Source organism: Vulpes lagopus, chromosome X (genome assembly GCF_018345385.1).
Source record: "Vulpes lagopus strain Blue_001 chromosome X, ASM1834538v1, whole genome shotgun sequence".
Classification (NCBI taxonomy): Eukaryota; Metazoa; Chordata; class Mammalia; order Carnivora; family Canidae; genus Vulpes; species Vulpes lagopus.
The window spans coordinates 102,531,289-102,675,467 of record NC_054848.1 but is presented as its reverse complement, the minus strand read 5'-3'; the positions used below and the strand labels follow the sequence as shown (position 1 = coordinate 102,675,467).

Sequence of the window (144,179 nt, the reverse complement as noted above, 5' to 3'; positions counted from 1 at the left end):
AAAAGAGGGGGCCAGAGGGATCCCTGGGTGGCGCAGCGGTTTAGCGCCTGCCTTTGGCTCAGGGCGCGATCCTGGAGACCCGGGATCGAGTCCCACGTCGGGCTCCCGGTGCATGGAGCCTGCTTCTCCCTCTGCCTGTGTCTCTGCCTCTCTCTCTCTCTCTCTCTCTCCGTGACTATCATAAATAAATAAAAATTAAAAAAAAAAGAGGGGGGCAGAATGGGAATGAGGAATCTCACAGAATGAACCAGTACGGTATACCAGTTGGTTCTCGGTGTATACTGGCCATGTTTTAGAAGGTATTAAGTTCTGCAATTGTAGAACAAAAGAGGCAGAGAAAACAAAAAACAAAAACAAAAAAAACCCATATCTTGTATATCTCCCAAAATTAAGTTGAGTATGTTGAAGGTAATCTAGAGGTGGAAAATATATGAAGGGCCTGTAATTGTAGAAATATTAAAGTAAAAATGGAAGAAAAATTTAAAAATGAAAAGGTGGTAAAATATTGTAGTTAAGGTGGGAAAAGAGAAAAAAATGGAAATTTACAGTCTGATATAAAAACAAGTTGTACTAGGAAAAGGAAGAAAAAAGAAAGGAGGAGTACCCTCTGACTTCTGGAGCTTTCCAGCACTGCTTGATCAATAACTTGCTCTTCCTCCTGTTCTTCCAGCTGGTCTTCTGGGGGAGGGGCCTGCTGTGCTGATTGTCAGGTGTGTGCACCTGGGGGAGCTGCCCCAACCCCTGCCCAGTGCCAGGCTCAATGGGAGCTGTTGACCCCATGAGGCCTCTGTTCTCTGGCGGTCCCACCTCTCCCAGGCACAGGGTGAAACAAGGAGGAACAACAACACTGGCTTTGGCCAGCTCTCCAGCTCTGGAGTCAACTCCCCCAGTAACTATAGCAGTCTTCCAGTCCACACTGGCCTGGATGCTCCTGGGGCAGATGCGCTGAACTGCACAGCTTGGGCGTGCCCGATGGCAGAAGAGTCCTTGCTGTCCTATGCCCACCCTGTCTCCGCCTGTCCCGGGTGGACAGCACAGGATCGCTGGCTGTTTCCATCCTGGGCCCTGGGATCCGGGGCCTGTGCTGCTGGAATCGTGCTCTGGACCGTGGCTCTTGAAGGCAGCAGAGCACAGACCCCTCCGCCCAGAGCCCCCACCTGACCAAACGGCTTCTCTCCGATGTCCTGCCGGGTGTGCACTCCAGCCCTTTACTGAGATCGGCCACAGTCTGTGGTGCGCTTTCCCCTGGGCTTACTTCCTCCATTAGTGACTCCGGGAAACTGGAGGCTCCACTGCCCCTCCTGCGATTCTGCTCGATTTTCCTGCTAAGTGGCTTTCCGTCTGGGAAGAGTCCAGTGTGGATTTTTTAAAGTTCCTGCTTCTCCAGGGCTGGGCTTTCCTGTCTCCAAGGCTTTTGCTGCCTGGCCTTAGCTGGTTCCCCGTGGGGCCCCTCCCCCACTTGATTCTTTTTTATTTTTTTCTGCCTTCCTACCTTGTTAGAAGTGAAAACCCTTCTCTGTAGCGTTACAGCTGTTCTCTCTTTAAATCTCAAGTCGAATTTGTAGTTTTTCAGGATGATTTGAAAGTAATCTAGGTAAGTTGGTGGGGCCAGCTGAGTTGAGGACCTCTACCCCTCCTCCATCTTGCCCTCCCCCCATTATGGATGATTTTATTTATTTATTTATTTTTTAATAATAAATTTATTTTTTATTGGTGTTCAATTTGCCAACATACAGAATAACACCCTGTATGATTTTAAATGAAATGAAATGAAATACTTCAGAAAATCTTAGTTAACTTTAGCCTTCTTACTAGAGTACAAGTGACCTTATACCCCCCCCCAGCTTAATTGAGATATAACTGACATATAGCATTTTGTATGTTAACAAACAAACAAACAACATTGTGTGTGTTTAGGGTGTATGATGTGATGATTTAATATGTGTTGTATTCCAAATTGTTACCATAGTAAGGTTAGTTAATGCATCCATCACCTCCTATAGTTACTTTTTCCCAGTGTTTGCTAAAAACTTTTAATATTTACTCTCTTAGCAACTTTTAAGTGTGCAATACAGTATTGTTAACTAACGTCACTATACAGTATATTACATTCCCAGAACTTACTTATCTAATAACTGGAAGTTTGTACCCTTCGACCAGATCACCCATTTTTTTTCCTATCCCCTTGCCCCAGCAATCCCCAATCTACTCTCTCTGATTCTATGCGTTTGATTTTTTTATATTCCATTTATAAATAAGATCATACCTTATCTGTCTTTCTACATCTGACTTATTTTACTTGGAGTAATGGCCTCAAAGTCCATCCATGTTGCAGCAAATGTCATGATTTCCTTTTTTAAATGGTTGACTATTTTACACACACACATACACACACACACACACACGCATAATCGTATAATCACACTTTTATCTATTCATCTCTCAGTGGACACATAGGTTGTTTTTATGTCTTGGCTCTTGTAAATAATGCTGCAGTGAACATGGAGGTTCAGATACCTCCTTGAGATAGTGATTTCATTTCTTTTGGATATATATTCGGAAGTGAAATTGTTGGATCATATGGTTAATTCTACTGTTAATTTCTTGAGGGACTCCATCATGTTTTCCATAGTGGATATATCAGATTACATTCCCACTAACAGTGTACAAGGGTTTTTGGGGGCTATTTATTGATTTTTTGTTGTTGTTATTGAGTTGTAAGAGTTGCTTATATATTCTGATATTAATGCTAATCAATATATGGTTTGCAAATATTTTCTCCCATTCTGTAGGTTGCCTTTTCATTTTGTTGATTGTTTTCTTTGCCATCCAGAAACTTTGAGTTGGTGTAGTCCCATTTCATTTATTTTTACTCATGTTGTTTATTCTTTTGGTTTCAGATAGAATATTGAGTAAATGTTTTTAGAGTGATAACAAGCATTTATTAGCTCAAAGAATCAATTAACTTTTTTAAATAATAAATTTATTTTTTAATGGTGTTCAATTTGCCAACATACAGAATAACACCCAGTGCTCATCCCATCAAGTGCCCCCCTCAGTGCCCGTCACCCATTCACCCTCACCCCCCGCCCTCCTCACCTTCCACCACCCCTAGTTTGTTTCCCAGAGTTAGGAGACTTCATGTTCTGTCTCCCTTTCTGATATTTCCTACCCATTTCTTCTCCCTTCCCTTATATTCCCTTCTACTATTATTTATATTCCCCAAATGAATGAGAACATATAATGTTTGTCCTTCTCTGATTGACTTATTTCACTCAGCATAATACCCTCCAGTTCCATCCACATCGAAGCAAATGATGGGTATTTGTCATTTCTAATGGCTGAGTAATATTTTATTGTACACATAAACCACATCTTCTTTTTTTTTTTTTTTTTAAACCACATCTTCTTTATCCATTCATCTTTCGATGGACACCGAGGCTCCTTCCACAGTTTGGCTACTGTGGACATTGCTGCTATAAACATCGGGGTGCAGGTGTCCTGGCGTTTCATTGCATCTGTATCTTTGGGGTAAATCCCCAACAGTGCAATTGCTGGGTTGTAGGGCGGATCTATTTTTAACTCTTTGAGGAACCTCCACACAGTTTTCCAGAGTGGCTGCACCAGTTCACATTTCCACCAACAGTGTAAGAGGGTTCCCTTTTCTCCACATCCTCTCCAACATTTGCTGTTTCCTGCCTTGTTAATTTTCCCCATTCTCACTGGTGTGAGGTGGTATCTCATTGTGGTTTTCATTTGTATTTACCTGATGGCAAGTGATGCAGAGCATTTTCTCATGTGGTTGTTGGCCATGTCTATGTCTTCCTCTGTGAGATTTCTCTTCATGTCTTTTGCCCATTTCATGATTGGATTGTTTGTTTCTTGCTGTTGAGTTTAATAAGTTCTTTATAGATCTTGGAAACTAGCCCTTTATCTGATACGTCATTTGCAAATATCTTCTCCCATTCTGTAGGTTGCCTTTTATCTGATACGTCATTTGCAAATATCTTCTCCCATCTGTAGGTTGCCTTTAGTTTTGTTGACTGTATCCTTTGTTGTGCAAAAGCTTCTTATCTTGATGAAGTCCCAATAGTTCATTTTTGATTTTGTTTCTTTTACCTTTGTGGATGTATCTTGCAAGAAGTTACTGTGGCCAAGTTCAAAAAGGGTGTTGCCTGTGTTGTCCTGTAGGATTTTGATGGACTCTTGTCTCACATTTAGATCTTTCATTCATTTTGAGTTTATATTTGTGTATGGTGAAAGAGAGTGGTCTAGTTTCATTCTTCTGCATGTGGATGTCCAATTTTCCCAGCACCATTTACTGAAGAGACTGACTTTCTTCCAGTGGATAGTCTTTCCTCCTTTATCGAATATTAGTTGACCATAAAGTTCAGGGTCCACTTCTGGGTTCTCTATTCTGTTCCATTGATCTATGTGTCTGTTTTTGTGCCAGTACCACACTGTCTTGATGACCACAGCTTTGTAGTACAATCTGAAATCTGGCATTGTGATGCCCCCAGCTATGGTTTTCTTTTTTAAAATTCCTCTGGCTATTCGGGGTCTTTTCTGATTCCACACAAATCTTAAAATAATTTGTTCTAACTCTCTGAAGAAAGTCCATGGTATTTTGATAGGGATTGCATTAAACGTGTAAATTGCCCTGGGTAACATTGACATTTTCACAATATTAATTCTGCCAATCCATGAGCATGGAATATTTTTTCCATCTCTTTGTGTCTTCCTCAATTTCTTTCAGAAGTGTTGTGTATTTTTTAGGGTATAGATCTTTTACCTCTTTGGTTAGGTTTATTCCTAGGTATCTTATGCTTTTGGGTGCAATTGTAAATGGGATTGCTCCTTAATTTCTCTTTCTTCAGTCTCATTGTTAGTGTATAGCAATGCCGCTGACTTCTGGGCATTGATTTTGTAACCTGCCACGCTGCCAAATTGCTGTATGAGTTCTAGCAATCTTGGGGTGGAGGCTTTTGGGTTTTCTATGTTCAATTAACTTTTGTTTAAAGTGTGAGTGTTTGGCTGAGGCTTGCTTTTTTCCCTTTGGATTTCCAATTTTCCAATACTTTTTATATTTAAAAATGCTATCTTTACTCCAATGAATTGTTTTCGCACCTTTGCCAAAATTCTTTGGGCATATTTGTGTATATCTATTTCTGGGTTCTCTATTTTGCTTCATTGATCTGTGTGTCTATCATTCTGCCAATACCACACAGTCTTTATTACTGTAGTTATGTAATAAATCTTGAGGTTGCATAGATTTATTCCTCCCATTTTGTGCTTTTTCAAAGCTGTCTTGATACCTCTTCTAGGTTTTTTTACTTTTCATGTAAATTTTACAATAATTCCTACCAAAAGTCCAGGCAAGATATTTTTGTATTTCTATTCTTTATATATCTATACATAGTAGATATATATAGTCTACAAAAGATCTTGCTTGGGTTTTGGTAAGAATTATGTTACATATGGATATCAGTGTGGGGAGGATTGACACCTTTATTCTTCTGAGTCTTTTATTTCATAAACATGCTATATCTTTCTATGTATTTAGATTGGTTTTTCAAATTTCCTTTCTTGTGTAGTTTTTAGCATACAATTTTTTTACATGTTAGGTTTACATCTAAGGCTTTCCTGTTTTTCAAAATCATAAATGATATTATATTTTTAAACTTAAATTTTGATATCCACTTTTTCACTAGCTATTTGATGGCAAGTTGATCATGAAAGAAACAGTGTTTTGTCCTTACTGGAATAGACACTCTGGAATGGACACTCTGGATAGGGCTTGCCTTCTCTGTATGCCATGCTTCTGCCACAACTACCATTCATGGACTTACAGAATTCCTTATGTAACATAATGGTATTCCACACATCATTGTTTCTGATCAAGGAACTCACTTCGCAGCAAAAGAAATGTGGCAATGGCATCTGCTCATGGATTTCACTAGCCTTATCCTGTTCCTCACCACCATGAAGCAGCTGGCTTGATAGAATGATCAAATGGCTCATTAATGCCTCAATTGCTGTGCCAACTTGGTGGCAATATCTTTCAGTAAGAGGGAAAGGTTCTCCAGAAAACTGAAGGTGCTCTGAATCAATGTCCAATATATGGTGGTATTTCACTGATAGTCATGATTCATGAGTCCAGGAATCAAAAGGTGGAAATAGTAGTTGCACCACTCCTTATTACTCCTGGTGACCCACTATCAAATTTTTTGCTTCTTGTTCCTGTGTGCTGAGCCAGGAGGGAAAGCTATGGCATTTACCAACCTAAGCAGCTTTCTATGTTCTCCCCTAGCCTACTAGACTGTGATGGACCCATCCAAACTCCAAGACTGGCAGGGCATAAGTCAATCCTCTGGGGAGGCCTCTCAGGAAAGTTAGGATGCTAGATGTGCAAACCATCTTTTTTCCCTTGCCCCAGAAAAGCCAGGGGCCTGATGGTCTCTTTTTGATCATATGGCATTGTACCCAGGGCAGGGACTTGAGTAAGGTGTCTGAAAACTCCCTACCAGCTTAGATGAGTCTGGTTTCACAATCGCTCAGAGTACAGGAACCTTTCACTTCATTTTTAGATTATTCACAAATTGAATTTATCCATGAATTGTTGCTAAATTGATATGTTTGTGAGGGGAAGAATGGTCCAGGGCTTCTTATTCTGTCACTCTCAGGCTCTTTTAAAGCTTTGTTAGGTTGGATCAACTATAAGCCTTACTCTAGGTTTATTTTAGTTTTACTACTAGGGTAATATAGGTTGAAAAATGCTCCCTCCTCCAAAGATATATGCACTTCTAAGTCCTCAGAATCCATTATTATTACTTTTTACAGTAAAAGAGTGAATATTACCGTAATGTAAAATATGTGATTGAGTTTGGGATCTTGAAAGGATGAGCTTATCTTGACTTATCTGGGAAGATTTTTAAAAAAGATTTTATTTATTTATTCATGAGAGACACACAGAGAGAGAAAGAGAGAGAGGCAGCGACATAGGCAGAGGGAGAAACAGGCTCCATGCAGGGAACCCGATGTGGGACTCCATCCAGGCATTCTGGGATTACGACCTGACCCTAAGTCAGACGCTCAACCACTGAGCCCCCCAGGCATCCCTATCAGGGAAGATTCTAAATGCAATCACATGTAGCCTTATAAGTGTGAGACAGAGGAAGTTTACACACATGCGCGCGCACACACACACACACACACACATGCACAGAGGAGAAGGTGATGTGAAGTGCAAGCAGAGATTTGAGTGATGCAACCAAAAGCTAAGGAAAGCTAAGTCATCCATTAATCACCAGAAGCTAGAAAAGGCTAGGGACATATTCTATGGAACCTCTCGGGGGAGTGCAGCCCTGATGGCACATTGATTTTGTGCTACTGGCCTCCAGAACTATAAAAGAGTAGATTTCTATTGTTTTAAGCCATCAAGTTTCTGGTAATTTGTTACAATAGCCATAGGAAACTAATTCTTCTGAAACATACTGAGTGCTCCAGATTTCAGTAAAATGTTTCCACTTTAGCTGGATGGAAGTCAAATGTGTCCCATCCCTGTGTATATTCACCTGAAACCTTTCTATTAACTGTTACTTGCCTTGCCTTTTGGCATTTAACCCTATGCATGTATGTCTTAGTATTCAACAGAATAGTCCCAGGGAACCTTTACAGATTTCTGATGTGATTTCTTTGCAGTTTCTCCTCTCTCATACTCTGCTTTGAAAATTCCAGTTGCCTTAGCTTCTGTAAAATGCAGTCTCTGTCTTTTCAACTTATTCATATCATTCACTCTACTTGGCTTCCCTCTACATGTGACATGCTTTAGAAAATGCCTGCAGGCAAAAAATAATGGTGTGATTATAGGGCTCATCTCAGGGTCAGCTGGGGAACTGACCTTGATAATTATAGGGTTAGGGTTAAGGTTAGGCTTGAAAATCAGCACATAATGGAATTATAGCAGACATGCAAAGTCATCTTAAAGAATAAATATAGGCAGAAAACTTACTGAAGGCATTAATAAGGAAAAAATGTGTCAACCCAGAGTTGGTTTGATCTTGTTGAAAGCACTCAAAAGAAGATGAATTAAAAAGGAAAATATTGGCAGGGAAAATTCTAAATTCATTCAGGAAAGAATATGTCCTAGAGTTATATATGTTAACTTCTGGTAGTTGTAACCAAAGTGAAAAACTAAGCTTCAGGGACCAAAGATAGCTAATGCAAGAAGAGGTTATTTGAACTAGAATTCAGATACTTGCTGTCTTCCTTTATTAAGAGCTCTTTGATGCAGTCACAGACTTGATAGGTATGTAGCACTGAAATATTTTGACATTATCACACTACTTCATTATCTTTTTCTTTGGTAGAGGCAGATCAGAAATTTGACCTGTGGGAAAGCAGTGCCTTCTGAATGATTTTTCTGAAAGTATGTTTCTATCGCTGCTTCTGTGGACCATAGCTTCTTTATTGCTTTGGTAGTTTTCCTGCCAAAAGTCTAGCCCTTTCTCTGTGGTGTACTCTGGTTCTCCTTGCTAGTTTGTTGGGTATGTTTGGGGGTGGGTAGTGAGCCTAGGTTCCCAGTGAACAGACATTCTAGAGAACGGTAGAGAGTAAAATGTATGCAAATGAAGAGGGCGGTTGGCATCAGAAGAGCATGGCAGTTGACTATCACCCTAAAAAGTTCCAAGTATTCATCCTTCAGCATAGATTGTAGGTACTTGCCTATATACAGTTATATAGAGTTTCTCATGAATATCCTCCCTCCATATATATCAGTCCTTGGCTTCAAGCCCTTGTGAAGCTCTTGCAGTTCTCATAGTACTGACCAGTTAGCAGGTATTAGTTGTTTTGGGGGTAGAAAACATGGTTGGTTTGTAGGAGTTGTTTCATGTAAAAGAATGTTTTACATTGTAGTCAAACCTTCTGAGTTGTCAGTAGATAGAACAACAGAAGTTATTACTCAAACATTTGTCATGCTCCATTTAGTCATTAATAGTAGATGCCATTATGAAGGGCCTTCAATAGTACTCTTCAAACTTGATCCTAGATTTGGAAACTTCAAAGATCCTGGAAACTAAATAGATCAATAATTTAAATTATTATGGATGCAAAAATATTGAGAACCAGAATAGAGATAAAGTGTGTCATCTCTAGTGAGGAAATTCCGTAATCATCAGATTGAAGTTATGGCAGTGGAAAGGGAGCAAGGTATAGATAAATTCTAATGTTGTATAATCCCAGAAACACATATAGGGGCTGTGGGTGGTATATTATATCCTTGACTTACCAAAGGTATTTCTTGTTTAAGCCACAGGCCTCAAAGATGCTATTATATTGGAAGATGTTATAGTAGTCTATGTAAAAGTCTATATTGGGCACCTGGCTGGCTCAGTGGTTGAGCATCTGCTTTCCGCTCAGATTGTGATCCTGGAGTCCTGGGATCAAATCCCATATTAGGCTCCCTGCGGTGAGCCTGCTTCTCCTTCTGCCTATGTCTCTGCCTATCTCTGTGTGTCTCTCATAAATAAATAAATCTAAAAGTCTATGTAAACTTTAATCAATATTTTGAGTGATCACTGAACATAAAAGTGTCTTTGCATAGTCACAGTATTTGAGGACAGGCTTGCTTCCTTTCTTTTTTTTTTTTGTTTCTTCTCCATCCCGCAGCTTTATTGAGGTACAATGGACAAATAAAAATTGTATATATCTAGGTTGTACAATGAGATTTATTTTATTTTATTTTATTTTATTTATTTTTTTTTGAGATTTATTTTAAAGGTATATACAAATTACAATTTAATATACATTGCGAAACAATCACCACTATCAAGTTAATTAACACATCCATCACCTCACATGGTATCCTTGTTTTAAAAGCTCTAGCATGAGAAAGGTATTCTGCTAAGCCTGCTATATTGTATGATGTTATTTACTGTTTCATGCTGTATTACCCATTTACATCCTTTATGTTGTCTCATTTACTCTTCACTCCAATCTATGAATTAGGCACCATTCTTATGCCTATTTTGTAGTTAAGGAAACTGAGGTACAGAGTACAATAAACTTGCCATACCAGTGGCTAAAGACTATACCAGTGGCTATCAGCCAGCAGTGATTTTGTGTCCCCATTCCCCCCAGAGAGGATTTGACAATGTCTGGAGACATTTTTTGGTTGTCACATAATGTTAGGAGTGTTGCTACTGGCTTCTAGTGGGTCTAGACAAGGGATGCTGCTAAACATCCTACAATGTACAGAATAGCACCTCCAGTTCTACCCGACAAAGAATCATCCAGCCTGAACTGTCTCTCGTGCCCAGGCTGAAAAACTATGTTGTATGCAAGTGATCTACTTAGAAATTTTTTTTGTGCCAGTCATAAGGCTCTTTATTTTTTTCTTCCAAGATTTTATTTAAATTCAAGTTATTTAACATAGAGTATACTATGAGTTTCAGGAGTAGAATTTAGGGATTCATCACTTACATGTAACAAACACCCAGTGCTCACCACAAGTGCTCTCCTTAATACTCATCACCCTTGTAGCCCATCACTCACCCACTTCCCTCCATCAACCCTCAGTTTGTTCTGTATAGTTAAGGGACAAGCTATAAAAGACTCTTAACTATAGAGGACGGACTTCTAAATAGAGGGAACTATTAGTCTGTTCCATTCTTTTTTTGTTTTGGGGTATACCAGACTTTTACTCCAGTACCAGCATGAACTTCCTCTGTCAGATCGTTTTTGTTTGATTATAGCTGGAGATGGATGCCCCCTAAAGTTATCAACTTGGGTAATAGGTCAGGGCATGCTTATTAGGGCAGATTTTGAGGTGATCTGAGTTGTCTGGTAAAATCAAAGAATTCCAGGAATGTGATCTACTTAGCATTGTACCAGTGCCTGATACACAGTAAGCACTCTAATAACTGTACAGCTGGCTGAAGTTCTGGGTCTGCCTAGTACAGGGGCCTGATGTTCTTCTGCCACAATCTGTTATCTATATATTATCAGAAGGACTTGGCCTCAGGCTTAGGGAAACAATACAAGTGCTTAACCTAACCATGGGCCCCAGATCCCAGATTAATCATATTCCCATGTAGTTTACCTTAAATTATGGAAATGCCTCTGGCAAGAGGCATATTTGGCTGAAATCTCAGGTAAGGAAGTGACAGATTGGTGTAGGGCCATAGTGGGCATTACTAGAACTTACAACAGAAGTCCAGTATAAGATGAACATAGATTTCCTTAGGATATACTGAGGCACTTGGAACTTACTCTGTAAAGGCAATAGACCAGGAAGTGGATATGAGCAGTAACACACTGATAATACTATTCATGTTATCTCATGAGCATATCGATTCAATTATCTCTATCCCTCCCCAAATGGAATATCTAAGAGAGTGTCCATTTAAACTAGGATGACCTTAGTATCTGGTTACCAGTGTAAAGGGCAGAGCACACCACCTAGATGCCCTCCTCACTGCATTTCACAGGTAAAGGTAAAAGAAGAATCTTCCACTCTTACCTGGGGACCATGGTTAGTATATCAACAAGTTTCCAGTGGTGGAGGTGGTACCCACAAAAAGTGATTAGCCTTGCTTTGGTACTTATTCAGATGCTAGTGTGTCCGGGAGGCCTATGGCACAAGTTCCTTTATTTCTCTAGTTTTGCAAAAACATCGTATTCATGCTCCGAGGCTTGTTATTTTTGAAAAAATAATAGGACTCTGATTGATCTGTCTTGTAGTTCCTCTTGAGACTTGCTGAGAACCCAGACCTGCAGGGATTATTCTTACTACTCAACAAATGGCATTATAGGTTATTTCCTACCTGCTGGGGCTAACTGAAAAAATATATTGCAAGCTCAACTCTCCTCATTCCCTTCCAGAATAAGAAGTACCTACAGTCCTTCCTAATCTGAGGTTCCATGTTTGTATCTCCCCATAGTGAGAGTGACAGGGCAATGGCGCTTCTCAAGAGCAAAGGTCCCTAATTCTGTTCTCTTTGCCCCTGAATGCTTCATGCTAAACACTGGAGGGCACCCTTGTGCCATTAGAAGTTCAGAGTTCTGGGGATCTGTAGAACCTGCAATAACTGTGGGATGAAGAGAATTTTTCCCAGTCTCTTGAGGGATTTATCAAATGATCCCATTGAGGCCTGGGCTGGATTAGGGGACATGAGGAAGAAGATTAACTTCTGCTTAGGAATTCAGGTAATGGCGGCCCAACTTTTTAGGTAGAGCTCTTTGGGCCACAGGCATTATTAGAGGAGACATTAAAAGAGTCAATAAACAGGGACATATATATTTTCAACGACCATCTGCATGGAGATTTCAAAGTATATATTTCCAGATTTTTATTCTGAGCTTCATGTATATATGTAACCAGCTCCTGGATATATAGTCACTTGAATGTCCATCAGACATCTTAAGCTCAAATTTTCCAAAATGAAACCAGTGTTTTTCTTACTCTCCTCACCACCCACTCTCCTCACACTTATACCCCTTGCCAAAACCTTACCTACATACCTCTTCTTTGCCTCACAGACTTGTGCATTTTCCAGTGTTCTCCATCTTAGTAATAGTACCACCTTGTTCAAGTCATCAAGCTTGTGGTATCATCTTTGACACATTCTTTCCATCTTTCTTATTCAATTGCCCCATTCATTTCGTGCTGTTTCCTAAATATCTCTTGAATTAACACAATTTTCCAAATTCCTTATCACTGGCAAGCATCTTCTCTCACCTGGATTACTGCAATGGCTTTATAGACATTCTCCCCACATGCAGTGTTGACTTCTCTCATTTATTCTCCACCCAGCAACCAGAGCCTATCTCAAATGGAAATCTGAACATGTTACTTCTCTGCTTGAAATCATTTAATGGACATTCTTAGCCTTTAGGATAATGTTTAAAACCCTTAGCATGAGATTCATTCATGTTTCTTTGGGAGCATCTATTCTGTGCTGTGTACTATGTTAGAGACCTTGAGGATGAATTAATGAACAAAACATACAATCTTTGTTTTCACAAACTTCATTATTACAATCATAACATGTGTGGAGCATACATGACAGTGCCACTGAAGGCCATGTGTGATATGGTTCTTGCTAGCTGCTCCAGTCTCTTATCTTGACATTCTTTCTTCTGTCCTATCTTGCTGTCTCCTCACTACTCCTTCAAACACTGTAGTCCAGCCAAGCAGAGCTACTTTGAGTTTGTACATTTTTCTCCTCTTTCCTGCCTTCACGCCTTTGGACAGGCTGTTTTTTTCTCTATGTGGAATACCTGCCACAACTTCTCCATTAGATAAAATCTTATTCATCCTTCAAAGCTCATTTTAGATGTCATATCTTACAGGAAGCCCTCCTTGGTTACCCTTATCCTTCAAGCCTCTGTTAGATGTCACTGTAATCCCATAGATTCTTGTGTTTACCTTTGTCATAGCGTTTTCCATACTGCATACTGCATACTTCTTTTTCTTTCTCCTTTTTGTGAGAACCTATTTCACACAGACCTTACCTCAGAGTATACATACAGGGCTACATTAAGTTTCTCATGTTCTGTCTCTTACTTTCTTTGTTGTCATCTAGCACTTGGCCTTATCTAACTCAAGGTCTTTAACCCAGTTGTAACTTGTGGCCCTTTGTTCAGTGTCTTTCATTTTAAGTTACTTCACCCAGCACTATTCTTTAGAAGTGCAAAGCATAGACTAGTAAGAGGCTATGGAAGAGATTCATTAGACTGCTTTTCAACATGACAGGCTGGGGACACTTTTCCCAACAACTAGAAATTGAACAATGTTGATGTAGGACTGAAAATGGTATTCTTTTATCTCTGACTTTCTGAACAAGCTTTGGGAGACCCAGTTATTCTTCAATTTGGAATTTTAGTTAGACATTCAATGACTTCCTGTACTCAAAAGACTAAAGATTAAAGCAGGATTTTTCTATTTCAATTACAGTGTCATATTCTTTGGCCTATGCAATGTTCCAGTCATATTTTAGTATTTCTTGAATGATATTCTGTATGACCTCCTAGATTTGGGACAAAAGTTATGTTTGTGACATGCTTATTCAAATTTCCACATATATTCTTACACCACTTTCTATTTCAGTTGTTTTCATCTAGTTCACCATTAGAACAACCAATTTTATGTCTGCCATCAGAAGTAAATCTTTCAGTGTCTCAATAGTTGAATTTCTGGGATCCAACTACTGAAACCAATGTATTCAGGAAATTCTGGCAAGTGTTTGATTACTCTGGAGTGGAAGTGCTACGTAATTTCATAGATATTAGTGGTTATTTAACTTTGGTGCACAGGAGGGGCACATGATTCATCCTGGAGTGAGTCATACTCAGTAGAAACTCACTGCTCTAGTTCTTATAGGATGCTGCCTTGTTTTTACTTGTTAGTTACTATGTACACACATGCATATATACATAAACATATACAAACACACATGCAGATGCCAGAAAAGCCTGAAGGGCCCATTTTATAGTGAGACATAGCCACCAGGTTGTGTCAGAGATGTCCACTAGTGAGCATAAATGCTTTCAATTCATTATTATGCTCAGGTGCTTTACACTGTACACTAGCAGGAAATAAAATGAAATGACCTATACTGGGAAATTGTTAGGTGGTGACAAACTGGGCCTGATGTGCCTAAGGGCCAAGGTAACACTGGGAGCTGAAAGAAAGCAGCACAAACCTTCTTAGGGCTAGAGTGGAGAACTTTCTTTTTTTTTTCTTTTTTTTTGGTGGAGAACTTTCTTTTTTTATATACAAATTTATTTTTTATTGGTGTTCAATTTGCCAACATATAGAATAACACCCAGTGCTCATCCCATCAAGTGTCCCCCTCAGTGCCCGTCACCCAGTCACTCCCACCCCCCACCCACCTCCCCTTCCACCCCCCCTAGTTCGTTTCCCAGAGTTAGGAGTCTCTCATGTTCTGTCTCCCTTTCTGATATTTCCCACTCATTTTTTCTCCTTTCCCCTTTATTCCCTTTCACTATTTTTCATATTCCCCAAATGAATGAGAACATATAATGTTTGTCCTCCGATTGACTTATTTCACTCAGCATAATACCCTCCAGTTCCATTCACGTCGAAGCAAATGGTGGGTATTTGTCGTTTCTAATGGCTGAGTAATATTCCATTGTATACATAGACCACATCTTCTTTATCCACATCATCTTTGAGTGGACACTGAGGCTCCTTCCACAGTTTGGCTATTGTGGACATTGCTGCTATAAACATCGGGGTGCAGGTGCCCCGGCATTTCATTGCATCTGTATCTTTGGGGTAAATCCCCAGCACTGCAGTTGCTGGGTCATAGGGCAGGTCTATTTTTAACTCTTTGAAGAACCTCCACACATTTTTCCAGAATGGCTGCACCAGTTCACATTCCCACCAACAGTGCAGGAGGGTTCCCCTTAGTGGAGAACTTTCTTGCTGGAGCCTACATGTCCTTGCTTCTGAGAGTAGCCTTGTGGATTGTTTTTTGGTTGTTGTTTATAAAAATGTGTTAAAATTAATAAAAGTTTCTTTGAAACTTATCTTCTATAAGCATTTATTCAATCTTTCTTCAAAGAGTAAAATTACTGGGCATGGCTGTCATAAATGTCCTTGAAATCTCTAGGCTCACAGAAGGTCTATTTTCCTTTACCTGAACACATATTCCTAATTTGTTGCTTAAAACTCCTTGCTCCTCCTATCATAGCCAATCAAACTCCTCAGATTTTATAAAGGTTTCCATCACATGGACTTTTTTTCCTCTGAGGTTGGCCTTAAGAATATTTGAGAGTGAGATGAGGGTAGGACCAATAATTAATAGACCACTTTTATCCCCTCCTCTCACATCCCCATTTTGCCCCAATTTGGGGAGATTGCAAGTGGTTTCACAGTACAATAAAGAAAATATGAGCATGGAGAATGCTATTGAGCCCACTTCCAGCTTGGGCAAAGGAATATTCTAAAATATCTGCCTAACAGAAACATTGTTAAGAGCACCTAATAAGGTCTTATCAGAGGTCTTCTTAATTGAAGGCCTTAGGGATGATACTGAAGGAAAATTTTGGAAAATCCCACATTTTGACTTCCATTCATGCATAAACTGTTTTGTACCTCTTACTCAGGTTATCATTTAAATTTGAACCTTAGTTTTGGAAAATAAATCATCCTTTAGAGCGACATCTCAGTGGATTCCTTAGGAAAGAACTCCAAACACGCTACTTCTGTTGAAGAAACCATAGCAGACTCATTTAGAAGAAAAAAGGAAGCTATTTTGATTATGTCTGTATGTGTATAACCTGAGGAGAGCCACTATGTGGCAAGATTCTGTCATTCACAGGGTGTAATTAGAGGTACATATCAAAGATTATGTGAAGGGCAGTCTCTGAAGGCAGCCACCTATTAGGTAGATATTATTTCAGTGATAGATGACCATGCAGTTTGAGGGGTCTTGGCTACTAAGATTTTGCTTTTGGAGGAGCTCCTTACATGATGGTATTGGTGAGGCTTCTTCTATTGGTACTTTTTAAGATGGTTGTATGTGAAGCATGCCTGGAAAAATATGCATATAACACACTCATGTATGACATAGGATGATATATAAGGTTTATTTGTATACAGTGTGGTAACCATGGTAATCATGGTAACATGATTTGAGAAGCCATTTATGTATGGAATGATTTTATTTGCCAGGCAAATGCAATCTGATTTGAAGGACAGCCTCTGCCATTGGTATAAATCTAGTACCAGTTGGCTCAGTGGTGGGATAAGAAGCAAGGAAGGTCCTCCACACCATGTGACCTAAAGCACATAGTGTACTTAAAACACAGTGGCTTATTTAGCAATATTTGGGGAGTCATCTGTCTACAGTATGGCATGGTATGACTTCAGTGCAAAGACAGAAGCAGGCTATAAAACTATAAAACAAGCCCTGGAGGAGGGTAGCAGAACCTGGCAAAAGAGCTACATGAACACTGAGATAATAGCAAAGATGCTATTAGCAACAAAACAATGGAAATAGAACTAGCTACCACTTATTGAGCATTTACTACATACCCAGGAAGTGTTCAAACTACCTATCTCCTATACATGTTTTCAATGTTGCACTTAAACCCAACAATGGCTCTGAAAAATAGGTATGTTCCTCTTTTCATGCAGAAGAAATTAAAGCTCAGTGAAGTTAACTATGCCAATCCATGCAGATATTAAGTGGTGGACATGGGTTTAGAACCCAGGACTCTCTTATTCCAAAGCCTATACTCTTTCTGTTAGATTATTCAAGTTTTAAGAACAGTCTATGAGTTTTAGATGCATTTATTTCTTTTTTAAATATTTTATTTATTTATTCATGAAAGACACACAGAGAGAGGCAGAGACACAGGCAGAGGGAGAAGCAGGCTCCACGCAGGGAGCCCGACGCGGGACTCAATCCCAGGTCTCCAGGATCAGGCCCTGGACTGAAGGCAGCGCCAAACTGCTGAGCCACCAGGGCTGCTCTAGATGCATTTACTTCTAATCTTTTTTCTCTTGGCTTTTACCAGAAGGATCACTTATCAGCTATAGAATAGAGTAATAAGGATCTGTAGGAAGAAATACAGCAATTCAAATAAACTAAAATCACATTTAGCTACCAAAGTTTCTCAAACTCATCCTCAACCAAACGTTTCTGTAGGTCTCTCTAATTCATTTCCTTTTCTCTGTGCCCAGCTCTGTGTGTGTCCTCTCATCTCTCATCTATACTATTGTAATAACTTAAGTAGCCTCTCTGCCTCCAATATCTCCTCCTATTCTACCTTCCACAAATATTCCCTAGTGATATTTTCAAAAGAAGTCATTCTCATGCTCAAAACACTTCAATGAATACCCATTGCCAAAGGGATTGAGAACACCAATAATTAGGTTCCTGATAAACTTTTCCAGCCTCATATACTATGCTTTCAGCCATAACAAACTCCTATAGTTTTTCAGGCAGAATGTACTCTTTTGAGACATTGGAATGCATCACTGTCTTAATTTCACCTGAATTAATTTAACTCTTTCTACACTTAGGCCTTATTCAGGCCATTGTTTCCTACAAATAGGCTGCTAAGTATGGTAAGATGAGATATTACAACTATATGGATTTTGTGCTTCTAAATTTTTATGGCTATCAAGCTGTCTTTGACCCTCTATGTTATGTGATAATCTGATATTTTCCTAGAGTACTCTCTTCTCGTTTCCCACAATAACTTGTTGGAACTTCCCTGAGACCCCCTCCCATCTTTTACTATATAACTTCTACCTTCACTTTCAGTAATTGACCTCCTCACTATTCCAGAGAATAAAAGTCTTTCCCTTCTTCCTACTAACATGTACGTATTTGACCCATCACTGACTCCTTCCCTTTGCCTCAGTGGAAAAATATCCTCATTATGCCTAAGAAAAATCCTTCTACCTGTGCTTTGAGTTTCATTTTCTTCCATTTGCTCTAGAATCAAACCATTTACTTTGTTTTGTTTTTAATACCTCACTTCATTTTCTACTGACTCTTATTCTATAAATATGTTCAAGGTTTTTTTTTCTACTATGCTGTCCTTTCTCTGGCATTCACTTTCTATCATAGTTCAACCTTTTGAAAATGTGGCAATCACTAGCTATAATCTTCACTAATCAGGAAAGGTCTATGAAAGGGAATTAGAGATTCAGGAACTAATATGTGTGGATCATGTGTTTATGTTGAGGGACAGAATAAAAATGGATGTTAGGTAAGGATAGAGAAAGGAGTAAAGGAAAATAGTAAAAGTAGAAGGGCCACAAAAAATAGTAGGAGTAAACTAGTAGTTAATGCAAGAAAAAGACAATGTTGGTTTGCTACATAAAACATCCGCAGAGCAGGAGAGGAGGGACACACACTTAAGAAAATAAATACTGCAGGTTTCCTGAAGATGGAGTCCAAGACACAGAAGTAAGAGAGTACTGGGTAATAGAAATTCAGATTGATTAGAGGAATGGTTATTTGTTTCTTTTTCTCCCTTAACTTTAACTCTTTCCTATATCTGAACCTATCCATTTTTCCTGCCTCTGAGGAAGAAGCTCCCACCTGCCTTCCTGTCAGAGCTAATTACTGCATGTACATGTTTAGCTGATTCCAACTCTTCTTGATTTTTCAGGATCTTGCTTCAGTAGTAATGCTACAATCTTTACCTTATATTTTTATCCCCCTTCCTCCTTCTATTTCCTTTCCTTCCCTCTTGGCCTCCCACTCTCTTTGCCTTTCTCTCTCTCTCTCCCTCTCTCTCTCTCTCTCTAAATACACACACACACACACGTGCACTTATGTATACATATACACATGTATGTATATGTGTGTTATGTACGCATATGTGTGTCTGCATGTGTATATTCTACTTTGTACCAAACTCCTTTCCTTATGCCAACCAGCATACAGAGGATTCAACAGTTCTAAGAACATTCATCCCTTATTCCTGATAAATTCACGAGCTTATTTCTTACTTTCCCTTTATCACCAGAATTAACTAAAGAGTAGTCTACAATTGTTGCTTCTAGCAATGTCCACAATAGCCAAACTGTGGAAGGAGCCTCGGTGTCCTTCGAAAGATGAATGGATAAAGAAGATGTGGTCTATGTATACAATGGAATATTACTCAGCCATTAGAAACGACAAATACCCACCATTTGCTTCAACATGGATGGAACTGGAGGGTATAATGCTGAGTGAAGTAAGTCAATCGGAAAAGGACAAACAGTGTATGTTCTCATTCATTTGGGGAATATAAATAATAGTGAAAGGGAATATAAGGGAAGGGAGAAGAAATGTCTGGGAAATATCAGAAAGGAGACAGAACATAAAGACTCCTAACTCTGGGAAACGAACTAGGGGTGGTGAAAGGGGAGGAGGGCGGGGAGTGGGGGGGAATGGGTGACGGGCACTGAGGGGGACACTTGACGGGATGAGCACTGGGTGTTATTCTGTATGTTGGTAAATTGAACACCAAAAAAATTTAATTTATTAAATAAATAAATAAGGTTATAATTCTAAAAAAAAAAAAAAACAATTGCTGCTTCTACTTTCTCACACTTACCTTCTAGCTTCTGTACCTTGTAGTCTACTGAAACATCTCATTTGAAGATCTGTGATGACTTTCTAATTGTCAAACTTAATGCTCCTTAGAACCCATCCTCTTCTATATCTTGGAAACACTCAGCATTGGTAAACATCCTCTTCCTTTAAATCCTTTATTTCTTTGGCTTCAATAATATTTCAAATTTTGTATTCTTCTTCTAATTCTCACAGGATACCTTTTTTCTTTAACTTACTTCTTTCTCTCCCTATTCCACATGGATACTCCTTCTGATTTTTTCTCTGATTTTGGGCTTAGTGATTTCACTCACTATTTACAATTTTAACTATCCTTTCTATGTGGTAGACTTTCAATTTTTATCTCTATGTCCAACTCTCAGCCCTGCATCTCCATGTATTTGATGACTAGCTAGATACGGATGGCTTTCAAGCACCTTATGTTCAATTATATCCAAAACTGAGCCCTTTGACCAAAGCCAACAGATCCTCTTCTATCTTTCCTTTTTTTTTTTTCTTAAGAGTTTTGCTGTCTTCCCAGTCACCCAAATAAAACTTTTGGATTTATCTTTGGTTCGTTCATTCACCCTTTCAATAAAGATTTGAGGGTCTGTTATGTTACCGCTATTTTAAAAACTTACAATGGTTTATTCTTTTTAATAAAACTGAACTTCTTAGATTAACAGTATGCTCTACAACATGCCCCAACCTTATCTTTCTTTATTTACAACACTTGCAGACTATCTTTCAGCCAATGGTAGTTAGCCATTCTGAAAATGCACCCTATGACAAGCATTTACACTTTGGTGCATTTTTTCTTGCCATTTGGAATATGATCATTTCCCACACCATATTTTGCTTAATAAAATCTTATTTATGCTTCCAAAACTACCTTAAATTCATCTGTCATATAAATAATCCATGTTTTTCTTACCCACAAATAATATATCTGATTTCTCTATCTCTATCTCTACAGCATACTGTTGCTTGCTTACAGTACTTGTCCATTATTCATATGACATGGCTTTGTTTGAGTTTTCCTATTGTTGAAGGGGAGAAAGAGACTACAATGGAGGATTTTTGGTAAAATGTCATCATGTAAATGTTTAAAAGATAGGATATCTGGATTGGAAGACATGATGAAGGATGTTAATTAAGGAGAAGAACAGCTTGGATTTGTAAATTAAGGATGCGGCATCCTTTCTTCATTCTTCATAAAGTAGAGTGGTTTTGGAGTATAGGGACATTTCAATTACATCTCAGAAAAGGGAATAAGGCCAGAGATAAATGGAAATTGACCAATGAAGCTGAATACTTAGAAAATTGTGTGCAAAAATGTAGACTTGAAAGATTATTTGGAAGCGTATGCTAACACTTTGCAGTATGCTTACATAAAAGGGAAGTGATCCAGTAGGGTTGACAGGATTTATATTGCAAGAGAGAGCAGTGGTCCAACATATAAAATGAAAGATAGCACTTTTTCTGATCATGCGATGGTAATAGCTGAAATTAATTTTTTAAAAGCTTGGAAATTTGGCAGAGGTAATGGGAGATGAACAAATTCCTATAAGTAAGGAAAAGGATTGAAAATGATGAGGAATGGTCAAGGGGAGAGAAGCCCAGCTTTCATTTCAAGCTGTCAGAGAGGATTGGTACAGATGAAAAAATAATTTGAAGAAAGCTCTCAAGGAAAGAAATGAAACCAAATGCTTTGAAGAGAAAAATAGATATTTTCAATTTTAGAACAAACTAATGGAGATCAGAGAAAACGAATAAAGAGATTAGAACAGAAATAGAGAAAACCAAAGATCAAATGGCAAATGTCTGCAATAGATGGAGAGTCTGGGTGATATAGGGAAGAAGCAAAAACAAGCAGGACTACTGACATTTCCTCATGTGCAGGGAGGGAAGACAGTTGTCATGTGTTTGAGAGATTATAGACAGATAGGTTAAGGTGACTTGATATCAGTTATGAGAGTCCTTTATGGAGCTGTAATGCAGGAATGGATATGGGCTAACACAAGGGCACACAAAAGCAAGTAGAAAATGAAAGAGTGACTCAGCAACAGATTTCACAGCTCAAGTGTGAGTGACCATCATTAAAAAGATGTCGAGAAAATCTAAATCTGCTTCTGGTATGCATGTGGCACAGTGGAAAACCTATACTCTTTCAGGTCAGAGATGGTTTTAGCTCCACTTCTACCACTTGTTAGCTATGCAAACTTGGGAAAATCAGCTTCCAGATCCTTGAATTTGTCATCTGTAAAGTGACTTCACGTTGTTGTGAAGCTTAAATGAGATAATATTTGTGAAAATAGCTTGAACAAAATTTAGATACTATTATTCTAGGACTTTTTTTGCATGAGCTGAGCAAACATTTATTTGTAGGTTTCCTTCCCCTCCAGCTTTATTGAAATATAATTGACATGTAACCTTGTCTATATTTAAGGTTTATAACATACTGATTTTACATATTGATATATTATAAAATGATTATATCTGTGGGTTTCTATAGTAGATAGAATAAGAAGGACATCAGCAATATGATTAAAAAAAAGAGAATGAATGATATATGAGAAAAGAAAAAACTTAGAAACTGGAAGTCCCTGACATTACATATATAGATACATAAGTATTTTATCACAAGTTGCCAATGGCACTTTATTTTTCTTCTCAACATCCCATTCTGCAGCTTCTTTGGCCCTTTGTGCCGATGTCAAAGAGCTGGGCATTGGAATAGGCCATGTGAATACTGGCAAATGCCTTGAAGTTCCTCTCCTCCTCTGTAATGACTCTTTCTCCTTCTTATAGACATTCCATATGGGCATGACTGGTCATCAACTGGGTAACCAGTTTTAGTTCTTCAGCAGAGCTGTCTGCCTTCTTGGGGGCCAAGGGCTTCCTCGGGAATAGAATGGGCTTGGAGCTGTACTCCTTCAGCCACTTCACATTGGCCTGCAGGAACTTTGTGGACTTGTTCTGCCTTCTTGGATTCACTGAAATTCCAATAGTCCATGCCACCTTCTTGTGGAGTCCAGCCACCCATAACTTCCATACTGAAGCCCCTGCCAGCTTGCACTTTGGTGTGATACCTTGCTGTGGGGCACTTCAGGATGGGATGGATGGATCTGGATGTGAGCACTCCAGGCCATGTGGTGTGCCTTGGCTTGCAGGCCTTGGTCTGTGGATCTTCTCTGCTGGTGGATTGAACCATGTGGCCATGCCACTGCTAGTCCTTGTGGAAGTGGGGCTTCAATATTATGCAATTTAGGCTGAGTGCCATGGCTACTGCTTACAGGCCTCATCGGAGTGAGAAAGGCCAGCAGGAAAACAATAATACATATTTTTTTAAGTTTTAATTTTAATTGCCCAGTACTCATCAGGACAAGTACACTCCTTAATCCCCATTACCTATTTCACCCATCCCCTCCCACCTTCCCTCTGATAACCATCAGTTTATTCTCCATAGTTAAGTCTGTTTCTTGGTTTGCCTCTCTCTCTCTTATTTCCCCTTTGCTTATTTGTTTGGTTTCTTTTTTTTAATAATAAATTTATTTTTTAATGGTGTTCAATTTGCCAACATACAGAATAACACCCAGTGCTCATCCCGTCAAGTGCCCCCTTCAGTGCCTGTCACCCATTCACCCCCACGCCTCGCCCATTCCACCACCCCTAGTTCATGGATGGAACTGGAGGGTATTATGCTGAGTGAAATAAGTCAATCAGAGAAGGACAAACTAATACTATATGTTTGGTTTCTTAAATTCCACATGAGTGAAATCATATGGAATTTGTCTTTTCTATGACTAACTTATTTTGCTTAGCACACCCTAGACCCATCCTCATTGTTGCAAAAGGCAAAATTTCACTTTTTATGGCTAAATAATATTCCTGTGTGTGTGTGTGTGTGTGTGCGTGTGTGTGTGTGTATCACATCTTCTTTGTCCATTCATCTATCAGTGGACACGTGGGCTGCTTCCATATCTTAGCCATTGTAAACAATGCTGCTATAAACATAGGGGTGTATGTATCCCTTTTAATTGGTATTTTTGTATTCTTTGGGTAAATACCTAGTAGTGCAATTGCTGTATCATAGCATAGTTCTATCTTTAACTTTTTGAGGAAACTCCATACTGTTTTCCACAGTGGCTGCACCAGTTCACATTACTACCAACAGTGCAAGAGGATTCCCTTTTCGCCACATCCTCTCCAACACCTGTTGTTTCTTGTGTTTTTGATTTTAGCCCTTCTGGCATGTGTGAGGTGATATATCTTTGTAGTTTTTTTAATATAAATTTATTTTTTATTGGTGTTCAATTTGCCAACATATAGAATAACACCCAGTGCTCATCCCGTCAAGTGCCCACCTCAGTGCCCGTCACAACACCATTTGTTGAAAAGACTGTCTTTCTCCCATTGGATATTCTTTCCTGCTTTGTCAAAGATTAATTGGCCATATAATTGTGGGTTTATTTGTGGATTTTCTTTACTGTTCTATTGAGTCATGTGCCTATTTTTGTTCCAGTACCATGCTATTTTGATTACTACAGCTTTGTATTATAATTTGAAGTCCATAATTGTGATGCTTCCAGTTTTGGTTTTCTCTTTCAACATTCTTTTGGCTCTTCAGGGTTTTCTCTGGTTCCATACAAATTTTAGGGTTGTTTGTTCTAGCTCTGTGCAAAATGCCATTAGTATTTTGATAGGATTGCAATAATATGTAGATTGCTTTGGGCAGACAGTTTAACAATATTTGTTATTCCAATCCATGAGCATGGAATATCTTGCCATTGTGTCATCTTCAATTTCTTTTATCAGTTTTATAGTTTTTAGAGTACATGTCTTTTACCTCTTTGGTTAGGCTTATTCCTACTTACCTTATTATTTTTGGTGCAATTGTAAATGAGATTGTTTTCTTAATTTCTCTTTCTACTGCTTCATTATTACTGTATAGAAATACAACAGATTTCTGCAGATTGATTTTATATCCTGTGACATTGCTGAATTTGTTTATCAGTTCTAGCAGTTTTTGGTGGAGTCTTTCAGATTTTCTATATAGAGTATTATGTCATCTGCAAATAGTGAAATTTTACTTCTTCCTTACTGATTTGGATGTCGTTTATTTCTTTTCTTTTCTTTTTTCTTTCTTTTTTGTTTTTCTAGGGAGAGAGAGAGCATGTGTGTGAGTGGGGCAGAGGAGGGGCAGAGGAAGAGGGAGAGAGTATCCTAAGCAGGCTCCACATCCAGCACAGAGCCCAACATGGAATTCAATCTTACAACCCCAAGACCATGACCTGAGCCAAAATCAAGAGTCAGTGCTCAAGTGACTGAGTCACCTAGTCGCCCCTACTTTTTATTTCCTCTTGTTGTCTGATTGCTGTGGCTAGGACTTCCAGTACTATGTTGAATAACAACATTTTTTAGAAAAAAATTTCTAAGGTTCATAGTGGTACTATTCATGATGCATGAAATGCAACAGTATGTCTAAAGGAGTAACAGGTGATGAGTGAACTTCAGAAATCATGAAAGGAGCTAGAGGACATTTATTATCTTAAAATATGTTTTGTTTGAACAAAGTGCAATTTCATATGCCATGCAGTTATACTGGTCAGAGAAGGGAGAGGTCATATGGTCATATGTGAATAAAACATAACTATGACTCTGGACCCTCCTCTCTCCATATCTCTATGTGCTCATTGAATGTTGAAAAGAAGTATGATGTTCAGGATGAGCTCATCCAACCCTTGAGGCCCTTAATTATATCTGTGCTAAAGATCTTACTTCTGAGAAAATACACATTGAATGTAAATGAAATTGTATGTAAAAATGAAAAAGGGGTATTCTAATGACACAAGTTTCTTCCAAATCTTTATTGCTAAATCCTTAGTTCAGTTCTGCATTAGGTCTTAGATTATTAACACCTCCCAATTGATCCTACATTCAGTCTTATACCTCTTCAATCAATCTTATACATTTGTTGTAAAAGTGAGCTTTTAAAAACAATTCTGAACACGTGGCTGATCTGCTCAAAAATCTTTAATGGTTACCCACCATCTATAGCAGAGCTCAGCAAAATATTTTACTCTAAAGGGCCAGATAGTAAACATTTTAGGCTTTGCAGGCGACACAACAGTCTTTGTAGAATAGGCTTCTCAGTTGTTGTTGTTTTTCTTACATCACTTAACAACTTAAAAACCAACCTTAACTCATGGGCCGTATAAGCCAAGAGCTGGATTTGGCCCTTCAGGCCATAGTTTGTTGACCTGTAGAGTAAATAAAGTGCTGGCTCCTTAATATATCATAGCAGTCTCATAATCTGGTCTACTGCTTTCTTCTCAAGTTTTATATATTGCCAAAACACTTCCCACACTTTCTGCTGTGGGAATTAAATTGTTGGCAGTATCTGAAAGTATACCAAGCTGGGTTTTGTACCTATGTACTTGTTCATATTGTGTCCACTAAAACTGTCCTTCTTTATCCAACTGGAAAGCTACTCCTCTCTCAAGACTTTACTAAAGGTGTCATCTCTTCTATTAAATATTTCCTGACTGCCCATTAAGAATTCCAGTTCATATTGTGTCCACTAAAACTGTCCTTCTTGATCCAACTGGAAAGCTACTCCCCTCTCAAGACTTTACTAAAGGTGTCATCTCTTCTATTAAATATTTCCTGACTGCCCATTAAGAATTTGTACCTCTGTACTTGTTCATATTGTGTCCATTAAAACTGTCCTTCTTGATCCAACTGAAAAGCTACTCCTCTCTCAAGACTTTACTAAAGGTGTCATCTCTTCTATTAAATATTTCCTGACTGCCCATTAAGGTGTCTCTGTAAACTGTACAAATATGGATCACAGTATCTATAGCAATTCCCTGTGCTTATTTACTCTCCATCTCTAATGTGAGTCTATCAAAGGCAGAAAACTACTTACTTCGATTTGTATCTCTAACATACAATAGCCATTTAGTAAATGTTTGTGAAATGAATGGCCACAGGTATTGTGTTAGCAAGTCATCCAACACCAGCAACAATATAAAGAGAAATGAAGAGAGATTGGTAGCCCTCTAAATTGCGCATGACCCCCACACAGAAGCAAGTTATTACTTTTGTTGTCTGTAGAGAAGATCCCCAATCCCCACTCTTACATCTTGTGGAGATTTCCCCATAGACTCATGAGGGCATGAGGGTGATTACACAAATCCTTATGGCAGACTTTTTCTTGAAGCAGTAATGCCATCTAACAGTGCCTGTGTTTTTAGAATCCAAATGTGGACTCAAAACCTATCTTCCAATAAACATACTTTTAAAAATGTTCCTAGGGATTTTAGTATTATTAGTGATAGAATGGTGACCTAAATAGGTGTTGGTGAGCTGCCTTTGGAATGTAACTACTCTGTCTCAGTGGGGAAAACGTGCTCTGAGTTCCAAGCTGATGACATATGAGTTAACTTTTGGACATAACTCATTCCTAAGTTTGGGGCTGTCTCTACTTAAAATATATCAAGCATAGGTCAGAGGAACTGGAATAAGAGTCAACCAGATTAAAAGCAAAGCCATAAAAGTGAAAGCCAAAGAGAAATATGATATGTTTCTAAAACTAGAGAATGGGATGATGAGGCTCCTTGTTGTACACTCTGGAGAGGACAATGCATAAAGGAAATTGACTTTGAGAAAGAAATAATAATGAGAGTATTTGGGAACTTTCAGAAAATTGCAATATCTTAGCAATTTATAAAAATTACTATTCAATAAATAGCAATTTATTGAATGCTTGCTATGTTCCAGAAACCACTCTAAGATTTTATATAGATTATCAATTACACACACACATATACACATACATACATACAGAATGATTTCTTCACCACTACCAGGGGCAAATGGAGCGTGAAGCTTACTCTTTGATTATTATAGTTTCCTGCTGAAAGATTTTACACACACACACACACACACACACACACACACACACACACACTGATTAACCTTCAGAAAGTAAAGAAAGAGGCCAAGGATAGAAAATAGTGTGACCAGTGGGTGGCTCAGTTACTTAGGCGTCTGCCTTTGGCTCAGGTCATGATCCCAGGGTCTTGGAATGGAGCCCCACATCAGGCTCCCTGCTCAGAGGGGAATCTGCTTGTCCCTCTCCCTCTCCCTCTGGAATCTCTCTCTCAAATAAATAAAGTCTCAAAAAAAAAAAAAAAAGAAAATATCTTCTCCCATTCTGTAGGTTTTCTTTTAGTTTTGTGGACTGTTTCTTTTGCTGTGCAAAAACTTCTTATCTTGATGAAATCCCAATAGTTCATTTTTGCTTTTGTTTCTCTTGCCTTCATGGATGTATCTTGCAAGAAGTTACTGTGGCCAAGTTCAAAAAGGGTGTTGCCTGTGTTCTCCTCTAGGATTTTGATGGAATCTTGTCTCACATTTAGATCTTTCATCCATTTTGAGTTTATCTTTGTGTATGTTGTAAGAGAATGGTCCAGTTTCATTCTTCTGCATGTGGATGTCCAATTTTTCCAGCACCATTTATTGAAGACACTGTCTTTTTTCCAGGGATAGTCTTTCCCCCTTTGTCGAATATTAGTTGACCATAAAGTTGAGGGTCCACTTCTGGATTCTCTATTCTGTGCCATTGATCTTTGTGTCTGTTTTTGTGCCAGTACCACACTGTCTTGATGAAGGGTTAGCAAAGGACTAGTATCCAAGACCTATAAAGAACTTCTTAAACTCAAAAGCAAAGAAACAAGCAATCCAATCAGGAAATGGGCAAGAGACGTGAACAGAAATCTCACAGAGGAAGACATAGACATGGCCAACAACCACATGAGAAAATGCTCTGCATCACTTTCCATCAGGGAAATACAAATCAAAACCACAATGAGGTACCACCTCACACCAGTGAGAATGGGGAAAATTAACAAGGCAGGAAACCACAAATGTTGGAGAGGATTTGGAGAAAGGGGAGCCCTCTTGCACTGTTGGTGGGAATGTGAACTGGTGCAGCCACTCTGGAAAACTGTGTGGAGGTTCCTCAAAGACTTAAAAATAGATCGGCCCTACACCCAGCAATTGCACTGCTGAGAATTTACCCCAAAGATACAGACACAGTGAAATGCCGGGACACCTGCACCCTGATGTTTATAGCAGCAATGTCCATAATCGCCAAACTGTGGAAGGAGCCTCAGTGTCCATCGAAAGATGAATGGATAAAGAAGATGTGGTTTATGTATACAATGGAATATTACTCAGCCATTAGAAACGACAAATACCCACTGTTTGCTTCGACGTGGATGGAACTGGAGGGTATTATGCTGAGTGAAATAAGTCAATTGGAGAAGGACAAACATTATATGTTCTCATTCATTTGGGGAATATAAAAAATAGTGAAAGGGAATGAAGGAGAAAGGAGAAAAGAATGAGTGGGAAATATCAGAAAGGGAGACAGAACATGAGAGACTCGTAACTCTGGGAAATGAACAAGGGGCAGTGGAAATGGAGGTGGGTGGGGGGTAGGGGTGACTGGGTGATGGGCACTGAGTGGGGTGCTTGTTGGGATGGCACTGGATGTTATGGTATATGTTGGCAAATTGAAATCCAATTAAAGAAAATTAAAAAAAAATAGTGTGACCAGATATCCACCAATCTAAAAGAAGAGTGTGGGAGGAAAGAAAATTTTAGAAGCAATTTATATAGCCTTCTCAATGTGCTATGACAGAAAAATTCCAGAGTTAGTCAAAGTTAATATGAGAAAAATAATCAACAAATTACCATAATACAAAGTGTACAATACATGTTGGCTGCCAACAATAGAAAGTGCATATGGCATCTTATTAAATGAGGAAGAAGGAGAAAAATAATCACAATCTTGGCCATGAAGACTCTTGGGTAGAGCAGAAATGCTAAAGCTCATGAATGTGTATGAGAAATTGGAGTAGAAATGGCCAGAGGGTCGCTAAGGCACATCATGGAAGAGAAGGCACAGAAATTGGAGAAGGTGGAGAAGGCAAAAGAATAACAATTTCAGTTTAAACATTGTTGTAAGAAATTGATATGATGGAAATTTAATATTTGTAGAAGCAATATTGGTTGAGAAAAGATTTATTAATATGTATAATATGCAAATGATTTTATTTTATTTTATTTTATTTTTTTAATTAATTTTTATTGGTGTTCAATTTACCAACATACAGAAAAACACCCAGTGCTCATCCCATCAAGTGTCCACCTCAGTGCCCGTCACCCCTTCCCCTCCAACACCCGCCCTCCTCCCCTTCCACCACCCCTAGTTCGTTTCCCAGAGTTAGGAGTCTTTATGTTCTGTCCCCCTTCCTGATATTTCCCAACATTTCTTTTCCCTTCCTTTATATTCCCCTTCACCATTATTCATATTCCCCAAATGAATGAGAACATACACTGTTTGTCCCTCTCCGATTGACTTATTTCACTCAGCATAATACCCTCCAGTTCCATCCACGTTGAAGCAAATGGTGGGTATTTGTCGTTTCTAATTGCTGAGTAATATTCCATTGTATACATAAACCACATCTTCTTTATCCATTCATCTTTCGATGGACACCGAGGCTCCTTCCACAGTTTGGCTATTGTGGCCATTGCTGATAGAAACATTGGGGTGCAGGTGTCCCGACGTTTCATTGCATCTGAATCTTTGGGGTAAATCCCCAACAGTGCAATTGCTGGGTCGTAGGGCAGGTCTATTTTTAACTCTTTGAGGAACCTCCACACAGTTTTCCAGAGTGGCTGCACCAGTTCACATTCCCACCAACAGTGGAAGAGGGTTCCCTTTTCTCCACATCCTCTCCAACATTTGTGGTTTCCTGCCTTGTTAATTTTCCCCATTCTCACTGGTGTGAGGTGGTATCTCATTGTGGTTTTGATTTGTATTTCCCTGATGGCAAGTGATGCAGAGCATTTTCTCATGTGCATGTTGGCCATGTCCATGTCTTCCTCTGTGAGATTTCTCTTCATGTCTTTTGCCCATTTCATGATTGGATTGTTTGTTTCTTTGGTGTTGAGTTTAATAAGTTCTTTATAGATTTTGGAAACTAGCCCTTTATCTGATATGTCATTTGCAAATATCTTCTCCCATTCTGTAGGTTGTCTTTTAGTTTTGTTGACTGTATCCTTTGCTGTGCAAAAGCTTCTTATCTTGATAAAGTCCCAATAGTTCATTTTTGCTTTTGTTTCTTTTGCCTTTGTGGATGTATCTTGCAAGAAGTTACTGTGGCCAAGTTCAAAAAGGGTGTTGCCTGTGTTCTCCTCTAGGATTTTGATGGAATCTTGTCTCACATTTAGATCTTTCATCCATTTTGAGTTTATCTTTGTGTATGGTGAAAGAGAGTGGTCCAGTTTCATTCTTCTGCATGTGGATGTCCAATTTTCCCAGCACCATTTATTGAAGAGACTGTCTTTCTTCCAATGGATAGTCATTCCTCCTTTATCGAATATTAGATGACCGTACATTTCAGGGTCCACTTCTGGGTTCTCTATTCTGTTCCATTGATCTATGTGTCTGTTTTTGTGCCAGTACCACACTGTCTTGATGACCACAGCTTTGTAGTACAACCTGAAATCTGGCATTGTGATGCCCCCAGATATGGTTTTCTTTTTTAAAATTCCCCTGGCTATTCGGGGTCTTTTCTGATTCCACACAAATCTTAAAATAATTTGTTCTAACTCTCTGAAGAAAGTCCATGGTATTTTGATAGGGATTGCATTAAACGTATAAATTGCCCTGGGTAACATTGACATTTTTACAATATTAATTCTGCCAATCCATGAGCATGGAATATTTTTCCATCTCTTTGTGTCTTCCTCAATTTCTTTCAGAAGTGTTCTATAGTTTTTAGGGTATAGATCTTTTACCTCTTTGGTTAGGTTTATTCCTAGGTATCTTATGCTTTTGGGTGCAATTGTAAATGGGATTGACTCCTTAATTTCTCTTTCTTCAGTCTCATTGTTAGTGTATAGAAATGCCATTGATTTCTGGGCATTGATTTTGTATCCTGCCACGCTACCAAATTGCTGTATGAGTTCTAGCAATCTTGGGGTGGAGGCTTTTGGGTTTTCTATGTAGAGTATCATGTCATCGGCGAAGAGGGAGAGTTTGACTTCTTCTTTGCCAATTTGAATGCCTTTAATGTCTTTTTGTTGTCTGATTGCTGAGGCGAGGACTTCCAGAACGATGTTGAACAGCAGTGGTGAGAGTGGACATCCCTGTCTTGTTCCTGATCTTAGGGGAAAGGCTCCCAGTGCTTCCCCATTGAGAATGATATTTGCTGTGGGCTTTTCGTAAATGGCTTTTAAGATGTCGAGGAAAGTTCCCTCTATCCCAACACTCTGAAGGGTTTTGATCAGGAATGGATGCTGTATTTTGTCAAATGCTTTCTCTGCATCTAATGAGAGTATCATATGGTTCTTGGTTTTTCTCTTGCTGATATGATGAATCACATTGATGGTTTTACGAGTGTTGAACCAGCCTTGTGTCCCAGGGATAAATCCTACTTGGTCATGGTGAATAATTTTCTTAATGTGTTGTTGGATCCTATTGGCTAGTATCTTGTTGAGAATTTTTGCATCCATGTTCATCAGGGATATTGGTCTGTAATTCTCCTTTTTGGTGGGGTCTTTGTCTGGTTTCGGAATTAAGGTGATGCTGGCCTCATAGAACGAATTTGGAAGTACTCCATCTCTTTCTATCTTTCCAAACAGCTTTAGTAGAATAGGTATGATTTCTTCTTTAAACGTTTGATAGAATTCCCCTGGGAAGCCATCTGGCCCTGGACTCTTGTGTCTTGGGAGGTTTTTGATGACTGCTTCAATTTCCTCCCTGGTTATTGGCCTGTTCAGGTTTTCTATTTCTTCCTGCTCCAGTTTTGGTAGTTTGTGGCTTTCCAGGAATGCGTCCATTTCTTCTAGATTGCCTAATTTATTGGCGTACAGCTGTTCATAATATGTCTTTAAAATCGTTTGTATTTCCTTGGTGTTGGTAGTGATCTCTCCTTTCTCATTCATGATTTTATTAATTTGAGTCTTCTCTCTCTTCTTTTTAATAAGGTTGGCTAATGGTTTATCTATCTTATTAATTCTTTCAAAGAACCAACTCCTGGTTCTGTTGATCTGTTCCACAGTTCTTTTGGTCTCGATATCATTGAGTTCTGCTCGAATTTTAATTAACTCTCTTCTTCTGCTGGGGGTGGGGTCTATTTGTTGCTTTTTCTCTAGTTCCTTTATGTGTAAGGTGAGCTTTTGAATTTGAGATCTTTCCAGTTTTTGAATGGATGCTTGTATTGCGATGTATTTCCCCCTCAGGACTGCTTTTGCTGCATCCCAAAGATTTTGAACGGTTGTATCTTCATTCTCATTAGTTTCCATGAATCTTTTTAATTCTTCCTTAATTTCCTGGTTGACCTTTTCATCTTTTAGCAGGATGGTCCTTAACCTCCATGTGTTTGTGGTCCTTCCATACTTCTTGTTGTGATTAAGTTCTAATTTCAAGGCATTATGGTCTGAGAATATACAAGGGACTATCCCGATCTTTTGGTATCGGTTCAGACCCGATTTGTGACCCAGTATGTGGTCTATTCTGGAGAAAGTTCCATGTGCACTTGAGAAGAATGTGTATTCAGTTGAGTTTGGATGTAAAGTTCTGTAGATATCTGTGAAATCCATCTGGTCCAGTGTATCATTTAAAGCTCTCGTTTCTTTGGAGATGTTGTGCTTAGAAGACCTATCCAGGGTAGAAAGAGCTAGATTGAAGTCACCAAGTATAAGTGTATTATTATCAAGGTATTTCTTGAGTTTGGTTATTAATTGGTTTAAATATTTGGCAGCTCCCACATTCGGGGCATATATATTGAGGATTGTTAAGTCCTCTTGTTGGATAGATCCTTTGAGTATGAGATAGTGTCCCTCTTCATCTCTCACTATAGTCTTTGGGGTAAATTTTAATTTATCTGATATAAGGATGGCAACCTCTGCTTTCTTTTGAGGACCATTTGAATGGTAAATGGTTCTCCAACCTTTTATTTTCAGGTTGTAGGTGTCCTTCTGTCTAAAATGAGTCTCTTGTAGACAGCAAATAGATGGGTCCTGCTTTTTTATCCAGTCTGAAACCCTGCGCCTTTTGATGGGGTCATTAAGCCCGTTCACGTTCAGAGTTACTATTGATAGATATGAGTTTAGTGTCATCATATCTATTCAGTCCTTGTTTTTGTGGATTGTTCCACTGAACTTCTTCTTAAAGGGGAATTTTAAGAGTCCCCCTTAAAATTTCTTGCAGAGCTGGTTTGGAGGTTACATATTCTTTCAGTTCCTGCCTGTCTTGGAAGCTCTTTATCTCTCCTTCCATTTTGAATGAGAGCCTTGCTGGATAAAGTATTCTTGGTTGCATGTTCTTCTCATTTAGGACCCTGAATATATCCTGCCAGCCCTTTCTGGCCTGCCAGGTCTCTGTGGAGAGGTCTGCTGTTACCCTAATATTCCTCCCCATAAAAGTCAGGGACTTTTTTTCTCTTGCTGCTTTAAGGATCTTCTCCTTATCTTTGGAATTTGCAAGCTTCACTATTAAATGTCGAGGTGTTGAACGGTTTTTGTTGATTTTAGGGGGGGATCTCTCTATTTCCTGGATCTGAATGCCTGTTTCCCTTCCCAGATTAGGAAAGTTTTCAGCTAGGATTTGTTCAAATACATATTCTGGCCCTCTGTCGCTTTCGGCGCCCTCAGGAACCCCAATTAAACGTAGGTTTTTCTTCCTCAGGCTATCATTTATTTCCCTTAATCTATCCTCATGGTCTTTTAATTGCCTGTCTCTTTTTTCCTCAGTTTCCCTCTTTGCCATCAACTTGTCTTCTATGTCACTCACTCGTTCTTCCACCTCGTCAAGCCTCGTCGTTAGGACTTCTAGCTTGGATTGCATCTCATTTAATTGATTTTTAATTTCTGCCTGATTGGATCTAAATTCTGCAGTCATGAAGTCTCTTGAGTCCTTTATGGTTTTTTCTAGAGCCACCAGTAGCTGTAAAATAGTGCTTCTTAATTGGCTTTCTGACATTGAATTGTAATCCATATTTTGTAACTCTGTGGGAGAGTGGGCTGTTTCTGATTCTTTTTTTTGAGGTGAGGTTTTCCTTCTAGTCATTTTGCTCAGTGCAGAGTGGCCAAAAACAAGTTGTATTGGGAAAAGGAGAAAAAGAGAGAGAAGGAAAGAAAAGAGAAAAAGAAAAAAGAGAAAGAAGAAAAAAAAGGGGAAAAAGAGAAGAAAAAGAAAGAAAGAAAAAGAAAGAAAGGAGAAAAAAGAAAAAAAAGGGGGGTGGGGGAAGCAATCAGAAATCAAGAAGAAAGAGAGAAAAAAAAAGCACAAAACAAAACAAAAAAACAAAAACAAAAACAAAAAAAAACAAAAAAGAAAAAAAAAACCACGGGGGAGTATCTTCCGATTCTGTGTACTTTAAGTCCCTTGACTTCCCTTGGAACTGGTCCGTGTCGCTGGTCTTCTGGGGGAGGGGCCTGCTGTGCTGATTCTCAGGTGTTAGCACTTGGGGGAGCTGCTCTGCCCCTGCCTGGTGCAGGGCTCAGTGGGGGTGTTTACCCCGTGAGGCCCCGGGAGGAACAACCGCAGTGGCGGGGGCAGCTCTGGGAACCTGGATTCAGCCCCCGCAGTAGCTCCCGGGCTCTCCGTCTGCAGGGCCTGGGGGCTCCGGGGCGGGGCCGCTGATCTGCTCAGTTCCAGGCAGGAGCGTCCTCGCTGTCCTGGGCCCTCCCGGCCTCTGCCTGTCCCGGGGGAGGCCGGATCCTGGGCTGTGTCCCGGCGCCCTGTGCTCTGGAGCCTGCGCTGTTGGATTCGCGCTCCCGGTGGTGCAGCCCCCTCCGCGGAGCCGCCGCCCGAGCCCCTCCGAGCTGCTCCGGTCCCGCCGAGCGCTGCAGCCCTTAGGGAGCTCGGCGCATCTCCGGGGCGCAGTTCCTCTGTTACTGTCCCAGGGAGCCCGAGGGCATCCCCGCCTTTCTGGGGATCCTGCTCCAATTCCCGGGGAGCCCCTTTCCACCCGGGAAGGTTGGTGCAGCTCCTGCTCCTCCGGGACGAGGCTCTCCTGTCCTGGGGACACTCGCCCCGGCCTCAGCCCGGCTCCTCGCGGGGCCCCTCCCCCTTGGAGGCCTTTAGTTTCTTTATTTCTTTTTTCCCCGTCTTCCTACCTTGATAGAAGCGCGAACTCTTCTCACTGTAGCGTTCCAGCTGGTCTCTCTTTAAATCTCAGGCCGAATTCGTAGATTTTCAGGATGATTGGATGGTTTTCTAGGTAATTTGTTGAGGACCAGGTGACCTGGAGACCCTACTCTTCCGCCATCTTGCCCCTCCCCCTCTGCAAATGATTTTAAAATAAGAAATTGTAAGTATAAACTAGAATATTTATTTAAAATGCTTTTAAAAGATAAAGTGCTTTATACGTACAAAAGATACTTCTTGCCATGAGATGCTATCATATAAATGTGAAAATTAAGAGGTTATTTGTCCATTAGGTTCAAATTGGGGCAGACACATATAAAATGTGATATGAGGAGCAAATACTATATATATAACTAGTGTGCTATATTTGAATTTCATCCACCTTGTGTGGAAAGAAAGATGTTGGATCACAAAAAACCTTGCTCTCTATGTCTCAGAAAAGAACCTGTCCCTGATGGACTACTATAGCTGTAGCATTTGCCTTTGCCTATCTCCTACTATTATTCTTTCTCTAAACTATTTTGGACACATTCATGACTTTAGGTCATAATATGACTTGACAAAATGTTAACATTTAAGGTAAATTTGTTACAGAGTGTCTAGTAGTGACCTTGTAGAATTTTCACTAAGATTTTTGATGCTGTTTGTTTTAAAAAAAACATAAATTGAAATTTTATGAACCAAGTTTTCATTGTTTTTCTTGCACATTGAAGAGGTTTAGAGAGCCATTAGGATTTTTCGTTTTCTTTGGCTAACTTCCTAAGTGTAGCTTTTATGTCCTTGTTTCTCAGAGTGTTAATGAGGGGAATTAATATGGGAGTAACTGCTCCATAAAATATTGAGAAGAATTTGTATTCTTCCTGAGATTCCTTTGACTGAAGTTTCAGGTACATGTAGATGGCTTTGCCATTAAATATGGTGACTACAGTTAGATGGGTGACACAGGTGGAGAAAGGTTTGAGCCTGGCCTGAACAGAATGGATCCTCAGCATGATAACTACAATGTAGAAATAGGAAATAAGGACAAAAGGGAAAGTCAGGGGCAGTGTGAATATACAGATAACCAGACCTAGTCTCAGACTGACAGGAGTGTCTGAGCAGATGAACTTCAGCAGGGCCTGAATCTTACAGGTAAAATGGTTGATGGTATTCTGTCCATAATAATAAGCAGGAATTGCAATTATTGGCAAGACTGCTACCTAAAAGGCACTGGCCCAGGTTCCCAATGCCAACTGTATGCAAACCTGATTATTCATAAAGGTGGTATGATGCAGGGGATTGGAGATTGCAACAAACCTGTCATAAACCATGACAGCAAGGAAGAAGCATTCTGTCATCCCTGGAAAGAGGGATGTGGTCATCTGGGCATAACAGCTGGTATAGAAAATGATGGGGAAGTCCCTGAAACATTGGGCCAAGATATATGTTTCCCAGCTGATAGAGTAACAGATACCAAGGAAGGATAAATTACTGAGGAAAAAAATACATGGGGATATGAAGTTGAGAATCCCATCTAACTACAATAAAGCTGGTCCCAAACATGGTGACCAGGTAGAAATACAGCAGTCCCAAGAAGACAGCCTAGATTTGAGGCTGTTGGAAAAATTCCGTGAGGATGAATTCAGCCATCTCAGAGACAATGTCTTTAGACTGCCCATTTAGTCATCTCAAGTACTGGGAAAAATGACAAAACATAATGTCATCTATGTTAGGAATTAAGAAAAATAGCATCTTAGTAGCCTGTTAGAGTTCATGTTCTAGACTTCTGATTAATTATTGTGTGTCATTTCTTTTACTGGGTTAGACTCAGCTGCTCAAGTATCGAATGATGAAAATACAGGTTTTCTTTGCTTTTCTATCTTGCAGAAATTTATAAGGTTAAGTTGTTCAGACTATGTTAGATCCCCATTAGAGATACTTATACCTAATCAAGTAAGACAGTCATTAACATTGAGTTAAAATTATTTCTCTCATAAAGGGATATTGGTAGATGATTGACTTTATTCTTGACCAAAAAAAGAGGCACATATGCTATATCTTCCTACCAAACATATGAGTTTATAGACAGCTTTATTGAAGTTGGTTCACTGATTAACAAACAATAATTTTTTTTTTAAGATTTTATTTATTTATTCATGATAGACATAGAGAGAGAGAAGCAGAGACACAGGCAGAGGGAGAAGCAGGCTCCATGCACCGGGAGCCTGATGTGGGATTCGATCCCGGGTCTCCAGGATCGCGCCCTGGGCCAAAGGCAGGTGCCAAACCACTGCGCCACCCAGGGATCCCCAAACAATAATTTTTAACTTTAAGCTCAATGATACAATTGTGAATGCTTGAAATACTTATTTGCTTTTCAGCTCTTTTTTTTTTGCTTCCTCTATGTCATATTAAAACCACATATGGATGGCAAATTAGGAAGTGTATATGTATAGCAATCAGTCAATTCAATGGAAAAACAACACCAGCCAAAATGACATGAAATAAGTGAAGCGACTCATGGATTTACTTAAATCTCACTCTTTGTTCAATTGTTCTGTCATCTGTCTTCAATGACAGAAGCTTACTATGTGCAGATCCTACTGTCTCCAAACAAAACCTTAATGGGTGGTGGGGAAATTTTATTAGATAAAGGATTTTATGAAGACCATGTTTACCAGAAATTTTGAAGAGAGACAAGTCAAATTTTGGAATACATGTTTCCAGGTGTGTAGAAAGAAAGAAAAAAAAGGAAGAAAGAAGGAAAGACAGAGTCCTGTCAGTTTTGTGTGATTTTGGTAGGGAATAAAACAGATGACCCATTGAAATCTATTTTGGCTTTAAGAGTTTATTATTTAGACACAGAATCAAATCACTCCATACTGTATTGTTGTATTAGTGCTGCATATAATTGGGTAATTCTTCATACCCAAAAAAGCAGAATGTTAAAATACAGAAAGAAAGTGAGGGAGTCAGTGGGATCTAAGCCTAAATTCTGAGTCAGCCACCAGTAACCTCACAATCCTAAGAAAGTCAGTTTTCTCATATATGAAATGGGAATATCACTTAGTCTCTTGCAGGATTGTTGCAAGAATTAGAAAAGATTATGTCTATAAAGAACCTAGCGCAGTGCCTGGCACAATTGTGACCCACACAGCTATGTTAGCTCTGTTCTCACTTTCATATCCCATGTAGACCTTTCCTTTGGCTTGAATTTCATCCTTGTAAACATGTGCCAAAATGTCATTTCATCCTACCTTTCCTTGTGAAATTATTATGTTATCAGAAACAATACCATCTGAAGTTTCAGGTTTGAGTAACAACCAAAGAAAGTTTTACTGTGTAAGTCATTAAGATCTGTTCCTGATGGTAGGCGGGAGAAGACACATAAAAGGATGAAAATTACTCACTGACTTAGGGCTGGAGGACAGCAACAGAGAAGTGCACCTCATTCATAACAGAAGCATTTTGCAGTTGGCAACACCCCCACAAATGACTAATCTCCAAGAAGAAATTTGATTCCTTCAACTGCAAGGAAAAGAAGTTTAATACAAGCAGCTGTGGTAATAAATCTTCCTATCAGTTGTGGTTATAAGGCTGGAAAATCTTGAGTTAACTGTGCTGGTGAATCATGCACATTTATTTCTACTTGTTAAATATATTTTTCTTTTATTTACACAGAGATGGCTTGTAATAAGGCTACCATGAAAGGTTGGTGTTTAAAAAACAATAAAGAAATTCATTGTCTAGCATACATAATGATAATATAGTTCATGCCATTTCATGACATGTGATTTTTCTTTGCCCGTACAAATATGAAAATGAAATTTCTTCTTGAGGTGTCCAAAGTTCTGTTACTTTGTTCTCAGCCACAGAAAAATAAATTGAGGAGATGTCCTTTCTGAATACATCTAGATATTTTAAAGATATTGGTCTTTGCCAAAAATGTATAGTGTACTTACAGACCAAAAATATTTAAGTAACATTAAAAGAAGACACAATTCAAATGTAAGAAGGACCTTTGGAAATTGGGATAATGGAGTAATGGTTGAAGAATTCATGACCTCAGTCTTGAAGAACAGTTTCCATTTTTGAGATTTAGGAGATATCCCTGTTTTGTAATTTCGTTGTCTAATACAAACATAGAGAAAACAAAGAAGGAGGAGGACGCTTCTGTTATATTTTGCTTATCAAAATAATGTTCCTTTTCCTCTTAACCTGGTTAATGAGAATTTCAGTGAATGTTCCATATAGCAATAATTATGGTAGGTTAATATGGTGGTGTTGGGTAACCACACACAGTCTTCTTCAAAGAGAAACTTGCTTCTGTCTGAGTAGTTCTTCATGAATTTACTTTTTTTTCTGCTAGAATATTAAGTGCTCAGGTAGTGCTATGAAGAATCTATATTGAGGAATTTTGGAGAACAAGATGCATATCATAGGATGATTGCATAACTTTTGTGTTTGCTGGGGTCTGCAAACGATATGTTGTGTTGCTCAATTTAGTTCTCTTCCAAGTATGATTGTGGGTTTAACAGAGATTAGATAAAGTTTTATTTTTATTTCTTTTTAACTGAAGGGACTTTAGACCCCATATAATGGAAGTAAGGCTGAGTGTACACTTTGGAGGCTGTAAGTCCTTGGATTTAGCAACCATATCTAAGTCGCTTTGCTTTCTCTGGCACTCTACTTTGCACAGAAGAAAGTCTTGAAAAATGCTGAAATAAAAGCTCCCAATGTCACTTTGACTGAATGGATTCTTCCATTAAGGTATTTTTATGTTGCATTTAATGATACTGTTAGGGGCCATGTGACCCTGAATAACTTTTTTTCCCTAAAATTTGTAGTCATTGATTTTGGCACCAAAAAATGTGTTGACTGATAGAGCAGTGCTCTGTAGAATGACAACAGAAAAGGAGGACTTTCAGACAGATAGTCACTTCTTACTGGGTGTTAGTGGTTCACTCCCTCCATAGAGGGTTGATGGTAAGGGTCTGCCTATGTGAAATACTCATTCCTCAAGAATTTTCTTTGTGATTCTATCCTAGAGACCTTCTCACCACCAAATATTAAAAATATATTAAGCATGTGTGGAAATCCACAAAATATGAAGGAAGATAAGATGGAGAACATTTGCATGAGCATACAAATTGGAAGAAATTGTAGGGTCATCCAGGAAATATTTCACAGAGGACATGGTTGATGCTTCCTTAATGAAGATTACAGAACTGGCATAGAGGCAAGCTACAGTGGGAATGGACGGCTTCAGCTGTCCAGGCATCTGATGGAAGTCTCATTCTGCTAAAAGCAGAGCATCTGATAAATTTGGGATTTGCCTTACTGACAATTCCATTTCTCAGAAGGTTAAAGAAGCATTGAGGGGAACTGATGCTATGGACTTAATTATGATAGAATAGGCTAGAATCTTGGGAGAAAAAAAACATATAATCTGGGAATTCATAAAAGAAAGAAATTCTATGGCTAATATTTCTAAAAGGGAAGTTGGCTGTGAGGACATAGATCTCTTTTATCTAAATCTTTTAATTTTGAATTTCTTAAAGTCTCTGATGATAATTTGATCAGAGAATCACAAGAGATTTAGATGAAAATAGACCTTTTTCACTTTAAGTACACAGCACAGAGCATGCAAACAGCACAGACTCAACTCTCTTGGGTGTAGACAATACTTATCTAGCAATCTCATAAGGCCTAACTGACAGCAACTTTTTTATTAAATATTTTATTTATTTATTCATGAGAGACACAGAGAGAGAGCAGAGGCATAGACAGAGGGAGAAGTAGGCCCCTCACAGGGAGCCCTTTGTGAGACCGGATCCCAGGAGCCCTGGACCATGATCTGAACTGAAGGCAGATGCTCAACTGCTGAGCCACCCAGGTGCCCTGACAGCAACTTTTTTGCCTTATAATCAGAGTCTACTAAACCTATCCTTATTCCATACTGATCTGTGTGGCTTACTCTGAAAGTTTACTAGGTAACTGAATTTTACTTATCTTATAGATATTTTTTCCTCAGAGCCTTTTGATGTGTATATGAAAGGATTCAATCTGAGCTTCATGGTCATGCAGAATAATTCATTCATTTATCCATTCAACAAATATTTATTGATTTCTTACCATGTGTCATTTCTGTTCTACTTGCTGAGAATATAGCGATGAACAAAAGAGACAAGACTTCCCTTTTATTTAACTTGTATTCTGTGGGGATGAGACAGAAAATAAGTAACAAAGTAATTCAGATAGTAATAACTGTTAAGTTGAAAATAAAACAGGGTGGTATGAAAGAGCAGTGGAACAAGATTGTTATTATAGGTGTTTGCTTTCAAGGAAGGTGATGTTTGAGTGGAGACCAAAATGACACAAAGTAACTATGTGAAAATTTCAGAGAAGAGAGTTTGAGTGAGATGGAACAGTTGCTCTGCTTTCTCTGGCACTCTACTTTGCACAGAAGAAAGTCTTGAAAAATACTGAAATAAAAGCTCCCAATGTCACTTTGCCTGAATGGATTCTTCCATTAAGGTATTTTTATGTTGCATTTAATGATACTGTTTGGGGCCATGTGACCCTGAATAACTTTTTCCCCTAAAATTTGTAGTCATTGATTTTTGGTACCAAAAAATGTGTTGACTGATAGAGCAGTGCTCTGTAGAATGACAACAGAAAAGGAGGACTTTCAGACAGACAGTCACTTCTTACTGGGTGTTAGTGGTTACTACACTACATCCAAAACAGGAGCAAAACTACAGCAAAACAAGTTTAAATGTTTGCTGAATAGGAGATAAGTGTAGCTGAAGCACAGTGTAGGGTGAGCAATCTTCCTGGTTTGTCCTGGATTTCTTGATTTTACCACTGAAAGTTTCATTTCCCAGAAACTCTTTAATTACTGTGTTAGGCTTAGAATTACCACAGAAACTCATTAATGATACCAATGTCACAGAATATTTTTCTCCAAGCTAATCATGCTGTGGTCCTTCCATCTCAATTCAGATGACACGTTCATTCCAAGACCTTTCAATTACCCAGATCTTTTCCTGAAAATACCTAGGTCTACTCCTGTTTTTTTTTCCAGTGTTCTCTTAAAGAGTGGTCCTGTGAACCAGACACCCTTCTGAAAGCATTGAATGACCAGTGTCCATCATGGAGAAACTACAGATAGTGGCAGCATTCTTGTACATCCTAAAATAGCTGGTTATTTTTAATAGTATATTTAGCAAGGATGTAAAGCCCCTAACCTTGATTTTCTTCCACACAAACTCCTATCAAACCAGTTATCTCACTTCCTCTGTGACTGTATAACTGATTTTCTTTAACTTTAAAGCTCAGCTTTATGATTTACTAAGCAATGTTTCATCTTGTTCACCTTGGCTTGGAGTTCCCCTCCATTGAGGTCATTTGAATGCTAATTCTGGTATCCGAAATTTTACTTAAGCACTTCTTACTTTCTTTGTGTCACTCAAAATTTGGTAAATTTGTCTTCTAGGTTTTTATCTAAGTCATTTGATAAAAGTGTTGAACAGAGCAGGGCCCTGGGCATGTCACTGGAAACATTCTTCCAACATAGTATAATCATTAATCAATATATTAGGGGAAATTTGTTTAAGCAGGTATTAAATCTTAAAATTTCAAGCCCACTATGTTACCCATGATTTGGGTTATGGCATGTAATCATGAGGCCAAAATATTGCCTGAAGATAAAGTTCCTCTCATTTGCTCTTGCAGATTATTGGCAATAAAAGATAATAAGACTGGAAATGTGACTGGAAACAGGTGAAGGACAGTAGATACACCCAGGAAGGAGAAAAAGAACTCTCAAAACTGGTTCACATGGGCTTACAATTTGAGAAAGACCAGAAGAGGAGGAGAAGTGCTTGAGGAGAAGTGAAATATTAAATGTCTTAGCCTGTTATTAAAGTTTTTTTGCAATAATGCTACCATAGAAAATATAAAAATTAATGGGTGTGATTATCTTCCAATAAAACTTCAGTTAAAAAAAACACGCAGTGCTTCAGGTTTTTTGGCCAGGCTGTGGTTTGCCAATTTCAGCTATAATTGATTCAGAATCACCTTTATAGAAATATCTTCATTCATGTATATATTTTTTAAAGATTTTATTTATTTATTCATGAGACACACACACACACACACACACACAGAGAGAGAGGCAGAGACACAGGCAGAGGGAGAAGCAACACAACTTCTACCCACTACCCTTTTTTCTCCTCTCTTAAGTTATCCCATTTCTAATCTTCCACACATAGATTGGGATCTTCTTAACCTCTCTTTTGTTCTGGCTTCCTTTCAGGATTATTTCTTTCAATCTATCCCTTTTATGATCTGGAACAGGAAATAGCTATCTGTTTCTGAAATCAAAGTCCAGGGCCAGATGGCTTCCCAGGGGAATTCTATCAAACGTTTAAAGAAGAAACCATACCTATTCTACTAAAGCTGTTTGGAAAGATAGAAAGAGATGGAGTACTTCCAAATTCATTCTATGAGGCCAGCATCACCTTAATTCCAAAACCAGACAAAGACCCCACCAAAAAGGAGAATTACAGACCAATATCCCTGATGAACATGGATGCAAAACTTCTCAACAAGATACTAGCCAATAGGGACACCTGGGTGGCTCAGCCGTTGAGCATCTGCCTTCGGCTCAGGGTGTGATCCTGGTGACCTGGAATCAAGTCCCACATCAGGCTCCCTGCATGGAGCCTGCTTCTCCCTCGGCCTATATATCTCCCTTGCTCTGTGTGTCTCTCATGAATAAATAAATAAAATTTAAAAAAGATACTAGCCAATAGGATCCCACAGTACATTAAGAAAATTATTCACCATGACCAAGTAGGATTTATCCCCGGGACACAAGGCTGGTTCAACACTCGTAAAACAATCAATGTGATTCATCATATCAGCAAGAGAAAAACCAAGAACCATATGATCCTCTCATTAGATGCAGAGAAAGCATTTGACAAAATACAGCATCCATTCCTGATCAAAACTCTTCAGAGTGTAGGGATAGAGGGAACATTCCTCAACATCTTAAAAGCCATCTACGAAAATCCCACAGCAAATATCATTCTCAATGGGGAAGCACTGGGAGCCTTTCCCCTAAGATCAGGAACAAGACAGGAATGTCCACTCTCACCACTGCTATTCAACATAGTACTGGAAGTCCTAGCCTCAGCAATCAGGCAACAAAAAGACATTAAAGGCTTTCGAATTGGCAAAGAAGAAGTCAAACTCTCCCGCTTCGCCGATGACATGATACTCTACATAGAAAACCCAAAAGCCTCCACCCAAGATTGCTAGAACTCATACAGCAATTTGGCAGCGTGACAGGATACAAAATCAATGCCCAGAAATCAGTGGCATTTCTATATACTAACAATGAGACTGAAGAAAGAGAAATTAAGGACTCAATCCCATTTACAATTGCACCCAAAAGCATAAGATACCTAGGAATAAACCTAACCAAAGAGGCAAAGGATCTATACCCTAAAAACTACACAACACTTCTGAAAGAAATTGGGGAAGACACAAAGAGATGGAAAAATATTCCATGCTCATGGATTGGCAGAATTAATATTGTGAAAATGTCAGTGTTACCCAGGGCAATTTACACGTTTAATGCAATCCCTATCAAAATACCATGGACTTTCTTCAGAGAGCTAGAACAAATTATTTTAAGATTTGTGTGGAATCAGAAAAGACCCCGAATAGCCAGGGGAATTTTAAAAAAGAAAACCATAGCTGGGGGCATCACAATGCCAGATTTCAGGTTGTACTACAAAGCTATGGTCATCAAGACAGTGTGGTACTGGCACAAAAACAGACACATAGATCAATGGAACAGAATCGAGAACCCAGAAGTTCATGTAAGAGTTATTTTAGATTTTGCATGCCATAGGTCTCTGTTGCAACTACTTAGCTCTGCCATTGTAGCACTAAAGCAGCCTTAGACATCATGTAAACAAATAGGCACAGCCGTACACTAATAAAACCATGAAAACAGGGAGTGGACTGCTTTTGACCCACATGCTATACTTTTCCAACTGCTAATCTAGATGTATGTTGATTATTCTTGAAATCATATCCTCTAGCCTGCACACCACCTTACATTTGCTTTCTGCGTTATAGTCATTGGGAACTACCCATCCTCTACAGGTCACAGCAAATGGTGGTTCCTTAGGCATCCACGGATCTCTTATCCTGTTTCTAACAGCACTCCTTTGTGTCACTCTGTGTCCTCTGAATCCCCCATACGACTAAGGCCTAGAAACAACCTGTTGATCTCACACTTTCCAATCTCAGAGTCCTCTGAGGTGGTGGTTTTTAAGCCTGCCAGGTTTCATATCCCCTGCTCCTGGAGTGAAATTTCTGCCAATTTAATTATGAGGTGATGGCAATTAGCAGGAATTAGCACCCATCATGTAAAAGTTTAGTTTTCCTTCAGTGAACCCAACTCATAACAACAAATTGACAACCATTTGCCAAAACAGTCTAATCTCCTTTTGCACCAGAGGTTATGAGCCTCCCTGAAGACACTGCTGGCAATGGGTACTTGTAAAAAGAGGTGACTGGGAGGAAAAATGAGGGAATAGGGCAAGGGGGATCCGTGCAAGATGGTGAGTGCAAATGACTCCTCTAGCTAAAAGAAGGAGTCAACCTAGCATGCATATTCATTGTTCATGTCCCCACTTGACTTTAGAATGACAGCTGCATTTAAAAAATGCACAGAATTATTTCACCCAAATTTTGGATTAAGTAAAATATGGAATTCTACAGAAAAAGACACATACTGTATGATCTCACTTATATGTGGAGCCTGAAAGGCTGAACTCGTAGAAACCGAGAGTAGGAGTGGTTACTACGAGCTGGGGGTGGAGGAATTGGGGAGATGTGGTCAAAGGATACAAACTCCCACTTATGAGTATGTTCTGGGGACCTGATGTGCAGCATGGTGATTATAGTTAATAATAGCATGGATATATTTGAAAGTTGCTAATAGAGTAGAATCTTAAATGTTCCTACCACAGAAAAGAAATGATAATTAGGTGATGTGAGGGAGATGTCAGCTAATGTTATAGTGGTAATCATTTTGCAATATAAAAGTGTATCAAATCATCAAATTGCACACCTTAAATTTATTTATTTATTTTTTAAAATAAATTTATTTTTTATTGATGTTCAATTTGCCAACATATAGAATAACACCCAGTGCTCATCCCATCAAGTGCCCCCCTCGGTGCCTGTCACCCAGTCACCCCCATCCCCCGTCCACCTCCCCTTCCACCACCCCTAGTTCGTTTCCCAGAGTTGGGAGTCTCTCATGTTCTGTCTCCCTTTCTGATATTTCCCACTCATTTTTTCTCCTTTCCCCTTTATTCCCTTTCACTGTTTTTTATATTCCCCAAATGAATGAGAACATATAATGTTTGTCCTTCTCCGATTGACTTATTTCACTCAGCATAATACCCTCCAGTTCCATCCACGTCAAGGCAAATCGTGGGTGTTTGTCATTTCTAATGGCTGAGGAATATTCCATTGTATACATAGACTACAGATTCTTTATCCATTCATCTTTCAATGGACACCGAGGCTCCTTCCACAGTTTTCCGATTGTGGACATTGCTGCTAGAAACATCGGGGTGCAGGTGTCCCGGCGTTTCATTGTATCTGTATCTTTGGGGTAAATCCCCAGCAGTGCAATTGCTGGGTCGTAGGGCAGATCTATTTTTAACTCTTTGAGGAACCTCCACACAGTTTTCCAGAGTGGCTGCACCAGTTCACATTCCCACCAACAGTGCAGGAGGGTTCCCCTTTCTCCACATCCTCTCCAACCTTGTGGTTTCCTGCCTTGTTAATTCTCCCCATTCTCACTGGGCACACCTCAAATTTAGACCATGCTGTATGTCTGTTATATCTCAATAACACTGGTAAAATATAAATAAATCCACATCTTCTTTAAATCTGAAGTCAAAGAACAACTTAGTCTAAAAGTTCTGAGGCCATATTTCTTGTTCTGGTTTTGCCTGAACATGTTGTACTTTAGTTTTCTCTTCTATAAGGCAAATGGATCTCACTAGACAATGATTTCTAATCAAAATTTTCTCCAGTCAACAGAGAAATCATGGAAGCCACAGAAAACCATAAGTAACTGAACAAAAAATCACAGAGAATTCCACTGCTTAGTTGTGACCATTAATGACATTTGGGCTCCTTTCCTGTTTCTCTGCTATTTTCACAGTCTTGATGTCACACTATACAAAATGTGAACTGCTTTCCCACTTAAGCATTTTCCCATGGTACTAGAAAATAATTTAGGACTATTCTAGTTTTATGATTTCAGGTATGTTTGGTTTCTTAATGGTCAATATAAAGACCATCAAAAATCATTGTGAATAATATTTGTTTTTTTCCCAATAAGCAAGACAATATAAAGCTTTTCATGGAAACTAAATGGAGCAACTATAAAAATAAATTATTTGTAAACTTAGAAGAAATTATTAAAATTCTTTATTTATACTTGTTAGTCCTTGATTGGGTTGTAGCCTAAATAACAGTTTAGCATGGTGAATTGAAGAACAGATTGTACCATTCCTTTCTCTTAAGGGAGAAGTATATAATACATAAGGCTAGAAGTTAGCTTTTATGAAAATAACTGGCGATGAACAAATACAATGTTTAGAAAAACTAGAAAACTCCTCTGATTTAAGAAGTTTAGAGTATAATTTTAGCACCTGGTAAAATAATGAAACAATATTGCTATGTGGGTTAGAATGAAGATGGCTGACTTTGAGAACGATTTATAGTAGGCTTTATGTGATAATAAAATGGTATTGAGAAATCAATAAAGCAACATTGAAACTTTGGACTTTGGCCAAGTATTGAACAAGCACCTCCTACATACAAGGCAATCGCCCTAGGCATGTAGCATCTAAGGGAAACCAAAGCACTATTATTGCCTGTAAGGAACTCACAGTTGAGTAATGAGATGAAGGGTAACATCTGGACACAACTCTCTATAAGGTGAGGTACAGAGTAGTAAGTGTCCTGGCAGATAGGTGCTTGAGGTATTACAAGAATTTCTTTCTTCCTTTGACCTGGAACAGTGTTCCCGTGGATCATTCCAGCCCAGGAAAGAAGCCTTGGTCTGACCAGGGTCAAATAGTATAAACACAGTAAACATAGAACACATTGTAAGCTTTCCTTCCATTCAGCAGAGACCTGAAGTTCCTGAAGTTCCAAATGTAACTGAAGAGCAGCAGCACTTCACTAAATGGGGAAAAGAACACTCCCAAAGTCCAAGTATTACAAAGGCCAGGGAGGGAGGTAGAATCATTCCTGCCAGGGGATACAGTACCAAAGGTTTCAAAGTTGCAAAGGGAAACCATTTCAAAGCCTCCAGGATTAGGTTCCAGAGAGGCAATTAGAAGGCCCTTCACATGAAAGAGTTCAGAAGTATTTATAAGAACATGCCCAAGAGAAGGAGTTTATTTCTGGACTACTAACACTGAAGTCGCTTTCCTCCTTAATTAAGTCTCTAGGTTTTTGAAAATAAAATATTTCATTACTTTCTTGGCAACTTTGGCCCTAAATGGCCTAAGAATCTAACATTTTCATCTAAGTGGTACCAAGTGCCAGGATATTAGGCAAGCAAATCTGCAACAGTCACCTGGGTGATTCTAAATATCTGGATGGTTGACAAAAAATTGATTTAATTTGATGTCAGCATCATTACCTCAGGGTAATATACCTTGACTCCTCAGGTAGAACTCTATTTCCCTTCCCTTTTCTTATATGCTCACACTTATCCTTTTGCGTTTTACTTATTTGTTTATTTATGTATCTCCCCCACTGGGCTAATTTTAGGAGGAGAGTCACTGTGTCCTTGCTCACTGTCATTTCCACAGTATCTAGCACAGTGCCTGAAGTATTACTACACACCCAATAAATATTAGTCAAGTGAAAGAATGCTAGGACAGCCTGTGGCGGGCCATCACTAAGTGGGTAAGACGTGCCATGATATGATAAGATAATGTCATGTTAAGGTAGTCGAGAGAGAGAGCGCTCTGCCCAGGGTCAGCTCATTCCTTGGAGATTTGCCCAAGTAGGTGGTGCCATGGTGAGAGCTGCACCTCTTTGCACTTTTTCCTTATTTCAGTTGAAAATGATCAGGAATGATGGGGCTGGGGAAGCCAACTTCATTCATATTCTGATACCATTTTCAAACCCAGATGAAGACCTTGGATTCCATGTAGTACAACTTCCAAATTTTTAAGTTGGAGAACTGTAGCACAGAAGGCTACTGTCCCTGAGGCATTAGCAAGCAGAGGAGCCTTTCACACCCATGTCTCCAGATATCTTAGTCAGTGATCTTCCCTCTGCAATTGGCTACCTCTCCTAAGGAAGGCCTAAAACTCAACAGGCCAGCATTTCAAGGGCAGCTCCACAAAGGAAGTAGCCATGTGGCTCTGGGAGATCTCTTCTGCCATTTCCCACCTCAATGTCCCCATTAGGAAAATCGGCCTTATAGTGTATGATTCCTGGGGCCATGGTGAGCTAGCCTTAGAGAAAGCATCACTTGCAATGTTCCTAGCAGAGATCCTGTTACATAATTGATTCGCAACTCTTAACTCCCTTCTCTTCCATCTGGGCACATGGGACCTTTCACGACACACAGGGATATGAGTGTCTTTAGTGGTTGGGAAGAGTCAGTATGCAGAGGGTCTCACTTCTTAGACTCATGTCATCCTTTAGGAGACAAATGTGGAGCTCAACCCTGCATCCATGTACTCTTGCTCTGAAGAGATTCTCCTCCCTGCTCACTCCTGACATCCCCCAAGGAAATGCAACCTTCAAAACATAAACTTTTCAATTTTCTAGTAAAATGAATGAAAGAACCTTTTGGGGAATAAAGTGATTTGTTTTTAGCTCCACTTGTTTACTTTTCCATAAGCTCCCAAGATGGCTTACATGTTAACTGTTAATCACACCATCTGTTCAAACAGTACTTCAGTAAATGATTCAATTCATAATTTTCTTATAAAAGAATCTTTTTAAGGGCACTGTTATGTCTCTGTTATCCTTCATTTGGCAATGTAGTATGAACTATTTTATTTTTTTTGTATGAGCTATTTTAACTTTGCTCTCATTGTAAACACATATTGAATCCCCCACTTCTTAACTGCAGAAAACAAAACAACTCCCCCATCTTTGTTCCACTTGACTCTCGGCTTAGACGGGAGAGGGTGCTATTTATTAGAGAGTCTGTATTTTATAAAAAGAAAAAAGTGAAGATAAGAGGTTGCAGACAATATTTTCTGATATCTTGAATTTAGTAACAATGACTAGGTTCTAGCTACATGAGACTGTTCAGGCCAAGCCCAAATGAACAGAGCATCCTTAGCTGTTGAGAAGCATCAGCTCTGCTAAGGGGCCTAGTTGTTCAGATGCATGTCATTTTTCAGGAGGCCAAGTTGCCCCTGGTTTAGAGAGGTACCTGGGAAGAATGGTCTGGATCTAGCCAGCAAGTCCAGGCCCAAAACAGGTGATACCAGGCCTGGGCAGGAAGTAGAAGGGCTGATGGGGCTTGTGGGGAAAAAGGAGGTCCTGGAGTTATTAGGGTGAGAAGTATAGGAGAGTAGAGGTGAACTTAATGTTGGAAAATGTTCTATGGACTGTTGAAGGCTCTGTATCCATGGGAGTATCTGGGGAAGTTCACACAGCAGCATGGGTTTGTCCTAGCGCTGGCCCATATAGATGACATCCTCTCCCACTTCCTAAGATCCAAAGATACATGGAAGGAGTGCTACATTGTGCAATCATGTACACAATATAGAGTTGTACAATGTCGGCACATGTAAATTTGTGTGTGGGGACCCCAATGAAGAAGGGCTTTGTTCTTTATGCTGAGAGATAAAAGGTAGTTGAGGAAGGCTCAAATTAGAAGGGATAATCTTGCTGGGTTTCTAAGATTGGATAGTTCGACTAGTTCTAAATGCACACATTTTGTGAAGTCTACATCAATATTATACATAGAGTTGGAAAAGAATGAAGTGCTTATGAGAATAATAATGTGTTTGTATGGTTGGATCAGCAACAGGCAGGACACCTGTGTGGGCTGGGTTCAGGTCTTTGAAGGTCTTAAATGTCACAATGAAAAGTTTATTTTCTTGCCTTCACATAACTGGACATCACTGAGGATTCTGACACAAACTCAGAAAGATGGGTGACACCATACTGTGGGACCTGTATTGGAGTGACTTGCCCATGAGACCATATCTCAAGTTGCTGCAAAAGTCAAAGCAATAAATGATGAGGGCAAGAGTTAAGTGAGAGGTAGTAGGATGAATGACTAGGGATGGATTTGAGATTTATCACAGGAGTGGAATAAGCAGAGCTTCAGGGATGATTAGAGTTTGTAGTGAGAGAGGAAGAGGATTAGAAGATGCCTTTCAGGTGGATTGTGACACCATTCAGTGAAATCCAGAAAACAGGAGGAAGGGGAGATTTAAAGAGAGAGGTGAAGTTCTGTGTTTTTGAATGGTATAATTTGAGTTGTCTTAAAACTTGAGGTAGATATGGGTCCATTTTCTATGAATGCATGTGGCTGGAGCTCAGAGGAGATGTCTGAGCAGTAGATAGAACTTTAGTCGTTATTACTTTAATGATTGGACAGTGTTCATGAGTTTGAAATTGCTCCAATCAATATCTGCTCAGCTTGTCTCGGAAAAGCCACATTTAACCCATGCTGTGATATCTCCTGTCCTCATGGTTTGGGGTGGAAAATTAAATTAATTATAAAGCAATAACCAACAAGTATGCAGTGAATGGTAATAAATCAGTATGTAGGCAATAAAGGAATTAACAGTATGGACAGGGTTGAAAATTCCATAAATATCTATATTCCTTACATATGTAGGGAGATGTCCTTAGTCAGACATGTTGAATATTGGTGTTGAGTTTAATAAGTTCTTTATAGATCTTGGAAACTAGCCCTTTATCTGATAGGTTATTTGCAAATATCTTCTCACATTCTGTAGGTTGTCTTTTAGTTTTGTTGACTGTATCCTTTGCTGTGCAAAAGCTTCTTATCTTGATGAAGTCCCAATAGTTCATTTTTGCTTTTGTTTCTTTTGCCTTCGTGGATGTATCTTGCAAGAAGTTACTGTGGCCGAGTTCAAAAAGGGTGTTGCCTGTGTTCTCCTCTAGGATTTTGATGGAATCTCGTCTCATATTTAGATCTTTCATCCATTTTGAGTTTATATTTGTGTATGGTGTAAGACAATGGTCTAGTTTCTTTATTTTTTTATTATTTTTATTATTTTTATTTTTTTAAATTAACTTTTATTGGTGTTCAATTTACCAACATACAGAAAAACACCCAGTGCTCATCCCGTCAAGTGTCCACCTCAGTGCCCGTCACCCATTCCCCTCCAACACCCGCCCTCCTCCCCTTCCACCACCCCTAGTTCATTTCCCAGAGTTAGGAGTCTTTATGTTCTGTCTCCCTTCCTGATATTTCCCAACATTTCTTTTCCCTTCCTTTAATTCCCTTTCACTATTATTCATATTCCCCAAATGAATGAGAACATACACTGTTTGTCCTTCTCCGATTGACTTATTTCACTCAGCATAATACCCTCCAGTTCCATACACGTTGAAGCAAATGGTGGGTATTTGTCGTTTCTAATTGCTGAGTAATATTCCATTGTATACATAAACCACATCTTCTTTATCCATTCATCTTTCGATGGACACCGAGGCTCCTTCCACAGTTTGGCTATTGTGGCCATTGCTGATAGAAACATCGGGGTGCAGGTGTCCCGACGTTTCATTGCATCTGAATCTTTGGGGTAAATCCCCAACAGTGCAATTGCTGGGTCGTAGGGCAGGTCTATTTTTAACTCTTTGAGGAACCTCCACACCGTTTTCCAGAGTGGTTGCACCAGTTCACATTCCCACCAACAGTGTAAGAGGGTTCCCTTTTCTCCGCATCCTCTCCAACATTTGTTGTTTCCTGCCTTGTTAATTTTTCCCCATTCTCACTGGTGTGAGGTGGTATCTCATTGTGGTTTTGATTTGTATTTCCCTGATGGCAAGTGATGCAGAGCATTTTCTCATGTGCTTGTTGGCCATGTCCATGTCTTCCTCTGTGAGATTTCTCTTCATGTCTTTTGCCCATTTCATGATTGGATTGTTTGTTTCTTTGGTGTTGAGTTTAATAAGTTCTTTATAGATTTTGGAAACTAGCCCTTTATCTGATATGTCATTTGCAAATATCTTCTCCCATTCTGTAGGTTGTCTTTTAGTTTTGTTGACTGTATCCTTTGCTGTGCAAAAGCTTCTTATCTTGATGAAGTCCCAATAGTTCATTTTTGCTTTTGTTTCTTTTGCCTTCGTGGATGTATCTTGCAAGAAGTTACTGTGGCCAAGTTCAAAAAGGGTGTTGCCTGTGTTCTCCTCTAGGATTTTGATGGACTTTTGTCTCACATTTAGATCTCTCATCCATTTTGAGTTTATCTTTGTGTATGGTGAAAGAGAGTGGTCCAGTTTCATTCTTCTGCATGTGGATGTCCAATTTTCCCAGCACCATTTATTGAAGAGACTGTCTTTCTTCCAATGGATAGTCTTTCCTCCTTTATCAAATATTAGATGACCGTACATTTCAGGGTCCACTTCTGGGTTCTCTATTCTGTTCCATTGATCTATGTGTCTGTTTTTGTGCCAGTACCACACTGTCTTGATGACCACAGCTTTGTAGTACAACCTGAAATCTGGCATTGTGATGCCCCCAGCTATGGTTTTCTTTTTTAAAATTCCCCTGGCTATTCGGGGTCTTTTCTGATTCCACACAAATCTTAAAATAATTTGTTCTAACTCTCTGAAAAAAGTCCATGGTATTTTGATAGGGATTGCATTAAACGTATAAATTGCCCTGGGTAACATTGACATTTTTACAATATTAATTCTGCCAATCCATGAGCATGGAATATTTTTCCATCTCTTTGTGTCTTCCTCAATTTCTTTCAGAAGTGTTGTGTAGTTTTTAGGGTATAGATCCTTTGCCTCTTTGGTTAGGTTTATTCCTAGGTATCTTATGCTTTTGGGTGCAATTGTAAATGGGATTGAGTCCTTAATTTCTCTTTTCAGTCTCTTTGATAGTGTATAGAAATGACACTGACTTCTGGGCATTGATTTTGTATCCTGCCATGCTGCCAAATTGCTGTATGAGTTCTAGCAATCTTGGGGTGGAGGCTTTTGGGTTTTCTATGTAGAGCATCATGTCATCGGCGAAGCGGGAGAGTTTGACTTCTTCTTTGCCAATTCGAAAGCCTTTAATGTCTTTTTGTTGCCTGATTGCTGAGGCTAGGACTTCCAGTACTATGTTGAATAGCAGTGGTGAGAGTGGACATCCCTGTCGTGTTCCTGATCTTAGGGGAAAGGCTCCCAGTGCTTCCCCATTGAGAATGATATTTGCTGTGAGCTTTTCGTAGATGGCTTTTAAGATGTTGAGGAATGTTCCCTCTATCCCTACACTCTGAAGAGTTTTGATCAGGAATGGATGCTATATTTTGTCAAATGCTTTCTCTGCATCTAATGAGAGGATCATATGGTTCTTGGTTTTTCTCTTGCTGATATGATGAATCACATTGATTGTTTTACGAGTGTTGAACCAGCCTTGTGTGCCGGGGATAAATCCTACTTGGTCATGGTGAATAATTTTCTTAATGTACTGTGGGATCCTATTGGCTAGTATCCATGTTCATCAGGGATATTGGTCTGTAATTCTCCTTTTTGGTGGGGTCTTTGTCTGGTTTTGGAATGAAGGTGATGCTGGCCTCATAGAACGAATTTGGAAGTACTCCATCTCTTTCTATCTTTCCAAACAGCTTTAGTAGAATAGGTATGGTTTCTTCTTTAAACGTTTGATAGAATTCCCCTGGGAAGCCATCTGGCCCTGGACTTTTGTGTCTTGGGACGTTTTTGATGATTTTTCAATTTCCTCCCTAGTTATTGGCCTGTTCAGGTTTTTTATTTCTTCTGTTCCAGTTTTGGTAGTTTGTGGCTTTCCAGAAATGAGTCCATTTATTCTAGATTGCCTAATTTATTGGTATATAGCTTTTCATAATATGTTTTTAAAATAATTTGTATTTCCTTGGTGTTGGTATTGATCTCTCCTTTCTCATTACTGATTTTATTAATTTGAGTCTTCTCTCTCTTCTTTTAATAAGGCTGGCTAATGGTTTATCTATCTTATTAATTCTTTCAAAGAACCAACTCCTGGTTTTGTTGATCTGTACCACCGTTCTTCTGGTCTCGATTTCGTTGAGTTCTGCTCGAATCTTTATGAACTCTCTTCTTTTGCTGGGTGTAGGATCGTTTTTTTTTTTCTTAGGGGGGGTCTTTAACGGCATTTACTTTTTTTTAAATAATAAATTTATTTTTTATTGGTGTTCAATTTGCCAATATACAGCATAACACCCTGTGCTCATCCCGTCAAGTGCCCGTCTCAGTGCCTGTCACCCATTCACCCCCACCCCCAGCCCTCCTCCCCTTCTACCACCCCTAGTTTGTTTCCCAAAGTTAGGAGTCTTTATGTTCTGTCTCCCTTTCTGATATTTCCCACACATTTCTTCTCCCTTCCCTTATATTCCCTTTCACTATTATTCACATTACCCAAGTGAATGAGACCATATAATGTTTGTCCTTCTCCGATTGACTTACTTCACTCAGCATAATACCCTCCAGTTCCATCCACATTGAAGCAAATGGTGGGTATTTGTCGTTTCTAATGGCTGAGTAATATTCCATTGTATACATAGACCACATCTTATTTATCCATTCATCTTTTGATGGACACCGAGGCTCCTTCCACAGCTTGGCTATTGTGGACATTGCTGCTATAAACATCAGGGTGCAGGTGTCCCGGCGTTTCATTGCATCTCTATCTTTGGAGTAAATCCCCAACAGTGCAAATGGATGAAAGATCTAAATGTGAGACAAGATTCCATCAAAATCCTAGAGGACAACACAGGCAACACCCTTGTTGAACTCAGCCACAGTAACTTCTTGCAAGATACATCCACGAAGGCAAAAGAAAGAAAAGCAAAAATGAACTATTGGGACTTCATCAAGATAAGAAGCTTTTGCAGAGCAAAGGTACAGTCAACAAAACTAAAAGACAACCTACAGAATGGGAGAAGATATTCGCAAATGACATATCAGATAAAGGGCTAGTTTCCAAGATCTATAAAGAACTTATTAAACTCAACACCAAAGAAACAAACAATCCAATCATGAAATGGGCAAAAGACATGAAGAGAAATCTCACCAAGGAAGATATAGACATGGGCAACAAGCACATGAGAAAATGCTCTCCGTCACTTGCCGTCAGGGAAATACAAATCAAAACCACAATGAGATACCACCTCACACCAGTGAGAATGGGGAAAATTAACAAGACAGGAAACCACAAATGTTGGAGAGGATGAGGAGAAAAGGGAACCCTCTTACACTGTTGGTGGGAATGTGAACTGGTGCAGCCACTCTGTAAAGCTGTGTGGAGGTTCCTCAAAGAGCTAAAAATACACCTGCCCTACAACCCAGCAATTGGGTGTAGGATCTATGTGCTGTTTTTTCTCTAGCTTCTTTAGGTGTAAGGTTAGCTTTTGTATTTGAGTTCTTTCCAGTTTTTGGATGGATGCTTGTATTGCAATGTTTTTCCCCCTCAGTACTGCTTTGGCTGCATCCCAAAATTTTTGAACGGTTGTATCTTCATTCTCATTAGTTTCCATGAATCTTTTTAATTCTCCCTTAATTTCCTGGTTGACTCTTTCATCTTTTAGCAGGATGGTCCTTAACCCCCACGTGTTTGAAATCCTTCCAAACTTCTTGTTGTGATTTAGTTCTAATTTCAAGGCATGGTCTGAGAATATGCAGGGGACGATCCCAATCTTTTGGTATCGGTTCAGACCCGATTTGTGACCCAGTATGTGGTCTATTCTGGAGAAAGTTCCCTGTGCCCTTGAGAAGAATGTGTATTCAGTTGAGTTTGGATGTAAAGTTCTGTAGATATCTGTGAAATCCATCTGGTTCAGTGTATCATTTAAAGCTCTTGTTTCTTTGGAGAAGTTGTGTTCAGAAGACCTATCTAGTGTAGAAAGCGCTAGATTGAAGTCACCAAGTATAAGTGTATTATTATCTAAGTATGCCTTATCTTTGGTTATTAATTTTTGATATATTTGGCAGCTCCCACATTCGGGGCATATATATTGAGGATTGTTAAGTCCTCTTGTTGGATAGATCCTTTGAGTATGATATAGTGTCCCTGTTCATCTCTCACTACACTCTTTGGGGTAAATTTTAGTTTATCTGATATAAGGAGGGCTACCCCTGCTTTCTTTTGAGGACCATTTGAATGGTAAATGGTTCTCCAACCTTTTATTTTCAGGCTGTAGGTGTCCTTCTGTCTAAAATGAGTCTCTTGTAGACAGCAAATAGATGGGTCCTGCTTTTTTATCCAGTCTGAAACCCTGCGCCTTTTGATGGGGTCTTTAAGCCCGTTCACGTTCAGAGTTACTATTGAAAGATATGAGTTTAGTGTCATCATGATATCTATTCAGTCCTTGTTTTTGTGGATTGTTCCACTGGACTTCTTCTTAAAGGGGAATTTTAAGAGTTCCCCTTAAAATTTCTTGCAGAGCTGGTTTGGAGGTCACATATTCTTTCAGTTCCTGCCTGTCTTGGAAGCTCTTTATCTCTCCTTCCATTCTGAATGAGAGCCTTGCTGGTTAAAGTATTCTTGGTTGCATGTTCTTCTCATTTAGGACCCTGAATATATCCTGCCAGCCCTTTCTGGCCTGCCAGGTCTCTGTGGAGAGGTCTGCTGTTACCCTAATACTCGTCCCCATAAAAGTCATGGATTTCTTGTCTCTTGCTGCTTTAAGGATCTTCTCTTTATCTTTGGAATGTGCAAGCTTAACTGTTAAATGTTGAGGTGTTGAACGGTTTTTTTTTTTTTTATTTTAGGGGGCGATCTCTGTATCTCCTGGATCTGAATGCCTGTTTCCCTTCCCAGATTAGGAAAGTTTTCAGCTATGATTTGTTCAAATACATATTCTGGCCCTCTGGCCCTTTCGGCGCCCTCGGAACCCCAATTAAATGTAGGTTTTTCTTTCTCAGGCTGTCTTTTATTTCCCTTAATCTATCTTCATGGTCTTTTAATTATTTGTCTGTTTTTTTCCTCAGTTTCCCTCTTTGCCATCAACTTGTCTTCTATGTCACTCACTCGTTTCCCCACCTCGTTAACTCTCGGCGTTAGGACTTCTAGTTTGGATTGCATCTCATTCAATCGATTTTTAATTTCTGCGTGATTGGAATAATATTCTGCAGTCATGAGGTCTCTTGAGTCCTTTATGCTTTTTTCTAGAGCCACCAGTAGCTGTGTAATAGTGCTTCTGAATTGGCTTTCTGACATTGAATTGTAATCCAGATGTTGTAACTCTGTGGGAGAGAGGACTGTTTATGATTCTTTCTATTGAGGTGAGGTTTTCCTTCTAGTCATTTTGCTCTGTGCAGAGTGGCCAAAAACAAGCTGTATTGGGAAAAGGAGAAAAAGAGAGGAGAGAAAGAAGGAAAGAAAAGAGAAAAAGAAAAAAGGAAGAAAAAAAGAGAAGAAAAAGAGAAAGAAAAAGAAGGAAAAAAAGGGTGGGGGAAGCAATCAGAAATCAAAAAGATAAAAAAAACCACGGGGGAGTATCTTCTGATTCTGTATACTTTAAGTTCCTTGACTTCCCCTGGAACTGGTCCGTCTAGCTGGTTTTCTCGGGGAGAAGCCTGTTGTGCTGATTTTCAGGTGTTAGCACTTGGGGGAGCTGCTCTGCCCCTGCCTGGTGCAGGGCTCAGTGGGGGTTGTTTACCCCGTGAGGCCCCAGGAAGAACAACCGCCGTGGCGGGTCCAGCTCTGGGACCCTGGAGTCAGCTCCCGCAGTAGCTCCCGGGCTCTCCGTCTGCAGGGCCTGGGGGCTCCGGGGCGGGGCCGCTGATCTGCTCAGTTCCAGGCAGGAGCGTCCTCGCTGTCCTGGGCCCTCCCGGCCTCTGCCTGTCCCGGGGGAGGCCGGATCCTGGGCTGTGTCCTGGCGCCCTGTGCTCTGGGGCCTGCGCTGTTGGATTCGCGCTCCCGGCGGTGCAGCCCCCTCCGCGGAGCCGCCGCCCGAGCCCCTCCGAGCTGCTCCCGGAGCCGCGCAGCCCCCTCCGCGCGGAGCTTCTTCCTCTGCGCGAGCCGCCGCCGCTGAGCTGTTCCCGGAGCCGCGCAGCCCCCTCCGCGGAGCCGCTGCCCGAGCCCCTCCGAGCTGTTCCCGGAGCCGCGCCGCCCCCTCCGCGGAGCTTCTTCCTCTGCCCGAGCCGCCGCCTGAGCTGCTCCCGGAGCCCCGCAGCCCCCTCCGCGGAGCTGCTGCCCGAGCCCCTCCGAGCTGCTCCGGGTCCCTCCGAGCGCTGCAGCCCTTAGGGAGCTCAGGCATCTCTGCGGGGCGCAGTTCCTCTGTTACTGTCCCAGGGAGCCCGAGGGCATCCCCGCCCTCCTGGGTCCTGCTCCAATTCCCCGGGAGGCCTTTCCACCCGGGAAGGTTGGTGCAGCTCCTGTTCCTCCGGGACGGGGCTCTCCTGTCCTGGGGACACTCGCCCCGGCCTCAGCCCGGCTCCTTGCGGGGCCCCTCCCCCTCGGAGGCCTTTTGTGTCTTTATTTCTTTTTCCCCGTCTTCCTGCCTTGATAGAAGCGCGAACTCTTCTCACTGTAGCGTTCCAGCTGGTCTCTCTTTGAATCTCAGGCCGAATTCGTAGATTTTCAGGATGATTTGAAGGTTATCTAGGTAATTTGGTGGGGACAGGTGACTTGGGGACCCTACTCTGCCGCCATCTTGCCCCTCCTCTCAAGAAATAAACTCTTAACTATAGAGAACAAACAGGGTTACTGGAGGGGTGGTGGGCTGGGGGATGCATCAAATGTGTAACAGGGATTAAGACGGGCACTTGTCATGATGAGCAGTTGGTGTTGTATGGAAGTGTTGAATCACTATATTGTATACCTGAAACTAATATTAATTGTATATTAACTAGCTGGAATTTAAATAAAAACTTCAAAAAATAAAAAATAATAAAAAAAGAAACATTATGGGGCAAGGCATAGTTACCTTTAAAGGGACATGGCAAACTGGTAGGGACAATATATCAATTGGAATCAGTTTCAGCTTGGAGAGTTAGAAAACTTAATATTTAGTGGTTTAAACAAGATGGATGATTCTTTTGTCTTGCATAAAAGATAACTGAAGATGATAGGTCCAGAATAGTTATGGTAGTTAGTTCTACAATATTCATAGATTCATACACCTTTCAGCTAAGCATTCTGCCCTCATTCTCACAGAGTAAGAAGGTTGGTAGAGCTCTAGATATCACATTTATATTCTACACATCAGGATGGAGGAAAGGGAAAAGGGAAACAGAGAAAAGATGGCGGCTGCTTTGCTTCTATTTAGGACTTTCTAGAAATCCCCCAGAACATTTTTATTTCTATTTCATTGATAAGAATTTGGTTACCCAGACACACTCAGCTTCAAGAGAAGCTGGGAGCTATAGGTTTTTTTAAAAAAATATTTAAATTCAAGTTTTAGTTAGTTAGCATACAGTGCAATATTGGTTTCAGGAGCAGAATTCAATAATTCATCAACAGTAGCCAAACTTTGGAGAAAGCCTAAATGTTCATCAACTGATGAATTGATAAAGAAGACAAGGCATATATATATACATATATCTATATCTATATTTATATCTATATCTATATCTATCTATCTATCTATCTATATATATATATATAGAACTTAGCCACCAAAAAGAATGAAATCTTGCCATTTGCAATGATGTGGATGGAGATAGTATTATGCTAAGTGAAATAAGTCAGTCTGGGACTATAGTTTTTTAGCTAGATCTGTTGCCACTAAAATACAATTCCATAATCCATACCAAAGAAGATTGCGAGAATAGATAATGGTAAAGATAGCTAGCAATCTCTGCCATAGGACATAATACCAATTTGGCCTCATTTGTTGTAAAGAAATACTGAATGGAAAGAATCAACTAGAAGTGCCATGGGAAGACTTCCAGTCTGATAAGCATAACATAATATTTTAGGAAGGGTTGTCCTGGCAAACATTTGACATCAGAAAGATCTAACATGAGTTACCAGGGATGGTCTCACAGGCATTTAGAGAATAGTAAAGAAAAATGTGGGAACAAGTAATGTATAGAAAGCAACCCAATCAAGTTGTGTATACCAGAAAGGTCAATCAATAGGTAGAAGGGCCCCAGTCACAGTATCCCATTGCAGGATATGATGCTAATCCATGTATGGTGGTGGTGATCATAGAGGACATTGACTGACAAAAACACAGCAAAGTCTAAGTCCTAAAAGGAGTGAGGTACTAAGCGGATGTCTACGACAGAAGCATAGGTCCAGAACTGAGACACAAGTTAAGGGTGGAATAGCGAAATGACAGACTGGTTGTTGAGTCCCCATCAGGGACCTTAGAAGAGTGGTTTTCCAAAATTTTGTGTTTCACATACAAAGTATATTTTTTTCAAAGTGAACTTTGCCATAGTGTTGGCAACTTTTTTTTTTGCTAAGTAAGGATGTGTTAATAACAGAACAAACAACCATCCACAATTTATAAACCGTATTATTTCACTGTGACTATTTTCAAGTAAAAAATTAGAAAACAAATTCAAAATAAAGAAAAACTCTTGTCCACAATTCAAAATGTACAGAAGAATGGGCAATAAAAAGGTTACCCCCTACCCCTCTTCCTTCATCACTCAGTTTCCTTCTCTGGAGGCAGCCACTGTTATCTGTTCTTTGGACATTCTCCCAGAGATATTCTATGTATAAGTAAACAAATACATGTTTGTGTATAACATTCTATTACCTACTGTTTTTGCTAAAAAAGATATGTTGAAAAGCATTGTATGTCGGTACGTAGAGAATTTTTTAATTCTTGTTCTATCTGCATAGTGGTCCATTGTATGGATTTACAAATTTAACAGTCATTTATTAATGGGCTTTTTAGTATTTCCAACTATTTGCTATTCTAAATAGTACTTCAATGAATTGGCTTTGAATGAAACTAAATCTGAAGAGCTCATTACTTTCATTTCTTTTCCTTGCCACACAGACTGGTAAAAACTTCACCAGTACCAGCACCTTTTTGTGTGCTTGGGAAACACTTTTCTGCAGTTCTCTACATCCTTGAAGTCATTCAGGCTTGTGAAATGGGCCATTTGTTTTTGGCTGTCAGTCGCCTCCTTTATGAAAAGGTGGAATCCATCCAAAAAAAAAAATCCATCTATCTAACCAAGCAGGGCCTTAGTTTCTGTTTCCAACTGCCTGTTATACTGTTTTCACCGTGTTGAAATATTTTTCCTATTTGGTTTTTCCTATTGTCACTTGCAACCAGTCTCTCCCATGACACAAAGAGGTTTGATATAGCTAGACATGGGATAATTGAAGATGTGAGTTGTAGTAACAAAAGGACAAGACTTTGAATACTACTCAGGCATTTGGGTGGATCTGGCACAGGGAGAGAAGGCCATCATCCTCTAGTGTTAGGATATATTAGGCACCCTTTTTGTACATCCTGGCTTCACTTATACATTATTCTAGCTGTCACTGTGATGATCAGCTATGTGGGTTCCAACATACTTCATGCAGGTGCAACCAGACAATACCTCACCTCATGCCTTCATTGTATGCCTCTTAACTCCTCAAGTTGGGATCTACTAGTGAACACTACTGTGAGACCATTGCTTGTGTGTGTGTGTGTGTGTGTGTGTGTGTGTATACAACCTAGAAGCATGAAGGGCTGGGTGAATGGGTGAATCTTTATCCATTGGGAGGTAGGAGTGGTGGCTAAATTCACTCCCCTGGAGGCAGTGCCAAATAGTGGTTAAGGGTCCTGGAATCATGAATTTTTGACCTCAAATTCTGGTTCCACCATTTATATGCTGTGTGACCATGGGCAAGTTGCTTAACCTCCCTGGGCCTTAGTTTCTTCATCTGCTAGTATGGAGAAGAATAATATCTACCTGAGAGGGTTGGTGTGTGGATTCGATGAGATCACGTATATAAGGCATATAGCACACAGCAGGACATGAAGTACTTAGGGAAAGTTGGTTAATAATGATCTATTTACCACATCATTGGCTTCCAATTGGCCTTCCAAAATTTGGAAAAAACTCATCCCTCTGTTTCCATCCATGAGTGGGATGGAGTTTATACAACTTCTTAAAGAATTCAACTGGATTAAGCAATGAGTTTCACTTAGCTGAGATCAGCTCAATAGCACATCCTTGAATTGGCCTTCCCTGCTTTCTTGATTCATTATCCATGCCCCTCTTCCTTATTCTCTGAAGTTGTACTCCCAATATAATATCTACCCTTAAGTATTCTGCCTCTAACCTAGGTAGTGATATGAGACAAGACCTTATAGGCAGGCGGTCCTCACTCAAGAATTTTGACAGCAGAAAGGTGCACTCCAGGTCAAATAGGGTCCTAGTCTCTGGAAGGAGGAGGGAACATCGCTTGTAAGAGTGAGGCTTCTAATGAGTCCTTGAGGGCCTAGACTACTAGGCAGCTGACCATGACCCAAAGAACTAATTGGGAAAAGGTAATGGAATTTAACTGGGACAAAGTCAAATATGAAATAGAAGTTGATTATTCTGATATTGAATCAAAAAAGTTTTTAGAGTTTCCTATATACTCCTTGCCTAAGTTCAAGATTGAAATTAGGGTGGAGCTCACTATGTAGACAGGTAGGCAAAGTAATCCCTGCTATGTGGAAAGAAGTATTTCACAGACCAAAGACTGGGAATGACATAGAAATTGACAAGAAAGGCAGCATTCTTATATTTAGATGATCCCCTGGTAGATGGGAAGAAACAAGTAATATACTCCTCACGCAGATCCCATGTTCCTTGGCTTAGCATTTCATTTTATGACCCATATGAATTTCTTCACCTGTTTGATTAGAATTCTTGAACATGCCACCAAAATGTGTGGCAATCAGTTTGCATTACAATTTACTTTAAGGCACAATCTTAGATGTACCATGGAAACTACACTGGATTTGTAGTTAAGACATCTGATTGTTTAAGTTGTGTCCTTTAGTAAATCATTTGACTCTCTAAATTTCTTTTCTATTCTGAAAATGGGCCTAATATTTGCTTTATCTATCTCATAGGTTTGCTGTAAGAAATATAACATGTGAAAATAATGCATAAATTGCTAAACGTTATGTAAATGCTAGCTACAATTACAAGAAAATATCTTTAGTACTGAGAGGAATAAAGCTCCTTATATGATTTGCCTTAAGTTTTGCATATGATACAATACAAATGCAATAGTGTTGGATTCAGGGTGCACAAATTTCATATATTTATGATATTAGGTTACTGGGCCACTGCTTTGTCCTTTCCAGCCTAATGCCAAAAATATTGTTCTCATGCCTCTCTCTATGCAGCAAATGCTTCATTATCCTCTGGAGAAGTCTCAGTTTAGATATCATTTTGTAAACAACATCATTAAGGGTAAAGAAAAGCATCACTGAGTCATTGACATGTAAGCTATAGAGTCCTGAATGATCCAAGGCAGAAATCTGTTCTCTATGGAAAACTTTATTCTTTATTTTCAGTGTTAGAGCAAAGCATAAGAATTGTAAAATAAAATGTCTAAATGTTTAAAGACTTCTGTGTGATTTTTATGAAGTTAAATTTTTCTCTCCTCTCATCCTCATTAAACTGTTACTTGATATCCACACTACTGTATCAGTGTCTTCTAGATGGGATTGCCCATACTTCTGACATGCAAAGGTGAGGTCTACATACTGGTAGCATTGGAACCACCTGGAAGCTTGCCAGAAATCTAGAAATCCAGAATTTCAGATTATGACCCTGACCTATTGAATCAGAATTTGCATTTCATCAAGATTCTCCACGTGATTCATAAAGCTTGAAAACCAGGGGTCTACGCTAACTTGCCTTCTTAAGTCAGCCTACTTCAATCTTCTTAACCCCTTAGGTTTTACTCCTGTACTTCAGTCTGCTTTGATCTGAGATCCTTATGTCAATCCCTGACTCTAGCCCTGTGGACTAGTCTTTCCTTGTAGTATATATGTGCCCCCCCGCCAAGTGTCTGAAATTCCACTTTTCCTAATGCATGTTGATTTACTAACCAACTTGGTATCCTTGTTGCTTTCAACATATAAATATACACTGTGTATATTTCAGGTCTACTCTGTAGAACACAATCTCACATCCCTACCCATTCAACTCAGTCAGTACTGGGTAAGCCAGACCAACTCCATAGGAAGGAAGGGAATAGGAGAAAGCCAATTTGGCAGTACCATAGAGGTTACCTAGAATAGATGGGGTATGCACATCTGAATCTTGTTAAATTTCTTATTCCTCTAGGCTTAGATTTTCAGCAGTCATCTGATCCTTTTCAGAGTATAAGCTCCTGGAAGAGGGGCGTCTGGGTGCCTCAGTGGTTGAGCGTCTGGCTTTGGCTCAGGTCATGATTCCGGAATCCCAAGATTGAGTCCTGCATTGGGCTCCCTGGAGGGGGCCTGCTTCTCCCTATGCCTGTGTCTCTCATGAATAAGTAAGTAAAATCTTAAAAAAAAAAAAACCCTGGAAAATACAGAGATTAGAGATCTCCCTTTACTTTCTGCACTCCCATTTCTATTTGTGGGCAGAGAAGTGCTAGGGTAGGCAAAACAAAACAATAGCTGATCCAAAAATCATTCTTATCTGGCTCTGTAAATTACAAAGTTGTTGCAACAAACATACCAAGATAAATGGCATACTAGGCAGAATGTGGAGTGTGCCTTCCTGCCATATTTTTTCATCAGGTGAACACCATGACTACGTAGGTGCTTCAGAGCTAGTATGTGAAATTCGTTGCTCTTAGTGGGTTAGCATCACAAGTGTTTGTGGCTATCCCTTCTCTGGGAAGGGACAGTTTATAAGCAAGGGCATACTGTTTCATTTGTATATAAAAGAACAGTTTCCCTCCTTAAGTAGTACCACAGAGACTTCTCTATCCAATGTTCTAGCACCTGCTTTTCCTTGGTTATGATTAACATCAGTGAAAAATAAACTCATGCACTAAAGAATCATCTTCGGGATCCATGTTCTTAAACCTGAAACTGTCATGGAAAAAAGTGTTTGATGACAACTGACCTCCATTTAATTGGGCCTGAGATTGGTTGGTTCATCTTTTATTCAATTCTGTTTTGTGGACAATTGTGAAAGAGCAAAGAACTGGTGACTCTTTGAAAAGGATGCTGGACAAGGTACCTACAGCCATCAGACCATTATCTTTCTTTTGATCACCTTCATTAGGGCATCTTTGAACATCCTTGTTTTTCAGAGTGTAAGTGAGTGGGTTCCAAATGGGTGTTATAGCCCCATACAACACTGAAATGATCTTATCCTGGGACAATTGAGAGTGTGGGCACATGTACATGAAGACTGCTTTCCCATCATAAATGATGACCACAGTCAAGTGGAAGCCACAGGTAGAAAAAGCCTTGAGTCTGGCCTCTGCAAAATGGATCTTCAGGATAACTACAGCAATATGGAGATTGCTTCTTATGAAATTGCATGCAATCCTTATTCTTGCCTGGCATAACTATACTATCCTGTAGCTAAATTAGAACTCAAAGAACCAGTGTGAATCATAAGAATACTGAAGTAAGGGCATTTTAGTTTTGGTTTGACCATGTACTTAACGTGTGACCTAAGTGAGCTGTGGTCTCATTATCTGTAGACTGAGGAAAACATACATATCTTTCCTACCTCACATAACTGTAAAGTCCTAACAAGATAATGGGTTGGGAAATGCTGTGAAAATTATAAAGATATGCAGACATAAAAGTGATTGTTTCTGAATGAAGAAATATAACTAAGATTTCTCCTAATTTAACCTTATCGTTGTGTTTCAAGGTATAAGGTAATCTAGGAAGTCAGTGGTTGCATTTATAAGCACCTTTCCTTTCTCTTCAATGCTAGAAACAATATTCAGCCAGAGAAGAGCTTTATAAACAGTTTAACTCCCACCATCTTTGAATTCCTGTCAATAAGCCCTTATAAGAGCAATATAATAGGCCATTCAAGCTAAGGCTTCAGCATTTGAGAAGAACAGGGAGGAGTTTAAAGAAGTGCAATGTTGAATGATGTCCTCCAGGATTCTTCACTCCTTTAATTGAACCTACTGAGTATAATTGATTCAGTCAGGGGCCATACATAAGTAAAAAGTAACTTTAAAAACTTTAATGGTTTTGTTTGTCAACCCCCCCCAAGAATGATTTTAAAGTGTTCAACCTAACTTTTTCCTTGTGAACTTAAAAACACTTCTTTTTTAAAGAAGCCTAACACTTCTTTATATAAGACTTACTGCACAAAAGCTAGCTTAAATATACATTATTCTAAGTTGTTTTCATTGCTAGAAATGTGTTCTGAATATAGATCTCCTGAATACTGATGCCTATACACACACACACACACACACACACACACACACACATGTACATATATTTTAAAAAGTAAGGTCAATTTATTCAGCCACTTGGTGTAACTAAGGATATCAAGCATGAAATTTATGTTTAGTTTCTAGTTCAGGGCCATCACTGAGAGACAACAGAAAGTGAGAGCTAAGAATGAAGAATGGAGAGAAAAGACAGTGTCAGTATCACGAATGAGAGGGGAATCCCTGGGTGTCTCAGTGGTTTAGCTTCTGCCTTCTGCCCAGGGCGTGATCCTGGAGTCCCAGGATCGAGTCCCTCATTGGGCTTCCTGCTTGGAGACTGTTTCTCCCTCTGCCTGCATCTCTGCCTCTCTCTCTCTGTGTCTCTCATGAATAGATAAATAAAAATCTTTAAAAAAAATAAAAGAATGAGATATAGCAGAGAATAGTTGTGTTGTGTCACATAAGGGTAGAATGAGGACTGGGAGAAAGTGAAAGGGAGGGCATATTTAAGCTGAGTAGGAGGACAGGTTTTCTGTCTAGATAACTACAGTTTTTAATATGACGGAAGAAGCAGTTTTGTAAATTAGTGAGCTCACTCCCACATCGATGCAACATTCAATTTCAGTCTGGTCAGCAGTAGAGTAGACAGATTCTCTGTATTAGACCACAGACTGAACTGGGCCTAGTCAGTACAACTGGAGAATCTATGACTTCATAATTATGAGGAAGAAGACATGGCAGAGACAAACAGAAGTACAGACAAAGCAGAGGGAGAGAAGAGCCATCTAGGAGAAAGAGAGGTCTAGGGAGTGAAGCTAGGGGAATATGGAGAAAGAACATAAGCAAAGAGAGATGGAAAGAGAGAAGTAACTATGCTCATCAAAGGGGAGGCAGGGCACTGATTAAGCAACGTCCCTTTCCCACCACGTTTTTAATTTAGGGTTATCGTTGTAACTTTTCTCCACTTCCACACTCCCTATTAGCTCTTCAATTCAATGCATCTTTTAAGAGAATTCACTTTAAAAAAAAAAAAAAAAAAAAAAAAAAAAAAAGAGAATTCACTTTATTGCGGCATGATTGACATACAAAAAGCTGTACATATTTAATATATACAACTTGATGAGTTTGGAGGTAAGTATATACCTGTGAAACCATTACCACAATCTAAGCCATAAATGTATCAACTCCAAAATTTCCTTCCTGCCTTCCTTATTATTATGGTTATTATTAGTGATATTATACAACATAAGATCTACTCTCTTACTAATTTTTAAAGCATACTATATACTATTGTAAACTATAGTCTCTATGTGGTATGGTAGATCTCTAAGACTGATGATCCAGAAATCCCACTTCTACATCCAAGGGAATTTAAATCAGGATCTCAAAGAGATATCTGCACCTACATGTTCATTGTGGCATTGTTCACAATAGCCAAAACATGAGAGCAACCTAAATGCCCATTAGTGAATGATGGATAAAGAAAATGTGCTATGTATGAGGAAGTCAGGATCCATGGGAACAAGCCTCAAGTAAAGAACATTGTATACCTGGAGTGCTTTCTGCCTGTGGCTGTGGTTAAACTACTCTTGCACAGCAGAACCAGGACGACTGAATGCATCCCTGGTTACAAGCCGGACTTAAAATAGAGGACACTCGGGCTCTAGAAAAGCACCAATGAGCTGCCTGGGTTGCCTTCCAACCAATCAGGAGGGAGCTTTCCTCTGTTTGGGGAGACCAGCCCGACTATTCTCTGTTGTTCTGTCTTCCTTCTACTCAAAAATAGCCCCAGTGAAGCCTTACATGTGCCTTTGCTCTTGGGGTCCAGCCTCATTTTTATGGTTGTCAGGCCCAAGAACCCAAATCCAGTAACATACACATACAATGTAATGCTAGTCAGCTTAAAAAAAGAAGGAATTCCTGCTATTTGTGGCAACACAGATAAATCTGGAAGGTGTTAATGCTAAATGAAATAAACCAGGCACAGAAAGACAAATACTACATGATACTACTTACACGAGGAACCTAAAATAGTCAAACTCATACAAGCAGAGAGTAGAATGATGGTTGCCAGAGACTGGGAAGAAGGAGAGCAGTACCAGTCAAAGAGTACAAAGTTTCAGTTGTACAGGATGAGTAAGTCAACTCCCAGTTTTTGTTTCCATCACACAACTGAACCTATTAAAAGTGACCAAATGTACTACAAATGGCTGAATCCAATGTTCTTTCTCTGTCTCTAATTTTATCTAGTATTTCTTACCATTTTCACTTCTTGAAAGTTTTTCTTCCCTGTCTTCTAAGATTCATTTTCTCTCAATTCACTCCTTACCCTTTTCTTTATTCCTTTACTATGTCAGCTCCCTCTTCTTTCTGACTTCTAAATATACACATTTCTAAAATTTCCATAGCATTCAAGATAAGCTAGCTTACTGTATAGCAACAAACAACTCCCGAATTTTGAATGGATTGAAACAACAAAAGTTTATTTCTTGCTCATGCTATAAATCTATCAGCAGTGTGTCTCTGCTCACTGAAGTTACCTAGGGACCCAGACTGATTAACATTCTTGATGCATGCTTTAATGATTGTTAAGGCAGGAGAAAAGAGGCATGTTGAACCATGTATTACTTCTTTAAGTTTCTGCTTACAAGTGATATAAGTCTCTTTTATCCATGTTTAGTTGGCTAAAGCAATCATATGGCAGTGATGTTATGTGTCTGGTAAATGGCAATGATGTCATATATCCAATAAAATGTGAGAATAGAGTGCTTTTGAAAGACTCTAATGATCACCATATGTTCCTCTCTAATTCCTATAACTTTATTCTTTCCATAGGTGGTCAAATATGGCTTTATGACTATGTATAGTTCTTTGTATTTATGGCTTCCAAATCTTAAAGCTACAGGCCAGTATCTTTCTTTAGCCAAAAAGTCTTTATGTCTGTTTGGTGCCCCAAGCCCCAGACTGTTGGAAACTAAAATAAAAAAATTGAAATATACTTGAAATAAAACTATCGTTTTTATTTCCTTCATCTAATGGCACCTGAATTTTCCCAATAAATCAGGTTGGGAACCTTAGTCATCATCCTTCTTTCCTTAAATTTCTTATATCAGTCACTATGGATTGGTGATTTTTACCACTTCATTATGTCTTTTGGCTCCTCTTCTTCCCTATTACAGATTCCTTTGTTGAAGTCTTCTTTGTATCTTTCACATGGACTCTTGCAATAGGTTCCAAATTAGATTTTACCTTTTTCCATATATGCATCCTAATGTTTATAGCAGCATTATAAAAAATAGCCAAAATATGGAAAGAGCTCGAGTTCATTCATATTCATTGATGAATGAAGAAGATGTGGTACACACACACACACACAATGGAAATGGAATATTACTCAGTCATCAATAAGAATGAAATCTTACCATTTGCAGTGACATGGCTGGAGCTAGAGTATTATGCTAAGTGAAATAAGTCAGAGGAAGACAAATACCATATGATTACACTCATATGTGGAATTTAAGAAACAAAATGAACTAGCAAAGGGGAAAAGAGAGAGAGGCAAACTAAGAACAAACTGATGGTTACCAGAGGATGGGTGAAACAGGTGATGGAGATTAAGGAGTGCATTTGTGAAGAGCATCTGGTGTTGTATGGAAGTGCTGAATCACTAAATTGTACCCCTGAAACTAATGTTACACCGCGCATTAACGAACTGGATTTTAAATAAAAGCTAGAAACAAGATTTTACCTTTTTCATCTTCCCTGGATACTTTTTTCCAGAATAATCTTATGTTTTGATTATATCGTTCCCTTATCCAAAACCCTTTGATTCTTCACCACCTCCAAAATGAAGTCGTAACTTCTTAGCTGACATTCAGTACCCTTCATTATCATTTATTACCTGTCCTACCTAATTTTCCTGGAATGCAGAATTTCCAGTGCAAAAACCTGGAAAATCGTAGGCAAACTAGGATGAGTTGGCCTCCCTAGTTTTGACATACTCAGCATTCTCCAGACATGCCACTTTCTATGACTTTGCTTACATCCCTCTGACCAGAATGGCTATCCATCCATATTCTCTCCATCAAAATTCTAGCCATTTATTTCTCAATGTCTTCCAAGTATTCTTTCTCCTAAGTCAGAATTAATATTTTCTTTTAGAGCTCTCACAGTAGTTTGGTTTTTTCCTCATCTGTTATAACACATACCACTTTCTTCAATAAATTGCAATTAATGGAGTATATATAGTACATATTCATCTCCTTCTCTAGATTGTAAACTCTTTAAGGGCAGAACCACATATCATTTATCTCCATACCTGGCATAATGCTTTATCTACAATAGGGAATACATAAATACTTGTTTGATGAAAATTGGAGATCAAAGAGAAGGTTGAGGGCAAGGAAATAAAGAAATGTGAGCATAGAGGGGTTATAGAGTATGGAAGAGACAGGAAATGGGAGAATCTCAAGCATGTCCAGCTCTTTTCTCCTGCAGTAATATCGCACCCATTTTTCCTAATAACCATCAAAAATAACCAGTAATTTACTTTAGTAATTGGTTTTCAGAAAAAGTAATTGGTTTTCATCAACTTCTTATTAATTACCTAGTCTTGTTTACTGTTTACCTCTGCTAGAAACACTATTTCCCTACTGCTCTCTACCAGCCAACATTATACAACTGTCTAGTCTCTATTTTCAGAAGCTCTTACTCCCATATCACTTTTAGCTTGTTACTTTTTATCCATCCATAGTAAGCATCCTCTACCCCCACCCTCTCTACCCCTAAAACTTTAACCAGTACTGATACAGGAAAATTTGTGCTTCCTCACTTCTGCTAATAATCTTCAGTCCTAACCCACTCATAACTTATTTCTGGGCCATATAATAATAGGATATTCTATAATATTACACTTGCAGAGTGAAGTGTTGGGGTAAAAAACACCTAAAAATTAGAAATTTGTTCCTCCATTTTAATATCTTTTGTCTCTGTGTGCTGGTCTTAATTTGGAGAAGTGGGAGTTATAGGGGAGCTTGCATTATTGTGGCCTTGATCTACCTCATAGGTCATGGCCCCCCTTTACTAAACTAAGCTGTTCTTCTCTTTAAGTAAATTAAATTTAACAAATGGATATTGAACATCTGTAATGTGTGTGACACTGTGCTACCTACTGTGTTCTTGACAATACTCTAAAAAAACCAAACAAACAATACTCTGTGCATACTTCTATTAGAGCATTCTGTGTATTAAATTACAGCTGTTGGTTTAGATTTTGTCTTTTTCACTAAACTGAGACTGAGAATATGTTTTTTTCAAGTGTATCCAGTGCTCAATACAGTGTCAAGGACAAAAAGGGTGCTCAATAAATGTTGGAAGAATAAATGTATAGGTACTTAAAAACAAAAGCAGAAGAAATAAATGAAAGACATGGTCCCTGCTCTGGAAAAGGTCACCAACAAGCAGGTAGAAAGGGAGAAGAGCTCTGAATATAAATAATTTTAAATAAACCAGACAAGCAAGTCTTGCCATTCTGTTTTGTAGAACCCAGTGAAAAACTGAGAGACTCATTTTGCCCAGGGTATCTTGAGTCTTTTTAAATTTGAACTCAATGAAACTTTGGGGGATGACTTAATTAAGTCATAATGACTTATGACAGGTTTATCTTTGGTCCCGATTTTCCCATATTGTCATCCAAGTTAGGCTTTTATTTTGTTCTAGAAATTCAAGATTTAATCGTCAGTTTCATTTTTATGCTAACCAATATTTTTTGTCACCATGGATAGAAGGATTAATATTAACAATCAAAGTATGTTTGTTGTTTTTGTTGGGAGAGGAAGAGGAAAAATGAGAAAGGAGAGGTATGGTACTTAAATATTTTGAGCCTAACACTGATACAGATATACTGACAAGTATGAGTCAGTTTTTAGGAACACCATGATGGAACATTAGAGCTGGGAATATCTTGGATAACTGAATTATGAGGGCCAATGTGATGTTTAAGGGTATGGGCTGTGCAGACAGACATAGTTTTGAATCTTGGCCCTGCTACTTCTATGTAACCTTGGCCAAACCATCTAACTTCTCCGAACTTTAATTTTGTCATCTGTAAAATAATTTTTATGTTAGAATGATGTTATAAATATTAAATGAAATAATACATAAAAATTATCCTTAGCATACAGTAAGCACTCAGTAAATTTATTTCTATTCTTCTATTATTGCAGGAGCCTGAATATAATTCTCAGGTGACACAGGCATTGACTACAAGTTCAACAAAATGGCATTTTAGTTTATTCCAGGCCTGAGACTCTGAGTTTATAATTCTTTGGCTGGGGGAAAGTAAACTTTACTCACCAATGCCTGTGCTGATCAGATAACCTCACACAGCCCAGACACACTGCATAATTCTCCGACAGCAATAACTCAGCTCGCAGTTCCCAGGCAGAGATGTGGGAGAAAGTCCAATATCCGGGAAGCACTAGGATCTACAACTTCCTGTGGCCTGCCTAGTGAAATTTGACCAGATAAGAAGAGTTAATAAGAAGTTCTCGAGATAGAAAATCTTTTATCTCTGAATGTGGATATATTGATGTTAAATACCTGAATGGATGAGATTAATTTGAATAATCTTCTATTGTTGAAAGAAATATGGAGAAGTGCTCAGGAAAACTTGAAAAACTCTTCACACTTACAGCATGAACTGAAATAAGTCTTTTATTATTCTGAAAAATGACAACTCCACTGTTTTGCATAAGGGTAGAAACTTTTAAGGGCTGGACCCTGAGGCACCCCATTGTGGTGCCTAGAAAGAAATCAAGACTCATATTTTGGACCTGCCTTCTGTAACATTTTGCAAATCATGCCAGATTCTCATCAAGGCTGAACATTTTGCCTTGAGGTCCTAAATATTTCCAACTACAATTAATGACTTGAAATAAACATTGCAATGAAAGTATTTAATGGCTATAAATTCAATCACCAAGAAGTTCTTCTCTTTTGAATACTCAAAGAACAGGATCCCTGGGCAATGACTTATTATTTCCCTTGCCTGCACTGCAATGATTACAGAGACTGTCCAGGTAAATATTTTGATAACTAGATTCTCCTAGTGATCCCTCCTTCCTTTCTTATCTTGAAACCATTTTGTAACTGTGCTCATATGTCCCCTTTTCTCCTGTCATCATGTGGGGGGGAATTTACTATAAAATGTCAGAAGCTGTATTAATGGCTCAAACTCCCTTCATAAGCAAACCCAAGTTACAGGCCTGATAAAGATTTAGCAAGAGAGCAGCATAGCTTAATATTTGAGTAAGATCTCTGATGTCAGGCAATCCTGAGTTGAATTCCCAGCTCTGCCACTTAGTAATTGTGTCACTTCTGTACATTTAAGTTTCTTCATCCGGAAAATGGATATGATTATAGTTATACTTATCTAATAGGGCTGTTTTGGGATTAAATAAAACAATTCACAGCAGTGTTTGATTAAAATGTTCAGTAAATAGTAGCTACTGTTATTATTGAAAGCCGATTTCCCCAAGTTCACAAGATGAGAGGATGTAGTGGAAGTGGTAACTGTGAATATAAGTGCTTTATGAAGTATGAGGTAGTTCTGAGAGTATACCATTGATTATTCAGTTGAGTTGGCATATCCTAGTATTAGAGGTATTTGTGGAGGGCTGCAACTGAGTCCCATAGGACCTCTGCAACTCCTAGGACTACAGCTATATTAAAGGATGCTTGGGCTTTTTTTGCAATGGGTTTGCCACCAGAACACAGGTGTCGTGAAAACCACCGCTAAACCTAAACCAAAATGGGAAAGAAAGAGACTCACATCAACATCGTCGTCATTGGACATGTAGATTCGGGCAAGTCTACCACTACTGGCCATCTGATCTACAAATGTGGTGGGATCAACAAAAGAACTATCATAAAATTTAAGAAGGAGGCTGCTGAGATGGGAAAAGGCTCCTTCAAGTATGCCTGGGTCTTGGATAAACTGAAAGCTGAATATGAATGTGGTATCACCATTGATATCTCCCTGTGGAAATTCAAGACCAGCAAACATTATGTGACCATCATTGATGCCCCAGGACACAGAGACTTTATCAAAAACATGATTACAGGCACATCTCAGGCTGACTGTGCTGTCCTGATTGTTGCTGCTGGTGTTGGTGAATTGAAGCAGGTATCTCCAAGAATGGGCAGACCCATGAGCATGCCCTTCTGGCTTACACACTGGGTGTAAAACAATTGTTGGTGTTAACAAAATGGATTCCTGAACCACCCTACAGCCAGAAGCGATATGAGGAAATTGTTAAGTCAGCACCTACATTAAGAAAATTGGCTACAACTCTGACACAGTAGCATTTGTGCCAATTTCTGGTTGGAATGGTGACAACATGCTGGAGCCAAGTGCTAACATGCCTTGGTTTAAGGGATGGAAAGTCACCCGTAAAGATGGGAATGTCAGTGGATCCACACTGCTTAAAGCTCTGGATTGCATTCTGCCACCAACTTGTCCAACTGATAAGCCCTTGCATCTGCCTCTCCAGGACGTCTACAAAATTGGTGGTATTAGTACTGTCCCAGTGGGTCGAGTGGAGACTGGTGTTCTTAAGCCTGGCATGGTGGTCACCTTTGCTCCAGTCAGTGTTACAACTGAAGTCAAGTATGTTGAAATGCACCATGAAGCTTTGAGTGAGGCTCTTCCTGGGGACAATGTGGGCTTCAATGTCAAGAACGTATCTGTCAAAGATGTTCGTCGTGGCAACGTGGCTGGTGACAGCAAAAATGACTCACCAATGGAAGCAGCTGGCTTCACGGCTCAGGTGATTATCTTGAACCATCCAGGCCAAATCAGTGCTGGATATGCACCTGTGCTGGATTGTCACACAGCTCATATTGCTTGCAAGTTTGCTGAGCTGAAGGAGAAGATAGATCGTTGTTCTGGAAAAAAGCGGGAAGATGGTCCCAAGTTCTTGAAATCTGGGGATGCTGCCATTGTTGATATGGTTCCTGGCAAACCTATGTGTGTTGAGAGCTTCTCTGACTATCCTCCTCCAGGCTGTTTTGCTGTTCGTGACATGAGACAGACGGTTGCTGTGGGTGTCATCAAAGCAGTGGACAAGAAGGCAGCTGGAGCTGGCAAATTCACCAAGTCTGCCCAGAAAGCTCAGAAAGCTAAATGAATATTATCCCCAATACCTGCCACCCCAGTCTTAATCAGTGGTGGAAGAATGGTCTCAGAACTGTTTGTGTCAATTGGCCATTTAAGTTTAATAGTAAAAGACTGGTTAATGATAACAATGCATCGTAAAACCTTCAGAAGGAAAGGAGAATGTTTTGTGGACCATTTTTTTGTGTGTATGCATGTGTGGCAGTTTTAAGTTATTAGGTTTTAAAATCAGTACTTTTTAATGGAAACAACTTGACCAAAAATCTGTCACAGAATTTTGAGACCCATTAAAACAAAAGTCTTTAAAAAAATAAAGGATGCTTGGAAAGTAGCAATTTTGAACACCAAAATCCTTAGTCATTAAAACAAAGTAGATTTTAAAATAACCTTCAGTTATTAGATGGGATAAACATTGGGTTATAATACTTGTGTCTGTCTTAATGTTTTACTTCTCCAGCAAGAGGTTGACAGTTCCCTATTTGGCTTTTGCATTAAACATAAACCCAACAAGGTGGTGGAAATGCATTTATAATTCTTGCTTTTGGGTATATGACTTTGATTAGTTGGAAAGCAAAGTTGAGGCATTCTATGAAGAACTCCCATTCTTTTAGGAGTTGGAAACACATCTGAGATCTACACCTGAAAAGAGAAGGGAAGCTGGAAGACACAGTGGATTGGCTTTTCATACACCTGAGATTGGACTGAAGTGGCATTGGATTGATTGGACTGAGGTGCTAAGAGTATGGAATTGTTCATTTTTGTTGTTGGAGTATCAGTTGCCTAGTATAAAGGTGTTTGCTGAGTAAATGAGATATAGGTATTAAGACACCCGCATGAACTTGACACAAAGCTGGGGAATCCCCCCTTGCCTCTGCATCTCTAAGACTTAGGTTTTCTTTTTTTTTCTTCTCAAAGATTTGTTGATTATTTTTACAGAAAGGGAGAGAGAGTGCACATGAGTGAGGGTGGGCGCAGAGGGAGAAGGAGAGGGAGAAGTAGCCTTAAGCAGATTCCATGCTGAGCATGGAGCCTGTCGCAGGGCTTGATCTCACAACACTGAGATCATGACCTGGCTGAAACCAAGAGTTGGGTGCCTTAACTGACTTACCACTCAAGGGCCCCCCCCCATTTTTTCCTTTTTAAAGATCAAAGTGCAATTTACATATAGCAAAATACATGTATTTTAAGTGTAAAAATGACGAATTATGAAAAATGTATATACCTAGTAACCACAACCTCAGTAAAGATATGGAATATTTCTACAATCCCCCAAAATTCTCTTGTATTTCCCTCTAGTCAATCTCTACTGCAACCAGCGACCACTGTCCTATTTTCCGTTTCCTTCAGATTAGCAATGCCAGCTCTTAAACTTCATATACATAAAAGTATACAATATGCACATGTTTTGTATCTAGCTTCTTGTACTTAACATTTTTAAGATTTATCAGTGTTGTATGCATGTGTTAGTTGTTTGTTGTTTCTTATTAGTGAGGAATGTCCATGGTATGAATATACCACAGTTGGTTTACCTATTCTTCTACTGAGAGAATTTGGGTTGTTTCTGACTTGGGGCTAAGTTGAATAACACTCTATAAACATTTATGTTCAGGTCATTTTGTGGACATATGTTTTCAGTTCTCTTTGGCAAATATCTAGGTGTCTAGTGGCTGGATCAGAGTAGATAAAGGTTTAACTTTTTTTAAGTTTTCAGATGTTTTTTGAAATTGTGAAATTTTACCTGGAATATGAGTTCCATAGCTTCACATTCTTGCCAAAAATTGGTTTTGTTATTATTTTTTATTTTAGTCATTCTGGTGGGTATGTGGTAGTATCTCATTAGTTTTATTTAAATTTATTCATTAGTTTGAGAGAGAGAGAATGACCAGTGAGGAGGGGCAGAAGGAAAGAGAGACAGAGAAGCAGACTCGCTGCTCACCAGGAAGCCCAATGTGTGACTCCATCGGGGACCCAGAGATCATGACCTGAGCTGAGAGCAGATGCGTAACAGACTGAGCCACCCAGGCACTCCTCTTATTGTTTTTTTAAAAAACTATTTTGAAATTACTGGATCATATGGTTTCTATTTTTAACTTTTTGAGGAATCTCCATACTGTTTTCCACAGTGACCATACTAATTTACATTCCCACCCACAGTGTACAAGTATTACCTCCCAAAAATGAACACACTAATTCAAAAAGATATATACACTCCAATGTTTATTGCAGCATTATTTACAATAGGCAAGATATGGAAGCAACCCAAGTATCAACTGATAGACAATTGGATAAAGAATATGCGGTAGTTACACAATATTACACAGCCATTTAAAAAAAAAGCATAAGGGGGGCGGGGCAAGATGGCGGAGGAGTAGGGTCCCAAGTCACCTGTCCCCACCAACTTACCTTGATAACCTTCAAATCATCCTGAAAAACTATGGTTCGGCCTGAGATTTAAAGAGAGAACAGCTGGAACACTACAAAGAGAGAAGAGTTTTTGCTTCTAACAGGGTAGGAAGGCGGGGGGAAAAAATAAAAAAGAATCAAGTGGAGGAGGGGCCCCTTGAGGAGCCAGGCTAAAGCCGGGCAGTGAAAGCCTCCAGGACAGGAAAGTCCAGCCCTGGAGAAGCAGGAACTTTAAAAATCCGCACAGGATTCTTCCCGGAGGGAAAGGCGCTTAGCAGGGAAACCGAGCAGAACCTCAGGAGGGGCAGTGGAGCCTCCAGTTTCCCGGGGACACAAACAAGGGAGATGTGCCCCAGGGGAGAGTGCCACAGACTGTGGGCCGAGCTCGGTAAAGGGCTGGAGCGTGCACCCGGCGGGGCCTCGGGAGAAGCTCAGGCGGCAGCTCCAGGTGGAGGGGGTTATGCCCTGCTGCCTTCAGGGGCCACGGCCAGGAGTGCGATTCCAGCAGCACAGGCCCCAGATCCTAGGGCGCTGAGAGGACACAGCCCAGGATCCTGTGCTCCCCCCAGGACAGGCGGAGGTGGAGAGGGCACAGGACGTCAAGGACTCTCCTGCTGCTGGGCGCCCCCAAGTTGTGCAGATCAGCACCACCCTCCTCCTCCCCAGGAGCATCCAGGCCAGTGTGGACTGGAGACTGTGGTAGTTAACTGTGGGAGCTGAGTCTAGAGCTGGAAGGCTGGCCGCGGCCAGTGTTGTTGTTCCTCCTGGTGTCACCCTGTGCCTGAGATAGAGCAGGGCCGCCAGGGAACAGGGGCCTCAGAGGATAAACAGCTCCCACTGAGCCGTGCAAACACCTGAGAATCAGCACAGCAGGCCCCGCCCCCAGAAAACCAGCTGGAAGCACAGGGGAAGAGCAAGTTCTTGGCGGAGCAGCTCTGGATAACTCCAGGGGAGGTCGAGGATTTACATTATATAGAACCCCAACTTTTTTTGTTTTGTTTTCTTTCTTTCTATTTTTTCTTCCTTTTTCCAGTACAACTTGTTTTTACCACTCTGCACTGAGCAAAATGACTAGAAAGAACTCACCACAAAAGAAAGAATCAGAAACAGTACTCTCTGCCACAGAGTTACAGAATTTGGATTACAATTCGATGTCAGAAAGCCAATTCAGAAGCACAATTATAAAGCTACTCGTGGTTCTGGAGAAAAGCATAAAAGAGTCAAGAAACTTCATGACTGCAGAATTTAAATCCAATCAGGCCAAAATTAAAAATCAATTAAATGAGATGCAATCCAACTGGAGGTCCTAATGACAAGGGTTAATGAGGTATAAGAAAGAGTGAGTGACATAGAAGAGAAGTTGATGGCAAGGAAGGAAGCTGAGGAAAAAAGAGAAAAACAATTAAAAGACCATGAGGAAAGGTTAAGGGAAATAAAGGACAGCCTCAGAAGGAAAAATCTATGTTTTTAAAATTATATATTTATTTATTTTTATTTTTAAAAATCTATGTTTAATTGGGGTTCCAGAAGGTGCTGAAAGGGACAGAGGACCAGAAAGCATATTTGAACAAATGATAGCTGAGAGCTTCCCAATTTGGGGAGGAAAACAGGCATTCAGATCCAGGAGATAGAGAGATCTCCCCCTGAAATCAATAAAAACCATTCAACACCTTGACATTTAATAGTGAAACTTGCAAATTCCAAAGATAATGAGAAAATCCTTAAGGCAGCAAGAGACAATAAGTCCCTAACTTATATGGGGAGAACTATTAGATTAACAGCAGACCTCTCCACAGAGACCTGGCAGGCCAGAAAGGGCTGGCAGGATATATTCAGGGTACTAAATGAGAACATGCAGCCAAGAATACTTTATTGAGCAAGGCTCATTTAGAATAGAAGGAGAGATAAAGTGCTTTCAAGATAGGCAGAAACTGAAAGAATATGTGACCACCAAACCAGCTCTGCAAGAAATATTAAGGGGGATCCTGTAAAAGAAAGAGGATGCCCAAGGAAATAATCCACAAAAACAAGGACTGAATGGATATTATGATGACACTAAATTCATATCTTTCAATAGGAACTGTGAACGTGAATGGGATTAATAATCCCATCAAAAGACACAGGGATTCACACTGGATAAAAAAGCAAGACCCATCTATTTGCTGTCTACTAGAGACTCATTTTAGACATAAGGACACCTACAGCCTGAAAATGAAAAGTTGGAGAACCATTTACCATTTCAATGGTCCTCAAAATAGAGCAGGGGTAGCAATCCTCATGTCAGATAAATTAAAGTTTATCCCAAAGACTGTACTAAGAGATGAAGAGGGACACTACATCATAGTTAAAGGATCTATCCAACAAGATATGTAACAATCATGAATACTTATGCCCCTAATGTGGGAGCTGCCAAACAGGTCAGTCAATTAACAACCATAGTAAAGGGACACCTGGGTGGCTCAGTGGTTGAGCTTCTGCCTTCGGCCCAGGGCCTGATCCTAGAGACCCAGTATTGAGTCCCACATCTGGTTCCCTGCATGGAGCCTGCTTCTCCCTCTGCCTGTGTCTCTGCCTCGCTCCCTCTCTCTGTGTCTCATGAATAAAGAAAATTGTAAAAGAAAATAACCAAGGTAAAGACATACTTAATAATAATACAATAATACTGGGAGATTTCACACGGTGCTTTATGCAAATGACAGATCTTCCCAGCACAACCTCTCCAAAGAAACAAGAGCTTTAAATGATACATTGGACCAGATGGATTTCACAGATATTTACAGAGCTTTACATCTGAACACAACTGAATACACATTCTTCTCAAGCGCACATGGAGCTTTCTCCAGAATAGACCACATACTGGGTCACAAATCAGGTCTCAACCAATACCAAAAGATTGGGATTGTCCTCTGCATATTTTCAGACCAAAATGCTTCAAAAATTGAAGTCAATCACAAGAAGATATTTGGAAGAAATTAAAACATGTGGAGGTTAAATAGCATCCTGCTATAAGATGAAAGGAGCAACCAGGAAATTAAAGAAGAATTAAAAAGATTCATTGAAACTAATGAGAATGAAGATACAACCATTCACAATCTTTGGGATACAGCAAAAGCAGTCCTTAGAGGGAAATACATTGCAATACAATCATTCCCCCCCAAATTGGAAAAAACTCAAATACACAAACTAACCTTGCACCTAAAGGAACTAGAGAAAGAACAGAAAATAAAACCTACACCAAGCAGAAGAAGAGAGTTCATAAAGACTTGAGCAGAACTCAATGAAATAGAGACCAGAAGAACTGTAGAACGGATCAACAAAACCAGGAGTTTGTTCTTTGAAAGAATTAGTAAGACAGATAAACCATCAGCCAGCCTTATTAAAAACAAAAGAGAAAAGACTCTAATAAAATCACGAATGAGAAAGGAGAGATCACCACCAATACCAAGGAAATACAAACGATTTTTAAAACTTATTATGAGCAGCTATACACCAATAAATTAGGCAATCTAGAAGAAATGGACGCATTTCTGAAAAGTCACAAATTACCAAAACTAGAACTGGAAGAAATAGAAAACCTGAACAGGCCGATAACCAGGGAGGAAATTGAAGCAGTCATCAGAAACCTCCCAAGACACAAAAGTCCAGGGCCAGATGGCTTCCCAGGGAAATTCTATCAAACTTTTAAGGAAGAAACCAACCTATTCTACTAAACCTGTTCGGAAAGATAGAAAGAGGTGGAATACTTCCAAACTTGTTCTATGAGGCCAGCATCACCTTAATTCCAAAACCAGAAAACGACCCCACCAAAAAGGAGAATTATAGACCAATACCCCTGAGGAACACAGATGCAAAAATTCTCAACAAGGTACTAGCCAATAGGATCCAGCAATATGTTAAGAAGATTATTCACCATGACCAAGGGGGATTTATCCCCCAGATGAAAGACTGGTTCAACACTTGTAAAGCAATCAACGTGATGGATCACATCAACAAGAGAAAAAATAAGAATGATAGGATCCTATCAATAGATGCAGAGAAAATATTTGACAAAATACAACATCCATTCCTGATCAAAACTCTTCAGAGTGTAGGGATAGAGGGACCATCCCTCAGCATCTTAAAAGCCATCTACGAAAAGCCCACAGAAAATATTCTCAATGGGAAACAATGGGATCCTTTCTGCTAAGATCAGGAACACAGCAGGGATGTCCACTCTCACCACTGCTATTCAACATAGGACTAGAAGTCTTAGCCTCAGCAATCAGACAACAAAAAGAAGTAAAAGACATTCAAATGACAAAGAAGAAGTCAAACTCTCCCTCTTCGCAGATGACATGATACTGTACGTAGAAAACCCAAAAGACTCCACCCCAAGATTGCTAGAACTAATACAGCAATTCGGCAGTGTGGCAGAATACAAAATCAATGCCCAGAAATCAGTGGCATTTCTATACACTAACAATGAAACTGAAGAAAGATAAATTAAGGAGTCAATCCCATTTACAATTGCACCAAAAAGCTTAAGATACTTAGGAATGAAGCTAACCAAAGAGATAAAGGATCTATACCCTAAAAACTACGGAACATTTCTGAAATAAAATGAGGAAGACACAAAGAGATGGAAAAATATTCCATGGTCATGGATTGGAAGAATTAATGTGAAAATGTCAATGTTACCCAGGGCAATTTACACATTTCATGCAATCCTTATCAAAATACCACGGACTTTCTTCAGAGAGTTCGAACAAATCATCTTAAAATTTGTGTGGAATCAGAAAAGAACCTGAATAGCCAGGGGAATATTGTAAAAGAAAACCAGGATGACAGGATCATACCCTGAGCCAAAGGCAGATGCTCAACTGCTGAGCCACCCAAGGCGTGTCTGGATTCTCATTTCAAATAGCATATATTTCAGTTCTAGAATTTCTATTTGATTCTTTTTCATAGTTTCAAATTCCATGTTGGGATACCCATTGGCTACTTATTTTGGCCACTTTTCCTTTTAAGTGCTTAAACATATTTGTAATAGCTTTTAAAAATTATCCTTCCAGCTAATTCAACATCTGGATGAATATGGTCTCTATTTCTACTCACTTTTTAAATTATAAATTCATGTTACATTTTTCTCTTTATTCACATGTCTAGCAATATTTGATTGCATAGTGGATACTACTGATGATATTTTATAGAGATTTTTGATTCATCTTCCTTCTAAGACTGTTTTGATTTTTGTTCTAATTGACAAATTATAGGCTAATCATCTTGAACTTTTGGAGCCTTCATTTTCAGATGTAGTCTGGTTTTGTGTTACTCTTAGTCTTGGGGTGAATCTTTAATCCTTGGACATAGTCTTTACTCCTAAGGCATGGTCCTTTGAGAGTTTTAATAGAAAACTCAAAATATTTACAAATGTTTTCTAACTTGGTGGAATTCAGCCTCTAGACTCTGTCTCCCTTATGTAAGCAACTGCTAACATCTCTGTTCCAATATTTCAGCTTTATTTCTGCTGCCTTCTGTCAGTTTTCTTACTAATGTTTCTGTAAATGCACAGTTTAGCGGTCATTTAAATATTCGATGGGAGTTTGTGCATAAAAATTGGGATTCACCTCTCCATGACACTCTTTTTTTAAAAAAGATTTTATTTGTTTATTCATGAGACACACACACACACACACACACACATACAGATGCAGAGACACAGGCAATGGAAGAAGCAGGCTTCATGCAGGGAGTCCGACTTGGGACTCAATCCCGGGTCTCCAGGATCAGGCTCTGGGCTGAAGGGGGCGCTAAACCGCTGAGCCACCCAGGCTGCCCTCTCCATGACACTCTTATTTTCGGGTTTTTTCCTTCAATTTCTAGCCACCTTGGCAAGCCCCAGCTTGATCCTCTGATGCCTCAAGCCAGATTCCAATTGGTTCTTTTTTTAAAAAAATATTCAAAAGAAAAAAAATCCTTGTTTGACATATCTTACAGGATAAAATGTGCAGAAACATTTATAATCAAAAGGGAGAATTTACAGTTATCTGTGTTTTTTAAATAAAATACATATCTCAGTTTCTGGGGATAGGTCTATGTAACCTTGGGAACAATTACTTATTCTCTCAGTAATCTATTTATAAAATGGAAAGTAATATCTATCTGAATTTTACCTGATAGAAAATGCCAGTTTTCTGGTCAGTCCTCTGTTCTCATCTTACTTGGCCTATCAGCAGCATTTGGCAGAGCTGATCATTCTCTTTTTTCATATCCTTTGCTTTTTTTGTTTTCTAGGATGATGCACTCCCCTGTTTTTCTTTATAACTCACTGGCCACTCTATTTCAATATTTTTTCCTTCCTTTCTTCCTTTCTTTCTTTTTTTTTTAAAAAAGATTTTTTTACTTGAGAGAGAGAAAGAGAGCGCATGAGTGAGGGAGAGAAGCAGACTCCCTGCTGAGTGTGGAGGCCAATACAAGGCTCAATCCCAGGACTCTGAGGTCATGACCTGAGCCAAAATCAAGAGCTGGCCACTTACCAAACTGAGCCGCCCAAGCACCCCTTTGCTAGAGGGAAATGATGATGCTAGAGGTATTTCCCATGATATGCTCCTCATCACTTGCCATCAGGGAAATACAAATTAAAACCACAATGAGATACCACCTCACACCAGTGAGAATGGGGAAAATTAACAAAACGGGAAACAAATGTTGGAGAGGATGTGGAAAAAGGGGAACCCTCTTGCACTGTTGGTGGGAATGTGAACTGGTACAGCCACTCTGTAAAGCTGTGTGGAGGTTCCTCAAAGAGCTAAAAATAGACCTGCCGTACCACCCAGCAAGTGCACTGCTGGGGATTTACCCCAAAGATACATTTGCAGGTTATTTTCCCCATGGTCTTTCTAAGTTGGAGTTTCCTAGGTCTCAGTTCTTGGACTTTTTTGTATTCTGTAGCTACTTATTTCTTGTTGATCTCATTGAGTCCTATGGCTTTAAATGTATTCTATATGTTGACAGTTTCCATATTTACATTTCTAGTTCACATCTCTGCCCTGAATTCTAGACTTATATGTTTAAATGAAACTGTCTCTTTTCTGTTTAATAAGCATTTCAAAATTAAGATGCAAAAAACTGAAATTTTGCTCTCTACACTTCCTTCCTCTCTTCAAAAGATTCCCTAGTGTATCCCCTATTTCCCTTTCCCCCCATCTTCAGTTGTTTAGAGCATAAACATTTGAGTCACACTTAACTCTTTGTTCACATACCTGATCCAATTCATCACTGAATTCTGGTGATCCTTCTTCTCCAAATATTTAAAAACCTCTGTCACTTCTTACCACTTTGACTTCCACCATGTTTAAGCCACCATCATTTTTTACCTGGGTTTTTGCAATATTCTTCTAAGTAGTCTCTATGCTTTTACCCTTGCCTCATTAAAAGAAATTTTTCCTTCAAAAGAGTGACCCTTTTAAGATGTAAGTCAGATCATTCCACTAAAATTCTTTTAATAAGATAGGAATAATTCTAAGAATATGTTAATGGGCTTATAAGGTAGAAAGGTAAACTTTGTATGATAACAATATTATAAATGAAGTGGGAAGCAACTGAGTTTTATATAAGAGCAACATTTATTTATGCTGCTGAAACTTAAGTGTGACTAACCCAAACTAGATTGTTATACATTAAGATGTTAATTGTAACCCCTAAAGTCAACATTAAGTACATTACTCAAAAATGTATTAAAAGAAACAATTGGATTAAAAATGAAGTATAAGAACGTTTATATTTAACACAAAAGGAAACAATAATGCAGGAATAAAGGAACAACTAAGATATAAGTCATACAGAAAAGAAATAGCAAATGACAGACCTAAGTCTTACCTTATCAATATCAAAAACATTAAATGTGAGTGTCCCAAACTCATCAATCAAAAGTCAGAAATTGGCCAAAGGGATTTAGAAGAAAAAAAATCAAAACATAATCTAACCATATGCTGTCTAAAGAGACTCACTTTAGATTAAAAAACACAAATATATTGAAAATAAATGTTTGGAAAATACATATATACACCATGCCAATGGTACCCAAAATAGAGCTGATAGACCTAAACTAATATTGGACAAAGTAGACTTTATTTTTTTTAAATTTCTTTTTTTTTTAATTTATGATAGTCACAGAGAGAGAGAGGCAGAGACACAGGCAGAGGGAGAAGCAGGCTCCATCCACCGGGAGCTCGATGTGGGATTCGATCCCAGGTCTCCAGGATCACGCCCTGGGCCAAAGGCAGGCTCCAAACCGCTGCGCCACTCAGGGATCCCACAAAGTAGACTTTAAAACAAACATTGTTGCTATAGGGATGCCTGGGTGGCTTAGCGGTTGAGCGCCTGCCTTTGGCTCAGGGCATGATCCTGGAGTCCTGGGATTGAGTCAAACATCAGGATTCCTGCATGGAGCCTGCTTCTCCATTTGCCTATGTCTCTGTGTCTCTTTCTCTGTGTCTCTCATGAATAAATAAATAAAATATTTTTAAAAACATAAACATTGTTGCTATAGACAAAGAGTAACATCTTGTAGTATTGAAAGTCAATCCATCAAGGAGAAATAACAATTATATATACATGTAACAAGAAAGTAAAAAATAAACATAAAGTAAACACTGAAAAATTCGAGGGAGGAGTAAACAGTTCAACAATAATAGTTGGAGACTTCCATACTCTATCTTCAATCATTGATAGAACATGTAGACAGAATATAAACAAGAAAATAAAAGGCTTGAACAACATTATAAACTAATTGGATCTCTCAAGATCTTACTGAGCACTGTACTTAACAACAGAGTAAACATTTCTCTCAAATGCACATAAAACATTTCCAAGACAGACAATATACTAGGGAATGCAATAATTGTCAATAAATGTTAAATAATTGAAATCATATGATGTATTTTCATGATCATGATGGAACAAGATTAGAAATTAATAATGAACTACAGTAATTCCCCAATATATGGAAATTAAATAATCTAAATATTCAGTAGGTCAATAAAGAAATGACAAAGTAAATTAGAAAGTACTTTCAAATGAGTGAAAACACAAAAAACACCAAAAATTCATGAGATATATCTAAATCAGTGCTTTATTATGATCATCAAGACAGTGTGGTACTGGCACAAAAACAGACACAAAGATCAGTGGAACAGAATAGAGAACCCAGAAATGGGCCCTCAACCCTATGGTCAACTAATATTCAACAAAGCAGGAAAGACTATCCACTGGAAAAAAGACAGTCTCTTCAAAAAATGGTGCTGGGAAAATTGGACATCCACATGCAGAAGAATGAAACTAGACCATTCTCTTACACCAGACACAAAGATAAACTAAAAATGGATGAAAGATCTAAATGTGAGACAAGATTCCATCAAAATCCTAGAGAAGAACACAGGCAACACACTTTTCTAACTTGGCCACAGCAACTTCTTGCAAGATACATCCATGAAGGCAAGGGAAACAAAAGCAAAAATGAATAATTGGGACTTCATTAAGATAAGAAGCTTTTGCACAGCAAAAGAAACAGTCCACAAAACTAAAAGAGAACCTACAGAATGGGAGAAGATATTTGCAAATGACCTATCAGGCAAAAGTCTAGTATGCAAGATCTATAAAGAACTTAATAAACTCAACAGCAAAGAAACAAACAATTCAATCATGAAATGGGCAAAAGACACAAACAGAAATTTCACAGAGGAAGACATAGACATGGCCAACAAGCACATGAGAAAATGCTCCTCATCACTTGCCATCAGGGAAATACAAATTAAAACCACAATGAGATACCACCTCACACCAGTGAGAATGGGGAAAATTAACAAGACGGGAAACAAATGTTGGAGAGGATGTGGAGAAAGGGGAACCCTCTTGCACTGTTGGTGGGATGTGAACTGGTACAGCCACTCTGTAAAGCTGTGTGGAGGTTCCTCAAAGAGCTAAAAATAGACCTGCCCTACGACCCAGCAAGTGCACTGCTGGGGATTTACCCCAAAGATACAGATGCAGTGAAAAGGCAGGACACCTGCACCCCGATGTTTATAGCAGCAATGTCCACAATAGCCAAACTGTGGAAGGAGCCTCGGTGTCCATAGAAAGATGAATGGATAAAGAAGATGTGGTATATGTAAACAATGGAATATTCCTTAGCCATTAGAAATGACAAATAACCGCCATTTGCTTCGACATGGATGGAACTGGAGGGTATTATGCTGAGTGAAATAAGTCAATCGGAGAAGGACAAACATTATATGGTCTCATTCATTTGGGGAATATAAAAAATAATGAAAGGGGATAGAGGGGAAAGGAGAGAAAATGAGTGGGAAATATCCGAGAGGGTGACAGAACATGAGAGACACCAAACTCTGGGAAATGAACAAGGGGTGGTGGAAAGGGAGGTGGGTGCAGAGTTGAGGTGACTGGGTCTCGGGCACTGAGGGGGGCACTTGACGGGATCAGCACTGGGTGATATGCTATATGTTGGCAAATTGAACTCCAATAAAAAATAAAAATAAATAAATAAATAAATCAGTGCTTTAAAAGGGTAATTAGATGTACAGAGCGATACTAGAAAAAGAAATATTTAAAGTCAGTAACCTAAGCCTTTGCATTATGAGACTACAAAGTGAAGATTAAACTAAACAGAAACAATCATTAAGAAACAAACAATAAATGCTAGAATGAAAATAAATGAAATAGAGAAAGAAAAAATAACAGGAAAATTGAGTGAAACCAAATATTTATTCTTTGGAAAGATCCAAAAATCGATAAACTCTTACATTGATTGACCAGAGAGAGAGAGAGAGAGATAACTCAAATTTCTAAAATCAGAAATGGAATTTGAGATATCACTACCAATCTCAGAAACATAAGAATAATTATAAGAGAATACAATTAATGATTGTATGTGAAAAAATTAATAGACTAAATGAAATGAAGAGATTTCAAGAAACACACAAACTACTTCAAGAAGAAATAGAAAATCTGAATAAACCTGTGAAGTGATTGAATTAATAGTCAAACATCTTTCCACAAAGTAAAAGCTATATATATATGGATTCACTGCATAATTAATTCTTCCAAACATTTGAAGAAAAATCAACACCAATCCTTATAAACTGTTCCAAGAGAAGGCAATATTTCCCATCATTCAATAGGGTTAATATTACCCTTAAATCAAAATCAGATCGACATCACAGGAAAACTACAAACTGTTATTCTTTTTGAATGTAGCTCCAAAATCCTTTAAATATTCTAACAAGGGCAGCCCGGGTGGCTCAGCGGTTTAGCGCCACCTTTGGTCCAGTGCGGGATCCTGGAGACCCAGGATCGAGTCCCATGTCGGGCTTCCTGCGTGGAGCCTGCTTCTCCCTCTGCCTGTGTCTCTGCCTTTCTCTCTCTCTCTCTCTGTGTCTCTATGAATAAATAAATAAAATCTTAAAAAATTAAAAAAATATTCTAACAAGCCAAATTCAACATTATATAAATAGAATTATTTACCATCATTAAGTGATATTTATCCCAGGAATGCAAGGTTGGCTTAATATCTCAAAATCACGGGATTCCTGGGTGGCGCAGCGGTTTAGCGCCTGCCTTTGGCCCAGGGTGCGATCCTGGAGACCCGGGATTGAATCCCACTTCGGGATCCCGGTGCATCGAGCCTGCTTCTCCCTCTGCCTATGTCTCTGCCCCTCTCTCTCTCTCTCTCTCTCTCTCTCTCTCTCTCTGTGACTATCATAAATAAATAAAAATTTAAAAAAATTTAAATATCTCAAAATCACTGTAATGCGCTATATTAATTCATTAAAAGACAAAAAGCACATGATTATCTAAATGGATATAGTCAAATAATTTGACAAAATCTAATACCTTTACATGATTATAAAATCATTAGGCAACTAGGAACAAAAGGGTTGCTCCTCAGCCTGATAAAGTCCATCAATTAAAACCATGGAGCTAACACTGTAATTAATGGGGAAACACTGAAACCTTTCCCCCTAAGATCCTGGAAGATGACCAGGATTTCTACTTTTGCCATTTTTATTCAATAACGTACTGCAATTTTTCCCAGGAAAATTAGGCAAGAAAAAGAAATAAAAGCATCCAGATCAGAAAAGAAGTACAGCTTTTTCTATTCATAGAGTCATGATCTTGTATATAAGAAATTCTAGGGAATCCACAGAAAGAAAACTGCTAGAACTAATAAGCTCTTTCAACAAGTTTTCAGGATATAAGATTACTGTGCAAAACCAATGCTATTTCTATATACTAGCAATGAACAATTCAAAATGACATTAAGAAAACATTTCCAATTACATAGCATAAAAAAGATAAAGTAAAATACTTAGGAATAAATTTAACAAATAATTGCAAGGCTTGTTCAATGAAAACTACAAAAAATTTTAAAATAATGTAAAGAAGACTTATTAGCATGATACCACATCAACAAAACAACAGATTTAAAAGTCTTATGATCATCTCAATAAATGCAAGAAAGCATATGACAAAATTCAATATCTGTTCATGATAAAAACTCTCAGCAAATCGTATTTAGAGAGAAGTTACCTCAACATAATAAAGGCCATATATGAAAACCCCATAACTAACATGCACTCAATGGTGAAAAGCTGAGAGGTTTTCCTCTAAGATCAAGAACAAGCTAAAGACATCCAGTCTCACCACTTTTTTCAACCTAGTACTGGAATTCTTGGCCCAAGCAGTTGGGCAAGAAAAAGAAATAAAAAGCATCCAAATTGGTAAGGAAGAAGTAAAAATTTCATTATTTACAGATTACATGATACTATACCTAGAAACCCCTAAAGACTCCACCCAAACAACTATTAGAAGTAATAAATGAGTTTACAAAATTAATTGTGATTACAAATTTAATGCACAGTTTTAGTGCAGTTTACAACGTTTAGTTTTGTAAATTTACAAAATTAATCCAAAGAAATTGGTTTCCAAAATTAATGCACAGAAATTGGTTGTGAGTCTATACACTAATTTATGTTTACAAAATTAAATACATTTACAAATTAATGCACAGAAATCGGTTGTGAGTCTATATACTAATAACACAGTAGCAGAGAGAAATTGACAAAACAATTCCATTTATGACTGCACCAAAAAGAATATAATTCCGTGGAATATCCAAGGAGATGAAAGAAATGTACTCTGAAAACCATAAAACATTGATGAAGGAAATTGAAGACAGCACAGTAAAGATATCCCATGCTCACTGATTGGAAGAATTAATATTGTTAAAATTTCCATACTACACAAAGGAATCTACAGATTCAATGCAATTTCTGTTAAAATACCAAAAGCATTTTTCACAGAACTGAAACAAATAATCCTAAAATTTTTATGGAACTACAAGGACCCCAAATAGCCAAAACAATCTTAAGAAAGAATGAAACGGAAGGTATCACAATCCCAGATTTCAAGATATAATGCAAAGCCATAGCAGTGAAAACAGTATGCTACTGGCACCAAAATAGACACATAGGTCAATGAAACAGAAGAGAGAGCCCAGAAATAAATCTCTATTTATATGCTCAATTAATCTATAGCAAAAAAGGTAGGAATACACAATGGAGAAAAGACAGTCTCTTCAACAAATGGTGCTGGGAAAATTGGAGAGCTACAGGCAAAAGAATAGAACTGGACCACTTTCTTACACTATACAAAAGAATGAACTCAAAATGAATTAAAGACCTAAATGTGAGACCTGAAACTAAAATTCCTAGGAGAAAACATAAACAGTAATTTCCTCAATGTTCGCAAGATTTTTCTAGATATGTCTACTTAGACAAGGGAAACAAAAGAAAAATTAACTGTTGGGACTACACCAAAATAAAAAGCTTTGCATAACAAAGGAAACCAACAAAACTAACAGGCAAACTACTGAATGGTAGAAGATATTTGGAAATGATATGTCTGATAATGTTCTGATATATTCAAACTATATAAAGAGCTTGTATAACTCAACATAAAAAATTGGGATCCCTGGGTGACTCAGCGATTTGGCACCTGCCTTTGGCCCAGGGCATGATCCTGGAGTCCCGGGATCGAGTCCTGTGTCAGGTTCCCTGCATGGAGCCTGCTTCTCCTTTTGCATGTGTTTCTGCCTCTCTCTCTCTCTCTCTGTCTCTCATGAGTAAATAAATGAAATCTTTAAAAAACCCAAAACCCCCAAATAATCTGATTAAAATATCAGAAAATCTGAAAAAATATTTTCCCAAAGAAGATATACACATGGCCAATAAACACATGAAAAAAATGCTCAACATCATTAATCTTCAGGGCAAATCAAAGCCACAATGAGATATCACCTTACACCTGTCAGAACAGCTAGAATAAAAAAGATAAGAAATAACAAGTGTTGGCAAGGAAGTAGAGAAGAAAGAACCCTTGTGCACTGTTGGTGGGAATGTAAGCTGGTGCAGACACTGTAGGAAACAGTATTACAGATAGAAATACTGCATTATCCAGTAATTCCACTAGTGGGCATTTACCATAGGAAATGAAGACACTAATTCAAAGAGACATATGCACCTTATGTTTATTGCAGCATTATTTACAATAGCCAAGATAATAGAAGCAACCCAAGTGTCTATGGGTAGATGAATGGATAAAGATGTGGTGTACATACATATAATGGAGCATTACTCACCATAAAAACGAGTGAGATCTTGCCACTTGAGACAACGTGGATGGACCTGCAGGGTATTATGCTAAGTGAAATAAGCATACCGAGAAAGACAACTACCATATGATCTAACTCCTAGGTGGAATCTAAAAAAATTAAATGAATAAACAAACAAAAAGCAGAATCAGACCTGTAAATACAGAGGACAGATTGATGGTTGCCAGAGGGGAGAGAGGTGGGAGGATGAACAAAATGGATGAAGGTAAGTGGGAGATACAGGCTTCCAGTTATGGAATGAGTAAGTCATGGGAATAAAAGGCACAGCATAAGGAATATAGTTAACGATATTGCAATAACATTGTATGGCAACAGGCGGTGGATACATTTGTGGTGAGCATAGCATAACATATATAGCAGTTGAATCGCTGTGTAGTTTCCACCTGAAACTAATGCAACATACTGAGTATAGTGTCAACTATACTCAAAAAAAAAAAAAAACAAAACAAAAAACTGTGTGGTACTGTATAAGGGCAGACTTATTGATCAGTGGAGTAGAATCAAACATCTAGTAATAAACCCATATATTTACGGTCAGTTTATTATAGACACAGGTGCCAAGACAATTCAGTGGAGGACACTGTAGACAATAATCTTTTCTACAAATTGTGTTTGGACAAGTGAATAAGCACATGCAAAAAAAGAAGAAATTGACCCCCCCCCTCCACCATCATATACAAAAGTTAACTCACAATAGACCAAAGTCCTTGTACACCTGGGTGGCTCAGTTGTTTAAACATCTGACTCTTGGAAACCCGGGGGCGGGGCTCAGCAGTTTAGCGCCGCCTTCCGCCCAGGGCCTGATCCTGGACTCAGGATCAAATCCCACGTCGGGCTCCCTGCATGGAGCCTGCTTCTCTCTCTGCCTTTGTTTCTGCCTCTCATGAATACAAAAACAAACAAACAAACAAACAAAAAACATCTGACTCTTAGCTCAGATCTTGATCTGAGTCTTGAGTTGGAGCCCTGCATTGGGTGGTGGAGCCAGGGTATTATGCTGAGTGAAATAAGTCAATCGGAGAAGGACAAGCAGTGTATGTTCTCATTCATTTGGGGAATATAAATAATAGTGAAAGGGAATATAAAGGAAGGGAGAAGAAATGTTGGGAAATATCAGGAAGGGAGACAGAACATAAAGACTCCTAACTCGGGGAAACGAACTAGGGGTGGTGGAAGGGGGGAGGAGGGCGGGTGTTGGAGGCGAATGGGTGACGGGCACTGAGGTGGACACCTGACGGGATGAGCACTGGGTGTTTTTCTGTATGTTGGTAAATTGAACACCAATAAAAATTAATTAAAAAACAAACAAACAAACACAAACAAACAAGAACCAGTCTTAATTGTCAGAGTTAAAATTTTGCAACTCTTAGAACAAACATAGACATAAATATTTGGGTATAAATATTTGTGACATAGGCCTAAATATTAGGTAGTGATTTCTTAGATATGGTAGCAAAATCACAAGCCACACACAAAAAAAACCAACAAACTTGACATCAAAATAAAAAGCTTTTGTGCTTCAAAGGATACTACTAGGAAACAAAGACAACCCATAGAATGGGAAAAATATTTTCAAATTAGATATTGAATAGGGATTTATATAATTATGTGAAGAGCTCTTACAAGTCAATAATAACCCCATTAAACATGGGCAAAGGATCTGAAAATACATTTCTCCAAAGAAGATAAACAAATGAAAAATAAGCACATAAAAAGATGCACAACATCATTAGTTATTAGGAAAATGCCAGTCAAAATCACAATGAGATACCAATTTTGGTCCACTAAGATGGTGTAATAAACTAGGTGAATAGCTTATTGCATTGGCTAAAATGTGGAGGAATTAGAAACTTCATATATTGCTGTGGTATGGGTACCCATATTTCTGTAGTGTTGCAGATACATGTGTATCCTAAAGCTTATTATTTCTGAAAATATAGCGAGAAGGACTGGATGAATAGATAAAATTTGGTATATCCATATAATGGAATATGATTCAGCTATAAAACATTAATCAACATAAAAAAACCTTGAAAACATTATGCTAAGTTAAAGAAGTCATATATTGCATGATTTCATTTACATAAAATGTCTTGAATAGGGAAATTCAGAGGCAGAAAGTACATTTCTGGTTGCTGGAGGCTGGGGGTAGGGAAAATGGGGAGTAATGGATAATGTGTACAAGGTTTCTTTTTGGGATGACAAAAATGTTCTGGAATCAGATAGTCATGATGATTACACATCTTAGTCAATGTACTAAATGCCATTGAATTGTGCAATTTAAAAATGGTGAAATTCTGGCATGTGAATTATATCTCAATAAAGCTTTTACAAAATGCTTAAGTCCTTACAGCAAAAAGGACTTTCTGAGTTTGTTCCTTTCTGAGCTCATCTGCTGCTTTTCTCCTTTTCGTTCACTCCTGTACAGCCACATAGCTTCCTTGGTGTTCTTCAAATATATTATGCATTTTCCTGCGTTTGTGCCTTTGCCTCGAATATTATTTTCCTACATATTCACATACTTCTCCCCTCTTTGTTCAAGTTCCAAATTCTTAGTTAGGACTTTTATGATCACCCTATTTAAATTTGAAGTGCCTATCCTGTCTTTCCTCATCCCTGTTACGATGCTTTTATTTTTAAAAAACATACCACATGATTTTTGTTTATGGCTTATGTTCTTGCACTATACCATAAGCTTCAAGAGTATGGAGACATTTTTACTCACTGATGTATCCCAAAAACCTAGAACAATGTAGAACAATGCCTGGTACACACAATATGTTCCCTATTTCTTTATATTTCTCTGTGTGTCTTTATTAAACATACATTCGTGTGTTTGTGTTTATCTGCTGTTTGAGGGAAGGAAGGAATGGGTGTTATACCACCTACCCATTCCCTTGCTCACTTAGTTGTAGCTACACTTGTCTTCTTTTTTTAAATTTAAATCCAATTTAGGTAACATATAGTGTATTTATTAGTTTAGGGGTAGAATTTAGTGATTTCATCAGTTGTGTATAACACTCAGTGCTCATTACATAAAGTACCCTCCTTAATGTCCATCACCCAGTTACCTAATCCCCCCACCCACCTCCCCTCCAGCAACCCTCAGTTTGTTTCCTAGAGTTAAGAGTCTCCTTTCTGTTCCTTAAACATGCCCGGCTCTTTCTTTAGGGCCTTTGTATTTTTTCCCTCATTCCAGTACGTTCATTTCCTCAACTCTTCAAACTTCACAATAGCATTTAATGGATCTTCAGTTTCAGTTTAAATATTACTCCTTCTGAGAGATCTTAATCTTACTGATTCAAAATAGATTTCACAGATCACCCCAGCTTCCAGTTTGTTTCCTTCAGAGTACTTATCATGCTTTTTAAAGTCTTTTATTTTTTTTTATTTTTTTTTAAAGAACTCATTTTATTTTATTTTTTTTTAATTTTATTATTTTTTTTATTTTTAAATTAATTTTTATTGGTGTTCAATTTACCAACATACAGAAAAACAACCAGTGCTCATCCCGTCAAGTGTCCACCTCAGTGCCCGTCACCCATTCCCCTCCAACACCCGCCCTCCTCCCCTTCCACCACCCCTAGTTCGTTTACCCGAGTTAGGAGTCTTTATGTTCTGTCTCCCTTCCTGATATTTCCCAACATTTCTTCTCCCTTCCTTTATATTCCCTTTCACTATTATTCATATTCCCCAAATGAATGAGAACATACACTGTTTGCCCCAAAGATTCAGATGCAATGAAACGTCGGGACACCTGCACCCCGATGTTTCTATCAGCAATGGCCACGAGAGCCAAACTGTGGAAGGAGCCTCGGTGTCCATCGAAAGATGAATGGATAAAGAAGATGTGGTTTATGTATACAATGGAATATTACTCAGCCATTAGAAACGACAAATACCCACCATTTGCTTCAACGTGGATGGAACTGGAGGGTATTATGCTGAGTGAAATAAGTCAATCGGAGAAAGTCTTTTATTTTTATATGTGATAATCTGTTTAATATCTGTTTTTCTATTAAAATGTTTAGTACCTAAGATCAGGAACTTTGTCTTTTTCACTGCAGATTCCCAGTACTAGAAAATTACCTAACACATAGAAGATACTCAATATGTTTTGTTTTGAATAAGTAAAGTAAGGAATAAAAAGAGGCAAAGTGTTAAATAACTTCCAACACTTACAGCCAGGGATACATACCTGTGTATGCTTTCCATAATTCCATGTATGGGCTTCAGCCAAGTAGAGCATGATAACTTTGCTGCACACAGAATAAACTGGGCAATTCAATGTACAGGCATCTTTGTGCTAGAGTTATATAATGTTAATGATGGTAAGAATAGTAAAAAAAATAGTAAAAATAGGGCACCTGGGTGGCTCAGTGGTTGAGACATGATCCCAGAGTCCTGGGATTGAGTCCTGCATCAGGCTCCGGGTGGAGAGCCTGCTTCTCCCTCTGCTTATGTCTCTGCCTCTCTCTCTGTGTCTCTTGTGAATAAATAAATAAAACCTTTTTAAAAAAGAATAGTAAAAATAGCTAACATTTTCATTTGCTTCCTATTTGACAATACTGTGCTAGGTGTTTTATATGGTTTATTATTTGATCCTCATAGCAATCCTATGAAGTAGAGACTATTATTACTATTATGACTATTGCTATTATTATCAATTGCATAAATGAGGACAGGGGTATCAGAGAGGTTAAAATAATATACCCATGGGTTGCATAGCTAAAGTCTTTCATTTTATTTTTAATTTTAAGTAGGCCTTATGCCCAACATGGGACTTGAACTCACACCTCCGAGATCAAGAGTCACATGCTCTACTGACTGAGCCAGGCAGATACAGGTAAGAAATGGTCTTTTAAATCTCAAAAGCCTGAATTAAAATGAGGTCTTTGTAACAATAAAATCTGGGTATGCAAGTCTTTATGTATATGTGAGATGGCAAATACCGGTATACAGGGTCATTGACTCAAATATATTAATGAAAAACTATCTGGCGAATAGTTTAATCAAAATAACGACAACAAAAATATTGCAGGAATAAGTGAACAATTTTCTGTGTGCTCCTTTCCGTATGATGAACAGAGAAGATTTAATCGTTCTGCTTTCGTGACTTGTAGAAACTCAAGGAGTGTTCTGCAGCTAATTAACTTCATTTTCTTATTACATAGTACTGGTGTTGACAAACTCACTCAAAACTCAATGATATATTCTTAGCTCTTGAAAAATTTAAATTTCTTTCCTTTGAACACTTCCAGGTGGGTCTCAAGTGCATTTTCTTCACTCTGCTGCTGCCAGTACACAGCATGAAGCTCTTTTCTCAGTTACGTCGATTTTTAAGAGGTCAGTTCAACCTTCTAAGATGTCGCCTTGTGATTTTGGCACACCTCATGAGAAGGTGGTGTGTGAGGAGGCAGAGTTGCCTATTATCAGCTGCAAGTCATAAGTGCTGCTTGGCAGAGATAAGAAATTGAAACATTTCCTAAGGCATTCGTAGTTCCAAAGTATTTCCTGCTTATTATAACTCAAACTTGTTTATTTAGTAATACAAGGGAGATTTGAAGAAGACAATGTTCACAATATACATTTAATAGAAAAGCACCTTATGCATGCATCTCTGATTAGTTGTTCTTATAATCTCTTACACTTTCTATTCATCCAGTCTTGATTTTGTGTCAGAAATCTTCCTGCAGCTTGTTCTCCACTTCCAGATGTAAAATATTTCTTTCTCTAGAGAGAACCCTGTCTAACATCTTCCTGAGGTAATCAAAAGGGAAGACATTAGTTCACCTGTCTAATTTTCTCTTGCAGCTAAAAAGGTCCCTGCCTCTCCCCAATAAATTTCTCTCTGTCAGCAAAAGTCACATCTCATTGCTTGTTCTTCTCTACCTCTTCTTAGTCTCTAATGAAAATGATCAAACTCCAATAATTATTAGGTTTGCAGTTTTGCTCCTTTTTTCCTTCCTTTTGAGGAATCATGTTTGTTTCGCCCCTCTAGTGTTTGACTGTATCTGCTCACCATTTCTTGTTAGTTGCCTCCCTTTTGTTTTAGGAGTGCCTTAGGTTAAATGAAAATTATTATAAATGCCAGAAATAAAACTTACAGAATAATTTGTTCAAGATTAAATCAGTAATGTTACAACAAAATTTGCATAACACCATAGATTCCCTCTCTAAAACGTTCTCTGTTGGGGTTCCCACATTTTTATTATTTTCATTTTCATTTACAATAGCCTTCTGTCAGCTTGTGTTGTTGACTGATTAGGTATCAATCGCTTGCTTACAGAGTGAAATAGAACTTATCAAACTGGGGATCTATCTACCTGTCAGGATGTATCTGGAAACAGTGGTGGAGACGGTCAGTGTTGAAATGATTTTGGGAGCTTTTTATTAGCCATAAGCAACTGACTGCAGCATTTTCTGTTTCCAAAATTGTACTGGTTCATTGTCATTTTGATCCTGAATTTGTCTTAAAATACAAATGACCAATGAACTTGGGAAACTTTCAGCCTCATCTCTAATAAGATAAATTCACATTAAGAAAACAGTGAGAACTTATTTTTTTCAGTCTATCATATTACCATGGATCATTTTTAAATGATACAGTCATTATTGGTACAGACCTACACAAATGAACACTCAGACAATTGGTTTGGATGTTAGAGAGTGGATTGACATTTTTTTTTCTTTTTTGGCTGACATGTATTCAGTGTTCACCACATGCTAAACATGATAGAAACTTAACCTGCATAATCTCATTTCATTCTCAAAACAACTTTTTGGGGTAGGTACTCTTATAATCCACATTTCACAGATGAGAATATTGAAGCTGAGAGATGACAATGAACTAACTAAATCCCATACTACTGTGAGTGGCAGACTTAAATATGTCTACTGGATTATATAACCCATGCAAGCCCCATTGAATGTGGGGATAATAGGTGGTTTTTTTTTCTCTGCCTGCTCTTTGTGTTAAAAACAATGAACACTATAATTTTTATAATTCAAAAATACAGTACAAATTTGCTTGTTTTTTAGGGAGTTTTAAAGGACCTAAATTTGCTGTTTGTGAGGTCCACTTTGGAAGCTGCATGAAATTATTCAGGAGTAGTAGACGTTGACAGAGAAAATGGGGCCCTGTCTACATATTAAGACATGTAATTGTAGATTCCATAGGGTCATCATTTCTGGTCCTCAGTATCTACACATGTGCTCACTTGGGCAGCACATATACTAAAAAAGTATCTACACAGTCTTTAAGGGTTTCTTGTTTCATCAGAAGACCTTCTATTTGGAAGTTCAGTAATTTTCCTCTCTACCCACTCACATTCATCACTCTGAAGCCTGGGTAATGGTATACCTCATACAAAAAGCGTTGAGTGAAGAACTGTCCATTGTGCAACTTGTTCTAGAGGATAGAATTCTTGTTATAGAGGATAACTCTATAAAAGAGAATCTTAGAATATTGAAATATTTCTCATTCAGTAAAACAACATAAAACTACATAGGACTAAAACAGAATTATTATTTTGTTTTATAAACTCTCCTACAAGATTGTCCTGTATAATTTATTACTTAAATGGATAGTATTGTAGATGTTTAACATGCCTTTTTCAGTGGCAGGATGTTCTTTATCACATGCTTGTTGGAAATAGGAAAAAAATACATTTGAAACAAATGACCTTACTAAAATATTGTTTCATATTTATACCTTGTAATTTATACAAGTCCATGTCAAGCTGTTGGTTAGATGAACCTCCATGGGATATTCATGTTCTTTTTAGGGTTCTTTCTTCCTTGTCATTTCTCTTAGAGCATCTTTCACATCTTTGTTTCTCAAGGTGTAAATGAGGGGGTTCAACATAGGGGTTACAATGCCATAAAATCCCAGAGATGTCTTTACCCTGGCCCTGAGATTCTCTTGACTGAGGTTTCAGGTACATGTAGATAGCTGTTCCATAAAATATGGTGACCACAGTCAGGTGGGATCCACAGGTGGAGAAAGTTTTGAGCCTGGCTTCTGCACAGTGGATCCTTAGCACAGCAACCACAGTGCAAGTATAGGAGATGAGAATGAAGGTGAAAGGCAGAGGCAGTGTGAAGATGCCAATGACTAGACCCAGAATAAGTCTGACTGGGCTGTCTGAGCAAGTGAACCTCAACAGAGCCAGGACCTCACAGGTAAAATGATTGATGACATTGTGTCCACAAAAATGGGCAGGAATTGCAATGATTGGTATTATTGCTAAAAGGAAGGCAGTGGCCCAGGTCACCATGGCCAAATGTATGCAGACCTGGTTGTTCATAATGATGGTGTAACGCAGGGGATTAGAAATTGTAATGAATCTATCATAAGCCATGACAGCAAGGAGCAGACACTGTCATCCCCAGAAAGAGAGCAATGGTCATCTGAGCATAACAGTTAGTATAGGAAATGGTGGGGTAATCTTTTAAACCATTGAACAACAAAAAAAGGCACCAAATTGCTAGAGTAGCGATAATCAAGGAAGGACAGGTTGGTTAGGAAAAAATACATAGGGGTGTAGGGGTGTGAAGCTGGCCATCAACTCTAACCACAGCAATGATGACTGTTAACTCACTAATGTAATCAGGTAGACTGCTACCATGGTGCAATCTGGGATTTTGGATGATTGGACAAACCCACCAGGATGAATTCTGTCACATCACTGCCATTACCAGTAACCAAAATATCGGTTTTTCTTCTATCTGCTGAGAAAGAATAAATTTAATTTATTTTAATCTGAGGAACATTTATTGGGGTCTGCTGTGTACTCAGTCTTATGTCAGGTGATATTAGGGAAAGATGTCTACAAAAGAAATGATACTGCTTGGAAGTTTATGTTTGAATTTGGGAGATAAAACACTCATACACATCACAGGATTAATTTGCAAAGTAGCGATGCCCATTGTAAGTCTTAATTCCCTCATCTATAGAATGAGGGGTTGGACTCCACATGAAACATGCTTTGTACCTCCCCCCTTAAAAAAAGTGCCAATTTACTGCTCATATATAATTAAACTTGAATCATAAAATTACTAATTGTTTTTTCCCTGCTATGGATATTAGCCTGAAATTTGTTTTTAGCTGGCTCATATCCATAACATAAAATTGTTCCTGGTTCACTCTCATTTCTTCCCCACCCTGCACATGCAATCAATCACTGAGTCCTATTGGCTCCTCCCCCTGAGTATATTTTAAGTCTACCTATAAATCTCCACAGCCAACATTTATCTAGTCAGAGCCACCATCTTATAACAGGCCTCCCTACTTCTATTCTTGCCTCTCTCTAGTCTTTTCTCCACACAGCAGCCAGAGAAACCTTTCACAAACATACATGATTATCACCATATCTTTCCCATGCTTAAAACCACTGTAGGGGTTCTAATTAGCCTTGGAATAAAATATAACCTATTTACCATGTCCTACCAGACTCTAAATGATTTGACCCTAACCTTATCTCACACTGTCTCTTGTGTTCACCCTGTTCCAGCCATACTATCTTTATGAAGCACTCTAAGCTCATTCTGACTTCAGAGCTTTTGTGCATTGTTTTCTGTCTGCAGGAAATATTCTTCCTATCCTCTTTGACTGGTGAACTCCTAGTCATCCTTAATATTTCAGCCTAAAAGAAATTTCATTAGAAAAAACTTCCCTAACTGCTCTAAAACAAAATCAGATCTCTTTGTTGCAGTTGTTTATGGCACTCTAAGTTTCTCCTGTGTGGCTTTTATTATAGTTTGTATTTATATATTTGTGTAATTATTCAATTTCTGCTCCCTTACTAAATTCTCAGCTTTCACGGGGAAGATACTCTGAATATCCTGTGTACTGCCTTATTTTTACCACCCACAGTATGTGGGTTCAATATGGGTTTGTTGAATGAATCAAGGCCAGTTATTTGGCTCTTCTGTCTTGTTTACACTAATGTCATGACTGAGACGACATTGAATTGGCTGAAGGAAATAAATGTTTGAAGGTAAAAAGCCCATGACAAGAAACAGTATCTCACAGTATTCAGTGTTACTAATGGCCTGTTATTCAGAAGTGAACTTTGATGTCTTGTATTTTTTTAGCCCTACAATTTACTCTTTGCATGAAGGGAAGGTATTATAGTAAAGAGAGAAAATAGGTATTATACTGGAATCTGAAAATAAAAGATTTTTCACACTTCTTTGTCCATTCAAATTTTTATTTATGTTGGTCTAATTCTTTCAAGTATGAATACTATCACAGACCAGCTCATCATTAAGGCCAAGATCGTTTTTTGGATTGCCTGTAAGATTCCCATCATGTTCTAGCCGCAAATCAGAGTTTGGGGCATTTATAGAAGATCTAGTTTCAGACTCATGATGCAAGTGTCAAGCCTTGGTGAGTGCAGGCTGTGAATAGGAAGGTTTGTCTCAGGAGCTGCTCAGCAAGAGGGGCCGTTCAGGCTCATGATGTAGGTGTTCTTTTCAGATTCTTTTCTAGAACAGACTCCATATCTCAGAAGGTACAAGACCTTTATGGACAAGCAATTCAGGAAGTAGAGTAAGACTTTGTAACAGGACCCTCAGTATTACCTAGTACAGAATGAGGGGGCTCTGAATAGAAATCAGAACCAAGGGCAGATAAACTGAAAAAATACTTAGCAGCTGCTAACCTTTTAACTATAGCTGTTCACTTATTACAGGCAGTGTTCCTAAGAAGCCCTGACTACCTCTAATGAGAATTAGAAGGCCCATTTTTGCTCTATATTCTAGAATTGGGATCAGAAAACAGAGTGAATCTGAAAGGACAAGTCTTCTTGGAATAGAGTTATGAGGCTGAGGCAGGAGTCAGGTGACCTTGTCTTTATGCAATGGTGACACCACAACCATAATTTCCTAATAGTGTTACAAGAATCGGATTTTCAGGGCACCAACTTTTTCAAGGGGCACTAAATCTTCACACCAGAATGATAGTATGTTGAATCATGAAGCCTTACTTTGATTTATAATCCTCACCGTCTTATAGTCTTAACAACCTCGGAACAAATGCCAGTACAAATAGCTGGAAAACAAAGAACACATTTTTGTGTTTACATGATTTGAGTAAATCTCACCAGACTGACCGTATATATATATATTTTTATTCAATAATTCAGTGAAGGCCAAAATCTTCCTAAATTATCTAGACATATGTGGAAATACACATATATTCACTAGTATCTGATCTTTCAGGGATATTTGGGGCACACTTCAAGGCCTTCCTTCACATGAATTTCCCAAAGAAGTCCTCGGTTTCACTTACCATGCAAAAGCATGTTTCCCAGGAAGACTCATTCTATTTTTAATACTAAAATTAAGGAATGTTTAGAGCATCCTCCTTTTTCTCTGGGTTTTTCAGAAAACTCCCAGAAGCTCAGAATACACTTAATGACATTAAGTATCCATACCAGGCAGTGTGGAGCGGTGGTTAATAGCATGAATTCTGGATCCAAGTTTGAATGCTGGATCCATCATCGATTCACGGTATGACATTGGCAATTTGCTTAACTTGTTTACACCTTAGTTTCCTCATTTGTAATATTGGAGCAATTACAGTATCTATCTCAAAGAGTTTTTGTGATATATACATATTAGCTATTATTATTTTTATATAAGGCTTCACTTGGGAAGTAGCACCCATGGCAATGTCACCACTTTGGTTGTCTTTTTTTATGGAGGGTGGGATAATTCAGTGAATGAGGAAAGAAATAAGACAATATGGCTAGATTACAGAGTGAGCCCTCTGGAGACAGAATTTACATTTTATTTCTTTAAATCCAGTAGTTGGCTTAGTTTCTGACACATGGGAGGAACTTTCAATATATTTGAAATTGAAATTATTTTACTCACCTGAATAGAAAAAAAAAGACCCACAAAAACAAAAACAAAACCACTATGGTCTCTAAGAGTTGTGCTGATATAGCCTCTTATGTGTTACACGATTATCAGCTTACTGATGTGCTGAGTCTGTCAAGGGGAATGAGTTACAGGGGCATCCTGAGATCCATGTCAAGACTTACTATTCAACATGTATATGTTGGTTTGTTTCAAGATAAAAATATGGCTTACTTCCTTCTTGCCAGAGTATATATTCTTTACTTGCTCTTACAATGGATTGTGTCTCGATTCTGCTCAATATTTTAGAATCCAGGACTCCAAAGGGTTCAAAATATGAACAAGAGGAGTGAAGAATATTAAATATTATCTGATGCACCTTCTCAGTTTATTCATTATGGTTCCAAAGAAGTGATTTCAATGAAGAGACTTTAGGGACCAAGTCCCTAAAAAGCAATTAAATATCACTACTGAATTGAAGTTGTATATCCATTTTGGAGTGTTATTTCCATGTTATTAAAATACAAGTATCTTTTATTGACTAATTCCAATAGTTCATTAGTGACACTATATAACTTTTTTTGGACTGTATAGCTTTAGTGACATAGTGACATAGTATGTCATAGTGACACTGTATAACTTTTGTTATGTCATAGTGACACTGTATAACTTTTGACTAACACCATCAACTTCACTTCTGCTCCTAAGTTACCTAAGAGTATATCCACCTCTAGGGTAATTACTCAGAGTCCTGTGTTTCTTGGGAGGATTCCCAGCATGGTGACAATAAAAGATAGTGAATGAATGGGGAAGGAGGAGTAGCTGCAATCTATTTGGACTCTATAAAATTCTGTAAACAGTGTTTACTGGAGGTGTCCTCTTTCCTCTTTATGTTTCCTTGATGTCTCCCAACCCATCCCAGCCATCTTTATTTTGAATAGTTTCTGTAAATCCTGCTTTTTACTAAAATTTTCCTACATTAGTTTTGAATTGCCATAGAAAGTGTGCAGTCTAAATATAATATTGCATCCTCTTATTCACTGCTCTGTTGATTTATTTTATATCTGCACGTACCTAATTAAATAGCTTTATTTTATTGATTTCTTACTTAGTTGTACTCTGAATATATGATGACTTATTATTTTTACATGTATCCTTGTGAAATTTTTCAACTTAGGTATTAAGATTTTAGGACCTAGGAATGAAGCATCTTTGTAAATAGTCCATCATCTGAGTGCTACTCAAAATGTTTGCAATGAGGTAAGGACAAAATTGAGAGTAAACATTGGTAACTTTTAAAGTGAATACCTTGCTGTGACATTTTAATTATATTTTATAAAATATCAGTCATAGCAACTGGGAAATTTTAAAGACAATTGTTCTTTACCACAGATAGTCTAAGAAGTATTAGTTTAGCATGCATTCATTTAACCAATTCTTATTGTGCATATACTCTGTGCCAGAAACTATGCTAGGGAGACAGAGATGAATAAAACAAATTTCCTGTTCTATGATCTAATTGGGAATAAACACTCCAAAACAACTAATTATAAAATAACATGAAAGATGTTAAATTTGGAGTTGAACAAAATGTTATTAAGTGAAAAAATGGAATTAAGTCACCATCTAGGGTTAAACAGAATAGGATAAGCTCTGGGGAGGGCTTCCCTGAGGCAATGACCATAGATCTGGCCCTTGGAAACTGACCAAGATTTTGCCAAGCACCACAGGCAGGAAGAACAGCATGTACAGTAATATAGATGCATAAAAAGTTTAGAGAAGGAAAGTATTGTTTCCCTGGAGTATGGGGTCTATGGAAATGAAATAAACAATATCCTAGGATAGCAGGGGCTTCAAATAATGTTGCATATTTTATAAGCAACAGGGAGCCTATTGGAAGTTCCTAATCGAGGAGTGGGATTATAAAGAGAGGATTAACATACTGAGTTTTTTTTCCCTTTAGATAAGTCACTCTGGAGACATTGATTGGACGGCTAGTTTAGAGAGAGGTAAGATTAAATTAGAGAAAAATAGGAGCTTGTTACAGTCATTCTTGTAAAGGTTGATGAGTCCATGAACTAAGACATAAGCATTAAAGACAAAGAAAAGGGGATGGATTTGAAAGACATTTCAGAGGAAAAATCAATGAAAATCAGTGAGTGAGTGGTTGTCAAGGATAAGCGAGAAGAAGATGTAAAGTCTAACTCTGAGGATAATGAAAATCCCATCATGTAGCATTTGTAATGTGCTTTTAACTTTGTAACATCTATGATCTCATTTGCTCTTTCAACCATTCTGAGGTAGGTTAAGGAACATATTTTTCCCCTGTTTGACACATGCAGTCCAGAGAAGTTAAGTGATTCACCCAGAGTTTCATAGCTCATTAATGGCAGAACCCAGACTAGAATCCAGACTTCCTGACGCCTAATCATGTGCTTTTCCCACTCCATCATGATGTTGTACCGAAAGGGCTTGTTGACTGCTGTGCACATTTAACCAGAAACAGTTACTGTGTGTATTCCTGGTGGGGAAAAAAAAGAGGAGAGAGAGAAGGCACCCAGTGAGATGAGCACCAACTACTTTTGAGTGAGTTGAGAATTCAATAATGTTACTACTAACTCTATAATAACAATAATAAAAAATAGGTAATGTTTATTGAGGACTTACGTCCCAACCACAGTTCTCAGAATTTTATAGAAATCAACTGATTTACTCCTCTTAACAACCCTATGAGGTCAGTCCTATGATTGTCTTCCTATTATAAATGAGGAAACTGAGGCAGGGAATTGCCCAGGGTCATATAGCTAGTACGTATTAGGGTCAGATTTTTAACCTAGGCAGTCCGAAAACAGTGTTTTTTCTCTCCTCAGCAATAGTCTTGCCTTCTTTCTACTACTCTTTTCCAAGGATTCCTTGAACCCATCAGGCACTCATCAGAGAACATCTAGGCATCAGAAGAATTGTATTCTTTTTCAAAAAATTAAGTTAAATTAAGTTTTTTACTGAGGTATAATTGACATATAGCATCATATTGGTTTCAAGTGACAACATAACAATTCAATATTGCATATACTGTGAAATTTTCACCATGATAAATCTAGAATTGTATTCTGGTCCTAGTCTTGTCGCTAACTTCTGACCTTGATAGTATCCCAAACACTCTAAAACTTTTCATCTGTAAATGTCAGTCTCATAATATTAATTATAACACCTATTTATTTGTGTCATGAAATTTAGAAGATGATATGAGGATCACCTAGGTGGTTCAGTTGGTTAAGCATCTGGCTTTTGATTTAGGCTCAGGTCATGATCTCATGGGTCATGATCTCACCAGTTGTGAGATTGGGCCCCATAAGGTGCTCTGTGCTTGATAGGGAGTCTGCTTGAGATTCTCTCTCCTCCTTTTTCTCACTGTTTCCAAAACAAATGAGTAAATCTTTTCTAAAAAAAACTTAGAAGATGTTATGAAGTAATATACATTCAAGGATAAGATAAATTATAAAGTGTATAAAGTGCTTTATAAACTTAAGAACTAAAAAGATAGAAATTCACACAGTAATTTTGGTTGTATACGTGTCTTTATCCCCACCTAGAGAGTGAATTCATTGAAAGGAGGGAATAAATATGCTTTCCCCACCACTGCATCCATGGCAACTAACACAGTACCTGCTGCATAGTAGGTGATTCATAAATATGTATCGAATTAATGGTGTATGGATGGATGCTAGCATGCATGTGTGGAGTAGTCTTGGAATGCACTATTTAAAAGGCAAGTAGGCTCTCTAATTCCTGGCATTTTAAGCTTATGTGATCCAGATATCATAATGACAGCTAATATTTATTGTTCTTTTGTAATATAGGCCAGGCAATTCTCTAAGTGCTTTACATGAATTGATTCATACAATTCTTTTTTTTTTTTTTTAAAAAGATTTATTTTTTTTATTTGAAAGAGAGAGGGAGAGGTGAGGGAGAGGCAGAGGGACAGGCAGAGAATCTTAAGCAGACTCCCCACTGAGCACAAGCCCAATTTGGGGCTTAATCCCAGGACCTTGAGATCATGACCCGAGCTGAAATCAAGAGCTGGACACTCAACCAACTAAATCACCCAGGCACCCCAGAGTCATATGATTCTTATAGCTGGGCTATGAAGTCATATTCAAAACCAACCCCATCTTTTTTGATGATTTTATTTATTTGTTTATTTATTTGAGAGGGACACAGAGAGAGAGAGACAGAGCAAGAGCAAGAGAGAGCACAAGCAGGTAGTGGGGTGGGCATGGTAGAGGGAGAAGCAGATTCCCCACTGAGCAGAAAGCCTGACTCAGAGCTTGATCCCAGGACCCCGAGATCATAACCTGAGCAGAAGGCAGATGCTTAACCAACTGAGCCACCTAGGAGTCTCAAAAACTATCCCCACCTTACTTATATTGTAAAACGTAGGAACTACATTTCCCACACTCTCTTGACAGTAACATTTAGTCTTGTTACTCACAGGAAGCATAAGAGAAGTAGATACCAACATTGGTCCTCCTGGCATTATATTTAGCTTTCAAACAAAGATTTAGGTGGCTTTTGAGCATTCTTCTGTGAAACAGTAACTTTGGTGTGGTCATTAGTAGCAGTTTCCTTGTGTCCCTAAAGCTTCCCAAGATTTTTGCAATTCCTGCAACTATCTGAGGTTGTTGGCAACATTCCCTTGCCAACATTCCCTCTCACAGCCCTTCCAAAGGCTTTGTAGGTCTCTCATTCTCTTTATTAAATCCTGCCTGAAATAACTAGAGTGGTTTCTGCTTATATGATCAAACGCTACAAGTAGGCCCTACTATTAGCCCACTTAGGTAAAGGAATTATTGACCAAAAAGTGACTTGAACAAAGAGGTGGCAGAATGTAGGTCTGAATCCAGAAAGTTTGGCTCCAGGGCCTGTGCTCTAAATAGTTATACTCTATTATCTTTCCTCAATTGAAATCCCAAATCCTATGAATGGGTATCGTTTTCTTAGATCCTCATTGGAAAATATTATTTGGGACCTGTTTTTCAGTTTGTGAATTTCTCCTTAATTTCTGGCAGAATTACCTTAATTTCAAACCAATCTTTATGCACTTTCCAGGCTGAAACAAGGTAAGCTTCACTACCCAGCTGCCTGGGATGTGGGATGCACAGAGGAATGTTTCTCACAGTGCCTGCGATTGATCAAGTGAAGAAGTGATATTCAACCTTAGGAGTTTTTAACAATCCAAAATTGATTTCATTTCACAACATCCTTGTGGAGTTCATTTTATATTTAAAATGAATTAATATCAGTGTTGAATTAGATAGCCCTTGGAGTTTAGATGCCTAGAAACAGAATGTTAGTGCTGGAAGGGCCATAATCATGTTAACTAGCTGCTGTGGGTACCTACTTTTTCAGTCCAAGCTAACATTTAAAGTCAGACAGATATAGATAGATAGATAGATAGATAGATAGATAGATAGATAGATCTGGAATATGTATATATATATTGATCTGGAAGAATGTCTATGGTATATTGCCAAATGGAAAAAGCAAGTTGCAGAATAAATTGATAATATGATTCCATTTTTTAAGACAAGAAAATCTATATAAAGTAACACCTAGATGCAGAATGTTAGAACTGGAAAGGTCTTTGGGTAACAAAACACAACCTTCCTATTATATTGATGAGCAAGTTTGAGGGCCAGAGACTGATATAACTAAGGTTAGATAGCTAGTTAGTAGCAGAATCAATTCCACAGACCTCATCTTCAGATTCCACTATGCAACTCTGTCTGTAGGCTGTGCCTTACCAGCAAGTCCATAAAGAGACAAAGAACCTAGTGACAAGGCTACCATTTTGTGGTAGGGGCAATATTTGTGAAAATATGATTCTCATTTTAAGCTATAAACCAACTTGTGAAAGAGAGTGGAGCATTTCTCCCTGCCAAAGGCAGTCATTAAAATTAGTATAGTTTTTTTCTTTTTTCTGCTAGGTAAGTGTCCATTTTATTTTTTATTTAAAAACTTTTTAAAATTTGAGTACAGTTGACATGTAATGTTACATTAATTTCAGATGTACAACATAGTGATTCATCATCACTATAATGCTATACTTACTACAAGTGTAGCTACCATCTGTCACCATGCATCACTATTATATCACCATATTCCCTATGCTGTGCCTTTTATTCCTGTGACTTATTCATTCCATAACTGGAAGCCTGTATCTCCTACTCCCCTTCATGCATTTTGAGCATTGTCTCATCCCCCTTCCCTTTGGAAATCATCACTTTTTAAAATTAATTAATTAATTAACTAATTAATTAATTGTTCTTTATAGGCCTGATTCTGCTTTTTGTTGTAATAAAGTGAATACTCTTAACATATCTCCTAGTTTCTGAATTTCTCCCTGAAAGCCTTATTTTCTGTCTAAAATTTTGTTGATTTCACCAATTTACCTATTTCATAATATTAATTCAAAATGTTTATTTCAATAGTGAGAAACATTTTTGCGTAAAGTATGAAACTTGCCCTAGTATGCAGCACAGTATCTGGCTGAAACTAGAAAGTTACTATTTGTTGAATGAATAAATTAAAGATTGAGATCACTTGGCTTTTTCCTAAATATATTTTCTTGGTATTAAAACATGATTTCAGTGGCTAAGAATATGGTAAACTTTTAAAAATGTGTAACAGATATAATTTGAATAAATGTTACATTTATTTGAAAATTAAGCTATTTTGATAAGTGCTTTATTTATTCTATTTTCCTCTTCATTTAGTGAGTACACATGTTAGGTCCTGTGTATGTGTGGTACTCTCTTTGTAGCACCACACAGAGTTACATCAACTTCCAGCAGTCAGGATCTGAGGGGTGCATTGAACATCTTTTTGCTCAGTGGTGCCTTGCCTCACATCTAGGTGTACTATGCATTGTATTTTTCTCCTACTGATTTGTCTCTTGTTCTCTATCAGGTCAACTGGGAGATGACTTCTTCAGGTTTGGTGGAATGGCCTAAAATAAAGTGAGACTAGGAAACAGGGTATTTGGGTCTCAGGCCCAAATATGTTTCCAGAAAGTTACATGATCCTGGGAAATTTATATACTATTTACTGAGCCTCTGAAGTCATCTAAAACTGAGAGGTCAGTAGTAGATCATTGTTTGCTAAAACTTTTTCCTTTATTTTTAGAATTCCATTTTCAAATGAAATTGTACACAGAAAACTTCACTTCCATTGATGGGTTCCAGGCACACAACTGAACCCATAGTACTGTGAGAACTAAAGTTTAAAGCCACTGCATTACATCTGATAATGAGGAATGGATTTTTTTAAACATGGTAAATTAGTGCAATGAGATATTATTCAGCAATAAAAAGGAACAAGCTACTGATACAAGCAGCAATGTGGATGATTTCAAAAGCATGCTCAGTAAGAAAAGGCATACACAAAAGAATATGTACATATATGATTCCAGTAACAGTCAATTCTAGAAAATCAAAACTAACATATAGTGAAAGAAATCAGATCGGTGGTTGCCAAGGTTTGGGGTAGGGGGAAGGGTAGTCCACAAAAGGGGACAAGGAAACTTTTAGAGAGAATCTAATTGTGCTGATTCAGTGGACACTGACATTTTCAAAATTCATAAAATTGCACACTGTAATTGGATAAAGTCTATTCTACATAAACTATAACACCATAAAATGGATTACAACCACTGCGTTAACTAATCTCTAAGGTCTCTAGTATGAGTACAGTGAATAGGATCTGAAATTAGCCAGACCTATATTTAAATATTGACTCTGCTCTTTGCTAGCTTTGTGGCCATGGGCAAATCACTTAACCTCTAAAAGTCTCGGTTTCCTCATCTCTAATATGGGTTGATAATAGCACTATTTCATTGAATTGTTATGATAATTATATGTGACAATGGATGTAGAGAATTTATTTTTTATGTATTAATTTTTAAAGATTTTATTTATTTATTCATGAAAGACAGAAAGAGAGAGAGAGAGAGAGAGAGAGGCAGAGACACAGGCAGAGGGAGAAGAAGCAGGCTCCATGCAGGGAGCCTGATGTGGGACTCGATTCTGGGACTCCAGGATCACACCCTGGGCTGAAGGCAGGCACTAAACCACTGAGCCACCCAGGGATTCCCCGGATGTAGAGAATTGATTTCAATGTGTTGTATATAGTAAGTGCCCAATAAACGTTAGTTGCATTTATAATTCTATAATTCCAAATTATTTTCTAGATAATATTGACAAAGTTCAGAGGTGGTAGATCTGTGATCTAAGTTCTAATTTTGATTGCACTACCAATTACGTGTGGCTTTATACGAGTCTCAACCCCTTCTCTGGGTCTCTGTCTTCTCATCATTAACATAGGGTGATTATGGTGACTTTCTCACCAATTTCATAGAATTACATTGGGAATATAATTTAAAATAATAGATTTGAATGAAGTTTAGAAAAAGCAAGAAAAGGGGAAAAAACACTCCACACAAATGTAGGAAATAACTATGATATAGTTTTCACATGATTATGAGGTTAAATAGAGCAAATAAATTATGCTTTTACAATAAGGCTTGCCTACAGTAAAGTTGTTAAGTTATATATATATACTGGAGTTATAAGTTTCCGATGTTTGTCTTCTGGTCTTTTATTACATCAATTCTTTGTCCTATTTTTTCAATTCAGTTATATCTTGCCTTCTGCTAACTGTCATAGGAGATTCTCTTGCTGCCCTAGGTCTTTTCTGTTAGTGAGGAAATGATTCTGATAAGCTGATCTACCTAAAGTTAAGTGACCTAATGGGTGACAACTAATGTGTTATATGTAAGGACAGAGTAAATATGCCTCTAGTGGAAATTCAAATCTTAGTAGGGGTAATATTTTGGGGTAGGAGGACTTCCTGAAGCTTCTCAAATGATAACCATCTGTTCTACCAAGGGTAAAATCAGACTCTAAACAATTTTCACCATCAGTGAGGATGTAGCTGATCCTCACTGATGTAACTTATTTCAGAATGTAAACTTATTTCAGAAGTTTAGAAGAAGGCTCATGTCCTTTTTGCCATTACTTTCCTCATTGCCCCTCTAACATCCTTGTTCCTCAGGCTATATATTAAGGGGTTCAACATGGGTGTCAAAACCCCATAAAACACTGAAATAAACTTGTTCTGCTCAGTAGATGACTTGGACTGAGGTTTCATATACATGGAAATGGTTGCCCCTTAGAAGACTGTCACCACAGTCAAATGAGAGCCACAGGTGGAAAAGGCCTTGAGCCTACCCTGGGCTGAGAGAATCCTTAAGAAAGTAGTGGCAATTTGGGCATAGGAGAGATGAACAAATCCAAAGGGTAGGAGCAGAGTGAAGATACCTGTGGTGGAGATCATAAGCTCATTGAGACTAGTATCAGAACAGGCCAGCTTAAGGAGGGAAAGAATTTCACAGACAAAATGGTTGATGATATTAGCTCCATAGAAGTGAAGCTGCAGGGATAAGACGAACATGGCAGTGAGCACAAGAGATTCCCCCCACAAAGTAGTAGCCAGCCAGACACACACTGGGGCATTCATGATCACAGAATAGCGCAGGGGATTGCTGATAGCAGCCATATGGTCATAGGCCATGACAGCCAGTAGGAGGCACTCTGCTGTGGCCAAGACCAAGGAGACCCTGCTTTGTGTCAAACATCATGGGTAAGAGAGTTAGGGATGGGTAGAGAAACAATGCACTAAGGCCTGGGGCATGGAAGCACTTCCATAGCAAAGATCTAAGAAAGATTAGTAAGGAAGAAGTACATTGGAGTGTGGAGGTGGGGGTCAAAGTAGATAAGAAAGATGATTAAGTCCATTCCCCAGCAATGTGCTCAGGTAAGTTATCAGCACCAATGTGAAAAATGTGACTCTTCACTCAGGATAGTTAGAGATTCCAATAAACAGAAACTCAAACACTGTTTGTAGCATTATCTATGGCCATTCTTCCTATTTGCCACTATTCACTGGATGGGTGCCAATTCAGTTGCTTAAGTTTATCTGTAAGAATGAGAATAAAGAGGGAGGATTGGTGTGAGAAAGGTGGAAATAGTGTACAAAGTCATTCTCCTTTTTATTTTGTTTCTAAATTTTATATATTTTTTAAAGATTTTATTTATTCATGAAAGACATAGAGGCAGAGACGTAGGCAGAGGGAGAAGCAGGCTCCCTGCGGAAAGCCTGATGCGGGACTCAATCCCAGGACCCTGGGATCACAACCTGAGCCAAAGGCAGACACTCAACTACTGAGTCACCCAGGCATCCCTCTCTGTCTTTTTTTTAGAGATAGGGAATACAAATGGGATATCTATAATGAGAACAGAGGCAAAGCTAGAAATTTCCTCCTTCCCTTGAAAAAAAAGCAAATACCCTGTCCTTTCAAAAATGGTTATATAAAAAGCTCTCCATCCCTCTTCCACCAGATAATCTTCTTGGGTTATTTTTTTTTTTTCAAGTAAGAAGAGAGGGAAGGGAGGCTATTTTCCTGCTTCTTTTACTTATTTACCATTTTCCAAAACTGAAGTTCCGTCAGCTTAAAGTTACTAATCTCCACCAAGAGGGTACCTTCTGACACCATTAGCTAAGATATTGCTTATTCTTGTGTCTGTTCATCACTCCTAACTTGTTCACGCCTCCATTTTCCCATTGCACTAGTATCTACCATGGTGCTTGGCATAGAGTGCTCCATTTTCCCATTGCACTAGTATCTACCATGGTGCTTGGCATAGAGTGCTGCTTGGCATAGATTTACATTGCCAGCTTCTCCTAAGTTTTTTTGTGCTGTTGTTGCTGAGCACCAGTTAATAGTGTGAAAATCTAATGTGATGTTTCTAAAAATGTGGGTGGTAAGGAGAGGGCTTGAATGGCCAGCCTATTTGAAAGTGTTTTCTCTTTCCACCCTCTTTCCCTTCGGTTTATATTTTTCTTGTAGCACATTCCAATATCTGAAATTATATTAATAATTTTATTACTTGTTTATTATTTGTCTCCCACTTAACTGTAAATTTATTGAGGACAGGGATCTCATTTGCTTTTGTTTACTGGTATACCTAGTATGGTGCCTGAGGCATTGTAGGTACCTGATAAATATTGAACGAATAAATAAATATATGCAATCCCAGGCAGTAACAGATATTATCCAGAATATAACTACTCCTCTTGCCACCTGCACTGCCGTTCTTTATTGCAAATTATCACCTTTACTCACCTGAATTTTGTCAGTAACTTCCTTATTGGTTTCCCTGTTTCTGGCCTTGCCCCCATTCAGTTCAAATGATTCAGTTAAACTGTAAGTCAGATCAGGTCACTTTTCTATTAAAAAATTTCAGCAAACTCTCATTTTAACCTAATTGAACACCAGTCTCCTTGTTGTGACCTATCAGACCCTACATGGTTTGCCTCCCAATTACCTCTCTGACTCAAGATCCTATTACTCTTTTCCTAGTTCACTTTGCTCTAGTCACACTGGCCTCCTCATTGTTCCTTAAACACTCACAGCAAATCCCTTTCTTAGAGCCTTTGCTCTCTTTGATCTTGTTGCTGCGTATATATGAAGCCCAGATCTTTGCATGGCTTATCATCTTTCTTACATCAGGTCTTTACTCACAAGGAAGCTTTAGCAAAGAAGATTCCATAGCTTCCCCACTTCCCTGTCTTGGCCTCCAAGAACCTATCCCTGTGTCTTTTTCTCTACTTTGTTCAGCCTTTCAGACAGGCCAAGTACACAAGAACAGTAAATCTATGAATGTAAACGTGTATGCCACTTAGGAATTGGCAAACACAGGCAAAGGATGGGGAAGATGATGACCTGCCTTCACAGGAATGTCCTCAGAGCTTGAGAGACCTAACACTGGTTCTGTCTTCATTTATCACAGGACCCTGAGAAAGACATATTCCCTTGGATTGCCTTTACCTTGCAATTAAAAATTGAGATAATCATCTTCATAGTGGGAAAATGAAGAAAAATCAGAGTTACAATGAAGACTGCTACACTTTAAGTTAATATAGTCAGTCAAAATTCTTTGAATGGTCTATATTAAATTCCCAATTATCTATATATGCACCATCCACAGTAGAAGATCTAGAAAGATAATGGGCAGGCTACCAATGGGAGGATGAACTAGTTTTGCATAGAAGTAGACAGTTGATTCTTTTGCCATTTAAATGTCTCTGTTGCTCCTAGAACTGTTTAAAACACAATCCTTTAACTGTTAAACACTAAATATTTATAAACACATGTTTACTCCTTTTAATGAATATATCATTCGAATGAGCTGCAGGATGTATTGTGTTTCTCCAATATTGAGGGAAGATTTTTTTTTCAACAGTCCCTACCTGGACAAAGAAAGGGTGCCAAGTACTTTTTTTTTTAATAATAAATTTATTTTTTATTGGTGTTCAATTTGCCAACATACAGAATAACACCCAGTGCTCATGCCGTCAAGTGCCCCCCTAAGTGCCCGCCACCCAGTCACCCCCACCCCCCGCCCTCCTCCCCTTCCACCACTCCTAGTTCGTTTCCCAGAGTTGGGAGTCTCTCATGTTCTGTCTCGCTTTCTGATATTTCCTACCCATTTCTTCTTCCTTCCCCTCTATTCCCTTTCACTCTGATTTATATTCCCCAAATGAATGAGACCATATAATGTTTGTCCTTCTCCGATTGACTTATTTCACTCAGCATAATACCCTCCAGTTCCATCCATGTCGAAGCAAATGGCGGGTATTTGTCATTTCTAATGGCTGAGTAATATTCCATTGTATACATAAACCACATCTTCTTTATCCATTCATCTTTCGGTGGACACCGAGGCTCCTTCCACAGTTTGGCTATTGTGGACATTGCTGCTAGAAACATCGGGGTGCAGGTGTCCCGGCGTTTCATTGCATCTGTATCTTTGGGGTAAATCCCCAGCAGGGCAATTGCTGGGTCATAGGGCAGGTCTATTTTTAACTCTTTGAGGAACCTCCACACAGTTTTCCAGAGTGACTGCACGAGTTCACATTCCCACCAACAGGGCAAGAGGGTTCCCTTTTCTCCGCATCTTCTCCAACATTTGTGGTTTCCTGCTTTGTTAATTTTCCCCATTATCACTGGTGTGAGGTGGGATCTCATTGCGGTTTTGATTTGTATTTCCCTGAGGGCAAGTGATGCAGAGCATTTTCTCATGTGCTTGCTGGCCATGTCTATGTCTTCCTCTGTGAGATTTCTGTTCATGTCTTTTGCCCATTTCATGATTGGATTGTTTGTTTCTTTGGTGTTGAGTTTAATAAGTTCTTTATAGATCTTGGAAACTAGCCCTTTATCTGATACGTCATTTGCAAATAAATATCTTCTCCCATTCTGTAGGTTGCCTTTAGTTTTGTTGACTGTATCCTTTGCTGTGCAAAAGCTTCTTATCTTGATGAAGTCCCAAAAGTTCATTTTTGCTTTTGTTTCTTTTGCCTTCGTGGATGTATCTTGCCAGAAGTTACTGTGGCCAAGTTCAAAAAGGGTGTTGCCTATGTTCTCCTGTAGGAGTTTGATGGAATCTTGTCTCACATTTAGATCTTTCATCCATTTTGAGTTTATCTTTGTGTATGGTGTAAGAGAACGGTCTAGTTTCATTCTTCTGCATGTGGATGTCCAATTTTCTCAGCACCATTTACTGAAGAGACTGACTTTCTTCCAGTGGATAGTCTTTCCTCCTTTATCGAATATAGGTTGACCATAAAGTTGAGGGTCCACTTCTGGGTTCTCTATTCTGTTCCATTGATATATGTGTCTGTTTTTGTGCCGGTACCACACTGTCTTGATGACCACAGCTTTGTAGTACAACCTGAAATCTGGCATTGTGATGCCCCCAGCTATGGTTTTCTTTTTTAAAATTCCCCTGGCTATTCGGGGTCTTTTCTGATTCCACACAAATCTTAAAATAATTTGTTCTAACTGTCTGAAGGACGTCCATGTTATTTTGATAGGGATTGCATTAAACGTGTAAACTGTCCTGGGTAACATTGACATTTTCACAATATTAATTCTGCCAATCCATGAGCATGGAATATTTTTCCATCTCTTTGTGTCTTCCCCAATTTCTAACAGAAGTGTTCTATAGTTTTTATGGTATAGATCCTTTACCTCTTTGGTTAGGTTTATTCCTAGGTATCTTATGCTTTTGGGTGCAATTGTAAATGGGATTGACTCCTGAATTTCTCTTTCTTCAGTCTCATTATTAGTGTAGAGAAATGCCACTGACTTCTGGGCATTGATTTTGTATCCTGCCACACTGCTGAATTGCTGTATGAGTTCTAGCAATCTTGGGGTGGAGGCTTTTGGGTTTTCTACGTAGACTATCATGTCATCGGCGAAGAGGGAGAGTTTGACTTCGTCTTTGCCAATTCAAATGCCTTTAATGTCTTTTTGTTGTCTGATTGCTGAGGCGAGGACTTCCAGTACTATGTTGAATAGCAGTGGTGAGAGTGGACATCCCTGTCTTGTTCCTGATCTTTGGGGAAAGGCTCCCAGTGCTTCCCCATTGAGAATGATAATTTGCTGTGGGCTTTTCGTAGATGGCTTTTAAGATGTTGAGGAATGTTCCCTCTATCCCTACACTCTGAAGAGTTTTGATCAGGAATGGATGCTGTATTTTGTCAAATGCTTTCTCTGCATCTAATGAGAGGATCATATGGTTCTTGGTTTTTCTCTTGCTGAAATGATGAATCACATTGATTGTTTTACGAGTGTTGAACCAGCCTTGTGTCCCGGGAATAAATCCTACTTGGTCATGGTGAATAATTTTCTTAATGTACTGTTGGATCCTATTGGCTAGTATCTTGTTGAGAATTTTTGCATCCATGTTCATCAGGGATATTGGTCTATAATTCTTGAGGGAAGATTTATAAAGAATTTAGCCCTCAGTCTTCCATGAGCCCAGTAGACTAAATTGAGAGCCATTTGGCTAAAAATTTGTTATCAGTCTATGTTCTTGGGAAGACTTGTTTTTAGATCGTGTTAAGGTAACTGATAGATATTGGGATCGAACCCATGACCTTACTTCCATTAGTACTGTGTTTAGACCCATAGAACTGAAAATTGATGACACTTTCCCTCTCACACTTAAAGGCTACTCAGCTTCTTAATTGAGGGGGCTATTTTTCATTAGTCTGGGCCTTGCCCTCTGAAGACAATGTTGATTGTCTTATCTTAGAATTATCATTAAAAGATTCCTGGCAAACTGGGCCAGCCTATCTCCCATCTGAGCCTTGTCACCTGCAATTATTTATACAGCCTAACTTTCCTTTCAACTAATGGCTTCCCCTTGACTTCCTGGAGTTTGCCGATGTCTAATAAATGGTTAAGGGGGAAAAAAAAGTGGGAGAGGAGGGAAGATATTGGTGCCTTTTCTTGTTACTGACTCACCATTAGAGGTCCTTTTCGAGTACCAGTACATGTAGTAGAATGAGATTGCCCAAAAGAATAATTTCTCAAGTAGTCATGTTTGGAACAGTGATGATCTTTCTACAAACTTTCATGGTGGGATTTCAAAAGCTTTCCCAGCTTCTCAAACTCCCAAATTCCTGGAAACCTCTGAAGAGAAAAGATTCTTTTGGATTTGGTCAAATCGCAACCTCCAAACACTTTGATATGCAGCCCCTGGCAGTGGTATCTAATTACATTATTTAATTTCTTAGGCAAACATTTCTTTCACTGACATTTGACCCACAAACATCCTTGTTCAGTCTCCCTCCAAAAAGTTGTAACATGAGGAGAATTGAGGTCATCTAAATGTTTTGCAACAAGACTCTTGGGTTATTTCAATTTTCAATCTACTAGATTAGACATCTTTTGCCTTTTAGCAATACTTATCTATTACTTATCCTGACGAACTAGAACACAATTAAAACCAAATTACCCCTCTCTTTAAAAAAGAAGAAAATGATAGCAAAACATGCCGCACCCCGGGGTTTAAACTAAATTGGGTGACTTCCAGGAGATGTCCTGGGCTCTGTACATGCCCTAACCAGTTTCTTGTTCTTTCCCCAGCACCCATTTTCAGTGCCAAAGAGTGAAAATATGCAACCTGAAGACTCCAAGAACTTGTGCATCATTACATCAGAAAAAAAGATCTAATGACAATCACTTTACCCACTAAAAGTGGAAAACAGACCCAGCCCATTTCCAAAGCATCATACTGGAGTTGAAGCCCAAAAGCCTTTTGGTTACCCCTTACTTATTTGGAAAATATAACTACCAGAACCTGCCTTTCCTTAGCAGTTTGGTTGAGAGATTGTGCTGTTTCTCCTCTTCATCTAAGTTCCAAATTCATCAATCTGTCTATCTGAAAGCTGTCATCAGAACTCTATCTCTGGGAGCATACTTTGCTCTTAACTAATCTATAAATCCTACATCCTCAGCCTACTCATGATATCTGGGGTCCAATTCTCTTCTAGATTCAATTCTAAATACAGGGAGCAAGTTGATGAGCTGGTCATTAACTTAAATAAGTTGAGGTTCCAAAGTGCTACCAGATCATTTATCTCACGCATAGAGTTCAAAGTTTCTGATCTTCACCAGAAAGAAATAATTAACTTCTAAGAGCTTCAGGGACCTCATCCCAAACAGGCAATTAAATTTTGCCAAAGTGGAGCTGTTTGAAAAAAAATGTGGCATTTTGTATAGGGAAAACAAATAAAAGAGAAAGGAGACTTTTGAGACCATGAGACTTTTTTATACCACTGCTGGGCTTTCCACAGAACTAAAAAATAATTCTTTTTTATTTTGGTCCATAGTCTCTTCACATTCTTTCTGTATTAAATTGGTGTCGTGACAGAGCCTGCAGCTGGTGGAGAAATCTCTACCAGGGGACAGCTGGGATAGAGAGTGCACAGCAGAGAGTGCATGTGTTATTGATTCCCACATTGAAATAGCCCTTATGTTTGCCTTTTTATTCCCATTTCCACCACCTCAGCCTGCTCAAACAGCCTCCATGGGCTCCTTTTTGCAACCGAATCAAGTCTGTATTCCTTCATATGGCACTCAAGGTCAGCTATGGCAGTCCCTCATCTATCACATAACATTTACTTATTTATTTGCCCATTGATACATTTATTCAGCAAATATTTAACAAGCACCCACCATGTGTCAGGCAATGTACTAGGCATTGAGGAGATATGGTACAAAAAATTTCCAGATATGGTTCTCACTTTCATGGAACTTACAGTCTGGTGGGGGAAACTGATATGACCCAAATAAGAATGTGTTTATTCACTGGTTGTAAGTGCTATGCAAACTATACAGTGATATATGTTATTGATTCCCACATCCATTTTTATCTCCCAAGAGTCTTCACCAAGTTGTCTCCACTTAAATCAGATTAGTTCCTTTGTTGCTCTATGAATTCCCTCATGCTCACTTCCATTTCTTCTGAACTGATGTTCTACCAACTTGGAAAGCAAGGTTCTATCTATCCATCTTTTGACATTTAGCTTAGTTCTTCTGTTATCTATTTTGTTATCTGGTCCCCTCTGTTATCTGACTCTTCAACTATAGCATAGGTAACCTCAGGACAGATCATTGTTTTTCTACCTCTGTAACGCTTTTTATGGCAGTAGATACAATGTAGGGTAGTAGGAAGCAATCTGAAGTAGTGGTTTAGGCAGTGTACTCAGAAGCTTACTAGTTCTGTGAACTTGTTCAAGTAATACAATCTGAGCTGAATTTCTCATCTGTGGGAAGTGATTAAAGACATGTAAAATACTTATAATAGTGCCTGGGACATGGTAAGTCTCAATAAATACTAGCACGTTGTCTATTTTTACTTTTCCAAATGTGTTCACATAAATCGGTACTTATATTTTATATATGGGAAATTTGTAGTCTAAAACAATGAAGTGAATTGACTAAAGGTCACAAAATTAATTAGAGACAGAGATGGATAGAAAACTCAGGGTTACTTCTAGGTCCACTGACTTTTGAGAAATTATGCCTCTGATATTTTTCTTGATGCTTGCTTTGAGGGCAAAGTTCTCAGATCTGGTACTCAGCAAGATTTTGTCCAGGTCCTTGGGTAACTCAGTGTGACATGATGTTGGTACCACATTAAGGCACCTGTCTTTAGCTGAGGCTTCTGTCACTTCCAGTTAGAAAACAGTAATGACTAAGATATGGAATCAGTTCCCATGATGGTACTTAACTTCTGTCAGTCTCCTGACCTCTGAATATATCCCTAATATGACATTTCTCAAATTGGTCAGAAGAGATGATCTAAGGAGAGAGCAGATACCTTACAAGTTGTCTGATTTCAGGCAGCTTACTTTAACTTTCTGGGTCTCAATTTCTTTTGCTAACCAGGCCATTTCTGGTGCTTGTTCCAGTTATGACACCCTTAATTTTAGAGAAACTGTTGCTATTCAAAGTATTTTTTGATAGTAGGTCATAAATATCTTTCTTGTATATGGAAGAAAACTAAGGAAGTTATCCTAAGGCCTAGTAAAAGGGTTGCAAGAAAGATCTGGGTTAAGACAAAAAGGAAAACATTTGTGGATTCTGTTGCTTAGTGTAGGGATGTTTCCTGAAAGTCAAATGAAGGCTTTAGAATGCTGAATAGCAGTAATTATTGCAGGCAAAGGGAAAGAGACAGGTGTTGGGGACTGAGCTGGTGGAAATACATTACTCTGCTTTGGAAAGACTGTGACTAGTAGAAGATCTCTTTAGTAACTGCTTCTAGTGTACTCTTTGAAAATCCTTATTCAGAGGATGAGCAAAACAGTGTGTAGTGGATTATAAAGGGATGACTGTAGTATAAGCAATTCCCCATCATAGTCCTTGGGTGCCTATCTGGAGTTATGCACAAATCTATAATTCTAACTTAGCAAGTGACAACTCTGCCTTCTTCCTTTTCCTTGTGTTACAGGTAGGCCTGAGCCATGTATTAGGAACCATGAATCATCAGGAAAAAAGGGAAATGAGGTTCTAGAGAGAACTGACCAGCCAAACATCTCATAACAGTCTTTAAGCAGATGTCTAAGGAAATTTTTCTCAAGGTTGATTGATAATGAAGCCATCTTAAACTGGAAGAGTGTTCTTTCCACCTGTGATGCTTTGGGTTGGTCCCAGACAAACAGAACATTTCTAATAGCTTTGTGTCTTAGAGATTCTCCCAGTCCCTTGGGGCATGATTAGCCTTAGTGCACTCCTCAAAGGTGGGCAATTAAAAACTACTCCTTGCAAACACCCAAAGATGCCACATTGGGCATTGTTAAGAAGTTGGCAAACTTGGCAGTTAACTTTACCTAAAACTTCTGACTGCATAATGACATACTAATTGTAAGCAATGGGGAAAATGTACAATGCTTTCTCAAGATTAGAGTGGAGAAACTTGGAAGGCTTAAAAACAACAAGTTCTGTACAAATAGAAGCCACGCAATGGGATTTAATTTCAAAAACTTTTTGTGACTTTGACACAAAAGAGTTATACTGAATGTGTTCATCTAAATGACACCCACTTTAGAATATGAGACTTTACTGTGAATAACCCCAATATAAAAAATCGAATCACCTGTGGGGAGACCTGGGTGCTTGTCTTGGCTCTGTCACAAACTTTCCTTTCTATTGTAATAAGTCTATTAACCTCTTCCCGTTTATGAAATTGTGAACCATAATCCCTGCCTTAGGTACTGCATATGGGTGTTCTGAGGACCAAATTACATAATGAATGCAAAAGACACTTGAGGATAAATAAATATACAAGTTCATAGAATTATTTTAAACCTATGGTCTGAATGAAATTAAAGCAGACCTATGGATCTCAGAATTAGATCTAAATTTCAGGTAGGACACACAGGCCTTATTCAATTTGATGGAGGGAGACATGCATATCTGTAGATATACAGATCAGCTCATTTATTTTCACACCTTAATTTTATGGATTAAGAAAGAAGCTTAAGGAGATGAAATAACTTATATGAAAAGTGATAAGCATTGTGCCCAGAACATAATAAACAATCAATAAGTGGCAGTTGGTATTATGGACATCCTTTATCATATAGTCATTTGACGTATTCAGGTCAAAAACATCATAGGCTCCTCAGGTGGAACATGATGATGAAAGTGTTGGCTTAGCATACAAGGTAGAGGATGGGGCAGTATGCTCTATATAGAAATCAAGTTTCTAGAAAATTCAGATTACTTGATCTATTGATTGATTCATTCATGAATTCATTTATTAAACATATATAGACTATGTACCATGGTTTCAGACAATATGTCAGAAGCTCAATGTACAGAAATAAATAAGTCTAGGTCCTTAACTTCAATAAGATTATCATTTAGTAAGGAGATACAGATAACTAAAATAGTTCCCTAAAAAAGTATTACCGGTGCTTTGAAAGGAATACCAGCTATAATGGAAAAGAGAAGAGGAGCTGGTCAATTCTACTCAGGATGATAGGATGTCAGGAAAGTTTAATTGAGAAGGGAAAGTTTGAGCTGAGTCTTTAAGTAAGAGGAGCTTGTCAGGAAACATGTTGGAGAGTAGAGAGGAAAATCAGAGAGAAAATGAAGCATGTACCAAGGCCCAAAGATGTGAAACTTACTTCCTAGTTTGGAATACCAAAAGCAGCTCAGCATGGCTGGAGCAGACCATGAAAGAGAAAATAGGACTAGATTGCAGAGGTAGGCAGGGGTCAAGTAATGAAGGGCGTTGTTCACCAAGCTGAGGGGGTTGTACTTTGTTCTGAAGGTAGTGGAAAGCCACTAATGAGTTTAAATGATATATGGTTGGTTTGGGTTTTAGAAAGATCACCCTTCCCAGCATTGTGGAAGATGGAATGGGGAGAAGTTTGAAGGCAGTAAGATCCACTGGTAGGTTGCTGAGATAGTCCAGATGAGGCTTGAATCAAGGCGTCAGTTGTAGCTTCATCTGTGAAATGGAATGATAATAATTCATAGGGTTTTGAGAGAATTAAAGGAGTTAATATTTGTTCTTAGAACAGTGCCTGGTACTTAGGAAGCAGTGTCTATTTCTGCTAAACAACAACAAAAAGAATATAAGCTTCTGGAAGGCAGAATTTTGACTATCCTATGTACTAATTTTCTGCCTGGTATACATCCTTCTATATATTTTTATGAAATAAATGAATAAATGTTATTTGTTTTTTCTGCCTCTAACTTCTATATTTTTGCTCCAAAGAAAGTGACATTCTTGGAGAGTTTGTGTAGAATTTCACCCTTTTATTCAACAGAGTTCCAAGAATGAGTTTTCTTTCTTTTTTTTAAACAAGTTTTTTGGGATATAACTCACTACCATACAATTGAGACATTTAAAATGTACAATTCAATTTTTCTCATATTCATAAATATGTGCAACCATCCCCGCATTTATGTGTAGAACATTTGCATCACCGCAAAAAGAAACCCCATATCCTTTATCTATCCCCTCATCTACTTCCCAGTCCTGCCCTAAGGCAACCACTAATCTCCTTTTTGTCCCCTTAGATTTACCCATTCTGGACTTTCATATGAATGGAATCATATACTATGTTGACTTCTGTGACTGTCTTCTTTCACATAGCACAATGATTTTGAGGTTCATTCAAGTTGCAGCATGTGTCAGTACTTCATTCTTTCATATGGCCAAATAATAAATGGATATAATACATTTTGTTTATCCATTTGTTAACTGATGGATATTTGGGTTGTTTCCATCTCTAGGATATTATGAATAATGGTGCTATTAAAAACAGTGCACAAGTTTTTGTGACATATGAAACTCCTACATTTAGGCCTTTGATCCATTTTGAGTTACTTTTCATATGTAGTATGAAGTGAGGGTTCAACTACATTCATTTGCACATGGATATCCAGTTTTTTCAACAACATTTGTTGAAAAGACTATTCTTTCACCCATTTAGTAATCCTGACACCGTTGTTAAAGATTAGTTGATCACAAAACATTAGTTTATCAAAAAAATCAGTTTATCACAGATGTTTGGGTTTATTTTTGGACTCTTGATTTTATCCCATTTATCTGTAATGTCTATCTTTGTGTCAGTAATATGCTGTCTTGATTACCATTGCTTTGTAGTAAGTCTTGAAATCAGGAAGTGTGTGTCCTGCTACTCTGTTCTTCTTAAAATTGTATTCGCTATTCTGGATCCCTTAAAATTCTATTTGAATTTTAGGATAAGTTTGTAAATTTCTACAAAGAAGTCAGCTGGGATTCTGATAGGGATTGTATTGAATGTGTACATAAGTTTGGGGAGTATTGTCATCTTAACAATGCTAAGTCTTCTGATCATTGAGCATTGGGTGTTTTCCCACTTATTTAAATCTTTATTTTAACAGTGTTTTGTAGTTTTCAGAATTTACGTTTTGCACATTTTTTTGTTGCATAGTCCTAGGTATCCTATTCTTACTCTTTTTTGATGCTATTATTTATCAATGAAATTGTTTTATTTTTAAAAATCTCAGTATAGTTGACACATAATGTTACATTAGTTTCAGGAGTAAAACATAATGATTCAACAGTTCTATACACTGCTTTGCTCACCACAAGTGTAGCTACCATCTGTCACCTTACAATGCTATTACAATACCATTCACTATATTCCCATATGTTGTACCTTTTATTCCTGTAACTTATTCATTCCAAAATTGTAAGTCTGTATCTACCACTCATTTTCATTCATTTTTAAGAGTATTGTTTTCTTAATTTAATTTTTAGATTGTTCATTGCAAGTGATTATTGTATATTGATTTTGTAGCCTACAATCTTGCTGAACTTGTTGATTTGTTCCAATTGTTTTCTCAGTGAATTTTTAAAAGGATTTTCTATATATAAGACCATGCCATCTAAGAATAAAGATGATGATGCTTATTTTTTTTCCAAGTCTATATGGTTTTACTTCTTTTAGTTGCCTAATTGCCCTGTGTAGAACCTCTTGTATGGTGTTAAATAGAAGTGGCAAGAGTGGACATCCTTGTCTTATTCCTGATTTAGGGGGAAAGCATTCATCCTTTTCTCATTAAGTATGATGTCATCTGCAGATTTTTCATAGAATCCTTTATCAGGCTGAGAAAGTTTCCTTCTATTCTTAGTTTGTTGTGTTTTTATCATGTAACGGAACATCAAGCTTTCAATAAAAGAATATTATGGGCTCTTAATGATATCCCTATCATTGTTGCCATTTACACATAAACTAGATGACTACATTTTAAGATATTTTTCTTTGGGACATTAAATTACATGATTCTTTACTCTTCTAATAATGAACTTTGAGGGACAGTGCCAAATTCTAGTTTTGTTAAGGATATTGTATCAAATGCTATTGAAATCATTTGGCCCCTCGTTGGAAACTTACAGACATTTTTGATGTGTAGAACTTTTCATTACAACATTTTCTCCAGTGGATTGTGGCCCATACACACCCCTGCAAATCCTGCTGTGGTGTGATTAAACATTTCTGTGAATGTTCTCATCAGTTCTTTATCCTCCATGCTTGCTAGGAAATGGGAGCAAGGACAAAGTAGGTTAGGTGTTTAGTGTCTTAAACTGATTTAATCTCTGTTCTAGGAAGCTTGGGTACCTTTTCTTTTTTTTAATAATAAATTTATTTTTTATTGGTGTTCAATTTGCCAACATACAGAATAACACCCAGTGCTCATCCCGTCAAGTGCCCCCCTCAGTGCCCGTCACACATTCACCCCCACCCCCCACCCTCCTCCCCTTCCACCACCCCTAGTTCGTTTCCCAGAGTTAGGAGTCTTCATGTTCTGCCTCCCTTTCTGATATTTCCTACCCATTTCTTCTCCCTTCCCTTCTATTCCCTTTCACTATTATTTATATTCCCCAAATGAATGAGACCATATAATGTCTGTCCTTCTCCGATTGACTTATTTCAGTCAGCATAATACCCTCCAGTTCCATCCACGTTGAAGCAAATGGTGGGTATTTGTCATTTCTAATGGCTGAGTAATATTCCATTGTATACATAAACCACATCTTCTTTATCCATTCATCTTTCGATGGACCTTTTCTTACACTGTCCTGCTTGACAGAATTTCTGGAAAGAAGTGAAGGGCCAATATTGTCATTCCTAAAATGCAAATAGGGATGGGTCAAGGAACTTAGTCACTCTGTCCATCAGGGTCTCATCACTCCAGTTATAAAGAAAGGAGGCACTTAAGCTAAAGTTTCCAAAAAAAATTATTTGGACTGGGGATGTCTGGGTGGCTCAGCAGTTGAGTGTCTGCCTTTGGCTCAGGCGTGATCCTGGTCCTGGGATCGAGTCCCGCTTCGGGCTTCCTGCATGGAGCCTGCTTCTCCTCCCTCTGCCTATGTCTCTGCCTCTATCTCTCTCTCTGTGTCTCTCATTAATAAATAAATAAAATCTTTAAAAAATTGTTTGGCTGTGTCTTAGTCAGTTTGGGTTGCTATAATAAATACCATAGGATGGGTGGTTTAAGTAACAGATAATTATTTCTCACAGTTCTGGATGCGGGAAAATGGAAGGTCAATGTGGCAACTGAGTTGGTTCCTGGAGAGGTCCCCCTTTCTGGCTTGCATACTGATGCCTTCTTGCTGTATCTTCATATAGTGCAGAGAGATAGATCATCTCTCTAATGTCTCTTATAAGGGCACTAATTACATCATGAGGGCTCCACCCTCATGACATAATTACTTCTGAAAGTATTCACCTCCACATACCATCACATTAAGGATTAGGGCTTCAACATATGACTTTTGGAAGGACACAAACAAGCTGAAAGTTTGAAAAGAAGGAGATCTGCAATTAACACATTATTTCCCTCAAAAATGTTATGTTATGGCTAATCTGTGACAAGTGTTGGGAAAAGGGACTCCAGTTCTCCTTTAAATCATTTGAAGTCCACTGTTGACATATAAGCATAAGAACACTAGCAAAAGGACAACTAATATTTCCATAACCCCATGCAGTTTACAGAGCATTTTTATATTTACAAAAATGCCCTCAATATCAAAGCCATAAAACATCCATTTTATGGTGTATCGGGATTTCGAGATGTGGCTTATAGGAAATAATAGAAATTTCCATATTAGAGATTGAGATAAATGATTCTGATGTTTGGCAACAACATTTTTAGAATTCTATAATAGCCCTTAAGCATTTTCTAGTTGGGAAGTATGCTTAATGTCCAGACACTTGTTATTGTTGTTGTTTTATTTTTTTATTTTTTTTAATTAATTTTTATTGGTGTTCAATTTACCAACGTACAGAAAAACACCCAGTGCTCATCCCGTCAAGTGTCCACCTGAGTGCCCGTCACCCATTCCCCTCCAACACCCGCCCTCCTCCCCCCTTCCACCACCCCTAGTTCGTTTCCCAGAGTTAGGAGTCTTTATGTTCTGTCTCCCTTCCTGATATTTCCCAACATTTCTTCTCCCTTCCTTTATATTCCCTTTCACTATTATTTATATTCCCCAAATGAATGAGAACATACACGGTTTGTCCTTCTCCGATTGACTTACTTCACTCAGCATAATACCCTCCAGTTCCATCCACGTTGAAGCAAATGGTGGGTATTTGTCGTTTCTAATTGCTGAGTAATATTCCATTGTATACATAAACCACAGCTTCTTTATCCATTCATCTTTCGATGGACACCGAGGCTCCTTCCACAGTTTGGCTATTGTGGCCATTGCTGCTAGAAACATCGGGGTGCAGGTGTCCCGACGTTTCATTGCATCTGAATCTTTGGGGTAAATCCCCAACAGTGCAATTGCTGGGTCGTAGGGCAGATCTATTTTTAACTCTTTGAGGAACCTCCACACAGTTTTCCAGAGTGGCTGCACCAGTTCACATTCCCACCAACAGTGTAAGAGGGTTCCCTTTTCTCCGCATCCTCTCCAACATTTGTGGTTTCCTGCCTTGTTAATTTTCCCCATTCTCACTGGTGTGAGGTGGTATCTCATTGTGGTTTTGATTTGTATTTCCCTGATGGCAAGTGATGCAGAGCATTTTATCATGTGCATGTTGGCCATGTCCATGTCTTCCTCTGTGAGATTTCTCTTCATGTCTTTTGCCCATTTCATGATTGGATTGTTTGTTTCTTTGGTGTTGAGTTTAATAAGTTCTTTATAGATTTTGGAAACTAGCCCGTTATCTGATATGTCGTTTGCAAATATCTTCTCCCATTCTGTAGGTTGTCTTTTAGTTTTGTTGACTGTATCCTTTGCTGTGCAAAAGCTTCTTATCTTGATGAAGTCCCAATAGTTCATTTTTGCTTTTGTTTCTTTTGCCTTCGTGGATGTATCTTGCAAGAAGTTACTGTGGCGGAGTTCAAAAAGGGTGTTGCCTGTGTTCTCTTCTATGATTCTGATGGACTCTTGTCTCACATTTAGATCTCTCATCCATTTTGAGTTTATCTTTGTGTATGGCGAAAGAGAGTGGTCCAGTTTCATCTTCTGCATGTGGATGTCCAATTTTCCCAGCACCATTTATTGAAGAGACTGTCTTTCTTCCAATGGATAGTCTTTCCTCCTTTATCGAATATTAGATGACCATACATTTCAGGGTCCACTTCTGGGTTCTCTATTCTGTTCCATTGATCTATGTGTCTGTTTTTGTGCCAGTACCACACTGTCTTGATGACCACAGCTTTGTAGTACCACCTGAAATCTGGCATTGTGATGCCCCCAGATATGGTTTTCTTTTTTAAAATTCCCCTGGCTATTCGGGGTCTTTTCTGATTCCACACAAAACTTAAAATAATTTGTTCCAACTCTCTGAAGAAAGTCCATGGTATTTTGATAGGGATTGCATTAAACGTGTAAATTGCCCTGGGTAACATTGACATTTTCACAATATTAATTCTGCCAATCCATGAGCATGGAATATTTTTCCATCTCTTTGTGTCTTCCTCAATTTCTTTCAGAAGTGTTCTATAGTTTTTAGGGTATAGATCCTTCACCTCTTTGGTTAGGTTTATTCCTAGGTATCTTATGCTTTTGGGTGCAGTTGTAAATGGGATTGACTCCTTAATTTCTCTTTCTTCAGTCTCATTGTTAGTGTATAGAAATGCCATTGATTTCTGGGCATTGATTTTGTATCCTGCCACGCTACCAAATGGCTGTATGAGTTCTAGCAATCTTGGGGTGGAGGCTTTTGGGTTTTCTATGTAGAGTATCATGTCATCGGCGAAGAGGGAGAGTTTGACTTCGTCTTTGCCAATTTGAATGCCTTTAATGTCTTTTTGTTGTCTGATTGCTGAGGCGAGGACTTCCAGAACTATGTTGAACAGCAGTGGTGAGAGTGGACATCCCTGTCTTGTTCCTGATCTTAGGGGAAAGGCTCCCAGTGCTTCCCCATTGAGAATGATATTTGCTGTGGGCTTTTCGTAAATGGCTTTTAAGATGTCGAGGAAAGTTCCCTCTATCCCAACACTCTGAAGTGTTTTGATCAGGAATGGATGCTGTATTTTGTCAAAAGCTTTCTCTGCATCTAATGAGAGTATCATATGGTTCTTGGTTTTTCTCTTGCTGATATGATGAATCACATTGATGGTTTTACGAGTGTTGAACCAGCCTTGTGTCCCAGGGATAAATCCTACTTGGTCATGGTGAATAATTTTCTTAATGTGTTGTTGGATCCTATTGGCTAGTATCTTGTTGAGAATTTTTGCATCCATGTTCATCAAGGATATTGGTCTGTAATTCTCCTTTTTGGTGGGGTCTTTGTCTGGTTTCGGAATTAAGGTGATGCTGGCCTCATAGAACGAATTTGGAAGTACTCCATCTCTTTCTATCTTTCCAAACAGCTTTAGTAGAATAGGTATGATTTCTTCTTTAAACGTTTGATAGAATTCCCCTGGGAAGCCATCTGGCCCTGGACTCTTGTGTCTCGGGAGGTTTTTGATGACTGCTTCAATTTCCTCCCTGGTTATTGGCCTGTTCAGGTTTTCTATTTCTTCCTGCTCCAGTTTTGGTAGTTTGTGGCTTTCCAGGAATCCGTCCATTTCTTCTAGATTGCCTAATTTATTGGCGTACAGCTGTTCATAATATGTTTTTAAAATCGTTTGTATTTCCTTGGTGTTGGTAGTGATCTCTCCTTTCTCATTCATGATTTTATTAATTTGAGTCTTCTCTCTCTTCTTTTTAATAAGGTTGGCTAATGGTTTATCTATCTTATTAATTCTTTCAAAGAACCAACACCTGGTTCTGTTGATCTGTTCCACAGTTCTTTTGGTCTCGATATCATTTAGTTTTGCTCGAATTTTAATTAACTGTCTTCTTCTGCTCGGGGTGGGGTCTAATTGTTGCTTTTTCTCTAGTTCCTTTATGTGTAAGGTGAGCTTTTGTATTTGAGTTCTTTCCAGTTTTTGAATGGATGCTTGTATTGCGATGTATTTCCCCCTCAGGACTGCTTTTGCTGCGTCCCAAAGATTTTGAACGGTTGTATCTTCATTGTCATTAGTTTCCATGAATCTTCTCAATTCTTCCTTAATTTCCTGGTTGATCTTTTCATCTTTTAGCAGGATGGTCCTTAACCTCCACGTGTTTGTGGTCCTTCCAAACTTCTTGTTGTGATTAAGTTCTAATTTCAAGGCATTATGGTCTGAGAATATACAGGGGACTATCCCGATCTTTTGGTATCGGTTCAGACCCGATTTGTGACCCAGTATGTGGTCTATTCTGGAGAAAGTTCCATGTGCACTTGAGAAGAATGTGTATTCAGTTGAGTTTGGATGTAAAGTTCTGTAGATATCTGTGAAATCCATCTGGTCCAGTGTATCATTTAAAGCTCTCGTTTCTTTGGAGATGTTGTGCTTAGAAGATGTATCTAGTATAGAAAGAGCTAGATTGAAGTCACCAAGTATAAGTGTATTATTATCAGACTATTTCTTCAGTTTGGTTATTAATTGGTTTAAATATTTGGTAGCTCCCACATTCGGGGCATATATATTGAGGATTGTTAAGTCCTCTTGTTGGATAGATCCTTTGAGTATGAGATAGTGTCCCTCTTCATCTCTCACTATAGTCTTCGGGGTAAATTTTAATTTATCTGATATAAGGATGGCTACCCCTGCTTTCTTTTGAGGACCATTTGAATGGTAAATGGTTCTCCAACCTTTTATTTTCAGGTTGTATGTGTCCTTCTGTCTAAAATGAGTCTCTTGTAGACAGCAAATAGATGGGTCCTGCTTTTTTATCCAGTCTGAAACCCTGCGTCTTTTGATGGAGTCATTAAGCCCATTCACATTCAGAGTTACTATTGATAGATATGAGTTTAGTGTCATCATATCTATTCAGTCCTTGTTTCTGTGGATTGTTCCACTGAACTTCTTCTTAAAGGGGAATATTAAGAGTCCCCCTTAAAATTTCTTGCAGAGCTGGTTTGGAGGTTACATATTCTTTCAGTTCCTGCCTGTCTTGGAAGCTCTTTATCTCTCCTTCCATTTTGAATGAGAGCCTTGCTGGATAGAGTATTCTTGGTTGCATGTTCTTTTCATTTAGGACCCTGAGTATATCCTGCCAGCCTTTTCTGGCCTGCCAGGTCTCTGTGGAGAGGTCTGCTGTTACCCTAATATTCCTCCCCATAAAAGTCAGGGACTTTTTTTCTCTTGCTGCTTTAAGGAAGAGATCTTTATCTTTGGAATTTGCAAGCTTCACTATTAAATGTCGAGGTGTTGATCGGTTTTTGTTGATTTTAGGGGGGGATCTCTCTATTTCCTGGATCTGAATGCCTGTTTCCCTTCCTAGATTAGGAAAGTTTTCAGCTAGGATTTGTTCAAATACATATTCTGGCCCTCTGTCACTTTCCGCGCCCTCGGGAACCCCAATTAAACGTAGGTTTTTCTTCCTCAGGCTGTCATTTATTTCCCTTAATCTATCCTCATGGTCTTTTAATTGCCTGTCTCTTTTTTCCTCAGTTTCCCTCTTTGCCATCAACTTGTCTTCTATGTCACTCACTCGTTCTTCCACCTCGTCAAGCCTCGTCGTTAGGACTTCTAGCTTGGATTGCATCTCATTTAATTGATTTTTAATTTCTGCCTGATTGGATCTAAATTCTGCAGTCATGAAGTCTCTTGAGTCCTTTATGGTTTTTTCTAGAGCCACCAGTAGCTGTAAAATAGTGCTTCTGAATTGGCTTTCTGACATTGAATTGTAATCCATATTTTGTAACTCTGTGGGAGAGAGGGCTGTTTCTGATTCTTTTTTTTGAGGTGAGGTTTTCCTTCTAGTCATTTTGCTCAGTGCAGAGTGGCCAAAACCAAGTTGTATTGGGAAAAGGAGAAAAAGAGAGAGAAGGAAAGAAAAGAGAAAAAGAAAAAAGAGAAAGAAGAAAAAAAGGGGAAAAAGAGAAGAAAAAGAGAAAGAAAAAGAAAGAAAGGAGAAAAAAAAAGGGTGGGGTGGGGTGGGGTGGGGGAAGCAATCCGAAATCAAGAAGAAAGAAAAAAAAAAAGCACAAAACAGAACAAAAACAAAAAAACAAAAAAACAAAACAAAACAAAAAAACCACGGGGGAGTATCTTCCGATTCTGTATATTTTAAGTCCCTTGACTTCCCTTGGAACTGGTCCGTGTCGCTGGTCTTCTGGGAGAGGGGCCTACTGTGCTGATTCTCAGGTGTTAGCACTTGGGGGAGCTGCCTGGTGCAGGGCTCAGTGGGGGGTGTTCACCCCGTTAGGCCCCGGGAGGAAGCCCCAGTGGCGGGGGCAGCTCTGGGACCCTGGAGTCAGCTCCCGCAGTAGCTCCGGGGCTCTCCGTCTGCAGGGCCTGGGGGCTCCCGGGCGGGGCCGCTGACCTGCTCGGTTCCAGGCAGGAGCGTCCTTGCTGTCCTGGGCCCTCCCGGCCTCTGCCTGTCCCTGGGGGAGGCCGGATCCTGGGCTGTGTCCCGGTGCCCTGTGCTCCGGAGCCTGCGCTGTTGGATTCGCGCTCCCGCCCTGCAGCCCCCTCCGCGGAGCCGCCGCCCGAGCCCCTCTGAGCTGCTCCCGGAGCGACGCCGCCCCCTCCGCGGAGCCGCCGCCCGAGCCCCTCCGAGCTGTTCCCGGAGCCGCGCAGCCCCCTCCGCGGAGCTTCTTCCTCCGCCCGAGCCGCCGCCGCCGAGCTGTTCCCGGAGCCCCGCAGCCCCCTCCGCGGAGCCGCCGCCCGAGCCCCTCCGAGCTGCTCCAGGTCCCGCCGTGCGCGCTGCAGCCCTTAGGGAGCTCGGCGCACTCTCCCGGGGCGCAGTTCCTCTGTTACTGCCCCAGGGAGCCCGAGGGCATCCCCGCCTTTCTGGGGATCCTGCTCCAATTCCCGGGGAGCCCCTTTCCGCCCGGGAAGGTTGGTGCATCTCCTGCTCCTCCGGGACGGGGCTCTCCTGTCCTGGGGACACTCGCCCCGGCCTCAGCCCGGCTCCTCGCGGGCCCCTCCCCCTTGGAGGCCTTTTGTGTCTTTATTTCTTTTTCCCCGTCTTCCTACCTTGATAGAAGCACGAACTCTTCTCACTGTAGCGTTCCAGCTGGTCTCTCTTTAAATCTCAGGCCGAATTCGTAGATTTTCAGGATGATTTGAATGTTTTCTAGGTAATTTGTTGAGGACAGGTGACTTGGAGACCCTACTCCTCCGCCATCTTGCCCCTCCCTCTGTTGTTGTTTTAATATCTACATAAAGGTTTTACTAACTCCCAACAAAAGATTCAGACTCTGCCACTTAGGGAAGCCATAGATTTCCCTTCTGTCTGAGGATGTAGACCTTGGCCTTTGCCAGGCATCTTGGTGAAAGTTGAAAAGACTAATAGTCCTTCTTATTTTGATTCCCCCTCAAGTCTACCCTGGTTTTATGACTTTTGATGGGAAGAGACCATGTATAAAACAGTGACAACTTCCTTGAATGGCTGTAACATGGGTTCATGGGGTAAAAGCCAGCAGAGTTTGACTTCACATGTGAACCAAAGAGATTCAAGGACTCAGACCAAAGGCGTGAACAAGTTACCAGTTTTTACTTTTTCTGATAATGGTTATGTCTAGAAAAGCTATTTTTATGAACATGAGTTGGCCAGATTTGACAATATATTGTATAGACTGTGGTCACAAATTAGTATTTTCAAACTGAGCCTACATAGTTCCTTCAGGAAGTGTGCTTTTCTGATCATTTACAGATTTAGTCTCTGGAGTTTGCAGGCTTTTCATTCACTCTCTCACACATTCATTCATTTCAGTTACTCATTCACAGAAGCATTTATCAAGTGCCTGCTGTTTTCTCAGCCTGCTTCCAATTATTTCTTTGAGAGGTGGCTCATTTGGAAGGCTCCTAAAAAGACTGGTGAGTTGATTGGTATTTCTAAGTGCAGTCTGGATGTGTGAAATCTGAAGGTTGTTGGAAAGGGCTTTTAAAATAGGCTCATCACTCCTACCATTTCCTCTGCTGAGAACTTGCAGGGAGCATTCTGAAAACTAGGGGTCAGGGCAAATGCCACCTGTGAGGCTCTGCATGTCCTCTTACAGATTCACAATATATCCCTGGGATGGTCTTCCCACTGCCCCTGTTTGCTTATCCACATGGAGCCTCTTCTTGCCCTTTGGTTTCAGCTTTTGTATCACGCAGGTCCTTAGCAGTTAACATCACAGCTTCCTAGGGGACTGAGGATGGAAGGTTTCAGACTTTGTATGAAAGTCAGGATAGAATAGAACTTATTAAACTCAACAGCAAAGAAACAAACAATCCAATCATGAAATGGGCAAAAGACATGAACAGAAATCTCACAGAGGAAGACATCGACATGGCCCACAAACACATGAGAAAATGCTCCGCATCACTTGCCATCAGGGAAATACAAATGAAAACCACAATGAGATACCACCTCACACCAGTGAGAATGGGGAAAACTAACAAGGCAGGAAACCACCAATGTTGGAGAGGATCTGGAGAAAAGAGAACCCTCCTGCACTGTTGTTGGGAATGTGAACTGGTGCAGGCACTCTGGAAAACTGTGTGGAGGTTCCTCAAAGAGTTAAAAATAGATCTGCCCTACGACCCAGCAATTGCACTGTTGGGGATTTACCCCAAAGATGCAGATGCAATGAAACGCCGGGACACCTGCACCCCGAGGTTTCTAGCAGCAATGTCCACAATAGCCAAACTGTGGAAGGAGCCTCGGTGTCCTTCGAAAGATGAATGGATAAAGAAGATGTGGTTTATGTATACAATGGAATATTACTCGGCCATCAGAAATGACAAATACCCACCATTTGCTTCGACATGGATGGAACTGGAGAGTATTATGCTGAGTGAAAGAAGTCAATCAGAGAAGGACAAACAGTATATGGTCTCATTCATTTGGGGAATATAAAAATAGTGAAAGGGAATAGAGGGGAAAGGAGAAAAAATGAGTGGGAAATATAAGGGAGGGAGACAGAACATGAGAGACTCCTAACTCTGGGAAACGAACTAGGGGTGGTGGAAGGGGAGGTGGGCGGGGGGTGGGTTGACTGGGTGATGGGCACTGAGGGGGGCACTTGATGGGATGAGCACTGGGTGTTATTCTATATGTTGGCAAATTGAACACCAATAAAAAATAAATTTACATAAAAAAAAAGAATAGAGATTTCAGAGACTAGTGAGGTATTTCCACAGCAGATATTTTGGCAATTCAAAAGAATGGCAGAGAAGCCAACTTCTTGGTTTAAAAAAGAATCCACGATTTCTCTGAGAAGTTTTAGATAGCCAAGAGTTCATGTTATATCAATGTATCTTCCCTATTAAGCAGGACTTATCTGTGTCTCCCCATATAAGTCAGGTTAACCAAGTTTTTAAAGAAAACATTTAAGTGCATTGGACAATCTTTTAATTCATGATGGATAATTGCATCCTTGATGTTGCCTCACTATATCTTCCAAATATCATTAAAATGTCAGGATAACTATTACTGAGAGTAAGCCTACAGTAGCAATGGAGAATAGAGAATAAAGCTGTAAAGGTGAAGACTATTAGAAGACCAAGTGAATTTAAGATAATTTGGGAAAATAAAAAGCACTTAGGCTGATGTTCAGGATCCAAGTAGACAGAATCAAGGATCTGGCAGCCTAAGTTAGAGAATGGACAGGGCAATGGACAAAACAATTATTTTCTTTCCTCCAAAACCCTGGAGAAAACCTAATGCTCAGAACTAACAGAGACCTGTTTCTGAAATGGCCCTCGGACAGAACTTCGTCGATTTGTTTGCAATACACTCCGTGGCTTTTATCTTGGCCAATGAAAGAAAAGTAAATATGAAATTATCATATGTAAGATGTGCGACCTATGGGGATTTGCTGCTTCCCTAGAACACACTTCCAGAATAGAATGTTGGAGAGCAACGTTTCTTAGAAAAAAAAATAAAGTTTCTGGTTTTCCAAGTTCACTAGCCAGGACCTCTGTTCAAGTGTTTGCTTTCTTTCTTTCTTTCTTTCTTTCTTTCTTTCTTTCTTTCTTTCTTTCTTTCTTTATTTCTTCTCTGTTCAAGTGTTTGCTTTCTTTCTTTCTTTCTTCATCTTTCTTTTCTTTTTTTTAGAGAGGGATCAGTGGGGAGGGAGAGAGACAATCTTAAGCAGGTTCCACATCCACCACAGGCCCCAATCCAGGGCTCAATCTCACAGCCTTGAGTTTATCACTTGAGCTGAAATCAAGAGTCAGACATTTAACTGACTGAGCCATCCAGGTGCCCCTGTTCACAGTGTATTTTTAACCAAAGATAGATCCTTATTAAAAGATGAATAACAATCCAAAAGAAATCAATAGGGCATGTATGCTAAACTATTATAATAGAGTTGTGGAAAAAACCCATAACAAATGAGAAGCAGTTGAAGCACACATAACAAGAAATATGCCACAGAGTAGAAGAAAAATATTAAACCAAGTTTTCTCTTTCAAATCAAGCAAATTAAAGAAAATATGGAGTTTCTGAAACAGGACCTCAAATATGAGCTTTACAAATTCAAAGAAAAGATAATAATCAGACAACAGGAAATGACAAGTGAACTGGCAGAGCTCCAGAAAGATATATAGTATGAAAGAATTAAAAAATTAGAGAAATGAAAAGCACAATAAGTGCAACGAAAATGAGAAACTAGATAGTGCTGAACATGCAATTAGAATCGCTGTATACCCACCGACATCAGTGGCTTGAAATAGATCAAATTGAAATGGAAAAGGGAGCTGAGAAGATCTGGAAAGAAAATTATAAATATGGAAAATGGTAGGGATCCAACAGATGCATAATTGATAATTCCAAAATAGAGAACAGAAAAACAAAGTAAAAAGTAGTAATAAAATAAAATTATAGTCAGCATAACTAAAATGCATAGCCTGTCTCTGCTGAGAATTTCCAGGGAGATGCCTGAAAAATGATAACCAGGAGAAATAATATTTGAGAGGCTCTACATTTCCTCTCTTAAATTTGCAATTTATAACTACAATTGGCTACACACTGCCTATATTCGCTTATCTCCATGAAGCCCTTTGGTTTCAGCTTTTGTGTCATATAAAAATATCAATACCAAGGCATAGCCACTAAACTTACTGTACTTCAAATGTAAGGAAATAATGCCATAAGTTCCCAGGTTACCTTCCATTACCAGTCAAATCAACAGTAAGTGCAAAAGAATCAGGCTGGCATCAAACTTCTACACAATAATAATCGATGCTAGAAGACAGTAAAGGAATGTCCAAGATGTCTTAATGGGAGGAAAATGAGACAAAAATTCATACACAGTTACTATTACTGAACATTATGATCACATATTTTCTGTTTTTATCTATTTTAATGTATTTATTTATTTGAGAGAGAGAGAAAGAAAGAGAGAGATAGCAACAGATAGCAAAAGAGCTGGGGAGGAGAGGGAGAAGCAGGCTCCCTGCTGAGCAGGGAGCTTGATGTAGGGTTCTATCTCAGGACCCTGAGATCATGACCTGAGCTGAAGGCAGACACTTAACTGACTGAGCCACTTAGGCACCCCTTATTTTTTATTTTAATTCTGTTTAGTTATCATTCAGTGTAATATTAGTTTAAGGTGTACAATACAGTGATTTAACACTTTCATTCACCCACCAACAGGGCATGAGTGTTCCTTTTTGTCCACATCCTCTCCAATACCTGTTGTTTCTTTCTTGTGTTGATGATTTGAGCCATTCTGACAGGTATGAGGTGATATCTCATTGTGGTTTTGATTTGCATTTCCCTGATGATCAGTGATGTTGACCATCTTTTCATGTGACAGACATGGAAGAATGTAGGTGTAATAGTTTTCTATTGCAGCTATAACAAATTACTACAAACTCCAAGGCTTAAAACAATATAAATTTATTATCTCATACTTTCTGTATTTTGGAAGTCTAGGTGCAGCATAGCTTACCTGGTTCCTCTGTTTAGAGTCTCACAGGACTCATGTGATTACATTGAGTGCACCTGGATAATATAGGCTAATCTCTCTATCTTAATGTTGGTTGATTAGTAACCTTATATCCATCAGCAAAGCCTCTCTTGCAATTTGACATAACAATGTCTTAGGATCCCAGGATTGGGGCAAACAACCTTGGGGGTGGTGGTGGTAGGAGTCATCGTATCAGAATAGGTAATACCCATAAATCCTCTTTATGAAAAAATCAACCACTTAAGATAAATGTGGAAAAACTCTTACGAAAGGATTGGTGATGAAAATGGAATACATTTAAAAAATATAATGTGGTATATATATTGTGACAGGCTAGAATATAAAAATAACTATATTGTGGGGCACTGGGTGGCTCGGTCAGTTAAGTGACTAACTCTTGGTTTCAGCTCAGGTCATGATCTCAAGGTCATGAGATTAAGCCCCACATGGGGCTCCGTGCTTAGTTTAGAGTCTGCTTGGGACTCTCCCTCTCTCTCTCCCTTCACCCCTCCCCCCTGCTTGCTTTCTCTCTCTCTCTCTCTCTCTCACAAATAAATAAATAAATCTTTAAAAAATTAACTATATTTCTTAGGAAAAAGATTGGTAGGTGCTATTATAAGCACTACCAAAATATCAGAGGTATAACTCACTACAGGGTTATTTCTTGTTCATATCGCTATCTGTTGCCTATTAGGAAACAGTCCTAAGTGGCTTTTCTCCACAAAGTGACTCAG

At 38.8% G+C, this 144,179-nt stretch overlaps 2 protein-coding genes and 2 pseudogenes across 2 annotated transcripts; 1 reads left to right on the top strand and 3 right to left on the bottom strand.

Moving 5' to 3' along the window:
- Nucleotides 1–22,699: 22,699 nt before the first annotated feature.
- LOC121482670 lies at nucleotides 22,700–23,370 on the bottom strand (annotated as a pseudogene).
- A 13,682-nt stretch (nucleotides 23,371–37,052) lies between these two features.
- On the bottom strand, nucleotides 37,053–106,707 carry LOC121482669 (olfactory receptor 13H1-like). The gene is given in 6 exon segments (XM_041740488.1): nucleotides 37,053–37,475; nucleotides 67,730–67,855; nucleotides 99,251–99,255; nucleotides 103,109–103,584; nucleotides 103,586–103,652; nucleotides 106,644–106,707. Coding segments are annotated over 6 exon segments (1,161 nt in total).
- Nucleotides 76,707–78,084, top strand: LOC121482990 (annotated as a pseudogene).
- Nucleotides 106,708–116,124: 9,417 nt separating the features above from the next.
- On the bottom strand, nucleotides 116,125–117,049 carry LOC121482793 (olfactory receptor 13H1). The gene is given in 4 exon segments (XM_041740662.1): nucleotides 116,125–116,852; nucleotides 116,855–116,918; nucleotides 116,920–117,027; nucleotides 117,029–117,049. Coding segments are annotated over 4 exon segments (921 nt in total).
- Nucleotides 117,050–144,179: the final 27,130 nt, after the last annotated feature.